Source organism: Triticum aestivum, chromosome 7D (genome assembly GCF_018294505.1).
Source record: "Triticum aestivum cultivar Chinese Spring chromosome 7D, IWGSC CS RefSeq v2.1, whole genome shotgun sequence".
Taxonomy (NCBI): Eukaryota; Viridiplantae; Streptophyta; class Magnoliopsida; order Poales; family Poaceae; genus Triticum; species Triticum aestivum.
In genome coordinates this window covers 608,418,225-608,562,403 of record NC_057814.1, presented here as the reverse complement: position 1 = coordinate 608,562,403, position 144,179 = coordinate 608,418,225, and the positions used below count along the sequence as shown (strand labels likewise).

The window sequence follows — 144,179 nt, the reverse complement described above, 5'->3', positions numbered from 1 at the left end:
ATGGAAAAACCTCCAAGACCAAAGATCAAGTTTTGGATGGAACAAAATAAAATACTTGTCATAAAAGAAAAATTATTGAGAGGGAGAGTTCTTTGGAAGAAAAATTTAAATAACCTCCCTCAAAATAAAAGATTTTGATAAAACCAAAATAAAATTTTTGGGTGTCACAACACCTACCCCCTTAGGAAAAATCTCGTCCCCGAGATTTCAGCTGATCCTCAAATAGATGTGGGTACTCTGCCTGAAGGAAATCTTCTCTTTCCCATGTTGCTTCATCCTCGGTGTGATTGCTCCACTGGACCTTGAAAAATTTAGTTGTTTTCTGACGGGTCCTCCTTTCAGACTCTTCCAATATCTTTACTGACCACTCTCTGTAGGTGAGGTCTGGTTGCACATCAATTCTCTCATGAGATATATGCTTTTCCGGGTTGCTTACACATTTCCTCAACTGTGAGACGTGGAACACGTCGTGGACGTCTGACAGCTCTTTGGGTAGGTCTAGCTGGTAGGCTACTGTGCCTCTTCGTGCAATTACACAGAAGGGTCCAATAAATCTTGGGGCTAGTTTCCCCTTAATCTTGAACCATTGCAGGCCCCTCATAGGAGACACTCGGAGGTATACGTAATCACCGGGTTCAAAGCTGACCTCACGATGTTGTCGATCGTAGTAGCTCTTTTGTCGGCTTTGAGCTGTCTTGAGTCTGTCCCTGATCTGTTTAACTTTCTCCTCGGCTTCCTTGAGCATGTCTAGGCCGAAGATACGACTGTCACCTGTTTCTGACCAGTTTAATGGGGTACGACATCTCCGTCTGTACAATGCTTCAAAAGGTGCCATTTGTAAGCTGGCTTGGTAACTGTTGTTGTATGCGAACTCGGCATACGACAAACTTTCTTCCCAACTGGAGCCTTGGTGTTGATCATGTTTTGCTCGTGGAAGGGGCTTAGTCAACGGGTCTGCAACATTCAGATCCGTATGTATCTTGCAAATTTCTATGTCAACAATGCTATGCATGGAGCTACTCTAGCTAATTGCTCCCACTTTCAATATGTATCCAGATTGAGACTTAGAGTCATCTGGATCAGTGTCAAAACTTGTGATACGTCTCCGTCGTATCTACGTTTCCAAACACTTTTGCCCTTGTTTTGGACTCTAACTTGCATGATTTGAATGGAACTAACCCGGACTGGCGCTGTTTTCAGCAGACTTTCCATGGTGTTATTTATGTGCAGAAACAAAAGTTCTCAGAATGACCTGAAACTCCACGGAACATCTATTTGGAAAATAAGAAAAATGTCGGAAGAAAAATCCATGTCAGGGCGCCCACACCCTGCCCACGAGGGTGGGGGTGCGCCCCCTACCTCGTGGGCCCCCTGACGCTCCACCGACCTCAACTCCAACTCCATATATTCACTTTCGGGGAGAAAAAAAATCAGAGAGAAGGATTCATCGCGTTTTACGATACGGAGCCACCGCCAAGCCCTAAAACCTCTCGGTAGGGCTGATCTGGAGTCCGTTCGGGGCTCCGGAGAGGGGGATTCGTCGCCATAGTCATCATCAACCATCCTTCATCAACAATTTCATGATGCTCACCGCCGTGCGTGAGTAATTCGATCGTAGGCTTGCTGGACGGTGATGGGTTGGATGAGATCTATCATGTAATCGAGTTAGTTTTGTTAGGGTTTGATCCCTAGTATCCACTATGTTCTGAGATTGATGTTGCTATGACTTTGCTATGCTTAATGCTCGTCACTAGGGCCCGAGTGCCTTGATTTCAGATCTGGACCTATTATGTTTTCATGAATATATGTGAGTTCTTGATCCTATCTTGCAAGTCTATAGTCACCTACTATGTGTTATGATCCGGCAACCCCAAAGTGACAATAATCGGGACCACTCCCGGTGATGACCATAGTTTGAGGAGTTCATGTATTCACTATGTGCTAATGCGTTGTTCCAGTACCCTATTAAAAGGAGGCCTTAATATCCCATCGTTTCCGTTAGGACCCCGCTGCCACGGGAGGGTAGAACAAAAGATGTCATGCAAGTTCTTTTCCATAAGCACGTATGACTCGGAATACATGCCAACATTACATTGATGAATTGTAGCTAGTTCTGTGTCACCCTATGTTATGATTGTTACATGATGAACCGCATCCGGCATAATTCTCCATCACCGATCCAATGCCTACGAGCTTTTCCTATATTGTTCTCCGCTTATTTACTTTTCCGTTGCGGCTATTACAATCACTACAAAACACCAAAAATATTACTTTTGCTACCGTTGCTTTTGTTACCGTTACCACTACTATCATATTACTTTGCTACTAAATACTTTGCTGCAGATACTAAGTTATCCAGGTGTGGTTGAATTGACAACTCAACTGCTAATACTTAAGAATATTCTTTGGCTCCCCTTGTGTCGAATCAATAAATTTGGGTTGAATACTCTACCCTCGAAAACTGTTGCGATCCCTATACTTGTGGGTTATCAAGACTATTTTCTGGAGCCGTTGCCGGGGAGCATAGCTCTATTCTTTGAGTCACTTGGGATTTATATCTGCTGGTCAGTATGAAGAACTTGAAAGACGCTAAGACAAGGATTTATCCCTCAACTACGAGGGGAGGTAAGGAACTGCCATCTAGCTCTGCACTTGATTCACCTTCTGTTTTGAGTAAGCTTGCGACACCTAAACCTGCTTCTGCTATTCGTTCTGGTATGTCGCATGTTATCGATGATGCCACTTCTGATATGCATGATACTTATGATGAAACTACTTCTATGCTTGATACTAATGTGCCACTTAGTGAATTTCTTGATGAACAAATTGCTAGGGTTAGAGAGAAAGAAATTATTGAAACTGATTATATTGATGAAAGTGATGATGAAGACTCGCCTGTTATTCCTGAGGGTTATGTTTTTGAAAAAGAAGCTGCTTTAGCTGTTTTAGCTTGCAAAGATAGGTATGAGGTCAAGAGGTTATTAGCTAAATGGAGGCAGCAATCTCTTAATGCTAGAATGAAACCTGACCTTGCTTTTGCTACTTCCCCTTTCTGTGTTACTGATAAGGATTATGAATTCTCTGTTGATCCTGATATAACTACTTTGGTTGAATCTGATCCTTTTCATGGCTATGAATCTAAAACTGTTGTGGCACATCTTACTAAATTAAATGATATAGCCACCCTGTTCACTAATGATGAGAGATCTCGCTATCTTTATATCCTTAAAACATTTCCGTTCTCTTTAAAGGGTGATGCTAAGATATGGTTTAATTCTCTTGATCCTGGCTATGTGCGTAGTCCCCAGGATATGATTTATTACTTCTCTGCTAAATATTTCCTTGCTCATAAGAAACAAGCTGCTTTAAGGCATATATATATATATATATATATATATATATATAATTTTGTGCAAATTGAAGAAGAGAGTCTGCCACAAGCTTGGGGGAGGCTTCTCAAGTTACTTAATGCTTTGCCTGATCATCCTCTTAAGAAAAATGAAATACTTGATATCTTTTATAATGGACTAACCGATGCTTCCAGAGATTACCTGGATAGTTGTGCTGGTTCTGTTTTCAGGGAAAGAACACTGGATGAAGCTGAAATTCTATTGAATAATATGTTGAAAAATGAAAATAATTGGACACTTCCCGAGCTAGCTCCTGAGCCAGTTCCAGACCCTATTCCTAAACCAACTCCGAAGATGAGGGGTGTTCTATTTCTCAGTCCTGAAGATATGCAAGAGGTAAAGAAATCTATGAAAGAAAAGGGTATTAAAGCTGAAGATGTTAAGAATTTACCTCCTATTGAAGAAATACATGGTCTTAATCTACCGCCTGTTGAAGAAACTCATGGTCTTGATAACCCGACACAGGTAGTAAAGAAAAATTATCGCTATAGATTTGATGAAGGTGATATTCCTCACTATAAGTCTGCTAGACAATGCTTAGAGGAGTTTGATAATTTTATTGTCAAACAAGAAAACTTCAATGCTTATTTTGGTAGACAATTGAAATATAATTCCGATACGCTTGAGCACTTGGGTGATTATATGTCTAGAGTTAAAGGTGAACTTAAACTCATTACTAAACATGCTTCTATGGATACCACTCAAGTAGAACAAGTACTTCAGGCTCAAAATGATTTGCTCACTGAAATGAATAGTAAGAAAACTGATTATGCTGTTAGAGTGGCTCCTAGAACTGGTAAGATGACTCAGGAACCTTTGTATCCTGAAGGCCACCCTAAGAGAATTGAGTAAGATTCTCAGAGAAATAATATTGATGCACCCAATCCTTCTAAAAAGAAGAAAAAGAAAAATGATAGGACTTTGCATGCTTCTAGTGAACCTATTGCTGAACCACCTGAGAATCCAAATGATATTTCTATTTCTGATGCTGAAACACAATCTGGTAATGAACATGAACCTAATGAAAATGCTAATGATGATGTTCATGATGATGCCCAACCTAGTAATGATAATGATGTAGAAATTGAACTTGCTGTTGATCTCGATAACCCACAATCAAAGAATCAACGTTATGATAAGAGAGACTTTGTTGCTAGGAAACACGGTAAAGAAAGAGAACAATGGGTTCAGAAACCCATGCCTTTTCCTCCCAAACCATCCAAGAAAAAGGATGATGAGGATTTTGAGCGCTTTGCTGAAATGATTAGACCTATCTTTTTGCGTATGCGATTAACTGATATGCTCAAAATGAATCCTTATGCTAAGTACATGAAAGATATTGTTACAAATAAGAGAAAGATACCGGAAGCTGAAATTTCCACCATGCTTGCTAATTATACTTTTAAGGGTGGAATACCAACGAAACTTGGAGATCCAGGAGTACCCACTATACCATGCTCCATTAGAAGAAACTATGTTAAAACTGCTTTATGTGATCTTGGAGCCGGTGTTAGTGTTATGCCTCTCTCTTTATATCGTAGACTTGATTTGAATAAGTTGACATCTACTGAAATATCTTTGCAAATGGCTGATAAATCAACTGCTATACCTGTCGGTATTTGTGAGGATGTGCCTGTTGTGGTTGAAACGTTACTATTTTAACGAACTTTGTTATTCTTGATATTCCCGAGGACGATAGTATGTCTATTATTCTTGGAAGACCCTTTTTGAATACTGCAGGGGCTGTTATTGATTGCAACAAAGGCAATGTCACTTTTCATGTTAATGGTAATGAGCATACGGTACACTTTCCGAGGAAACAACGTCAAGTTCATAGTATCAATTCTATTGGAAAAATTCCATCGATTACTTTTGGAGGTCTTGAATTTCCTCTTCCTACTGCCAAGAAGAAATATGATATTCTTATTATTGGGGATGTGCATATCCCCGTTGTGGTAACATAGTGTTATTTGAAATTTCTACGGTTCCATGTTATTCGGAATGAGTTTGTTAACAAGACCTGATCAACCTTGTTAGTGGATTCCTTTTGATGAGCATGAGATGGATGAAACTAGAAGGCACAACCTTCTGTACCCTCTTTCTACTCTCTGTTATTTAGTTGAAATAAAATAAAAGTAGTATTTTTCTGTCTGTTTTCTGATTTATCCGTGCAATATAAAATTACCCCGAAAATAGAAGTTCTCCAAATGCCCTGAAAATGGAATATGATTTTTTCTGGAATATTTGAGAATATCTGGCACTGAGAACACAGCAGGAGGGGCAAGCACCTGGCCAAAAGGGTGGAGGGCGCGCCCCCTACCACGTGGGCCCATGGTGGCCCCCCTCCACTTATTCCTGCACCCACACACTCCTTCTTCCTCCACAAAAATCAATATCCAGCTCAAGCACGAGTTCTAGCTCATTTTGCTGCGATTTTCGATCTCCTTGCTCAAAGCACCTCTCACAAAACTGCTTGGGGGGATTGTTCCTTGGTATGTGACTCCTCCATTGGTTCAATTAGTTTTTGTTCTAGTGCTCTATTCATTGCAAGTTTGTGCTGCCTAGGTGACCATGTTCTTGAGCTTGCATGTCAAATTTATATGGTTCCAAGTAGTTCTAATGCATGACATAGGGTCTAGGCACTTGTAGGAGTAGTTGCTATCAATTTTGTTGAGCTTGGTTCACTTTTGTTTGAAGTTACTACAAATTTCAGAAATTTTTCAGAGGAAGAAATATGCTTAGGAAAATGTTCCAAGGTGGTTCTTCAAGGAAGCAAGGACCCATGCTTGCAATGCGTGATGCTGACAATGAGCCACCATGGGACGCTCGGCCTTGTGAATGGCCTTCAGAAAACTTTATGGATCGAGCGGGAATCAAGGAAGAATTTAACACGTATCTGCGAAACGCTGATCTTGTGAGCTTCGAGGCAGACAAATGCCGCCAGTACCACTATCTCACTAGTTCCTTTGTGAGGAGGTTTGAATTTTCATCTTCACGTAATTCTCCAACTGTCCTGTTTGATCTTTATGAAAAATCTTGTACCATGGACTTAGAGGATTTTACTACTGCTTGCAAACTTCCACAATGGGGTAGTGCTAGTGAGCCCCGCAAATCTGAATTTAGAAATTTTCTTGCTAGTATAACTGTGGGGGAATCTAGAGATATAGCACAAGCTACCATAGGGAGCATTCATTTTCCTGCTATACATTATTTTGCTCTCTTCATAGGTAGGTGCATAAATGGTAAAGATGAAGCATGTCATATGTGTGTCCCTGACCTTAGTATTCTTAGGAGTGCTGTGTTAGGAGACAAATCTTATAATTTGGGAGCCATTGTTGCACGTAGGTTGCATCATAATAGATTTAATGGAGATTTCTTTGGAGGAATTTATGCAACCCGCTTAGCTGATTTTCTAGGTATAACCATACGTAATGATGATGTTGAAATACCTCCTGCTTATCTAGACTATAATGGTATGGTTCACCACCAGTTTGTTGAGAGGAATGAATCACCTCTCTAGTATCGCTTAATCTTTGACAGACGTCGTGCTGTCCGTATTACTCTCCCTGCTCCTGCCTTCTTTGATTATCAGGCAAAAGGAAGATATGTTATTACGAGAGAGGAGGCAGATGAGTACGAGAGGAGGGCGGAGGCAGCTCGCCGCCATGCTGCAGCTCAGGAGGCGATAGCCGCTGCATCTCAGTATGACCCCGGCTACAACTACGGATATCCGCCAGGCCATCCGTGGCAATGAACCAACTTAGGCCAAAATCCTAAGCTTGGGGGAGTACGTATTTCCCACCGACATTACATTTATGTTCACACACACCAATTGCTAGATGTCGGTGCTCATACTCTTTCACTGTAATATCCATGCTAGTTTATTTTTCTTTTTCCTGCTTTCTTCTTGTGTGTTTGATAAACTTTAGGAAAAACAAAAAAAATTAGTGTAGCTTTTAGTTAGTTTACATTTCTTGCTGCAGTAGTAATAATTAAAAAGAAAACCCAAAAATATTTCCCGTTCTTCTTTTGCTTGTTGGGAGCTTTCCCGTGTAAATAGGTTTATTTCTTTTCTTTTCTTTGGGGGTCGATAGGAGAAGACCATAATTAAATTGTTGAAGTCGCTCTTATATGCATCATTGTTGATTTAACCAAGAGCCCATATTGCCTTGTCTTCTCCTGTTTATTGAATGCTCGCAGATTCCAGCTTAGTCCAATGCACGTGCACTCTTATTATTATTCACATTGTTCGGTCGTGCAACTAAAAGGCAATTATGACGATATATGATGGACTGACTGAGATGAGAAAAGCTGGTATGAACTCGACCTCTCTTGTTTTTGTAAATATGATGAGTTCATCGTTCCTGATTCAGCGTATTATGAATAAACATGTTTGCAATGACAATTAGAGATCATAGTTGCTCGTGCCATGCTTGATTAGCTATGAGTTATAATGGTTTACCTTGCGTGCCAACATGCTATTAAAATGGTTGTGATGTGGTATAGTAGGGCAGTATCCTCCTTTGAATGATTTAAGTGACTTGACTTGCCACATGTTCACACATGTAGTTGAAAACAAATCAACATAACCTTCACGATATTTATGTTCATGGTGGTTTATATCCTACTCATGCTTGTACTCAACGTTCATTAATTTTAATGCATGTTTATGACTGTTGTCGCTCTCTAGCTGGTCGGTTCCCAGTCTTTTGCTAGCCTTCACTTGTACTAAGCAGGAATACTGCTTGTTCATCCAATCCCTTAAACCCCAAAGTTATTCCATATGAGTCCACCATACCTTCCTATATGCGGTATCTACCTGCCGTTCCAATTAAATTTGTATGTGCCAAACTCTAAACCTTCAAATAAACATTCTGTTTTGTATGCTCGAATAGCTCATGTATCAACTAGGGCTATCCGTATCTTCCATGCTAGGCGGGTTATTCTCAAGAGGAGTGGACTCCGCTCCTCACTCACGAGAAAATGGCTGGTCACCGGGATGCCCAGTCCCCTGCTTTATGCAAACTAAATCAAAATAATTGCAAACAAAACTCCCCCTGTGACTGTTGCTTGTTGGAGGCACTCGTAGTTTTGAACAAGCCATGGATTGATGCTTGTTGGTGGAGGGGGAGTATAAACTTTACCATTCTGTTTGGGAACCGCCTATAATGTGTGTAGCATGGAAGATATCGCCATCGCTTGGTTGTTATGTTATTTATCTCCATTTCAAAATCGAGCTCTGGCACCTCTACAAATCCCTGCTTCCCTCTACGAAGGGCCTATCTATTTACTTTTATGTTGAGTCCTCACCCTCTGATTAAAAAGCACTAGCTGGAGAGCGCAGCTGTCATTTGCATCCATTACTATTAATTCATATTGGGTATGACTATGATTGGATCTCTTTTACCATGAATTACAATGTCTAGTCAGTCCTTGATCTTAAAAGGTGCTTTGCATTTATGTTTTGCGGTGTCAGAAAGGGCTAGCGAGATACCATCTTGTTATATCATATCATGATTGTTTTGAGAAAGTGTTGTCATTCGAGATTTATTATTATGGCTCGCTAGTTGATTATGCTATTGATATGAGTAAACATGAGACCAAAGAGTTATTGTGAATGTGGTTAGTCATAATCTTTGCTGAAAACTTGAATGCTGGCTTTACATATTTACAACAACAAGAGCAAACAGAGTTTGTAAAAGTTTTTTCTTTATCACTTTCAGTTTATCAATTGAATTGCTTGAGGACAAGCAAAGGTTTAAGCTTGGGGGAGTTGATACGTCTCCGTCGTATCTACTTTTCCAAGCACTTTTGCCCTTGTTTTGGACTCTAACTTGCATGATTTGAGTGGAACTAACCCGGACTGACGCTGTTTTCAGCAGACTTTCCATGGTGTTATTTATGTGCAGAAACAAAAGTTCTCGGAATGACCTGAAACTCCACGGAACATCTATTTGGAAAATAAGAAAAATACCGGAAGAAAAATCCACGTCAGGGGGCCCACACCCTACCCACGAGGGTGGGGGGCGCGCACCCTACCTCGTGGGCCCCCTGACGCTCCACCGACCTCAACTCCAACTCCATATATTCACTTTCAGGGAGAAAAAAATCAAAGAGAAGGATTCATCGCCTTTTATGATACGGAGCCGCCGCCAAGCCCTAAAACCTCTCGGGAGGGTTGATCTGGAGTCCGTTCGGGGCTCCGGAGAGGGGGATTCGTTGCCATCGTCATCATCAACGATCCTCCATCACCAATTTCATGATGCTGCCGTGCGTGAGTAATTCCATCGTAGGCTTGCTGGACGGTGATGGGATGGATGAGATCTATCATGTAATCAAGTTAGTTTGTTAGGGTTTGATCCCTAGTATCCACTATGTTCTGAGATTGATGTTGCTATGACTTTGCTATGCTTAATGCTTGTCACTAGGGCCCGAGTGCCATGATTTCAGATCTGAACCTATTATGTTTTCATGAATATATGTGAGTTCTTGATCCTATCTTGCAAGTCTATAGTCACCTACTACGTGTTATGATCCGGCAACCACGAAGTGACAATAATCCGGACCACTCCCGGTGATTACCATAGTTTGAGGAGTTCACGTATTCACTATGTGCTAATGCTTTGTTCCGGTACTCTGTTAAAAGGAGGCCTTAATATCCCTTCTTTTCCGTTAGGACCCCGCTGCCACTGGAGGGTAGGACAAAAGATGTCATGCAAGTTCTTTTCCATAAGCACGTATGACTATATTCGGAATACATGCCTACATTACATTGATGAATTGGAGCTAGTTCTGTGTGACCCTATGTTATGATTGTTACATGATGAACCGCATCCAGCATAATTCTCCATCACCGATCCAATGCCTACGAGCTTTTCCTATATTGTTCTCCGCTTATTTACTTTTCCATTGCTGCTGTTACAATCACTACAAAACACCAAAAATATTACTTTTGCTACCGTTACTTTTGTTACCGTTACCACTACTATCATATTACTTTGCTACTAAATACTTTGCTGCAGATACTAAGTTATCCAGGTGTGGTTGAATTGACAACTCAACTGCTAATACTTGAGAATATTCTTTGGCTCCCCTTGTGTCAAATCAATAAATTTGGGTTGAACACTCTACCCTCGAAAACTGTTGCGATCCCCTATACTTGTGGGTTATCAAGACTATTTTCTGGCGCCGTTGCCGGGGAGCATAGCTCTATTATTTGAGTCACTTGGGATTTATATCTGCTAGTCACGATGAAGAACTTGAAAGATGCTAAGACAACAATTTATCCCTCAACTACGAGGGGAGGTAAGGAACTGCCATCTAGCTCTGCACTTGATTCACCTTCTGTTTTGAGTAAGCTTGCGACACCTAAACCTGCTTCTGCTATTCGTTCTGGTATGTCGCATGTTATCGATGATGCCACTTCTAATATGCATGATACTTATGATGAAACTACTTCTATGCTTGATACTAATGTGCCACTTAGTGAATTTCTTGATGAACAAATTGCTAGGGTTAGAGAGAAAGAAATTATTGAAACTGATTATATTGATGAAAGTGATGATGAAGACTCGCCTGTTATTCCTGAGGGTTATGTTTTTGAAAAAGAAACTGCTTTAGGTATTTTATCTTGCAAAAATAGATATGAGCTCAAGAGGTTATTAGCGAAATGGAGGCAGCAATCTCTTAATGCTAGAATGAAACCTGACCTTGCTTTTGCTAGTTCACCTATCTGTGTTACTGATAAGGATTATGAATTCTCTGTTGACCCTGATATAATTACTTTGGTTGAATCTTATCCTTTTCATGGCTATGAATCTGAAACTGTTGTGGCACATCTTACTAAATTAAATGATATAGCCACCCTGTTCACTAATGATGAGAGATCTCGCTATCTTTATATCCTTAAAATATTTCCGTTCTCATTAAAGGGTGATGCTAAGATATGGTTTAATTCTCTTGATCCTGGTTGTGTGCGTAGTCCCCGGGATATGATTTATTACTTCTTTGCTAAATATTTCCCTGCTCATAAGAAACAAGCTGCTTTGAGGGATATATATAATTTTGTGCAAATTGAAGAAGAGAGTCTCCCACAAGCTTGGGGGAGGCTTCTCAAGTTACTTAATGCTTTGCCTGATCATCCTCTTAAGAAAAATGAAATACTTGATATCTTTTATAATGGACTAACCGATGCTTCCAGAGATTATCTGGATAGTTGTGCTGGTTCTGTTTTCAGGGAAAGAACACCGGATGAAACTGAAATTCTATTGAAAAATATTTTGACAAACGAAAATAATTGGACACTTCCTAAGCCAGCTCCTGAGCCAGTTCCTGAGCCTATTCCTAAACCAACTCCGAAGAAGAGGGGTGTTCTATTTCTCAGTCCTGAAGATATGCAAGAGGCAAAGAAATCTATGAAAGAAAAGGGTATTAAAGCTGAAGATGTTAAGAATTTACCTCCTATTGAAGAAATACATGGTCTTAATCTACCGCCTGCTAAAGAAACTCATGGTCTTGATAACCCGACACGGGTAGTAAAGGTAAATTATCTCTATAGATTTGATGAAGGTGATATTCCTCACTATAAGTCTGCTAGACAATGCTTAGAGGAGTTTGATAATTTTATTGTCAAACAAGAAAACTTCGATGCTTATTTTGGTAGACAATTGAAATATAATTCCGATACGCTTGAGCACTTGGGTGATTATATGTCTAGAGTCAAAGGTGAACTTAAACTCATTACTAAACATGCTGCTATGGTTACCACTCAAGTAGAACAAGTACTTAAGGCTCAAAATGATTTGCTCAATGAAATGAATAGCAAGAAAACTGATTATGCTGTTAGAGTGGCTACTAGAACTGGTAAGATGACTCAGGAACCTTTGTATCCTGAAGGCCACCCTAAGAGAATTAAGCAAGATTCCCAGAGAAACAATATTGATGCACCCAATCCTTCTAAAAAGAAGGAAAATAAAAATGATAGGACTTTGCATGCTTCTAGTGAACCTATTGCTGAACCACCTGAGAATCCAAATGATATTTCTATTTCTGATGCTGAAACACAATCTGCTAATGAACATGAACCTAATGAAAATGCTAATGATGATGTTCATGATGATGCCCAACCTAGTAATGATAATGATGTAGAAATTGAACCTGTTGTTGATCTTGATAACCCACAATCAAAGAATCAACGTTATGATAAGAGAGACTTTATTGCTAGGAAACACGGTAAAGAAAGAGAACCATGGGTTCAGAAACCCATGCCTTTTCCTCCCAAACCATCCAAGAAAAAGGATGATGAGGATTTTGAGCGCTTTGCTGAAATGATTAGACCTATCTTTTTGCGTATGCGATTAACTGATATGCTCAAAATGAATCCTTATGCTAAGTACATGAAAGATATTGTTACAAATAAGAGAAAGATACCGGAAGCTGAAATTTCCACCATGCTTGCTAATTATACTTTTAAGGGTGGAATACCAACGAAACTTGGAGATCCAGGAGTACCCACTATACCATGCTCCATTAAAAGAAACTATGTTAAAACTGCTTTATGTGATCTTGGAGCCGGTGTTAGTGTTATGCCTCTCTCTTTATATCGTAGACTTGATTTGAATAAGTTGACACCTACTGAAATATCATTGCAAATGGCTGATAAATCAACTGCTATACCTGTCGGTATTTGTGAGGATGTGCCTGTTGTGGTTGCAAACGTTACTATTTTAACGGACTTTGTTATTCTTGATATTCCCGAGGACGATAGTATGTCTATTATTCTTGGAAGACCCTTTTTGAATACTGCAGGGGCTGTTATTGATTGCAACAAAGGCAATGTCACTTTTCATGGTAATGGTAATGAGCATACGGTACACTTTCCGAGGAAACAACGTCAAGTTCATAGTATCAATTCTATTGGAAAAATTCCATCGATTATTTTTGGAGGTTTTGAATTTCCTCTTCCTACTGTCAAGAAGAAATATGATTTCTAATTATTGGGGATGTGCATATCCCCGTTGAGGTAACATAGTGTATTCGAAATTTCTCCGGTTCCATGTTATTCGGAATGATTTTGTTAACAAGACCTGATCAACCTTGTTAGTGGATTCCTTTTGATGAGCATGAGATGGATGAAACTAGAAGGCACAACCTTCTGTACCCTCTTTCTACTCTCTCTTATTTATTTGAAATAAAGCAAAAAAGGTACTTTTCTGTCTGTTTTCTGATTTATCCGTGCAATATAAAATTACCCCGAAAATAAAAGTTCTCCAAATGCCCTGAAAATGGAATATGATTTTTTCTGGAATATTTGAGAATATCTGGCACTGAGAACACAGCAGGAGGGGCAAGCACCTGGCCAAAAGGGTGGAGGGCGCGCCCCCTACCACGTGGGCCCATGGTGGCCCCCCTCCACTTATTCCTGCACCCACACACTCCTTTTTCCTCCCACAAACACCAATATCCAGCTCAAGCACGAGTTCTAGCTCATTTTGCTGCGATTTTCGATCTCCTTGCTCAAAGCACCTCTCACAAAACTGCTTGGGGGATTGTTCCTTGGTATGTGACTCCTCCATTGGTCCAATTAGTTTTTGTTCTAGTACTCTATTCATTGCAAGTTTGTGCTGCCTAGGTGACCATGTTCTTGAGCTTGCATGTCAAATTTATATGGTTCCAAGTAGTTCTAATGCATGATATAGGCTCTAGGCACTTGTAGGAGTAGTTGCTATCAATTTTGTTGAGCTTGGTTCACTTTTGTTTGAAGTTACTAAAAATTTCAGAAATTTTTCAGAGGAAGAAATATGCTTAGGAAAATGTTCCAAGGTGGTTCTTCAAGGAAGCAAGGACCCAGGCTTGCAATGCGTGATGCTGACGATGAGCCACCAAGGGACGCTCGGCCTTGTGAATGGCCTTCAGAAAACTTTATGGATCGAGCGGGAATCAAGGAAGAATTTAACACATATCTGCGTAGCGCTGATCTTGTGAGCTTCGAGGCAGACAAATGCCGCCAGTACCACTATCTCACTAGTTCCTTTGTGAGGAGATTTGAATTTTCATCTTCACATAATTCTCCAACTGTCCTGTTTGATCTTTATGAAAAATCTTGTACCATGGACTTAGAGGATTTTACTACTGCTTGCAAACTTCCACAATGGGGTAGTGCTAGTGAACCCCGCAAATCTGAATTTAGAAATTTTCTTGCTAGTATAACTGTGGGGGAATCTAGAGATATAGCACAAGCTACCATAGGGAGCATTCATTTTCCTGCTATACATTATTTTGCTCTCTTCATAGGTAGTTGCATAAATGGTAAAGATGAAGCATGTCATATGTGTGTCCCTGACCTTAGTATTCTTAGGAGTGCTGTGTTAGGAGACAAATCTTATAACTTGGGAGCCATTGTTGCACGTAGGTTGCATCATAATAGATTTAATGGAGATTTCTTGGGAGGAATTTATGCAACCCGCTTAGCTGATTTTCTAGGTATAACCATACGTAATGATGATGTTGAATTACCTCCTGCTTATCTAGACTATAATGCTGTGGTTCACCACCAGTTTGTTGAGAGGAATGAATCACCTCCCCAATATTGCTTAATCTTTGACAGACGTCGTGCTGTCCGTAATACTCTCCCTGCTCCTGCCTTCTTTGATTATCAGGCAAAAGGAAGATACGTTATTACCAGAGAGGAGGCAGATGAGTACGAGAGGAGGGCGGAGGCAGCTCGCCGCCACGCTGCAGCTCAGGAGGCGATAGCCGCTGCATCTCAGTACGACCCCGACTACAACTACGGATATCCGCCAGGCCATCCGTGGCAATGAACCAACTTAGGCCAAAAGCCTAAGCTTGGGGGAGTACGTATTTCCCACCGACATTACATTTATGTTCACACACACTCATTGCTAGATGTCGGTGCTCATACTCTTTCACTTTAATATCCATGCTAGTTTATTTTTCTTTTTCGTGCTTTCTTCTTGTGTGTTCGATTAACTTTAGGAAAAACAAAAAAATTAGTGTAGCTATTAGTTAGATTACTTTTCTTGCTGTAGTAGTAATAATTAAAAAGAAAACCCAAAAATATTTCCCGTTCTTCTTTTGCTTGTTGGGAGCTTTCCCATGTAAATATTTTTATTTCTTTTCTTTTCTTTGGGGGTCGATAGGAGAAGACCATAATTAAATTGTTGAAGTGGCTCTTATATGCATTATTGTTGATTTAACCAAGAGCACATAATGCCTTGTCTTCTCCTGTTTATTGAATGCTCGCAGATTCCAGCTTAGTCCAATGCACGTGCACTCTTATTATTATTCACATCGTTCGGTCGTGCAAGTGAAAAGCAATTATGACGATATATGATGGACTGACTAAGATGAGAAAAGCTGGTATGAACTCGACCTCTCTTGTTTTTGTAAATATGATGAGTTCATCGTTCCTGATTCAGCCTATTATGAATAAACATGTTTGCAATGACAATTAGAGATCATAGTTGCTCATGCCATGCTTGATTAGCTATGGGTTATAATGGCTTACCTTGCGTGCCAACATGCTATTAAAATGGTTGTGATGTGGTATAGTAGGGCGGTATCCTCCTTTGAATGATTTAAGTGACTTGACTTGGCACATGTTCACACATGTAGTTGAAAACAAATCAACATAGCCTTCACGATATTTACGTTCATGGTGGATTATATCCTACTCATGCTTGTACTCAACGTTCATTAATTTTAATGCATGTTCATGACTGTTGTCGCTCTCTAGTTGGTCGCTTCCCAGTCTTTTGCTAGCCGTCACTTGTACTAAGCAGGAATACTGCTTGTTCATCCAATCCCTTAAACCCCAAAGTTATTCCATATGAGTCCACTATACCTTCCTATATGCGGTATCTACCTGCCGTTCCATGTAAATTTGTATGTGCCAAACTCTAAACCTTCTAATAAACATTCTGTTTTGTATGCTCGAATAGCTCATGTATCAACTAGGGCTGTCCGTATCTTCCATGCTAGGCGGGTTATTCTCAAGAGGAGTGGACTCAGCTCCTCACTCACGAGAAAATGGCTGGTCACCGGGATGCCCAGTCCCATGCTTTATGCAAACTAAATCAAAATAATTGCAAACAAAACTCCCACTGTGACTGTTGCTTGTTGGAGGCACTCGTTGTTTTGAACAAGCCATGTATTGATGCTTGTTGGTGGAGGGGGAGTATAAACTTTACCATTCTGTTTGGGAACCGCCTATAATGTGTGTAGCATGGAAGATATCGCCATCTCTTGGTTGTAATGTTATTTATCTCTATTTCAAAATCGATCTGTGGCACCTCTACAAATCCCTGCTTCCCTCTACGAAGGGCCTATCTATTTACTTTTATGTTGAGTCATCACCCTCTTATTAAAAAGCACTAGCTGGAGAGCGCAGCTGTCATTTGCATCCATTGCTGTTAATTCATATTGGGTATGACTATGATTGGATCTCTTTTACCATGAATTACAATGTCTAGTCAGTCCTTGATCTTTAAAGGTGCTCTGCATTTATGTTTTGCGGTCTCAGAAAGGGCTAGCGAGATACCATCTTGTTATATCATATCATGATTGTTTTGAGAAAGTGTTGTCATCCGAGATTTATTATTATGGCTCGCTAGTTGATTATGCTATTGATATGAGTAAACATGAGACCAAAGAGTTATTGTGAATGTGGCTAGTCATAATCTTTGCTGAAAACTTGAATGCTGGCTTTGCATATTTACAACAACAAGAGCAAACAGAGTTTGTAAAAGTTTTTTCTTTATCACTTTCAGTTTATCAACTGAATTGCTTGAGGACAAGCAAAGGTTTATGCTTGGGGGAGTTGATACATCTCCGTCGTATCTACTTTTCCAAACAGTTTTGCCCTTGTTTTGGACTCTAACTTTCATGATTTGAGTGGAACTAACCCGGACTGACGCTGTTTTCAGCAGACTTTCCATGGTGTTATTTATGTGCAGAAACAAAAGTTCTCGGAATGACCTGAAACTCCACGGAACATCCATTTGGAAAATAAGAAAAATACCAGAAGAAAAATCCACGTCAGGGGGCCCACACCATACCCACGAGGGTGGGGGCGCGCCCCCTACCTCGTGGGCCCCCTGACGCTCCACCGACCTCAACTCCAACTCCATATATTCACTTTAGGGGAGAAAAAATCAAAGAGAAGGATTCATCGCGTTTTATGATACGGAGCCGCTGCCAAGCCCTAAAACCTCTCGGGAGGGTTGATCTGGAGTCCGTTTGGGGCTCTGGAGAGGGGGATTCGTCGCCATCGTCATCATCAACCATCCTCCATCACCAATTTCATGATGCTCACCGTCTTGCGTGAGTAATTCCATCATAGGCTTGCCGGACGGTGATGGGTTGGATGAGATCTATCATGTAATCGAGTTAGTTTGTTAGGGTTTGATCCCTAGTACCCACTATGTTCTGAGATTGATGTTGCTATGACTTTGCTATGCTTAATGCTTGTCACTAGGGCCCGAGTGCCATGATTTCAGATCTGAACCTATTATGTTTTCATGAATATATGTGAGTTCTTGATCCTATCTTGCAAGTCTATAGTCACCTACTACGTGTTATGATCCGGCAACCCCGAAGTGACAATAATCGGGACCACTCCCGGTGATTACCATAGTTTGAGGAGTTCATTTATTCACTATGTGCTAATGCTTTGTTCCGGTACTCTGTTAAAAGGAGGCCTTAATATCCCTTCGTTTCCGTTAGGACCCCGCTGCCACGGGAGGGTAGGACAAAAGATGTCATGCAAGTTCTTTTCCATAAGCACGTATGACTATATTCGGAATACATGCCTACATTACATTGATGAATTGGAGCTAGTTCTGTGTCACCCTATGTTATGATTGTTACATGATGAACCGCATCCAGCATAATTTTCCATCACCGATCCAATGCCTACGAGCTTTTCCTATATTGTTCTCCGCTTATTTACTTTTCCGTTGCTGCTGTTACAATCACTACAAAACACCAAAAATATTACTTTTGCTACTGTTACTTTTGTTACCGTTACAACTACTATCATATTACTTTGCTACTAAATACTTTGCTGCAGATACTAAGTTATCCAGGTGTGGTTGAATTGACAACTCAACTACTAATACTTGAGAATATTCTTTTGCTCCCCTTGTGTCGAATCAATAAATTTGGGTTGAACACTCTACCCTCGAAAACTGTTGCGATCCCCTATACTTGTAGGTTATCAAGACTATTTTCTGGCGCCGTTGCCGGGGAGCATAGCTCTATTCTTTGAGTCACTTGGGATTTATATCTACTGGTCACTATGAAGAACTTGTAAGATGCTAAGACAAGGATTTATCCCTCAACTACGAGGAGAGGTAAGGAACTGCCATCTAGCTCTGCACTTGATTCACCTTCTGTTTTGAGTAAGCTTGCGACACCTAAACCTGCTTCTGCTATTCGTTCTGATATGTCACATGTTATTGATGATGCCACTTCTGCTATGCATGATACTTATGATGAAACTACTTCTATGCTTGATACTACTGTGCCACTTAGTGAATTTCTTGATGAACAAATTGCTAGGGTTAGAGAGAAAGAAATTATTGAAACTGATTATATTGATGAAAGTGATGATGAAGACTCGCCTGTTATTCCTGAGGGTTATGTTTTTGAAAAAGAAGCTGCTTTAGCTGTTTTAGCTTGCAAAGATAGGTATGAGGTCAAGAGGTTATTAGCTAAATGGAGGCAGCAATCTCTTAATGCTAGAATGAAACCTGACCTTGCTTTTGCTACTTCCCCTTTCTGTGTTACTGATAAGGATTATGAATTCTCTGTTGATCCTGATATAATTACTTTGGTTGAATCTGATCCTTTTCATGGCTATGAATCTGAAACTGTTGTGGCACATCTTACTAAATTAAATGATATAGCCACCCTGTTCAGTAATGATGAGAGATCTCGCTATCTTTATATCCTTAAATTATTTCCATTCTCGTTAAAGGGTGATGCTAAGATATGGTTTAATTCTCTTGATTCTGGTTGTGTGCGTAGTCCCCGGGATATGATTTATTAGTTCTCTGCTAAATATTTCCCTGCTCATAAGAAACAAGCTCCTGTAAGGGATATATATAATTTTGTGCAAATTGAAGAAGAGAGTCTCCCACAAGCTTGGGGGAGGCTTCTCAAGTTACTTAATGCTTTGCCTGATCATCATCTTAAGAAAAATGAAATACTTGATATCTTTTATAATGGACTAACCGATGCTTCCAGAGATTACCTGGATAGTTGTGCTGGTTCCGTTTTCAGGGAAATAACACCGGATGAAACTGAAATTCTATTGAATAATATTTTGACAAATGAAAATAATTAGACACTTCCTAAGCCAGCTCCTGAGCCAGTTCCTGAGCCTATTCCTAAACCAACTCCGAAGAAGAGGGGTGTTCTATTTCTCAGTCCTGAAGATATGCAAGAGGCAAAGAAATCTATGAAAGAAAAGGGTATTAAAGCTGAAGATGTTAAGAATTTACCTCCTATTGAAGAAATACATGGTCTTAATCTACCGCCTGTTGAAGAAACTCATGGTCTTGATAACCCGACACGGGTAGTAAAGGTAAATTATCTCTATAGATTTGATGAAGGTGATATTCCTCACTATAAGTCTGCTAGACAATGCTTAGAGGAGTTAGATAAATTTATTGTCAAACAAGAAAACTTCGATGCTTATTTTGGTAGACAATTGAAATATAATTCCGATACGCTTGAGCACTTGGGTGATTATATGTCTAGAGTCAAAGGTGAACTTAAACTCATTACTAAACATGTTGCTATGGTTACCACTCAAGTAGAACAAGTACTTAAGGCTCAAAATGATTTGCTCAATGAAATGAATAGCAAGAAAACTGATTATGCTGTTAGAGTGGCTACTACAACTGGTAAGATGACTCAGGAACCTTTGTATCCTGAAGGCCACCCTAAGAGAATTGAGCAAGATTCTCAGAGAAAAAATATTGATGCACCCAATCCTTCTAAAAAGAAGAAAAAGAAAAATGATAGGACTTTGCATGCTTCTAGTGAACCTATTGCTGAACCACCTGAGAATCCAAATGATATTTCTATTTCTGATGCTGAAACATAATCTGGTAATGAACATGAACCTAATGAAAATGCTAATGATGATGTTCATGATGATGCCCAACCTAGTAATGATAATGATGTAGAAATTGAACCTGCTGTTGATCTTGATAACCCACAATCAAAGAATCAACGTTATGATAAGAGAGACTTTGTTGCTAGGAAACACGGTAAAGAAAGAGAACCATGGGTTCAGAAACCCATGCCTTTTCCTCCCAAACCATCCAAGAAAAAGGATGATGAGGATTTTGAGCGCTTTGCTGAAATGATTAGACCTATCTTTTTGCGTATGTGATTAACTGATATGCTCAAAATGAATCCTTATGCTAAGTACATGAAAGATATTGTTACAAATAAGAGAAAGATACCGGAAGCTGAAATTTCCACCATGCTTGCTAATTATACTTTTAAGGGTGGAATACCAACGAAACTTGGAGATCCAGGAGTACCCACTATACCATGCTCCATTAAAAGAAACTATGTTAAAACTGCTTTATGTGATCTTGGAGCCGGTGTTAGTATTATGCCTCTCTCTTTATATCGTAGACTTGATTTGAATAAGTTGACACCTACTGAAATATCTTTGCAAACGGCTGATAAATCAACTGCTATACCTGTCGGTATTTGTGAGGATGTGCCTGTTGTGGTTGCAAACGTTACTATTTTAACAGACTTTGTTATTCTTGATATTCCCGAGGACGATAGTATGTCTATTATTCTTGGAAGACCCTTTTTGAATACTGCAGGGGCTGTTATTGATTGCAACAAAGGCAATGTCACTTTTCATATTATTGTTAATGAGCATACGGTACACTTTCCGAGAAAACAACCTCAAGTTCATAGTATCAATTCTATTGGAAAAATTCCATCGATTATTTTTGGAGGTTTTGAATTTCCTCTTCCTACTGTCAAGAAGAAATATGATATTCTTATTATTGGGGATGTGCATATCCCCGTTGAGGTAACATAGTGTTATTCGAAATTTCTCCGGTTCCATGTTATTCGGAATGTGTTTGTTAACAAGACCTGATCAACCTTGTTAGTGGATTCCTTTTGATGAGCATGAGATGGATGAAACTAGAAGGCACAACCTTCTGTACCCTCTTTCTACTCTCTGTTATTTAGTTGAAATAAAGTAAAAATAGTATTTTTCTGTCTGTTTTCTAATTTATCCGTGCAATATAAAATTAACCTGAAAATAAAAGTTCTCCAAATGCCCTGAAAATGGAATATGATTTTTTCTGGAATATTTGAGAATATGTGGCACTGAGAACACAGCAGGAGGGGCAAGCACCTGGCCAAAAGGGTGGAGGGCGCGCCCCCTACCACGTGGGCCCATGCTGGCCCCCCTCCAGTTATTCCTGCACCCACACACTCCTTCTTCCTCCCACAAACTCCAATATCCAGCTCAAGCACGAGTTCTAGCTCAATTTGCTGCGATTTCGATCTCCTTGCTCAAAGCACCTCTCACAAAACTGCTTGGGGGGATTGTTCCTTGGTATGTGACTCCTCCATTGGTCCAATTGGTTTTTGTTCTAGTGCTCTATTCATTGCAAGTTTGTGCTGCCTAGGTGACCATGTTCTTGAGCTTGCATGTCAAATTTATATGGTTCCAAGTAGTTCTAATGCATGAGATTGGCTCTAGGCACTTCTAGGAGTAGTTGCTATTAATTTTGTTGAGCTTGGTTCACTTTTGTTTGAAGTTACTAAAAATTTCAAAAAAATTCCAGAGGAAGAAATATGCTTAGGAAAATGTTCCAAGGTGGTTCTTCAAGGAAGCAAGGACCCAGGCTTGCAATGCGTGATGCTGAGGATGAGCCACCAAGGGACGCTCTGCCTTGTGAATGGCCTTCAGAAAACTTTATGGATCGAGCGGGAATCAAGGACGAATTTAACACATATCTGCGTAACGCTTATCTTGTGAGCTTCGAGGCTGACAAATGCCGCCAGTACCACTATCTCACTAGTTCCTTTGTGAGGAGGTTCGAATTTTCATCTTCACGTAATTCTCCAACTGTCCTGTTTGATCTTTATGAAAAATCTTATACCATGGACTTAGAGGATTTTACTACTGCTTGCAAACTTCCACAATGGGGTAGTGCTAGTGAACCCCGCAAATCTGAATTTAGAAATTTTCTTGCTAGTATAACTGTGGGGGAATCTAGAGATATAGCACAAGCTACCATAGGGAGCATTCATTTTCCTGCTATACATTATTTTGCTCTCTTCATAGGTAGGTGCATAAATGGTAAAGATGAAGCATGTCATATGTGTGTCCCTGACCTTAGTATTCTTAGGAGTGCTGTGTTAGGAGACAAATCTTATAATTTGGGAGCCATTGTTGCACGTAGGTTGCATCATAATAGATTTAATGGAGATTTCTTTGGAGGAATTTACGAAACCCGCTTAGCTGATTTTCTAGGTATAACCATACGTAATGATGATGTTGAAATACCTCCTGCTTATCTAGACTATAATGGTATGGTTCACCACCAGTTTGTTGAGAGGAATGAATCACCTCTCTAGTATCGCTTAATCTTTGACAGACGTCGTGCTGTCCGTATTACTCTCCCTGCTCCTGCCTTCTTTGATTATCAGGCAGAAGGAAGATATGTTATTACGAGAGAGGAGGCAGATGAGTACGAGAGGAGGGCGGAGGCAGCTCGCCGCCATGCTGCAGCTCAGGAGGCGATAGCCGCTGCATCTCAGTATGACCCCGGCTACAACTACGGATATCCGCCAGGCCATCCGTGGTAATGAACCAACTTAGGCCAAAATCCTAAGCTTGGGGGAGTACGTATTTCCCACCGACATTACATTTATGTTCACACACACCAATTGCTAGATGTCGGTGCTCATACTCTTTCACTGTAATATCCATGCTAGTTTATTTTTCTTTTTCCTGCTTTCTTCTTGTGTGTTTGATAAACTTTAGGAAAAACAAAAAAATTAGTGTAGCTTTTAGTTAGTTTACTTTTCTTGCTGTAGTAGTAATAATTAAAAAGAAAACCCAAAAATATTTCCCGTTCTTCTTTTGCTTGTTGGGAGCTTTCCCGTGTAAATAGGTTTATTTCTTTTCTTTTCTTTGGGGGTCGATAGGAGAAGACCATAATTAAATTGTTGAAGTGGCTCTTATATGCATTATTGTTGATTTAACCAAGAGCCCATATTGCCTTGTCTTCTCCTGTTTATTGAATGCTCGCAGATTCCAGCTTAGTCCAATGCACGTGCACTCTTAATATTATTCACATCGTTCACACGTGCAAGTGAAAGGCAATTATGACTATATATGATGGACTGACTGAGATGAGAAAAGCTGGTATGAACTTGACCTCTCTTGTTTTTGTAAATATGATGAGTTCATCGTTCCTGATTCAGCCTATTATGAATAAACATGTTGGCAATGACAATTAGAGATCATAGTTGCTCGTTCCATGCTTGATTAGCTATGAGTTATAATGGTTTACCTTGCGCGCCAACATGCTATTAAAATGGTTGTGATGTGGTATAGTAGGGCGGTATCCTCCTTTGAATGATTTAGGTGACTTGACTTGGCACATGTTCACACATGTAGTTGAAAACAAATCAACATAGCCTTCACGATATTTATGTTCATGGTGGATTATATCCTACTCATGCTTGTACTCAATGTTCATTAATTTTAATGCATGTTCATGACTGTTGTCGCTCTCTAGTTGGTCGCTTCCCAGTCTTTTGCTAGCCTTCACTTGTACTAAGCAGGAATACTGCTTGTGCATCCAATCCCTTAAACCCCAAAGTTATTCCATATGAGTCCACTATACCTTCCTATATGCAGTATCTACCTGCCGTTCCAAGTAAATTTGTACGTGCCAAACTCTAAACCTTCAAATAAACATTCTGTTTTGTATGCTCGAATAGCTCATGTATCAACTAGGGTTGTCCGTATCTTCCATGCTAGGCGGGTTATTCTCAAGAGGAGTGGACTCCGCTCCTCACTCACGAGAAAATGGCTGGTCACCGGGATGCCCAGTCCCATGCTTTATGCAAACTAAATCAAAATAATTCCAAACAAAACTCCCCCTGGGACTGTTCCTTGTTGGAGGTACTCGTTGTTTCGAGCAAGCCATGGATTGATGCTTGTTGGTGGAGGGGGAGTATAAACTTTACCATTCTGTTTGGGAACCGCCCATAATGTGTGTAGCATGGAAGATATCGCCATCTCTTGGTTGTTATGTTGACAATGTGTCACGACCGGTTTTTCAATAAAATATTTATTGAGAGACCAATCCCTTTTTCGGACCAGTAAAGAAGAATTCCTTCTCACTGGTAGACAATATCTTGGTCACAGAAGAAAAATACCAGGAGTACTGAATATAGTACAAGGTTGAGCGGAGACTGCTCAACAATTTATTACATGTACGCCGATAAAACATAACGGCGGATAGGGTGGCATAACTACTAACTCACGATAACAATGGTGGTGGAAATATCACAGCGGAGCGGGTGATATGACTCCTGAAAACTACAGCTCTTCGAGCGTCGGGGTGAAGCTCGAGGAGATTTATTGCGGGTGGCGGAAGCGTATATTATACAAGTGACCAATATCCAGGATCGCACGGGGCTGACTGGGACTCCTCTAGGCGTCGGACTCACTATCAAACTCTTCATCCATGAGATCGCCTTCGTCAACATCGGGCCAAATCAACAAGCCAGGTGAGTACTATGAAAGTACTCGCAAGAAAGTTCGGACATAAGATATAACAAATGTAAACATGATGCATATGAACAGGTTAACAAGTGCACTCAGACATAGAGATAATACTGCACGGGAAATAAAAGAGAAGTCGGGCGGTAGTCCTCCCGAGATCCCAAAATAATATACTGGGTGCCAAACGAGGGTCTGAATGACTCCTCGAGAGGAAAATGCAAGAATAACAATGCCGCAGTCGGGCGTCAAGGCGACACCACATAAAGGGCTTATAATAGAAAATAAAAGGCAGTGCGTGCCACAGTCGGACGTCTGAGCGACATCACATAAAGGGCTTATGTTGAAAGTAAAAGACAAACATGCCACAGTCGGACGTCTGAGCGACATCACATAAAGGGCTTATATTGAAAGTAAAAGACAAACATGCCACAGTCGGACGTCTGAGCGACATCACATAAAGGGCTTATATTGAAAGTAAAAGACAAACATGCCACAGTCGGACGTCTGAGCGACATCACATAAAGGGCTTATATTCATAACTTAGTAGCTCATGAATTTTAAATCATATCAAGAGAATAATCAGGCATGAGATAAACAACAGGGTTAGTCCATCCACAGGAATAACGTTCAGCCAAGTTTACTACTCACGCTCGCTTACCGGAAAGAAAAATATACCACGAGGTTATGACATAGACATGGATACGCTGATCACGTTACTTGACCATGGATACGATGACTCGGAAGGATTTGACTCTGCAGAGTTTGTACTTTAACCACAGCCAACGGATTTCAGTAGTCACGGGGACTAGTTCCGCTTACGGTGTTTTGGAAGAAACACGTCTAACCAGTACACACCCATTCAACATTCCGAAGCCAGGAATCACCCTCGGCAACGTTCAAGAAAAACCTTGAGACGGGGAGGCTACAACCTCGCGTAGCATGGGATCCAATTTCTATACGCGCGCTCTAAGGGGTGCCCCCCTCTCGGTCCCAACCGGAAACACCCATGCCCCCTGACCGGATGACTGGCTTTAATCCAGGGCCATGGAACCCTCATCCCGGCCCCTCTATTGGTGTGTACACGGAAAGAGGTTACCAACTTACTAAACTGCATTCTGGCAGAAAACATGTGGTAGCACGGAAGGGGGAAGAACGATAACGTGACTCCGTCCACATTAACGTCGGAATTAATCGGATGACGTAAGGCTGGCATGCTACAACAGTACCACCTTACTGCCCTTCATGTCACCACATGACTAGGCCATCTCTCATCGGAGATCATAGTAACTTTGGAACACACGGGTAGTTGCCTCACATGCAACGAGATACTCACCGATACTCATATGCCATGCACAACCTTTCACGCAAACATGCAAAACATTCCCTTTTTCGATATGATATTTATGGCTGGTCACCGGGATGCCCAGTCCCATGCTTTATGCAAAATAAATCAAAATAATTGCAAACAAAACTCCCCCTGGGACTGTTCCTTGTTGGAGGTACTCGTTGTTTCGAGCAAGCTATGGATTGATGCTTGTTGGTGGAGGGGGAGTATAAACTTTACCATTCTGTTTGGGAACCGCCCATAATGTGTGTAGCATGGAAGATATCGCCATCTCTTGGTTGTTATGTTGACAATGTGTCACGACCGGTTTTTCAATAAAATATTTATTGAGAGACCAATCCCTTTTTCGGACCAGTAAAGAAGAATTCCTTCTCACTGGTAGACAATATCTTGGTCACAGAAGAAAAATACCAGGAGTACTGAATATAGTACAAGGTTGAGCGGAGACTGCTCAACAATTTATTACATGTACGCCGATAAAACATAACGGCGGATAGGGTGGCATAACTACTAACTCACGATAACAATGGTGGTGGAAATATCACAGCGGAGCGAGTGATATGACTCCTGAAAACTACAGCTCTTCGAGCGTCGGGGTGAAGCTCGAGGAGATTTATTGCGGGTGGCGGAAGCGTATATTATACAAGTGACCAATATCCAGGATCGCACGGGGCTGACTGGGACTCCTCTAGGCGTCAGACTCACTATCAAACTCTTTATCCATGAGATCGCCTTCGTCAACATCGGGCCAAATCAACAAGCCAGGTGAGTACTATGAAAGTACTCGTAAGACAGTTCGGACATAAGATATAACAAATGTAAACATGATGCATATGAACAGGTTAACAAGTGCACTCAGACATAGAGATAATACTGCACGTGAAATAAAAGAGAAGTCGGGCGGTAGTCCTCCCGAGATCCCAAAATAATATACTGGGTGCCAAACGAAGGTCTGAATCACTCCTCGAGAGGAAAATTCAAGAATAACAATGCCGCAGTCGGGCGTCAAGGCGACACCACATAAAGGGCTTATAATAGAAAATAAAAGGCAGTGCGTGCAACAGTCGGACGTCTGAGCGACATCACATAAAGGGCTTATGTTGAAAGTAAAAGACAAACATGCCACAGTCGGACGTCTGAGCGACATCACATAAAGGGCTTATATTGAAAGTAAAAGACAAACATGCCACAGTCGGACGTCTGAGCGACATCACATAAAGGGCTTATATTGAAAGTAAAAGACAAACATGCCACAGTCGGACGTCTGAGCGACATCACATAAAGGGCTTATATTCATAACTTAGTAGCTCATGAATTTTAAATCATATCAAGAGAATAATCAGGCATGAGATAAACAACAGGGTTAGTCCATCCACAGGAATAACGTTCAGCCAAGTTTACTACTCACGCTCGCTTACCGGAAAGAAAAATATACCACGAGGTTATGACATAGACATGGATACGCTGATCACGTTACTTGACCATGGATACGATGACTCGGAAGGATTTGACTCTGCAAAGTTTGTACTTTAACCACAGCCAACGGATTTCAGTAGTCACGGGGACTAGTTCCGCTTACGGTGTTTTGGAAGAAACACGTCTAACCAGTAGACACCCATTCAACATTCCGAAGCCAGGAATCACCCTCGGCAACGTTCAAGAAAAACCTTGAGACGGGGAGGCTACAACCTCGCGTAGCATGGGATCCAATTTCTATACGCGCGCTCTAAGGGGTGCCCCCCTCTCGGTCCCAACCGGAAACACCCATGCCCCCTGACCGGATGACTGGCTTTAATCCATGGCCATGGAACCCTCATCCCGGCCCCTCTGTTTGGTGTGTACACGGAAAGAGGTTACCAACTTACTAAACTGCATTCTGGCAGAAAACATGTGGTAGCACGGAAGGGGGAAGAACGATAACGTGACTCCGTCCACATTAACGTCGGAATTAATCGGATGACGTAAGGCTGGCATGCTACAACAGTACCACCTTACTGCCCTTCATGTCACCACATGACTAGGCCATCTCTCACCGGAGATCACAGTAACTTTGGAACACACGGGTAGTTGCCTCACATGCAACGAGATACTCACCGATACTTATATGCCATGCACAACCTTTCACGCAAACATGCAAAACACCTATCATATCAAAGGTTCAAACATGCTTGCCTGGTTCGGAGAAGTCGGAGTCTAGCTCGGCGAAGTTCGCGGCTCCGTCACCTCTCCCGGAACCTACGGTATAGCAAAAAATGCATACTAACGGCCACACCTTCTTGGTTTAATATGTGGCCTAGGAAACCAACTTGCCTTAGCCAAAACTCACACTTGCGAAATTTGGCGTACAACTGATGTTTCCTTAATTCTCCCAAAACAATTCTGAGATGCTCAGCGTGCTCTTCCGGTGTCCTTGAGTAAACCAGAATATCGTCAATGAACACCACAACAATTTTGTCCATGAATTTCATAAACACTTTGTTCATGAGGTGGACGAAATATGCGGGGGCGTTCGTTAGACCAAAAGGCATCACTGTGAACTCATATAATCCGTATCTGGAGGTGAATGTTGTTTTAGGGATATCTTCTGTCCGTACTTTCAATTGATGATATCCTGATCTCAAATCAATTTTTGAGAACATCTTGGCTTGCGCGAGTTGATCAAACAAATCATTTATCCGCGGCATCGGATATTTGTTTTTGATGGTGACCATATTGAGAGCTCGATAGTCTATACACAATCTTAGTGTCCCATCCTTTTTCTTGGCGAATAATACTGGCGAACCCCAAGGTGAGGAGCTGGCTCGAATAAAACCTTTGTCCAGTAATTCCTTTATCTGCTCCTTCAATTCTACCAATTCTGAGGGTGCCATTCTATAAGGCTTCTTATAGATGGGAGCGGTGCCAGGTGCTAGTTCAATGCTGAACTCTATCTCTCGGTCTGGTGGCATGCCTGGTAGTTCTTCAGGAAATACGTCAGGAAACTCGCATACCACTGGAACTTTTCTTAGTTCTGAAATGTCCACTTTGTTCAATTTTGGTTGCCGTGACCGGGGTCTCTCTTGAGCTATAACCTTAATTGTCTTGCCTTGATGATGGGTGAGGATCACAGTCCGATTGAAACAATCAATAAATCCTTTGTTGGTGGTCAACCAGTCCATCCCTAAGATGACATCCAGTCCTTTATTTTCCAATACGATGAGATTAGCTTGGAACTGTAGTCCTTCGAACTCAATGATCACTCCTTGGCAGTAACTCTGAGCGATCTGCTTATTACTGGGGGACTTGATGACCATAGACTTTTCCAAGGGAAGTATCGGAAAACCATGTTGCAAAACAAAATTCTTCGAAACAAACGAATGGGAAGCTCCAGAATCAAACAAAACCGTGACAGTTACTGTGTTTACAGGGAACGTACCGAGCACGATGTCTGGGGCATTCTGCGCTTCTTCCTTGGTCACATGGTTCAGGTGACCCTTCCTGTGGTTGTTGTTGGGATTGAAATTGTTGCGCTTGGGGGCTGGATTATTCCCGCCATTGTTTGGCTTGGGGGCCGAGTTCCTTGGCTTTGGGCACTGTTTAGCATAGTGCCCTTCTTCACCACAAGCATAGCATGTGACCCCTGGATGGTATGTGAAGTCCTTGTCCCTTGAATGAAACTGCCTGGTTGGCCTTAGATCGGTAGTCGGGGTTTTCCTTGCTTCAGTCCTCGAGACTTCAGTCCGGCTTCGGTTGTTGCGAGCAAGAGTCGTCTTGTCCCTCTTTCGCTTACGGATATCCTCTAGACTACGGCGCTCATTCTCCAAAGTAATGGCCTTATCAACCAGAGTTTTAAAATCTGGGAAAGTGTTTACGACCAGTTGGCATCTTAGTGTCGGTGCCAGGCCGTCCAAGAATTTCTCCATCCTCTTGTTCTCAGTCATATGCTCGTCGTAGGCATACCGAGATAGCTGGGTAAACTGACCGTTGTATTCTGTCACTGACATGCCTCTTTGCTTGAGGTCGTCAAATTCTCTCTTCTTGATTTTTATGATGCTCCTCGGGATGTGTGCCCCACGAAATCCTCTCTTGAACTCTTCCCAGGTGATGTTGTGTTCACTGGGATGCATGTGTAGGAAGTTTTCCCACCATGCCGCAGCTGCTCCAGTAAGGTAGTGTGGTGCATAAAGCACCTTCTCATTATCTGAACACTGAGCAATAATCAGCTTCCTTTCGATGTCACGAAGCCAATCATCAGCTTCTAGCGGCCTATCGGTGTGAGCAAACGTTGAAGGGCGAGTCTTCTGTAACTCAGATAACTTGGAGTGTGGCTGGTACGGCTCACGGTGGTTTCCCATATTGATGACGTGGTTCATCATCTCTTGGTGTTGTTGCTGGCTTTGTTCGGAGAGATGTCATACTTGAGACAAGGCTGCTTCACTGTCCTGTTGACTGGACTGTCCCTGAGTGAAGTTGTTGCTATTCTGTGTCCCATAAACTCCTTCTGGCTGATTGGGCATGGAGCGAGTCCACGGGCGAAACATTTTTCCAGTCTGGGGGTATTATTTTGCAAAACTCATGAGAAGAACTGTGTGGCACAAGGAAAATCTTGCAAAGGCAAAAATTTAAAAGACCTCAAGATTTTTCAAAAAAAAAACATAAACAATTCCGCATGGAGAAGAAACGCTTAACACAAATCTTACACGCGAAAAGCAAACACACGATACAACACTCAGGATGTGCGTACACAATCCTGACATGTTATTAGCACACTCTCTGGGATGCAGCGAACACAACTACTACAAACTAGCATACAGATAAAACACATCATACAAGCAGACATAACGCGCGGCTACTCGGCGCTCTCAGCCGGAGATGGGGACGATGTCCTTTCCCTTGCCGAGGGCAAGACTCAGCGGTGCAGGAGATTCAACCTCCACCTCCTCTCTAGCAGGCTCCTGGCGCGTAGCACTGCGCTGCGGTGATGGCGCGGGTGCGACAGGCGGTAGTGCGGGTGTGGCAGGCGGTGCAGCTCTGACTGGAGTAGGAGCGATGACTTGGTCGAACTCCTCAGTGGTAGGCAGACGGCGAGCAGTGGCTAAAATGGCCGGTGCATAAGATGCTGAACACGAGACGAATGTCAGTGGCGGTGCCGTGTGAAGAAGCTCCTTCCTGCAGGCAGGACCGCCCCGAACTAAGTCCATCCGGGCAGCCACAAGATCGTCCACGAGGTTGTCGAAAGACTCCTCAAGAGCCTTGAGATACTCCACAACCATCTCGATGGCTTCATCTCGCTCTCCCCGATGGCAGGCAAATGCATAGTGACAAGTGTATGGCACATGGCATGGGAGGTAGCGGTAGCGACGAGTCTTCATCATAGGAAGAATGTCCCGAAGGCGAGCTATCGCCTCACGGGCAGCCATCTGCATGGCATGCCTCTCCGTAGGCATGGCCCTTCCCACAAAACGGAAGTGGCGTGATGCAGAACGTCCTCCCTTGAATTGCACTACGGCCTGGTGCATAGACACGTCGTCGCTGAGCTTGTGCTGATAAAGTGTGAACTCCGGACGAGTCGCTGGCCCGATCGCGAGCTTGGTGATGGAAACGAGGAGCTTGACAAACCCCTCGGGCACGTTCGTGAACACCCGAGTCTCGCAGTTGCTGCCAGCCATCTACAAAAGTAGGCAAAAATTCTAAGTAGTCAAGTCATAAATTTATGATGACCAACAGAAAATAGCTACAATTGCAAAATGCTGAGAAAGCACAAAAGACGCTAATAACCGATTAGAGATCGCACCTAGTGGCTTCCTACCAAACTTGTCACGACCGGTTTTTCAATAAAATATTTATTGAGAGACCAATCCCTTTTTCGGACCAGTAAAGAAGAATTCCTTCTCACTGGTAGACAATATCTTGGTCACAGAAGAAAAATACCAGGAGTACTGAATATAGTACAAGGTTGAGCGGAGACTGCTCAACAATTTATTACATGTATGCCGATAAAACATAACGGCGGATAGGGTGGCATAACTACTAACTCACGATAACAATGGTGGTGGAAATATCACAGCGGAGCGGGTGATATGACTCCTGAAAACTACAGCTCTTCGAGCGTCGGGGTGAAGCTCGAGGAGATTTATTGCGGGTGGCGGAAGCGTATATTATACAAGTGACCAATAGCCAGGATCGCACGGGGCTGACTGGGACTCCTCTAGGCGTCGAACTCACTATCAAACTCTTCATCCATGCGATCGCCTTCGTCAACATCAGGCCAAATCAACAAGCCAGGTGAGTACTATGAAAGTACTCGCAAGACAGTTCGGACATAAGATATAACAAATGTAAACATGATGCATATGAACAGGTTAACAAGTGCACTCAGACATAGAGATAATACTGCACGGGAAATAAAAGAGAAGTCGGGCGGTAGTCCTCCCGAAATCCCAAAATAATATACTGGGTGCCAAACGAGGGTCTGAATGACTCCTCGAGAGGAAAATGCAAGAATAACAATGCCGCAGTCGGGCGTCAAGGCGACACCACATAAAGGGCTTATAATAGAAAATAAAAGGCAGTGCGTGCCACAGTCGGACGTCTGAGCGACATCACATAAAGGGCTTATATTGAAAGTAAAAGACAAACATGCCACAGTCGGACGTCTGAGCGACATCACATAAAGGGCTTATATTGAAAGTAAAAGACAAACATGCCACAGTCGGACGTCTGAGCGACATCACATAAAGGGCTTATATTGAAAGTAAAAGACAAACATGCCACAGTCGGACGTCTGAGCGACATCACATAAAGGGCTTATATTCATAACTTAGTAGCTCATGAATTTTAAATCATATCAAGAGAATAATCAGGCATGAGATAAACAACAGGGTTAGTCCATCCACAGGAATAACGTTCAGCCAAGTTTACTACTCACGCTCGCTTACCGGAAAGAAAAAATATATCACGAGGTTATGACATAGACATGGATACGCTGATCACGTTACTTGACCATGGATACGATGACTCGGAAGGATTTGACTCTGCAGAGTTTGTACTTTAACCACAGCCAACGGATTTCAGTAGTCACGGGGACTAGTTCCGTTTACGGTGTTTTGGAAGAAACACGTCTAACCAGTACACACCCATTCAACATTCCGAAGCCAGGAATCACCCTCGGCAACGTTCAAGAAAAACCTTGAGACGGGGAGGCTACAACCTCGCGTAGCATGGGATCAAATTTCTATACGCGCGCTCTAAGGGGTGCCCCCCTCTCGGTCCCAACCGGAAACACCCATGCCCCCTGACCGGATGACTGGCTTTAATCCAGGGCCATGGAACCCTCATCCCGGCCCCTCTGTTTGGTGTGTACACGGAAAGAGGTTACCAACTTACTAAACCGCATTCTGGCAGAAAACATGTGGTAGCACGGAAGGGGGAAGAACGATAACGTGACTCCGTCCACGTTAACGTCGGAATTAATCGGATGACGTAAGGCTGGCATGCTACAACAGTACCACCTTACTGCCCTTCATGTCACCACATGACTAGGCCATCTCTCATCAGAGATCACAGTAACTTTGGAACACACGGGTAGTTGCCTCACATGCAACGAGATACTCACCGATACTCATATGCCATGCACAACCTTTCACGCAAACATGCAAAACACCTATCATATCAAAGGTTCAAACATGCTTGCCTGGTTCGGAGAAGTCGGAGTCTAGCTCGGCGAAGTTCGCGGCTCCGTCACCTCTCCCGGAACCTACGGTATAGCGAAAAATGCATACTAACGTGAAAACCAACGCGTGCAGAAAAGCTGTTCCAAATTTTTTTAAATAAATCCCATAGAAAACTAGACAAAATTATAAGACTGTCAGAAAAAGAATCACTCAAAAATCACTTTTTATTAAAAAGTTATAAGGGTTTCTGTCCAGGGACTCATCTGTAATGAAACAGAAAAGTTCCAGGGGCTTAACTGAGAAAACAGAAAACGGTTCGAATAGAAACGCGCCAGCCCACAGAGAAAACGTACTCTGCCCAAAGGCGCCAACAGAAAATGCTTCGGGGGTGAAAGAAGAGAGGCTGACGTGGGGGGTCCACATGTCAGGTTTGAAAAACCTCGCCGGCGCCCGAAGGCTGCGGTGGTCGCCGGCGTCGAACCACGGCGAGTCAGGGAGATCGGAGTGTACCAAGAGTATCAGCGTGTCCTTCCGCGTCGGTGGGTGGTGGACTTGGGCGTCGGAGAGCACCACGTCGACGGCGACACTTTCTCCGGCGGACGGCGGCTCGGGCGATGGTGGGGAACTCCGGTGGTGTGCTGCAACCTTCGAATTGAAGCGCGGGTCAGAAGGAGGGATGCACTAGAGAGCTACTGGCAAGAGATGGGAGGCAGAGGTGCACGCACGGGAGCGAATCGAGCTGGATCCCGTGGCGGGTCGCGGCGGCCGGAGTTGAGGAAGGAGACTCCCTCGGGGCTCTTCCAGTGGCTAGGCGGGGTCTTGGTGGAGTGCAGAGGTGGTGTGGGTACTAGCTGGAGCTCGGGGCCTCTATTTATAGGCGGCTCGAGGGGGTGGCCGTGAACGGAGAATCTCCGGCGAGCGATTACGGCGAGGCAGTGGCTTGGCAGAGGGTTTAGGTGGCCAGGCAGCACCAGTGAGAGTTACTGGTCCCGTTCCACTGCTAAACTCGGTCGGGCATGGCGTAATGGCGTCGGTCTTCGTCGGGGTCGCCGTACTGGCACGGCGGCGGCAGAGAGCGCGCTCCGCGCCTAGCGGTTCACGACGAGGGTGGCAGCGCGCACGGGGGAGTGGAAGACCACGCGGCGGCCTCCGGTGGCTTGGGCGGCGCTGGTCAGCGCCGTCTACGCTGTGCTTCTTCCTGGCGGCCGCAAAGCCGCCGCTGGCGTCGGTCACGGGGCGGCGCACCTCCTCCTGCTCGTCGCCGACGCCCGCAAGCATCCAGGCGCTCGTGCGATGCAGAGGACAAGGGGGAGGGGACAGGGAACACGGCGACGCCGAGGCACTGGCGAGATCGACTACGGACACTGAAGAAACGACAGTAGTTCAGACACTGTTAACTGAACTTGACTGAACCTTAGAGAAACAGTGTCCAGCAGGTGTTCGATGAAATGATTTGGTATGAAGAAAATTTTTCCTGGAGCTGGGACTTGGTGAGGTGACCTCTCAATGCACCCAGAGGCTGCCTGATTTTTCTCAGAATTTTTGGAGAAGGATTTGAATGAATTTCATCAAATTTGGCAAATCTGGTCCAAACTTGCAGCAAGTATAGTTTGAAAAATTTGAACTGGAGACCAGTGGATCTTCATGGATCTTGGTTGAGGGTTCAAAGGACTAGGAAGGGAAAATGGTTTGGGGGCAAAAATCAAAGCAGAAAGAGTAGTTCCTTTGTAAACCTCCAAGGATCAAGATATAAGGCAGAAATTGTTTTTGATAAGAAATAAATGGAAATAATTATATGGAGAGGTTCAACTTGCTGGATTTGAAGCATATCATGATCCAAAGATGAGGAAAGGCTTATGGGAGGGAATTTACCCTTGGGTCATGGCAAGAGGAATTTTTGAAAGTGCAAAAGGATCATTCCAAAAGCTATAGGGCCTTTTAAAGAAATTTTCAAAGGACATTTTTCCAAGAGAAAAACATTTTGGTTTGAGTCCAAATAAAAGAGGAAAACCTCCAAGACCAAAATCAAGTTTTGAGTGAATCCAAAAATGAAGCACTAGTCATAAAAGAAAATATTTTGAGAGGGAGAGTTCTTTTAGAAGAAAAGTTTAAATCACCTCCCTCAAAACAAGGAAAAGTTTTGAAAAAGCCAAATAAAATTTTTGGGTGTCACAACACCTACCCCCTTAGAAAAAATCTCGTCCTCGAGATTTCAGCTGATCCTCAAATAGGTATGGATACTCTGCCTGGAGAAAATCTTCCCTTTCCCATGTAGCTTCATCCTCAGTGTGGTTGCTCCACTGAACTTTGAAAATTTTTGTTGTTTTCTGACGGGTCCTCCTTTCAAACTCTTCCAAAATCTTTACTGGCATCTCTCTGTAGGTGAGGTCTGGTTGTATATCAATGCTTTCATGAGATACATGCTTCTCCGGGTTACCTACACATTTTTCTCAATTGTGAGACATGGAACACGTCATGGACGTCTGACAGCTCCTTGGGTAAGTCTAGTTTGTAGGCCACTGTGCCTCTTCGTGCCTCTATACAGAATGGTCCGATAAATCTCGGGGCTACACTACAGGAAACAGCTATTTTGCCGTCCGCCACGGCGGACGGCAAAGGCACCAACGGCGGACGGCAAAGGCCTTTGCCGTCAGCCGCGGACGGCAAAAGGCTCCGGCAAAGTAGGCTACGGTAAACAGCTACTTTGCCGTCTGCTTCCTGGCGGCTGACGGCAAAGCCCCTTTGCCGTCTGCAGCGGACGGCAAAGAGAGCGGACGGCAAAAATTGTGCTCTCAGTCCGTTAAGTGGCTAACGGCAGGCCTTTGCCGTCCGCCAGCGGACGGCAAATTTTCTAGTGCCTTTGCCGTCCGCTAGCGGACGGTGTCGGGTCGGGGTGCCGGGTCGGGGTCGGGGTGCCGTGTCGGTGTCGGGGTCGGGGTGTCGGGTCAGGCTCGGGGTCAGGGTGTCGGGGTCGGGGTCGGGGTCTCGGGGTCGGGGTGTCGGGGGTGTCGTGTCGGGGGTCGGGGGTCGGGGTGTCGTGTCGGTGTCGGGGTGCCGTGTCGGGATCGGGGTGCTGTTTCGGGGTCGGGGGGTCGGGGTGTCGTGTCGGGGTCAGGGGGTTAGGGGGTCGGGGTCGGGTGTCGGGGTGTGGTGTCGGGGTTGGGGGTCAGGGGGTCAGGGGGTCTTCTCATTCTTTTACTACTTCTACTTCTTGTCATTCTTCTACTTCTTCTCATCCCCCGTCTTCTACTTCTTTTCTTCTTCTTCTTCTTCTTCTTCTTCTTCTTCTTCTTCTTCTTCTTCTTCTTCTTCTTTCTCCTCCTCCTCCTCCTCCTCCTCTTCTTCTTCTTCTTCTTCTTCTTCCCCCTTCTACTTATTCTACTTTTCGTCTTCTTTTTTCATCTTTTTTCACTTCCTTTAATTATGACTATTTAACTAAAACCTAACACTAGTCTAATATAATCCAATCTAATTAATCTAATCTAGCTAACTATATAACCTAAACCTAAACTAAAAACCTAAACTAATTAAAACTAAACTATTTAAACTAATTAAACCTAAACTAATTAAACTACATAACCTAAACTAATTAATTCTAAACTAAAAAAACTTAAACTAAAAAACCTTATCTAAACAGAAAAGAAAAACAAAAAACAGAAAAAAAATAGGACACAGGGGGGCGCCAGGGGCTCACCGTGGGGGGCGGCGACGGGTCGGGGAGGGGGCGGCGACGGGGCGGCAGCAAGGCGGCGCAGCGATGGGGAGGGGAGGGGCAGCGATGGGCGGCGCTCCTCGGGCAGCGGTCGACCCGCGGCTGCAGCGGCAGCGGCGGTTGGTCGGGCGTCGGGGGCGGGGACGGGCACGGCGGTACGGGGCTTGGACGGCCGCGGCGCGGCTGGCCGACGTGGAAGGAGCGGCGGGGCCGCGATGGAGGTTGGGGAGGGGTGCGGGGCGGCGGGGAGGCCGGCTACGCCGGACGGGGTCGGCGGCGGCGGCACGGGCTGGTGTGGGCGGGGCGATGTGGAAGAGGCGGCGAGGGTGCGGTGGAGGTCGAGGCGGCGAGGGTGCGGTGGAGGTCGGGCCGGGGCGGCGGGGGGCCGGGCGGGGCAGGCGGCAGCGGCGGTGGCGGGGTGGGAGGAGAGAACGGCAAGGAGAGAAGAAGTGAGTAACGGGCGGGGGGGTACGGGCCGTTAGGTAGTGCCCTCTTTGCCGTCCGCCTATCTTTGCCGTCCGCCCTTTTTGCCTCTTTGCCGTCTGCTGGCGGACGGCAAAGAGGTGGGCCGTTAAGTTTTTTCCAAACGGGCGGGGGGTGGGGGCCACCTCACTCTTTGCCGTCTGCCAGCGGACGGCAAAGATTCTTTGCCGTCTGCCAGCGGACGGCAAAGATTCTTTGCCGTCCGCTGGCTGACGGCAAAGAGCTCGCAGATGGCAAAGAGCTTCTTTGCCGTCTGCCGTTTATTTGCCGTCTGCTTTTGGGTAGCTGATGGCAAAGAGCTTCTTTGCCGTCAGCTAGTAGACGGCAAAGAGCCGGCAGATGGCAAATTAGCTGATTCCAGTAGTGCTAGCTTCCCCTTAATTTTGAACCGTTGCAGGCCCCTCATAGGAGACACTCGTAGGTATACGGAATCACCGGGTTCAAAGCTGACCTCACGATGTTTTTGATCGTAGTAGCTCTTTTGTCGTCTTTGCGCTGTCTTGAGTCTGTCCCTGATCTGCTTACCTTTCTCCTCGGCCTCTTTAAGCATGTCTGGGCCGAAGATACGGCTGTCACCTGTTTCTGACCAATTCAGTGGGGTACGACACCTCCGTCCGTACAATGCTTCAAAAGGTGCCATCTGTAAGCTGGCTTGGTAACTGTTGTTGTAAGCAAACTCGGCATACGGCAAACTCTCTTCCCAACTGGATCCATAGGTGAGCACACAGGCTCTCAGCATATCCTCTAGGATTTGGTTCACACGTTCCGTTTGTCCATCAGTTTGAGGGTGGTACGCTGTACTGAAAGCTAGTTGCGTGCCCAGAGCTTGTTGTAGGTGATCCCAAAATTTGGAGACAAATTGGGTGCCTCGGTCGGATATTATAGTCTTTGGGACTCCGTGCAAACAAACTATACGGGAGAGATAAAGCTTGGCCAGCCTTTGTGTGGAGTAGGTAGTCTTCGGGAATGAAGTGAGCAACCTTGGTTAGTCGGTCTGTAATGACCCATATGGCGTCATTTCCGCGTTGTGATCGAGGTAGTCCGACGATGAGGTCCATTCCTATTTCATCCCATTTCCACTCCGGTATCCTGTTTGGCTGGAGTAGCCCTGCTGGCTTTTGATGTTCGGCCTTGATGCGCTGACATGAATCGCAACACGCAATAAATGCGGCTATATCTCTTTTCATACCGTGCCACCAAAATCTTTCCTGAATGTCTTTGTACATTTTGGTTCCTCCAGGGTGGATCGAGTATGGAGCGGTGTGGCTTTCGGTTAGGATTTGTTGCTTGAGTTCCTCAATGTTAGGTACGCAAAGTCTGTCTCCGTATCATAATATTCCTTCATTGTCTGTGACGAACTCTGCAGCCTTGCCAAGGTTCATTTTCCTCTTTATGCCCTCGATGCTGGGATGTCCCTGTTGAGCCTTCTTAATTTCTCCCACTAGGGTGGGCTGTATCTCCAGATTTGATATGGTGCCCTCAGAGACTAACACCATGCTGAGTCTAGTGAACTCTTGCTGAAACTCAGGCCTCAAGTTTCGTGGAGTGTCGTCATCCGGGCTAGGGTTCCGACTAAGGGCATCAGCCACTACATTTGCTTTCCCTGGATGGTAGTGAATACCGACATCATAGTCCTTGACCAATTCCAACTAGCGTCGTTGGCGTAAGTTTAGCTCTGGTTGCGTGAAAATATATTTAAGGCTCTTATAGTCCGTATATATTTCACAGCGATTTCCCAACAGAAAGTGCCTCCACTCCTTGAGTGCATGTATGACTGCTGCTAGCTCCAAGTCATGTGTTGGGTAATTTTCCTCATGTTTCCGCAGTTTTGAGTGAATCCAAAAATGAAGCTGGCTAGTCATAATCTTTGCTGAAAACTTGAATGCTGGCTTTACATATTTACAACAACAAGAGCAAACAGAGTTTGTAAAAGTTTTTTCTTTATCACTTTCAGTTTATCAACTGAATTGCTTGAGGACAAGCAAAGGTTTAAGCTTGGGGGATTTGATACGTCTCCGTCGTATCTACTTTTCCAAACACTTTTGCCCTTGTTTTGGACTCTAACTTGAATGATGTGAATGGAACTAACCCGGACTGACGCTGTTTTCAGCAGACTTTCCATGGTGTTATTTGTGTGTAGAAACAAAAGTTATCGGAATGACCTGAAACTCCATGGAACATCTATTTGGAAAATAAGAAAAATACCGGAAGAAAAATCCACGTCAGGGGGCCCACACCCTGCCCACGAGGGTGGGGGCGCGTCTGTCCCCCTACGGCACGCCCCCTACCTCGTGGGCCCCCTGACGCTCCACCGACCTCAACTCCAACTCCATATATTCACTTTCGGGGAGAAAAAAATCAGAGAGAAGGATTCATCGCGTTTTACGATACGGAGCCGCCGCCAAGCCCTAAAACCTCTCGGGAGGGCTGATCTGGAGTCCGTTCGGGGCTCCGAGAGGGGGATTCGTCGCCATCGTCATCATCAACCATCCTCCATCACCAATTTCATGATGCTCACCGCCGTGCGTGAGTAATTCCATCGTAGGCTTGCTGGACGGTGATGGGTTGGATGAGATCTATCATGTAATCGAGTTAGTTTTGTTAGGGTTTGATCCCTAGTATCCACTATGTTCTGAGATTGATGTTGCTATGACTTTGCTATGCTTAATGCTTGTCACTAGGGCCTGAGTGCCATGATTTCAGATCTAAACCTATTATGTTTTCATGAATATATGTGAGTTCTTGATCCTATCTTGCAAGTCTATAGTCACCTACTATGTGTTATGATCCGGCAACCCCGAAGTGACAATAATCGGGACCACTCCCGGTGATGACCATAGTTTGAGGAGTTCATGTATTCACTATGTGCTAATGCTTTGTTCCGGTACTCTATTAAAAGGAGGCCTTAATATCCCTCCGTTTCCGTTAGGGCCCCGCTGCCACGGGAGGGTAGGACAAAAGTTCTTTTCCATAAGCATGTATGACTATATTCGGAATACATGCCTACATTACATTGATGAATTGGAGCTAGTTCTGTGTCACCCTATGTTATGATTGTTACATGATGAACCGCATCCGGCATAATTCTCCATCACCGATCCAATGCCTACGAGCTTTTCCTATATTGTTCTCCGCTTATTTACTTTTCCGTTGCTGCTGTTACAATCACTACAAAACACCAAAAATATTACTTTTGCTACCGTTACTTTTTTTATTGTTACCACTACTATCATATTACTTTGCTACTAAATACTTTGCTACAGATACTAAGTTATCCAGGTGTGGTTGAATTGACAACTCAACTGCTAATACTTGAGAATATTCTTTGGCTCCTCTTGTGTCGAATCAATAAATTTGGGTTGAATACTCTACCCTCGAAAACTGTTGCGATCCCCTATACTTGTGGGTTATCAACTTGCATCGACGTAACCCTTTACGACGAACCTTTTTGTCACCTCCATAATCGAGAAACATATCCTTATTCCACTAAGGATAATTTTGACCGCTGTCTAGTGATCTACTCCTAGATCACTATTGTACTCCCTTGCCAAAATCAGTGTAGGGTATACAATAGATCTGGTACACAGCATGGCATACTTTATAGAACCTATGGATGAGGCATAGGGAATGACTTTCATTCTCTTTCTATCTTCTGTCGTGGTCGGGCTTTGAGTCTTACTCAATTTCACACCTTGTAACACAGCCAAGAATTCTTTCTTTGACTGTTCCATTTTGAACTACTTCAAAATTTTGTCAAGGTATGTACTCATTGAAAAAACTTATCAAGCGTCTTGATCTATCTCTATAGATCTTGATGCTCAATATGTAAGCAGCTTCACCGAGGTCTGTCTTTGAAAAACTCCTTTCAAACACTCCTTTATGCTTTACAGAAAATTCTACATCATTTCCGATCGACAATATGTCATTCACATATATTTATCAGAAAGGCTGTAGTGCTCCCACTCACTTTCTTGTAAATATAGGCTTCACCGCAAGTCTGTATAAAACTATATGCTTTGATCAACTCATCAAAGCGTATATTCCAACTCAGAGATGCTTGCACCAGTCCATAGATGGATCGCTGGAGCTTGCACATTTTGTTAGCACTTTTAGGATCGACAAAACCTTCTGGTTCCATCATGTACAACTCTTCTTTAAGAAATCCATTATGGAATGTAGTTTTGACATCCATTTGCCAGATTTCATAAAATGTGGCAATTAGCTAACATGATTCGGACAGACTTAAGCATCGCTACGAGTGAGAAAATCTCATCGTAGTCAACACCTTGAACTTTGTCAAAAACCTTTTTTCGACAAGTCTAGCTTTGTAGATAGTAAAACTACTATCAGCGTCTGTCTTCTTCTTGAAGATCCATTTATTTTCTATGGCTTGCCGATCATCGGCAAAATCAACCAAAGTCCACACTTTGTTCTCATACATGGATCCCATCTCAGATTTCATTGCCTCAAGCCATTTTGCGGAATCTGGGATCATCATCGCTTCTTCATAGTTCGTAGGTTCATCATGGTCAAGTAACATGATCTCTAGAACAGGATTACCGTACCACTCTGGTGCGGATCTTACTCTAGTTGACCTACGAGGATTGGTAGTAACTTGATCTGAAGTTTTATGATCATCATCATTAGCTTCCTCACTAATTGGTGTAGGTGTCACAGGAACCGGTTTCTGTGATGAACTACTTTCCAATAAGGGAGCAGGTACAGTTACCTCATCAAGTTCTACTTTCCTCCCACTCACTTCTTTCGAGAGAAACTCCTTCTCTAGAAAGGATCCATTCTTGGCAACGAATGTCTTGCCTTCGGATCTGTGATAGAAGGTGTACCCAACATTTTCTTTTGGGTATCCTATGAAGACGCACTTCTCCGATTTGGGTTTGAGCTTATCAGGTTGAAACTTTTCACATAAGCATTGCAACCTCAAACTTTAAGAAACGACAGCTTAGGTTTCTTGCCAAACCATAGTTCATACGGTGTCGTCTCAACGGATTTAGATGGTGCCCTTTTTAACGTGAATGTAGCTGTTTCTAATGCATAACCCCAAAACGATAGTGATAAATCGGTAAGAGACATCATAGATTGCACCATTTCTAATAAAGTACGGTTACGATGTTCGGACACACCATTACGATGTGGTGTTCTAGGTGGCATGAGTTTGTGAAACTATTCCACATTGTTTTAATTGAAAACCAAACTCGTAACTCAAATATTCGCCTCTGCGATCAGATCATAGAAACTTTATTTTCTTGTTACGATGATTTTCCACTTCACTCTAAAATTCTTTGAACTTTTCAAATGTTTCAGAATTATGTTTCTTCAAGTAGATATACCCATATCTGCTCAAATCATCTGTGAAGGTCAGAAAATAACGATACCCGCCGCGAGCCTCAACACTCATCGGACCTCATACATCAGTATGTATTATATCCAATAAGTCAGTTGCTTGCTCCATTGTTCCTGGAGAACAGAGTCTCAGTCATCTTTGCCCATGAGGCATGGTTCGCAAGCATCAACTGATCCATAATCAAGTGATTCCAAAAGCCCATCAGCATGGATTTTCATCATGCGCTTTACACCAATATGACCTAAACGGCAGTGCCGCAAATAAGTTGCACTATCATTATTAACTTTGCATCTTTTTTCTTCAATATTATGAATATGTGTATCACTACGATTGAGATCCAACAAACCATTTTCATTGGGTGTATAACCATAGAAGGTTTTATTCATGAAAATAGAATAACAATTATTCTCTAACTTAAATGAATAACCGTATTGCAATAAACATGATCAAATCATATTCATGCTCAATGCAAACACCAAATAACACTTATTTAGGTTCAACACTAATCTCGAAAGTATAGGGAGTGTGCGATGATGATCATATCAATCTTGGAACTACTTCCAACACACATCGTCACTTCACGCTTAACTAGTTTTTGTTCATTCTGCAACTCCCGTTTCGAGTTACTACTCTTAGCAACTGAACTAGCATCAAATACTGAGGGGTTGCTATAAACACTAGTAAAGTAAACATCAATAACATGTATATCAAATATACCTATGTTCACTTTGCCATCCTTCTTATCCGCCAATTACTTGGGGTAGTTCTGCTTCTAGTGACCAGTCCCTTTGCAGTAGAAGCACTTAGTCTCAGGCTTAGGTCCAGACTTGGGCTTCTTCACTCGAGCAGCAACTTGCTTGCCGTTCTTCCTGAAGTTCCCCTTCTTCCCTTTGCCCCTTTTCTTGAAACTAGTGGTCTTGTCAACCATCAACACTTGATGTTTTTCTTGGTTTCTACCTTCGTCGATTTCAGCATCACGAAGAGCTTGGGAATCGTTTCCGTTATCCCTTGCATATTATAGTTCATCACGAAGTTCTAGTAACTTGGTGATAGTGACTAGAGAACTCTGTCAATCGCTATCTTATCTGGAAGATTGACTCCCACTTGATTCAAGTGATTGTAGTACTCAGACATTTTGAGCACATGCTCACTAGCTGAGCAATTCTCCTCCATCTTGTAGGCAAAGTACTTGTCAAAGGACTCATACCTTTTGACATGGGCATGAGTCTGAAATACTAATTTCAACTCTTGGAACATCTCATATGCTCCATGGCGTTCAAAACGTCTTTAAAGCCCCGATTCTTAGCCGTAAAGCATGGTGCACTAAACTATCAAGTAGTCATCATACCGAGCTTTGCCAAACGTTCACAACGTCTGCATATGCTCCTGCAATAGGTCCGTCACCTAGCGGTGCATCAAGGACATAATTCTTCTGTGCTGCAATGAGGATAATCCTCAGATCACGGACCAAGTCCGCATCATTGCTACTAACATCTTTCAACATAGTTTTTCTCTAGGAACATATCAAAATAAACAGGGGAGCTAAACGCGAGCTATTGATCTACAACATAGATATGCTAATACTACCAGGATTAAGTTCATGATAAATTAAAGTTCAATTAATCATATTACATAAGAACTCCCACTTAGATAGACATCCCTCTAATCTTCTAAGTGATCACGTGATCCATATCAACTAAACCATAACCGATCATCATGTGAGATGGAGTAGTTTTCAATGGTGAACATCACTATGTTGATCATATCTACTATACGATTCACGCTCGACCTTTCGGTCTCAATGTTCCGAGGCCATATCTGCATAAGCTACGCTCGTCAAGTTTAACCTGAGTATTCTGCGTGTGCAAAATTGGCTTGCACCCGTTGTAGATGAACGTAGAGCTTATCACACCCGATCATCACGTGGTGTCTGGGCACGACGAACTTTGGCAACGGTCCATACTCAGGGAGAACACTTATACCTTGAAATTTAGCGAGAGATCATCTTATAATGCTACCATCAATCAAAGCAAGATAAGATGCATAAAAGATAAACATCACATGCAATCAATATAAGTGATATGATATGGCCATCATCATCTTGTGCTTGTGATCTCGATCTCCGAAGCACCGTCATGATCACCATCGTCACCGGCGCGACACCTTGATCTCCATCGTAGCATCGTTGTCGTCTCGCCAACTTATGTTTCAACGACTATCGCTACCGCTTAGTGATAAAGTAAAGCATTACCGGGCGATTGCATTGCATACAATAAAGCGACAACCATATGGCTCCTGCCAGTTGCCAATAACTCGGTTACAAAACATGATCATCTCATACAATAAAATATAGGATCACGTCTTGACCATATCACATCACAACATGCCCTACAAAAACAAGTTAGACGTCCTCTACTTTGTTGTTGCAAGTTTTACGTGGCTGCTACGGGCGGAGCAAGAACCATTCTTACCTACGCATCAAAAACCACAACGATAGTTCGTCAAGTTAGTGCTGTTTTAACCCCGCTCTGATACCACTGTTGGGGACCGTAGTAATTTCAAAAAATTTCCTATGCACACGCAAGATCATGGTGATGCATAGCAACGAGAGGGGAGAGTGTGCCCACGTACCCTCGTAGACCGAAAGCGGAAGCATTAGCACAACGCGGTTGATGTAGTCGTACGTCTTCACGATCCGACGGATCAAGTACCGAACGCACGACACCTCCGAGTTCTGCACACGTTCAACTCGATGACGTCCCTCGAACTCCGATCCAGCCGAGCTTTGAGGGAGAGTTCCGTCAGCATGACGGCGTGGTGACGATGATGATGTTCTACCGACGCAGGGCTTCGCCTAAGCACCGCTACGATATTATCGTGGTGGATTATAGTGGAGGGGGGCACCGCACACGGCTAAGAGATCCAAGGGGTCAATTGTTGTGTCTATGGGGTGCCCCTCTCCTCCGTATATAAAGGGGGGAGGAGAGGGCCGGCCAAGGGGAGGTGGCGCGCCCAAGGGGGGAGTCCTACTCCCACCGGGAGTAGGACTCCTCCTTTTCCTATTTGGAGAGGGAGAGGGAAGGAAGAGGAAGGAGGGAGGAAGGAAAGGGGGGGCCGGCCCCCCTCCCAATTCGGATTGGGCTTGGGGGGGGCCCTCCCTTGCTCCTTTTCCCTCCTTTCCACTAAAGCCCATTAAGGCCCATATACCTCCCGGGGGGTTCCGATAACCTCCCGGTGCTCCGATATTATCCTGATCTCACCCGGAACCAATCCGGTATCCAAATATAGTCGTCCAATATATCATTCTTTACGTCTCGACCATTTCGGGACTCCGAACAACCTTAGGTACATCAAAACACATAAACTCATAATATAACTGTCATCGAACTTTAAGCGTGCGGACCCTACGGGTTCGAGAACTATGTAGACATGACCGAGACACGTCTCCGGTCAATAACCAATAGCGGAACCTGGATGCTCATATTGGCTCCCACATATTCTACGAAGATCTTTATCGGTCAAACCGCGTAACAACATACGTTGTTCCCTTTGTCATCGGTATGTTACTTGCCCGAGATTCGATCGTCGGTATCTCAATACCTAGTTCAATCTCGTTACCGGCAAGTCTCTTTACTCGTTCCGTAATACATCATCCCGCAACTAACTCATTAGTTGCAATGCTTGCAAGGCTTAAGTGATGTGCATTACCGAGTGGGCCCAGAGATACCTCTCCGACAATCGGAGTGACAAATCCTAATCTCGAAATACACCAACCCAACAAGCACCTTCGGAGACACCTGTAGAGCACCTTTATAATCACCCAGTTACATTGTGACATTTGATAGCACACAAAGTGTTCCTCCGGTAAACGGGAGTTGCATAATCTCATAGTCATAGGAACATGTATAAGTCATGAAGAAAGCAATACCAACATACTAAACGATCAAGTGCTAAGCTAACGGAATGGGTCAAGTCAATCACATCATTCTCCTAATGATGTGATCCCATTAATCAAATGACAACTCTTTGTCTATCGCTAGGAAACATAACCATCTTTGATCAACGAGCTAGTCAAGTAGAGGCATACTAGTGACACTCTGTTTGTCTATGTATTCACACATGTATCATGTTTCCGGTTAATACAATTCTAGCATAAATAATAAACATTTATCATGATATAAGGAAATAAATAATAACTTTATTATTGCCTCTAGGGCATATTTCCTTCATATTGGTGGTAGTGGATACCTTCTCCAAGTTTGCTCACTTCCTTCCAGTCAAGCACCCCTACACAGCACAGACAATTGCTCAGCTCTATATCGACCAGGTATACAGGTTACACGGCATGCGAGAAGCCATTATCTCTGACAGAGACGCTGTCTTCACCAGCAAAGTGTGGCAGGAGATCTTCAAACTACAAGGAGTGGAGCTGAAAATGAGTTCATCTCATCACCCTCAAATGGACGGGCAGATTGAAAGGGTCAACCAGTGTCTCGAAACCTACTTGCGTTGCTTCGTCCACAACACTCCCAACTACTGGAGCAGATGGTTGGCGTTGGCTGAGTTCTGGTACAACTCAACATATCACTCCACGCTCAACAAGACACCGTTCGAAGTGGTTTATGGTCAAGAGTCGCGGCACCTTGGACTGGTGCCTGAGCAAGCAACACCAATCCCCGAACTTAATGAGTGGTTGGAGGAACGACAACAAATGCAAGATGTCTTGAGGCAACACTTACTGCGAGCCAAGCAAGTCATGAAGCAGCAAGCAGATAAGAAAAGGACTCCCAGAGAGTTTCAGGTTGGCGACCAAGTATTTCTCAAGTTGCAGCCATACATTCAGACATCTGTGGCACGCCGGGCCAACCACAAGCTGAGTTTCAAGTTATTCAGGCCCTATACGGTGATCCGCCGGGTGAATGAGGTTACGTACGAGCTGCAACTGCCTGAGGGATCATCAATCTTCCCAGTCTTCCACGTCTCACAGCTGCGCAAGGCGCTAACCCAAGGTGCGAGTGCCTCATCTTCCCTTCCATCACTTACTGATGTGGTTAATGTTCCAGTGGAGATTTTGGACACAAGACGGCGTCGCGGCTCGAACAAAATGCGAGAGCAAGTACTCGTTCACTGGCAAGACTCCAAGGCTACCCTGGACACCTGGGAAGATGTCGAAGATCTTCGGAGGCGTTTCCCTTCTGCTCCGACTTGGGGACAAGTCGTGTCTGAAGAAAGGGGGGGTGTCAGCGTCCCTCCCACACCTGGGCAGAGGAAGGCCGTCGTGGCACCTGGACGGCACAAGAGAGAAAGGAGGCCGTGCCACAGGTTCACTGGGCCTCAGTGGGTATCTTACATGTTCGGCCCAGAGGAACCCACCAGTAGCTGATATAAGCGAGTGTACCGAGTGGAATAGGCATACTGGCTTGGAACAGAACGGATCGGCGGCGGCTGTAACGTGTACTTCTCCTCCTGTACATCTTCCCCCTTCCTCGAGTCTCCCTATAATCGCCACCATACTCGATTTCGCCATTGATCTATTGAGAGAGCAGTAGTGAGTACCTAACAGCCACTGACACAACATCGTCGGCGCGAGCAGGCAAGAACCATGCCGCTTCTTAATTTAACAAAGCCACAAAGGTGAGAGCCACAACAAGCTCACACCTGACTGACACAACAACACGCAGTAGCAGTAGGAGTAGATCGACGACCAATGACAACTGTTGAGATCAAGCAAACCAGGAAGCACACAACAAACCAAACACGTGTAGCAGGCAGGAGGATCTGCAGGAGCGAGCGTCCATTTGATCTCCCATGTACCGATCGAAGAACCGACCACATGAGTGAAGTGCAGCGCATGGATCACCTAGGCATCGTGATCAGCAGGGAGAAATAAATTAAGGCTGAGTAACAAATTAAAGCTGACTTAGAGTATGACCTCAAAAGTTTAGCACTAACATGCATGAATATCATGGTTTTAAATTTCAGTTGTGTTTGAAAGTGGACACAAAGTGGCGCCATATGTTTCAAAATTATGGAAAAACTGTACAAAGTGGTGCCATATTTGGCGCCATCATAACTGAAATTAAGGCTGAGTAACAAATTATGGCTGAGTAACAAATTAAGGGTGAGTAACATTGTGTGGTGCCATATAGGGAGAAACATAATAACTGTACAAACGACCAAATTAAGGCTGGGTAACAAATTATGGAATAACTGTACAAAGTGGCGCCATTTCTTTGAAAATTTCAGTTATGATGTTCATTCAGCCTGACAAGCGACTGGATGCCAAGATTAGCAGACAAGCTGCAGGGCAAAGAGAGGACAACCTGCAATGCTCTGCTACCGAAGCATACCATGCTAATACGGATGCACTGCAGTGTAGATTTCTCCACAGAGAACGAGTATACAGTCGCAAAATACTCCACTTTATCTCCAGCGAGGAAATCAATCCGTACATCTGAGCCATACACACAGCTCAACAAACGGACATCACAAATAACCTAAACGATGGTCAGAGGCTACGTCCAGTAATAATATTGGGGTTCTTCAGAAATTGTACAGTCGTTGTCGTACATTATATCAGATAACTTAACGACATATGTACATAGCATGTTTAATTGTTGTCAAAAGGTTCCATGATGATACAAATTACAAACACTGAGAATATTACAATTCATCAATGCACTTCAAAAAACTGAAAGCCACACCACACAAGCATAACAGTCACACTCACACAAGCAGGCAGGCATACTCTCAAACCACACCACACGGCCTTGTAGATGCATGCAAGAACACACAACTAAGAGGCACCCTCAATCCCAAGCCAAACTTCTGCACACATATAGGTGCAAGCAGGCAAGAACAATCTGGCCTGCTTCTTATTTAAAAGCCACAAATTAAAGGTGAGAGCCACCACACGTTTGCAGCGAGAGGCCATCGGTCGATGATCAAGCAACTAGCTCGCAACCCAGGCAAGCTAGCAAAGGAAGCACACAACAAACCAAACACATGCAGCAGATAGCAGGACCTGCAGGAGCTAGCTCGTCCATCTGATCTCCCATGTAACCATCGATGAACCGACCACATCAGTGAAGTGTAGCGTACGGATCATCTAGGCAATGTGGGAAACAAATTAAGGGTAAGTAACAAATTAAAACTGATTGACTCTGACTATGATCTCAAAAAAATTAACACAACAAAAAATTGATTTGTTACTTGGAGGGGTGAGTACCTGAGGACAGAGACCCTGGGCAGTTTCTTCTTGTAGTAGCGTGAGTGCAGCGGCGCCTCGAAGTGGCCAGGGGCCACCTCGTCGTCCCACTCCAGAGCATCCCAGACATCTTTCTCGATCTCTACGGTCGGCTTCTTCATGTCTCTGCTACGGCCCCCCACCACCGGCAGCCGGCGCAGGCCCCAACACCCTCTGATCTTGATGGTCTTGAGGTTCGGTGCCACCATCTTGACCTCGCAGATCTGCTGCAGCACTGGCAGGTCGTGCAGGTGGATGGTGGTCAACTTCGGGAATGCTACAACTTGGATGGATATTCCTTCTGGGTACCATTTGTCGTTTAGCACGAATACATGCCTCAGGTCTCCGCAGTGGATGATGTGGAGGGTCTCCAAACTTGGGAAGGAGTCGACCCACACAGGGAGCACGAACTGGAGCCTGGGGCAAGAGCGCAACCGTAGATGCTGCAGCTTTCTGAATGAACCATCATTGATCATGCGGTAACCTTTACTGCATATCCAGCAGGCCATTAGGAGATCAGACGCCCAGAAGGTCTCCAGCTCCTTAAATTCATCTGATCCCCTCGAGAAGACTTCACCCAACTTGGGGCACCTCTCCATGCGGCACTGCCTGAGAACCTGCCAGCTGTATCCCCTAGGCAAACTACCACTAGTTGAGACATCATGGACATGCAGGGATTCGGCAAACTCTCTCATTACAACTCCCAGTCCACTGTCCAAGACGTGCCTCCCTTCTGTAATCTCGATATGCCTATCCAGGTTGTTAGCCGGAGGCTTAGGAAAGGCTGCAGCAGGGGCATCACCAACCATGCTTTGGACATCACTGTACCGGTCTGCTTGAACAAGCTCCAGCAGGCTGACTTGATCTCCATACATGTCAATATTCTTCTCCTTTTCAGTCACTTTGGATTGATTCAGCTCACTATACACAGCGGAGGTGACATGGATATTAAGATAAAGATTCTCAGCTGCATAATGATTATGTAATAGTCGCCCCAACGACCGAGCAAGCCTCGCATCCACCAGAATGACATGCGCCTCCAACTGATAGGATTTGTTTTGGTCAATGCATGGCTGAGGATGGCTAGTTCCAGCTCGTGTGTCTATGCATAATAAATTCAAACGGAAGTTATTAGTATTGTTGCCCCAAATTATTGCACAAAGGTGCTCACATCCAAGCAGAAATAGCCGCTTCAGCATTGGGACTTCTAACACCATAGTTCTAAAATCAAGAGTCTTGATTGCAGTTCCAGATAGGTCAAGCTCGACGAGGTTGGGCAACCCACGCAGGAACAGATTTCCCAACTGTGAGCAACCTTTGAGGGAAATATTAGAGATACTGGCACCCTCCTCGGTTGCTGGGGTTAACGGGCGCTCTTGTTTCAGAGGTAGCTTGAAAGTTGATGTCCGATGAGAACCTGGCCCGTATCCATCAAAGCTGAAGGACTTCAGCAGTTCAGGTAGCTCATCAGGCACAACAATATTCTGAAGCGCATTGCAACCATCCAGAATAAGCACTTGAAGACTACTTGCCGTTGATAGGCTGTTTGGCAGAATTTTCATCTCAGTGTTGCCAGATAAGTCAAGTATTTCCAACTTTGTCTTGTCCATGAAGGAGTTTCTTGGATCTATTGAAATATCTGGTCCACGTTTTGGCTTGATTACCCTGAGCCTTTGAAGATTTGGTAACTGGCCTTGTAAGCAAGCTGTGTATTTCCAAGACCAGACTCCCTCTATGCTTAACTCCATGAGGTTATCCATGAGATGCATCTTTGCCGGTGATAAGATTTCATTCCAGTCAGTGTAACGTAGATCCAACACCCACAAGCTATGCAGACAAACCCACCCAGTATGTTCCTTTCCTTCACCTGTTTTTCCATCTGTGCAGTTGTCCAGCCCAAGGAATCTTAGGCTATGGCATTTCAAGAAAGGAGGTGATGCAAAATTGAAGGCACAACAGCAGAGGAATAGCACACCAAGGTTGTTGGAATGTTCAAACAAACCATCTGGTAATGCTACTGGCCGATCGGACATTACAAATTCCAAGAAGAATGAAGATGTCTCTTCAGGTAAACATTTCATACCATGTATTTCCCTATCCCTTGACCTGGTTGAAATCCAACGGTATTGTCCTTCTTCATATACACCATCTTCTTTAACAACCAGGAAAGGAAGCTTGGAATCTTTCTTGAACTTTGTGAGCACATTATCATCACACTCCCAGCTTATATCTCGGTGCAACGTGTCACATATCTCTAATGTTATGTCTTTCTGCAGTATCCCATCACATATCCAACAATTGGAAGCAACACCAACCCAATCGGAACTGGTCTTGTTGTGAAAACTACGTTGCAGGAATAGTGTGTAAACATAACAGTCAGCAACCATCATTGGATTGAGTCCCCGCATGCATGGATAGTCATCAACTATGAGGGCAGTCTCTTTACAGAGTAGTGCATACAACTCTCCACTTGTTAAATACTTTTCTCTATCATAAGCCAAAAGATGGGTGTACCTCAGTTTTTGTATTACTTTATGTTCTTCATGTTCTGTTATGGTCAATATCCTCCTTCTGTAGGTCCATATCATTATGTTCTCTGTGAACTTACCAAATGAAGGAACACCAAGAGGGAAAAAATCAATCTCATCATCACCCCGGGAATGGAAAATCAGCATAAACCTATTGTCCTTCAGATTGTGATAGATCTCTCTTGACACTGTTATTATCTCATCCCTTGAAATTTCATTAACTCCATTAAAATCATCATCTATGTCCTGTTTATCCAGTATAGCCATTATCGAGCTGTCAAGCTGTAGCTCCTCTGCAATTGCCCTCTGCAACGTCCTCCTACCTTTCCACTCCGAGCAATCTATATGAATTATTTTATCAAAGCATAGTTCCGGAGTGGTTCTCTTAGAAGGGATAACTTCTGCTATGGATCTAAGAACGGTAGATGCCCCAAGCCCACTCCAGCCATGAAAATAGATGACCCTTGCTTCTCCCTTGTTTTGAAGAATTCTGAATATCGCCTCTCTGGCTTCATCGACATCTTTGGCGCCAGTATACTAGATTAATAAAATAAAAATCATGATTAGACCAGGTTTGTTTGTAGCATAATCCAATTCATGTAAATGCATAATCTGAGTATACATGAACTCAGTGAACTAGTATAGAGTTAGTTTGTGAGCAGAGAACCCATTTGGAGTTTGGATCACAAATCCAGAACATATATGTCTCATGGGGCCAGCATATGGGCGTTGGTGCAAGGAGGGGGTCAAATCAGCTTACAACTACGGTAATGATAACTCCCGAACGCTCGGGAGTTAAGCATGGCAACCCGAACGGGTTAGATGGCAAGTTTAGTTTGCGTGAGATTAGGGGAAACATGACAATTTTCTGACAAAAAAATGAAAAAGGACAAAGTTGCCATCCCTATCAACTAAAGTTGCCATCCCCTATCAACTAAAGTTGCCATGTAAAAACGTTCGGGACGAAATGCTCAAAATCCGAATGTTCGGGAGTTATTGGATTCCTACAACTACGCCTCTCTTTAGTTTAATTGAATGTTAGTTTAGCTAGTTATTTTCGTAGATAAAGATTTTTTTTTGCAGGGTAGATAAAGATTATTTGTGTAAGTTGAAAAGTTAAGGTCAGGTATCAGCATCAGCCAACCCTATATATAATGCATGGTATGTGTCGGATAGTTCGTGATATCATAGAAACAATAAAGAAGACAAACGTATTGATGGACTACTAGTTACCATTTGGCAGGTTTGCGGCTCTATGCTACAGGAGGTACAAAATTTCGCACCGGCTCCTTCATGGACGGTCTTTGCGAAACACATGTGACGCTGTTTCAGACCTAAAAAAATGTAATTCCTAGCTCGACGCCATCAAGAACTCACAATAGACGAGTATAGTGGACATCCCACTCTCGTATGCGCGTGTGAAGGACTTCACGGAGCGGCACTAGGTGGAGTTGCTCGTGGCTGACCTTGGCAAGCCACTCCAAACGGATGTCCGTATGCTGAAATATCCGGCCACCCTACAGTGGACGATGCCATGGACCATGCCCTGGACGTGCTGACGAGGAATGGAAAGCCTAGAGGAGAACGATGCCACCCCTCCATCTCCATAGAACAAGAACAAGGGCTTCTCATGTTGGCCCTTGCCCGGCACCTCCTCGACCTTGCTTGTAGACACATTCTTTATTGGTTTTGATTTGATTGGATACCATCTTAGCTAGTTATCTCCATAGATATAGATTGTGTTAATATTCCTAAACAAATTGTGTAAGTAAAGAAGAAAGGATGGACTGTCCTCTCCAAATAAACACCCTTAACATCTCCTGCCCACGTTGCACAAGGATCTGCCCGGCTAAGCTTCAGATTCTAGGTTGTGACATACTACTTACGGTGGCAAGTTAATGTATTTAGCATTGTTCGTATTTTTTTTCATGCTAGTACGTGTCTCATTCATATAATAAAAGTCAAGTTACAACATGACAAAATTGAAAAGACAACAGAAGGCTAGTCTTTGCACAAAGGACCATCAACTAAGAAGTAAAAATACAATCAAGACCGAAGAATCCCTTGAGCTTGACACAACACCTGTCACCTGCCTTCGGCACAACTGTAAGAGCAACCAACAAATATGACAAGACCACCTTTCACCCGAGCTCGACGCGGCTTCGTCACCGATGCAGATTTTCGGACCTCCAAAGTGGCTCGAAGCCATTGCCGTTGAAAGAATCTGGCCGGACAGCACCCCGTAAACGCCATCGAACTCCAGATCTAGCAGCCCTGCTCGACCAAAACGTCGAAGGAAGAAACCTTACCTGCCAACCGCAAACCACGAACCCAACACACAACCGTCCACTGTCTTCCAGATACCGTCGACGCAGAACACAATCTGCGACCACCCTGGACTACCTCCCAAGATCCTTGCCGACGTTGGAGCAAACATCGCCGCAATGGCGTAGCCCGACAACACAGTCCACCACAAGGATGCCGTCGTTGCCACTCCATCCCTCCTTGAACAGACTAGTTCCCAAATCCATCATCGACAATAAGACGCCTCGCCTCATCGAAGAAAGATCTGGAGCTTCTTTATTTTGCGTCGCCGTCGCCGAAGCCAAGACGTCGGGCGAGCAAAAACCTAAACCTAATAGGGTCTTAAACCTGTAGCTATACATGAGTCCGCACGCGTGTGATCTGGCAACCCCTTGCACCACTAGCGACCAAGAGGTCGTCAGTGGAGGGGAGTCTCCAGAAAGAGTGTCGCCCTGGCCGCGGAGGCTAGATCGCATTTGTTTCTTTGAAAGAAAGAAAACAAGCCGCGTCTACTCTCCCCTCCGTGTCATTCATATTTTGGTTGTTGCTAGTTACGGACTACCTACACCATGATTATTGCACACTCTCGAAAACATGCTCTCACCCCGCTTTATAGATAAAGGACACATCACATCATCCGACCGAACGATACAAGGTAATGAGGTGTCCCTCTTCAAAGATCCCGGGATAACCGGTCAACATAAACACACGCGACTATGCTGCCGAAAGCTAATAGAGGAAGGGCTGAATAACTATGCCACGCCAAGCCCTAAGATACCTAAGCTCCACGACAACGCCGTCAGGATGGTGCACGACGCGAAGCGTCACCGCTGCCGAGTCCGAGACAGATAAGGGTTTCCACCTCGAACCCTACGATGGAGAGGAGAACCACAATGACGTCCCCAAAAGGATAGCGGCCCCCATGGGTGTCTCCGTCATCGGCACGAAAGCATGGAGCTTTCGCTCGTCAGCTCATCCATATCACCACGAGGCATCCAAGATAATCACGACGAGCACAAGCCTCCATCTCAGGTATCTAGGCGCCGGCACTGCCACCAACAGAAAGTGATCCCGAGCATGAGGAGGAAGGAGTACCAGTTAAATCTAACCCTTCGTTCAATAGGGTACTTTTGACTTTTTGTCTTGCCGTTATTATTTTCTTAATCTCTATTCTAGTGCCCTCCCGAAGTCCCGCTCAAGCACTCGTTGCCGCCTCCATGATCGAGCAACCAAGCACGACCATGGCTGCCTCCTTCCGCAGGCCACGCTGCATGCGACCGCCTCCAACACGCCTAGATGAAAATTTAATTGCAACCTTGGTCGCCGGCGAGGCCACTGGGACGTCCACTTGATTGATTACCCACTTGACTGATTACTCCACCAAATCATACTTATCTTCTCAGATCTAGTCGAGCAAGCAGTTGCATGTTTAAAAGCAATTATTTACTAAAGTTCACCGCATTGCTTTTCTTTCAGGTTGTACATATCTCATTCATAGTTGTAGAGGATGCCAATGATCGAGTACTGATGCATCCTGTGATTCTGGCCAAAATCCCTGGGTAGTCCGCCCAAATGGATATCTATCCCATCCCGTAATTAGTGGAGGATTACATATCATCCTCTCTCGTACCCATAATTAGCGGGGCAGTAAATAACAATACTTTGTCAGTCTCGATTACCAATTTGCCCCTCAAATCAAGGTACTCTCTAACTTTTGCTCATGGTACTCCCGGGTATCTATATTGGAGTACCAAACACTCCTATCCGTCCGATTTAAGTAAATGGATGGCTAATATTTATTTGCGGGTACTGTAAAAGAAGCCTACCCTCCGTTGTACCCCTTGCCACCCAGACAACTAAGAGGGATAGCCATCACCGCCGCCATGGTGCACACCATAGAGCCACCCATGCGTACCACCATCCGGGGCCACTGCCTCGACATCGATGGCCTAATCCACCACCAAGCCTCCGCATCACAACACGCCAGCGACAACAGCAGGAGCGGACGGCCATCCTCCATTCCTATCCCGGCATCAGCTACTGGGCATGAGTCGACGACTCCACCATAGGAGCGCCCATACCAGCGACCCAAGCAGTCCCGATGGACTGCGGAGCCACAACCCAATGACTACGGACGACCATTGCCAAGCAAACCATGTCCCAGTAAGCCATCTGGCCTAGGCCTCGACTATCTCGAACGCTGCCATGCCCATGGCCATCGGCGCCGATCTGTCGATGGCACAACAACGACAACAAACCCAACTCGGACCGTCACTATGAACTCACCACATGCAAAAGAAAGCACAATGCGAAGGTGAGAACCAATGTGGACAAGTCAGCCCATTGTACCTGCACGATGCTGGACGTCGTCCACCCTTGCTGACCAGGTCCACGACGCCTGCCGCGGCTAGCCAACCTCACAACCTCAACATGAACCACAATGCCGCCCAATAACAACAGAAGTGCCACCCCATCGCCGCCTAAGGAGCCTCTAGCTGCGCCACCCTTCCGAATCCACGACATATCCAGTGCAAGAACACCGTCTCGGCAAGTGACCTGAGCGGCAACCACACCGGGTCACCGCTAACCCCCTGTGCTGGCCGCCAAGGTCAGGTCCACAGATTTGAGTACGCATCTTTATCGCCTTTGGTTTAGTGCATGAGTACATTGGACCACAAAGGCTTTAGATTCTTCGGAGCTATTTCGATTGTTTTTTTTTTTCAATTTTCTTCAGTTAGTATCAACATTAACTTCAACCAAAATGGCCTTCAGTTTGCTAACCTCCTTTTTCCACGGTAATAAAGAACACATCATTGGTAGGTTGCAATCGGTGAATTAGATAGAATAAACCCAGATAAACAACGCCCCACTGGTTCATTTGTTTTACGACGGTCACTCGACTGAACTTGAAACGACGACACCAATGAACAAGCAGAAAATAATTAAATTTGGTCAAGACCCTTTTGTATATGTTACTTCAAGATATTTGAGTATCGAAGGTGATATGTAATTATACACGATTCATTCATTCGTATAACCGAGACTAACATAAAAATAAAAATAAAATGTCAATGAAATTTTGTAGGTGCACAGAAATATCTACATGTAGGCATCTCGATTAACAAGAGCCTCAAGAATGGAGTGGTAGACGTCAAGAGATATGGGGACCAGATTATCCTGGTCAAGCTGGTAGTTGGGGACTTAGTTCCTAATGTTATCAGCGTGTATGCGCTGCAAGTAAGCCACAATGAGAACACTAAGAGGGATTTCTGAGAAGGCCTGAAGGACATGGTTTGGAGTGTACCGATTGGCGAGAGGCTCTTCATAGGACAAGACCTCAATGAGGAGGAGGAGGAGGAGGAGGTTAGTCTTGATGAGTAGGTGCCAGGTGGTGCCTCAAAAGGTCACCTTTTAATACTTGGGATCAATGTTGCAGAAGGATAGGGATATCAATGAAAATGTGAACCATCGAATCAAATCAAAGCCGGATGGATGAAGTGGCACCAAGCTTCTAGCATTCTCTCTGAGAAGATAGTGCCACAAAAGCTAAAAGACAAGTTCTATAGGACGATGATTCGACTCGCAATGTTGTATGGCGCCGAGTGTTGGACAACTAAATGGCGACATGTTTAATAGTTAGGTGTGGCGGAGATGCGCATGTAGAGATGGATGTGTGGCCACACAAGGAAGGAGCGAGTCCGGAATGATGATATACGAGATAAAGTTGGGGTAGGACTAATTGAAGAGAAACTTGACCAACATCGTTTGAGATGCTTTGGGCATATTCAGCACAGGCCTACAGAAACTTCAGTGTATAGTGGACGGCTAAAGCGTGTTGATAATGTCAAAAAAAGTTTGGTTAACCGAACTTGATATGGGAAGAGTCCATAAAGAAATATGAAGGACTGGAGTATCCTCAAAAAACTAGCCATGGACAGGGTGCGTGGAAGCTTGTTATCCATGTGGGAAAATCATGAGTTGGTCGCGAGATTTTATAGGTTTCACCTCTAGCCTACCCCAACTTATCTGGAACTAAAGGCTTTGTTGTTGTAGAAAATATCTACATGTGCATATGAGATTTGTTTCACAAATTTACGGGACTGATACGAGCTTTGTTGGACTTGTTCCGTGTGTACTCCTAAATATTCTATGGAGCTAGGAGCCAAAACACCAAACTCCGTTCTTTCCCTCGTATATACCGACTCCTAGTCTTATGACGAGCCTTCTAGCTAGCCACATGCACAGTTGTCTTTTCACATTTATAGCTATATCCCTCCTCCGGCCAATTAAATCCGAAAATTTATACCCCCGCAAAAAAAATCATACAATTTATACATCACATGCACGATTATAGGTAAAAGTTTGATGATTAATTAGTTAGTTCTTGAACATAAATTGCACAAGAGTATTACCCATGTGGGAGGAGTCATGATGTTCTTTACCAAGACCAAGAAGAAAAGCAGCAGCAGATGAACCAATCTAACCCATCGGGTGAAGTTCTGTAACCACTGCCTGCATGCATAGCAACGACAACATGTTACAATTGATCTTCACCATTGTTAGTTAACGAGTAATACCCCGTGATATTTTAGCTAGAACAGGGTACAAGGTCAAGGTTGAAGTCTGAAAGAGAGCTAACAAAATGTTACTACTTTTCAGTAGTATGTGGCTATGTGCATACCTTGACAGCAGACAGGAGGAGCAGCTTGAGAAACAGAGACTCGATTTGAACAATTTGACGTGCCGTGACTTCAGATGAGAGAGATATGCAGGAGGATAGATATGTTTTGCTCTGTCAGCATTCTTTCTTTAACCAAAGAATGCATAATTACTTGCGTGTTCTCAATCTAACCCATCGGATGAAGTTTTGTCACCACCATATGCCTGCCTGCATGCACAGCAAAGATACAATGTTACGTTTCTGCGCCACCATTATTAATTGTAGCAAAAACAAGAGGCTGATGAACAATCTCAGCAGTATGCGCGTACCTTGGCGGTAGATTAAGAGAAGCTTCAGAAACAGAAACTTGATTCCAACTGTCTGAGACGTACTCAATCAGCTTCTGCTACTGCTAGTATATTTGTGTGAATTCAGATCAGAGCAGAGGTTAGCGAGATATGCACTAAAGGTAGCCTTGTTGTGTGAATTAATGAGGGGTCGATGTGGTTTGCCCTCTTAGTGAAGCTGAAGGTAGCCTTGTTTGTTTGGCAATGAGAATCAGTCCTTCCTTCTCTGCATTAAAGAAGGCACAATTCCTTGCGTGTTATCCCCGTACTCGATGGCTCTCTTTCTTTTCACCAAAGCATGTAGTGATGATGATGTCTGGCAGTGTATGCTAGAATTCTCTACAGATGTACTAAGCAGTAAAGAAGCAGCAGCAGCAAAGTAAAAACACACGCACAACCACACGGCTTTGCTCAAAGCAGATTCAGCAGCAGGTCCCGTTGATATATAACAGGCCCATTTTTGTCTTTGCTAAAGCAAATATGTTGGAAAAAGCAGAAATCGTTGATTTCTACATGCTCTGACCCAGATCATTGCATGTTTTCTTGAACTAACCAACATGTATATTGAAGCTCTGACAGTAATTACTATCCATGAATACATGTTTGGATGCAGAATGACAAGGCAGTGGATCATTGGCAATGCACCTCAGGGGCATTGAGCTTTAAAGTTTCCAGCATCTACAGACATCTATCAGTGTAAACTTATGTCTTGCCAGTGCTCAAATGGATATGGAACACATGCTGCCAATTGAAGCATAAAATCTTTTTCTCGCTCTTGGTTCATAACAGGATTAAAGTTAAACACTAGAGCCATGCTTCGGAGGAAGAATTTTTCATTGAGAATTATTGCTGTGTTATGTGTGGCATGCAGACTCTACAAATGCAGGCGAAGATTTAAGGAAGAGATTCTTTCGCTCAAGCACAGGGCCACACGGAAAGATTATGCCAGCTTTGAAGATTGGGCTAACAACTTCAGATAGTGTGCTCCGACAACCTCCTGTACATGTTGTATTTGTTGTTGTTATTTCTTCCCTTTCTTGTTTTCTTTTTTTCTTCTTTGTATTTGATACTCTGTACCATTTATTTAAAAATCAATAAAATAGGCAGCAGAGTCCTGGTGTTTCCCTCCAAAAAAAAGGCAGCGGATGCGAAGGTGCGAAGGTTAGTAGAAACCTGCAATGCCTCTTCTGTCAGAGTATAGTAGTATACCATTGCTAATAGGGATGCACTGCAGTGTACATTTCTCCACAGAGAACGAGTAAATGAGATCAAAGATCCACAAACTGAGATCACAAATAACCAAAATGATGACCAGCTGCACTGCAATGCAGCATTATCTTGCCTTTTACGTTTCAAGAAAATAAATGATGACCAGAAGCTACGAACCACAATAATAATCAGTAAAAGGAATACAAACTACACAAATCAATCGCTTTAAAATTTCAGTGAGATTATTCAGGAATTCAACTGTTGCCACACATTAGTATATCACAAAACTGATGACACACATTGCACGTTTAAATGTCATAAGGTTCCATCATAATAGAAACTACAAAACAAGGGAAGACAAAACACAAAATGAGACAGACATGGTCAACTCTTGAACACAGAGAACCCAGTCTTAGCATCAACGGTCAACGCACAAAGGGATCAGTTAGATCCAAGTCACGAACATGGCAGATATCTCCTATATCCCGGAGACATCTATCAGTCGTAAAGTGAAACTGAGCACCTGTTGAGGCCTTGTTTTCCAGCTGCAGCAACGTCTGCTGTTTTGCAATAAATTACCCGCAAATGGTTTCAACCTGAATTGTCATTGAATCTAGTTCTCTCGCGTTCAGCACAAAGAACGTAGCGAAGTTAACTTCAGACACAATGCCCCGATAAGTTTCCAATACTATAGTCTTTAAATGGATATCAAGACATCCAATAAGATTTCGATGTTTACGGCGCCAAAAAGAAGTTGGAAAAATAAACCAACCTCAGCTCAGGACAAAAAGTATATGAAAAGTGTGAATTATCAATGAAGAATGGATACCTCATTCTGAATGTACAACTTCTCCAATAAGGGAAAACATCTCATCAAGTCAATAACCGCATCCAGACCTAAAACAGGCACATGAATAGCTAAAGTCTTGACAAGGTGCGCCACCGTTGTCAGGCTATCAACACGCAAACCCTTCTATCAATCATGAAATACAACATTAGGCTTTTCCAAATACAGTCGATACATCATTTCTGCGTACATACAATGTAGGAATCCAAGGATCTTAAGGATCAGCGGTTGAGATTATCGATATTTGCAGGCCATCCAATAGATCAAGACAGAGCAGCCTTTCAAGACAAGGGGCATTCTCGATTATGAGTTTATCTGACCGGTGCTCACCCATCCAAAAGCCACCGAAACGCACGCCGATACGTCTAAGTGTGAAGGAATTCATCCGGACGCAGCAGAATCTGATGTAGTGAAGCAGCAAGCACTCCAAGGCAGGGCTCCTGGCAATCAGACCGTGCAGCGCGTAATCCGAGATGATTTTTTTTTGAGCAAAAGAGGGTTTCCCCTCTGATTTCCATTATAGAAACCAGGCCGAAGCCACGAGCAGTCTAGAAGTCTTACAATAAGAAGCGGAACATAGAGTAAAAGCGAAACCCGCGCAGGGAGTGGCCAGGGACACATCCCCCCACCCCCGGGATAGCCAGATCATTACAAGTTTCCATCACAAAAGGCTAAACGAAGGAGAAGACAAATATAAAGCAAAAGCAGCAGCAAGCTCTTGAAATGTCGCAGCTTCCCTAATCCTTCAGCCGCGGAACCCCGAAGCGCCATCCTTGCAAAGCTTTGAAGATCTCACTTGCCACCTGCTCGATGAGTCTTGCCCCCAACATCAGCATTCTTCCCCCTGGGCCCTTTTTCTGCAAAATAGCCCAATCAGTAATCCAGCAGCATATTCTTTTAACGATCCCAATCGGGTCGTTTACTTTTTTCGTATCAAACACAATGTCATTGCGGCAATTCCAAATCGCCCAAAGCAGAGCAGAAGTGCCAATCAACACCAGTTTTTTACTCTCTTTGTTAAAATTGTTTAGCCACCCCCCAAAACAGTCATCAATGTTTATGGGAGTTTTCTTAAAGTCAAATGAACATCTCACCAGATTCCAAATGATTCTGGCAACCGAACAGGAGAAGAAAAGATGATCATTGTTTTCCTCCTGTCCACAAAACACACAATGTTTGTCCCCTTTCCATCCTCTTTTTAATAGGGTGTCTCTAGTAAGGATACTTTTTGTGCTTAGCAACCACAGAAAGAACTTGATTTTTGCAGGTACCTTGACTTTCCACAGGAATTTGTGTGGAAAACCCATGTCAGTACGGACTAGGTGTAGATATAAGGATTTTACAGTGAATATTCTGTTAGCATTGAGCATCCACATGGGCTTGTCTCTACCCCCGTGCATCAATATGTCCTCACATCTTCTTTTAAGGCTATCCCACAGTCCCCCATAGCCTCCATCTATATTTCTTCTGAAAGACATAGCATTCCACCCTTTTCCAATCACCCCTCTGACAGTAATTTCTCTGTCATTGCTAATCGCATACAATGAGGGGTATGCTTCTTTTAGTGGTTTGTCATCCACCCACCAATCTTCCCAGAATCTGGTATTTCTCCCATCCCCTAGTTTTTTTAATGTGAGGGAAAACTAAATTCTTGATACTTATCAGGCTAGTCCAGAATTGCGAGTCCCCCTATCTTTTTTTAATGCCCGACAAGCATTTGTTCTGGATATATTTAGATCTAATGATGTCTTGCCAAAGTCCCTCCTCAGCTTCTAGTTTCCAAATCCATTTAGCTAGCAAGGCAATGTTAAATTTCTCTAGATTGATTAGCCCGAGACCTCCTTGTTGTTTAGGAAGGCAACATGTTTTCCAGTTAACTAAATGGTACTTATTTTATCCTCTTCCGCTTGCCATACCAGTCTCGCCCTGAAGAAATCAACTTTTTTCCTGACTCCAACAGGGAGCAGATAGAAAGACATCATGTATATATAGGAATGTTTGTTAGGCACGACTATACTAACGTGACTCTGCCAGCAATATTGAGCAATCTATCTTGCCAGCACGCGCATCTTTTCTCTATTTTCTCTGCCAGCAATATTGAGCAATCAAACAATAGGGGGGATAATGAGTCCCCCTGGCGAAGCCCTTTAATAGTTTTAAAAAACTTTCCAATATTGTCATTTACCTTCACACCCACTTGTCCCCCCCCCCCCTCATGGTGTGCATCACCCAGTCACACCACTTGCCAGGAAAGTTTTTGAGTTTTAGCATTTTATGGACAAAAGGCCATTTGATTTTGTCATATGCCTTTTCAAAATCTACCTTAAATAGGATAGCATTTTTTTTCATTTTGATTGAATTTATAGCTTCATGTAGGACCACCACTCCCTCCATAATGTATCTGCCTTTCACAAAAGCAGTTTGAATGGGGGAGATGATGGGGTTAACAACCTTACTAAGCCTGTTCATCAGGACTTTAGTGATGATTTTGAAGCTGACATTCAACAGGAAAATGGGTCTGAATTTCTGGATCTGTTTGGCATCTTTGACCTTTGGGACCAAGGTAATGATCCCATAATTCAACCTAGCTAAATCAACCACACCTTTGTGGAAATCATCCAGAATGTTTTTTATATCATTCTTGATTAAATCCCAGAAGTTCTGATAGAATTCAATAGCAAATCCATCAGGGCCTGGGCTTTTGTTTTTTTCCATGGAGAACACCACTTCCCTAATCTCTTCCATGGAGAAGTCCTTAACCAGTTCATCTTGTGTTTGAGGAGAGATCTCTGCAGACCCTTGTATATTGAGATTGATAGTAGAGTTTTCAGCTTGACCAAAAAGATTTTTATAGAATGTAGTGATATACTCAATCAGTTTTTTCTCTCCCTCAATCACACCCTCATCCTGTTCTAACCTGACAATCCTATTCTTCCTTCTCCTCCCATTCACTTTGGCATGGTAATATCTAGTATTGGAATCTCCTTCTTTGATTTCCTTATCTTTGTATCTCTGTAACCACTTGATTTCTTCTAATTTGAAGATTTCTTTTAATTCCCTTCTTATTTTTCTATTACTAGAGAATATTTTCCTCAAGGTGTCATAGTAATCAAGATCCATTTCTGTATCAGACTGATCATCACCCGAGCATAGTTCTTCTAGTTTAGCATCTCCAATATCAATTAGATTTGGAGAGCTTTCATTTTTCTCTTTTTCCTCTTGATTTCTTATGTTTTGTAGATATATATATCTCTTCTAGCCTGTTCCATATTGGAAATCAGGTCTAGGTTTTGGCTGACCAGGTCAATAGTAAATCCCAGCTCCACCCCTACTTTCTCTGCCATTTCAAACAAAGAGATTTGATCCTTAGTAAGAACGGTTGGGGACTTACCATAGTTATCTTTGTCAGCAGCTCTCTCCTTAGCCAGATCTTCAATCTTGGAGTCCTTTTTGTCTAGATTTCTGTCACTTCTTCTCGTTGGTCCTTCTTTGTCTTTTCCCTTCTCCTCTTTATCAGAGATCCCCAGTTTTGATCCCAGAGATTCCACAGAATCCTGGCTAGCATTATAATCCACTGGTTCAGTGTAATTGTCTTCTATCAGAGGATCTTGAATATTGTCTTTATCAGAGTCATGTTTCTCTCCCATATCATCTCCTGAGATTTCTTTTTCATCCCACTGGTCTACTTTTTCCATACATTTGTCTATCATCACGTGTTGCTTCTTGATCATATCTATCATAGCTCTCTTCTCCTCTTCCCATGAAGTGTATTTCTGTTCTTCCACAGCCCTCCAGGTTTCTTGTTTGTTTTTGTCTTCCTGCATCTCTTGAATTCTATATACCAGTCTATCTAAATCAGCTTCAACTTTTTTCCTCAAGCCAACCTCAGCCAGATATTCTTTTTGAATGTTCATGATCTCTTCATTTTTTTCCTCATTTCCTCAAATTGCTTGAGTCCCACACTTCCCAGGGAGATGTTTTCTTTGTTTCCTTCAGTATCTACTCCACCAATCTTGATCTTTTTTCTCATGTCTGCAGATTCACATTCTCTGTCTGTTTCAACATCCACATGTTTCCTCTTATCTTCATACCACCCCTGTTCCACCACTTTTTCAAGTTCCAAGGTGACTCTGTATATCATGAGGTCTTTGTCTGTTACTTCAGTATGTGTAGGAATTTTTTCAAAGTCCCTCACTCCCACCCTGGCTCTGATTTTTTCAAGCAAAATTGTTGTCATATCTATCTCCAGGACTGGGCCAATAGTAGCAGCTACTTCACAAGCCCCAAAAAAATGTCTGAAACACTCAGGCATTTTGCCAATTTTCACCCACACAGTGTGCAACTTTCCTATGGCTTGTGTATCATAGGTCCAACTATCCACATTTATGACAGCCTTTGTCCCCAACAGGTTAAAGTTTCCAAACTTGTGTAATTCAGTCAGTCTGCTCTTGTTGGGGAACCTCATGAGATAAGCCCTGTCCCCATGCTTTTTGCATCTCCATTGCCAGTCCCATTTGAACATGTAGTTAAACCCCTCCAAGAATTGTGTCTCATTGATCTCCCCAGATGCAATAGTGACAATCCCCATCGGGTTAATCTGCTCACTACTCACCACCTCCTTGGAATTTTGAACCAAGAGCACTCCCAACCTCTGGCTACATATCCAACATATTTAGGCAGGGGCTTAATCTGTTTCATCCAGTTGCAATCTTCAGTGATGTGAGAATTTTTTCCACATATGATATAGTTAGGAAGCTTGCAATCTCTAGTTTGATGTCTGGAATCTTTGCACTTGTTATAGGGAATTCTGAAGTTGTTCCCCCTTTTTCCTAGATCAGGGCCTTCTCTCTGTGGAAATCTGCTATTTCCCCCCAAGCGTTTTGGTTTTGCCTGGATCCAGTCTGCTTTGCATCCCTTTCTCTCTCTCACCCTCGATCATCTTCCCCTCTTCTTTTTGCTTGCCAGTTCCAGTTACCATGCCAACACCCTGCTGTGCCATCTGGGCAAGGAGAGCCCCAAACCACTGTTGCTGTTGAAGAAATTCAGGAGGAGGAATGACACCAGGGACAGGATCTTTACCTTTGTCCTCAGATCCGGCTCTGTTAGCCTCTGGCTTGCCCCCCTCTCTATCCTTGTCTTCTGTAGTTCTACCAGCATCTGGGAGCTGCGTCCCGCCTCCATTTCCCTGGTAGCTAGAAGTCCCAATGGTGGATCTTGAGCTAAACCCTTCGGGAGTCCTGCCAATCTGAGAGAAAGTGCCTTTGTATCTGTCCACATCTTCTTCTTTCTTTCTGTAATGAAAACCATCTCTGCCACCACGGTTGAATCTTCCCCCTCCACGATTGTTCCCAAAACCTCTGTTCATCTCTTCTACTTTCTCTCTTTCTAGTGGCGACGGAAGAGGTGGAAACCCTAAATCCTCGAGGGGATCACACTCTTCCCCCCCATAGGGAGAGAGGCGCTTTATTTATACTGCCAAAACTTTCAGAAAGCGTATTTACCAAAGGCGTTTCTTCCCGTTGCCCATTTTGCCCCCATATCTCACTTTCCCCAAATTCTCCTTCTCTGACAGAGTAAAACCCCACACAACAACCCAAGCCATTGTTGATTTCCATTTCCTCAATATAGTTTGCCTTATTAGACCAGAAATCTGGAATTTGGGCATATTGAATTCTACTCATTTTATTAACAACCTCCCTTCCCAGTAAAACCTGATCAGGGGCGAGCATCTCTCTCTGTTTTTTCCCATGAGCAGGGCTGTTAACACACTTCTCATCACTACTTTCTATGATTTTTGCAGCTATCAGCCGCTTTTTTCTCTTATTATTACTTTTATTATCACCTATCGATGTAGGTTCACTGCCATATTTGGAAATAGGGGGGATCGTACCTTGCAGATCCAACGGGAGCCCAGTCTCCTCGTCGGAAACCTCACCGGCGAGCAGCCAGAAGCGGCCGCCCACCGGCGAGGCCCCTACTCCCGTCCCTGGGAGCGAGCGAGACCGAGTAGGCAGAGGCATTTTCCATCGATGGTGCTTAAGCTGGGGCAGGTCAAGCGCTTGGATGGTGCCATCGATGAGGTGGCATTTTCCAAGACTGACAAGGCAAAGGGTGGCAGCGAATCGGAACGTGGATGGCGGCGGCGGTGGCGGTAGGGGCGGCGGGGGAAACAGCGGCGCAGGCAAGGACGAGAGTACCCTTATTGATCGGCAGTACTTCATCCGGACATAGCCCAAGTCGAGCTCCTGGAGGTTGTCGAGGGAGGGGACTGGAGCAAGGCTTGCACGGTGTCGTCCACGGAACCGTGGCCCGCCGGTAGGCAGAGGCGGCGTACGGGACACGGGTGGGCGGCGAGGATGTGCGAGACGGCATGATCGAGGCCGGCACTGTTGGCTGGGATGCCTCTGATCCACAGTCGAGGTTCAGAGGGGCGGAGTGCCAGATGTGGCGCCACCGTGAGGCGAGGATCTGGGTGCGGGGCGCCCTCCTTGGTGGGGAGGAGGGAGACGACCTCGCCGAGGACGTCATCGGGGATCTGGTTGATGCGGTGTCCGGTCTTCTGTGGCACGTTCGTCTTCTCCCGCTCCGGGACGCGTCCCTTGGTCTTCCTCGGCCAGCTTGAGTGGCGCCCGCTTCCTCTTCTTCGAGCAAGAAACAGGTCCGCCCGCCTCCGTCTCCATGGCCGTTCACCTCGTCGGCGGCGATGGCTAGGGCTTCGCTGCTTGGATTGGGAACTGTAACGGCGGCGATCCGCGACCGGTGGGTTGAACCGATGAAGAAGAAGAAATGGCCAGCCGCGGCGGCGCTCCTATGGGTCGTACGGGATGCTTCTGTTCTGTTGCAGTGTAACGAGTTTCATCTTGGACGCGGGCTTGGTCAGGGCTGCCTGTGTAGTGGCCGGGCCGTTGGCCATTTCTATGGCCCATAAGACGATGAGGAATTCCACCATTGCTAGATACAAACACACACCAGAATTTAAATGTATGTAAAAATACTGGCACGGGAAAAGAAATATACGGAAGATACAAAATGAAGCTATGACAAAAATCGGACAACATGAAAGCGTATACCCATAAATATACTCTTGGACACAAAGTGACGGCATATGTTCCAAATTCCCAGTTACAATGTTCAGCCCGGCAAAAGCAATGGATGCCCAGATTAGCAGACAAATTTCAGGAAAAAAAATTGTCAACCAGCAATGCTCTGTTATCAAATTAGCATGGACTGCAGTGTATATTTCTGCACACAATACTACACCACTTTTCTCCGACCTGATAATGGATCTGTATATCTGAATCTGGTATGATCCTTCAATCCAAAATAATTGTCATGGTTTTAGTCTAAATTTCAAAGAAAATCACGACATTTATTTTCGATCGGACGGAGTAGTCAACAAACTGAGAGTGCAAATAGCCAAATGATAGCCATAAGCTATGAGCCACAATTAACAACCAGTCAGGAGACATAAAAACTATGAAAAATGGCAAGTTAAGAAATTCAGTGAGATTTCTTCAGAACTTGTACAGTCATCACATAGTATATCGCAAATCTGACGTGACATACATAGCGTGTTTAAATATCCTAAGCTTACACGTTAATACAAACAACCAATACGACAATATTACAAATTCATCGATACCAATGCAGTTCACAAACTGAAATCCATTCCCTTGGTACTATAAGATGTTCATTCCACAAGCCCCACAAAGAAAAAAGATGTTTATTCCACAATCATAACAGATACACGAGCAACAGCAGGTCCGATACAAGCCGATGCATTGAACCAGCTGCTTGCGTGTTCAGAACTTCCGATAAACACACCCACAAACCACAGCAGTCAGCCAAAAAATGAATTGTAGATGCACGCAGGCACACACAGGGCTGCTGCTTAGTCAACCTCTCCGAGTTCATACTCGAGGCTGCAAGCACTCACACACATGGCAAGCCGCTTCTTATATTCTAATAAAGCCACAAAGGTGAGAGCCACCACAAGCTCACATCTGACACAACAACACGCAGTACAGCATGAGTCGATCGACGACCGACGCCAACTGTTGAGGTCAAGCAACCCGGGAAGCACACAACAAACCGAACACTTGCAGCAGGTAGCAGGACCTGCAGGAGCGAGCATCCATCTGATCTCCCATGTACCGATGGAAGAACCGACCACATCAGTGAAGTGCAGCGCATGGATCACCTAGGCAACGTGAGTGGCAGCAGGAAGAAACAAATTAAGCAGGGTGAGTAACAAATTAAAGCTGACTTCGAGTATGACCTCAAAAGTTTAGCACTAACATGAATATACTAGTGGACACGAAGTGGTGCCACATGTTTGAAAATTTCAGTTATGATGTTCATTCAGCCTGACAAGGCACTGGATGCGAAGATTAGCCAGACAAATTGCAGGGCAGAGAGACGACAACCTGCAATGCTCTGCTATCGAATTATAGCATGCTAATACGGATGGACTGCAGTGTACATTTTTCCACAGAAGAATGAGTATGTATAGTCACACAATACTCCACTTTATCTCCAGTGAGGAAATCAATCTATACATCTGAGCCATACACGCAGCTCAACAAACTGACAGCACAAATAACCAAAGCGATGGTCAGAAGCTAGGTGCAGTAATAACATTCAGATTCTTCAGAAATTGTACAGTCGCTGTCGTATATTATACTCCGTATCAGATAACTTAACGAGATACAGAGCACGTTTAATTGTTGTCGTAAGGTTCCACGATAATATAAAGTACAAACACTGAGAATATTACAATTGATCACTGCACAGCAAAAAACTGAAAGCCATATTTTTGGTATTATTACAAGCTGTTTTTTTTTTGAAAGCATGTAACAAACACTCACACAACCAGTAGCAAGCCCACACAGCTCTCAAACCACACAAGGGAGCATGTAGATGCACGCAGGCATAAACAGATGCTGCTTAGTCAAGAACTCTAGGTACACAAACACACAACTAAGAGGCACCCACAATCGCAAGCCAAACTTCTGCACACATACCGGCGCGAGCAGGCAAGAACAATCCTGCTTCTTATTTGAAAGCCACAAATAAAAGGTGAGAGCCACCACAAGCTCGCACCTGACACAACAAACACACAATAGTAGCAGTGAGAGACCATTGATGGACGACCAACACCGCCTGAATTTTTCCTTCCATGATTAAGCAGCTAGCCAGCAACCCAGGCAAGCTAGCCATGGAAGCACACAACAAACCAAACACATGCAACAGAACCTGCAGGAGCGAGCCGCGAGCGTCCATCTGATCTCGGATGTACAGATCATTGAACAGACCATATCAGTTAAGTGCAGCGCGAGGATCACCTAGGCAATGTGAGTGGCAGCAGAGAGAAACAATGTGAGTATGACCTCAAAAGTTTAGCACAAGCAACAATGGATTTGTTACATGTAGGAAAGAGTACCTGAGCACGGACACCCTGGGTAGTTTCTTCTTGTAGTAGCGCGAGTGCACGGGCGCCTCGAAGTGGCCAGGGGCCGCACCCCCGTCCCACTCCAGAGCGTCCCAGACGTCTTTCTCGATCTCGACGGTCGGCTTCTTCATGTCTCTGCTACGGGGCCCCACCACCGGCAGCCGGCGCAGGCCCCAACATCCTCTGATCTTGATGGTCTTGAGGTTCGGTGCCACCATCTTGACCTCGCAGATCTGCTGCAGCACTGGCAGGTCGTGCAGGTGGATGGTGGTCAACTTCGGGAATGCTACAACTTGGATGGATATTTCTTCTGGGTACCATTTGTCGTTTAGCACGAATACATGCCTCAGGTCTCCGCAGTGGATGATGTGGAGGGTCTCCAAACTTGGGAAGGAGTCGACCCACACAGGGAGCACGAACTGGAGCCTGGGGCAAGAGCGCAACCGTAGATGCTGCAGCTTTCTGAATGAACCATCATTGATCATGCGGTAACCTTTACTGCGTATCCAGCAGGCCATTAGGAGATCTGACGCCCAGAAGGTCTCCAGCTCCTTCAATTCATATATTCCCAAGGGGAAGACTTCACCTAACTTGGGGCACCTCTCCATCCGGCACTGCTTGAGAACCAGCCAGCTGTATCCATTAGGCAAACAAGCACTAGTTAAGACATCGTGGACATGCAGGGATTCGGCAAACCATGTCATAAGATATCCCAGTCCACTGTCCAAGGCGTGCCTCCCTTCAGCAATCTCAATATGCCGATCTACGTTGTTAGTGGGAGGCTTAGGGAAGTCCTGCATCGGGGCATCACCAACCATGCTTTGGACATCACTGTACCGGTCTGCTTGAACAAGCTGCGGCAGGCTAACTTGATCTCCATACATGCCAATCTTCTTCTCCTTGTCTGTCACTTTGGATTGATTCAGCTCACTATACACAGCTGAGGTGACATGGATATTAAGATAAACATTCTCATCAGCTGCATAACGATTATATAATAGTTGCCGCAACGACCGAGCAAGCCTCGCATCCACAACAATGGCATGCACCTCCAGCCAAATGGCTTCGTTCTGGTTAATGCACGGCCGATGAAAGCTAGTTCCAGCTCGCGTATCTATGCATAACAATTTCAAACGGAAGCTATCAGTATTCCTGCCCCAAATTATTGCACGAAGGTGCTCACATCCTAGCAGAAATAATCGCTTCAGCATTGGAACTTCTAACACCATAGTACTGAAATCAAGTGTCCTAATTGTAGTTCCAGAGAGGTCAAGCTCAACAAGGTTGGGCAACCCACGAACGAACATATGTGCCAACTGTGAGCAACCTTTGAGGGAAATATTAGAGACACTAGCCCCCTCCTTAGTTGCTGGGGTTGACGGGCGTTCTTGTTTGGGAGGTAGCTCAACAATTGGTGCCCGGCGGAAAGCTGGCCCACAGCCATCAAAGCTAAAGGACTTCAGCGACTGGGGTAGCCCATCAGGCACAAGGACATTTTTAAGATCATTGCATCCATCCAAAATAAGCACTTGAAGGCTACTTGCCTTAGACAGGCTGTTTGGTAGAATTTCCATCTCATTGTTGCCTGACAGGTCAAGTATTTCCAGCTTTGCCTTGTCCATTAACGAGTTGCTTGCATCTGTTGAAATATCTGGTCCACGTGTAGGCTTGATTACCCTGAGCCTTTGAAGATTCAGTAGTCGGCCTTGTAAGCAAGTTGTGTACTGCCAACACCAGACCCCCTCTATGCTTAGCTCCATGAGGTTATCCATGAGATCCATCTTTGCCGGTGATAAGATTTCATTCCAATGGGTGTAACGTAGGTCCAATACCCACAAACTATGCAGACAAACCCACTCAGTATGATCCTCTCCTTCCCCTATTTTGTCATCTGTACAGTGGTCTAGTCCAAGGAATCTTAGATTATGGCATTTTAGGAAAGGAGGTGATGCAAAACTGAAGGCACAACAACGGAGAGTCAGTGCACCAAGGTTGCTGGAATGTTCAAACAAACCATTTGGTAACATTGTTGGCTGATCGGACATTACAAATTCCAAGAAGAATGATGATGTCTCTGCAGGTAAAGTTTTCATACCAAGCATTTCCCTATCCCTCGATGTGACTGAAATCCAACGGTATGGTCCTTCTTCATACACATCATCTTCTTTCACTATGAGGAAAGGAAGCTCGAAATGTTCCTTGAACTTTGTGAGCACATTATCATCCCACTTCCAGGTTATTTCTCGGTGCAATGCATCACTTGTCTCCAATGTTATGTCTTTTGGTAGTATTCCATCACATATCCAATAATTGGAAGCAACATCAACCCAATTAGAATTATTCTTGGAAACACTACATTGCAGGAATAGTTTGTACAAACAACAATGGACAACCATTAATTGATTAACTCCCTGGATGCATGGATTGCGAGCAACTATGATGTCAGCCTCTTTACACAGTAGTTCATACAACTGTCCAGGTGCTAGAAACCCCATCCTATCATAAACGAAAAGATGAGTGTACCTCAGTTCATGTAGCAGTTCATCTTCTTCGTATTTTTTTATTGTCAACATCCTCCTTCTGTAGGTCCATATCATCACATTGTCACCAAAACTTGTAATCGGAGGAACACCAAAGTTGACTAGGTTAGCAATCTCGTTGTCACTACCATTATGAAAAATCAACACAAATCTGCTGTATTTCAGAATATTGTGGATCTCTCTTGACACACTTGTTATCTCATTCCTAGAGCTTTCATCAACTCCCTGAAAATCATCAAATTCATCCTGTTTATCCAGAACAGCCATTATTGAGCTTTCCAGCTCCAGTTCCTCTGCGATTGCCCTCTGCAATCCTCTTCTATTTTTCCAATCAGAACAATCTATATGGATTATCTTATCAAAGCATAGTTCTGGAGTGGTTCTCCTATATGGGAGCACTTCTGCTATGGATCTAAGGACAGCAGACGCCCCCAGTCCACCCCAACCATGTAAATAGATGACCTTATAATCTGTCCACCCCTGAAGAATTCGGAATATCTCCTCTCTGCTACCGTCAACACTTCCGCCTGCGATAGCCTGGATTAAAACCCCGTAATTAAGTTAGACCATATTTGCTAGAAGCATCACTAATTCACATGAACGCAAACTTTGGATAGACATGCATAAAAAACAGTCAGTAAATTATACACGACTCAGTACTTCGTCATATGGTTCATTATTGTCATATCACTGAAAGACTAGCATATTTCGTTCCCTTGTGTATATACCCAACGTCCTGACCCCCAGCCTTATCAAGAAACACTCTAGCTAGCCATGTACCTAGTTATATTCTTGCATTTATTATTATATCCGTTCTCCATGCAGTGAGATCACACGATTTATACATCACATGCCCAACTAAGATAAAAGGTTGATGTCTAAAACACACACACATGGAACCATGAAAATCTCAGCAGAATTAGATTAAGGAGAACGATTAAATATTTCATGAACATAAATTGAACAAGAGTATTACCCATGTAAGAGTAGAAGTCATGATGAAATTCACTATCAAGATCAAGAAAGAGATGCAGCGGCTGATGAATCAGTCAAACCCATCGGATTAAGTAGCGTCAACACTGCCTGCATGCACAGCAACGACAGCATGTTAGAAATTTCAGTGAATTTCATCACGACTTGACAGCAGACAGCAACCGACAAAGAAAGCTTGGAGATCCCGCCATGTGCGTACCTTGACAGCAGACAGGAGCAGCTTGATAGTTAGAAATTTGATTTCAGCTATTTGACTGTTGTGATATAAGCTTCAAGTACTGCAGATCAGAGCAGAGGTTGCGCCATACTATGCAGGAAGATAGATATTGTCTGCAGGTAGCCTTGTCGGTTTGGTATGAGAATCAACCCTTCCTTTTCAAACCGGAGAAGGCACAATTCCTTGCGTGTTTTCTGCATACTGGATGGGTCCCTTTTCTTTTCACCAAAGCTTGCAGTAATGATGATGTTTGGAAATCCGGATGTGCCCCAGTGATTCTCTACATATGTACCCAGTAGGTAAAGCACCAACAAAGCAAACAGTAATTGATCTCCGAACATGTACCTCTATTCCAGTGAGGTAGCCAGAATATCTGTACGCCCGGAGCCATCTTCGTTGCTACAGTCTCCGAAGCTTTTCCCTTCCACGCCCCAGGCCACAGAGCCCTCTCTTCCACCCCAAAACTGAATACGTAGTTGTCGTGTTGGAGACTGTTGCCAAAGCCTGCGAGTATGGATGGTCTCGTAATTTTCTCCCCACAGAAAGAGTGAAGTCATACCATACTCCAAATTTTCTCCAATCAGATATCAGTCTAGTTCTTCACATAAAAAGAAGAAAAGTTAATCAGTACATCTGGATCTGACATGAACTTACTGGCCAAAAGCTACGAAACCACAATAACAATCAATCAAAGGCATACAAATCACAAAATTTGGAGAATCAAAGAGTTGAAATTATCAGTGAAATTCTTCAGAAATTGCACATATTCCACATATTATGTCAGAAAACTGACGACACACATAACATGTTTAAATGTTCAGAGGTTCCACGAGACCATCGTCGCCAGGCTATTAACACACGCATCCTTTATCAAGAATGAAACACAACATTACGCCATCCAGAAATGCAGTCGATATGGCATTTCTTTGTAGAAAGCAATGCAGGTTAGAACTGGAACTCTGGAAGTACCTGAATAATCCTGTCGAAACTGAAACTATCATCATCAAGGAAGCACAAGGTCTCCCGCTTAGGCGCCAAGATCACCGATACTCGCAGGCCATCGGATAGATCGACACGGAACAGCCTTTCGAGAAAAGGGGCATTCTCGATGACGAGTTCCTCCTTGGTGAGAGGAGGCGGGCGACGATCTCGCCCAGGACGCCGTCGGGGAGCTGGCTGACGCGGTCACCGACGCCCCCTTCGTCTTCATCCGCTCCGGGGTGTCTCCCGCCGCCAGCTTCCTCTTCCTCGAGCCGGAAGCCCCCCTCCGTCTACCTGGCCGGCGCCCCCTCGTCGCCGGCCGCCGCGGCTAGGGCCTGGCCGCCGATGTAGCGGTGGCCATTCGCGACGGTTACGATTCGGCGGCCCAGGCCCATGATGGACGCGGGCTTGGTTGACCGGGCCAGTCCAGGTGTGGCCCGCTTCGACGGCCCATGTGACGTGAACTTGTGTGAATTTCCCCGTACGCTATCCGCTCAGCTCGGCTCTCTATCTAATCCCCATCGGCTCACTCTCGGAAGCAGAGGAAGAAGACGCACCCAACAAGAACCGCGCGAGAGAGGAAGCCAAGCCATGGCCATGTCGCTCTCCCTCGCGCGCCTGGCCCTGCCGCCGGTCCTCCAGGCCCTCCCGGGCAGGAGGCCGGCCCACTCCGCCCTCGCCTTCCCGGCCAACTCATTCTTCGGCGCGCCGCTGGCCGTGGCCGCCGCCGGCGCCGCCGCGCTGTCCCCGGCGGCCCCGCTCCCGCGCCCCCTCGCCGTCGTCGCCGCCGGGAAGGGGTACAAGATGAAGACGCACAAGGTTTCCTCCTCGCCTTCTTCTCTGGGTTCCTTATCGTGGAATGCGTTTGCCGCCCTGGGCGTTTCTTGATTTCCTCTGCTCCGGTCTGTGTGTGTGCGCGCGTGCAGGCGTCGGCGAAGCGGTTCAGGGTGACGGGCACCGGGAAGATCGTGCGGCGCTGCGCCGGGAAGCAGCATCTGCTCAGCAAGAAGAACGCCAAGCGCAGGAAGAGGCTCTCCAAGATGGTAACTACATGCTTCCCATTTTGTTCAGCTAATGGTAGTTCAGTTGTGAGAAATTGATGTGAATTCAGTACTGCCCAAACTAACACGGCCAGACAGTTTGGTTGGTGTGATGTTCCGATTGCTCTGCAATTCAACCGTGATTGACAGGGCTTCATTTTAGCTGTGCCTTCCTTGCGCCACGCAGGTTCGGCCAAAGTATAACCGGTTGAATCTGTCTCTTTCCTAGTTTTAACAATGTGCATAGTGTAGGATGTTTGGCATTCAGAAGCTCCCGCTTGTTTTCATTGTGACTGGTTCTCCATATGTAATTTCAACTCACTCCACACTTCATGAACCATAACTGATGCTAATATCAGGTCGTTGCCGAGAAGAATGTGCCATTCCTTTCATCTGTATTTGTGCTAATTTACTGCAAACTGCTAAATGTTGAATAGTGACTTATATGCACTGCTGAAAGTATTATTTGGTCCCTTGAGAACAGAGACATATTCCAACAGATTAGCAACCATGAGCTTTGGTGTAATAACAAAAACACAGGTGTCTGGAAACTTAAGCCACTGGGATAGTAACAGTAATTTGCTCTGAGATGTTCCATTTTTGGTGTAGCTTCTTTAGAGCTGCATAGTAGTACTATGACTCGATGACAGCTTCACTAGATCTGTGAAACTTGCCACTTTGTGCCGCGGCGCCAATTTTGCATGCCTCTGAGACTGCTATCTTCCGCTGCAGGTCCAAGTTAACAAGAGCGACTACAGCAACGTGATGGGTGCGCTGCCCTACCTCAAAGTGAACAAGAAAGCAGGCTGAGATCTACCAGGTCTCCGTAAAATGACTGCCACTGAGTTTCTGTTCACCCACTTGTAATTTTGTGCATCTTTATCTGTATGCCTTTTTTTTCTCTTAAAGACATACCAATGCCAGACTTCACATTCCAAGCAACCATAAACTACTATTCAAATGGGTAGTCCAGTGATGTTCCACAACGCAGATGCACTCACTTGGTTGAGATGTGTGCATGGAAGACTCGATTCACTGACCGATTGGTTGTGCCAAGACTCGATTCACATACAGATAGGTTGTGCCAAGATTATGACACCAGAAACAAGACACCCTTTCTTGAGGAACTTCAGGTTCTTTGAGTAGTCATTGCACACAAATTATCTCTGTTGTAACATTGCCAGGGCTTCATACCGAACCTCCGAGTTGGACCTAGACATTGTTGCTTGCTTGTCATCTGAACAACCTGCCCAATTGGCATAAAAAAAGCAGTTAACCAAGGAAGATGGAGACTTTCTGAATGTGAGACCAAGGTCAACCGACCCTTTTATGTATCTCAGGATCCAGTGAGCTACAATAGGTGCATGTAAATAGTGGCAAATTTTGTTAACCAAAGACGCAAGATCCGGCCTTGTAAAAATTAAGTACTTTATAATCCTCCAACAACACTTCTATACTTGCTTAAGTCTTCGGCATTCGAAGGTTCTCCTTCACGGGTAGAAAGTGGAGTTGGAATAGATTCCAATTATTCATATTGACTCTTACGAGTAATTCAAGTGCATTATTTAGGTCAGAAGTTGCTCATCATCTCGCCTCCTTACCTCAACGCCAAAAGAGTTGCAAATATACCCCAAAACTTTAAGGACAAAGTTAAAACTGAGATCGTCTAGAAGTGTTGTGACAGCATGAACCCGTTACAATTATGTCGTCAAATATACCATCACAAAAAAAAATACAAAACAATTCAAAAAATCCATTTTTTTGCATGGTAGATAATTTGGTGCGTGGGGTGCGCTTCAAATTTCAGATCATTTGGACATATGAATAGCTCTCAGCAAAAAAACACAAATTCGGTCAGAACAATACATGAACAGTAAACATTTTTACAGACCCCAAATTTGCATTTTTTGCCGAGAGCTACTCATATGTCCAAATGATCTGAAATTTGGAGCGCGCCTCATGCTCCAAATTATCTACCATGCAAAAAAGAATTAGAATTTTTTGAATTTTCTAGTATTTTTTTGAATTTTTTTATTCAACATGGGTGCAGATGAGCTTGGGCACCGAATCGCCGCTCTCGTGCACATGCCCTTATTATTAAAGACAAATAGGGGTGTGTTAATTTTTGAAGCAATAAAGCAAACATAGTGTGATGTTTAGGTGTTTTCATCTTTTTTTCTCCGGTGAAGAGTGGATTTTATTGTCTCAAAATGAAGTATCAAGAGTATACAAACACAACGAGCACACATCCGACCACTGCATGACTAGCATGCACACAACCAATATCAACATACACACACATAGTCACGCCGGCAAAAAGCATAGTCATACAAGAGCGAAGCTATTCCTAGACAGAGGGAAAAACTCCAAAGCCATCAAAACACCCAGTACAACAATGACCATCTTTTCACATCATAAGGACACCATGAAAGCTTCTCTAGCAGCAACACCTTCAAGAAGGCAACGACAGTCAACCACCATCAGTCGTTGAATCCAACCGTCGAAGGTCTAACATTGGGTTTTCACCCTGAAGATCAAGTCCAGACAAATTCGAACAATGACTTTGAAAGGTAAAAACAGAAAACTCCGCCACCGTTAGGTATTCCCAATTAAGGTCACACCTAGGGTATTCACCTCAGAGCTCGAGACAGGTACTCGAGAAGCACCACCAAATTGAAGCCATCATGTGTTGTGGCCACTACTTTCCGCGATTTGAGTAGCGTCATGTGTAGTATGGTCTTGACGTGAGATGCCACACATGTGAGAAATCATACCCGCACAAGAAGGCAGTAAAGAGTTGATCACCAACAAAGGCTCTAAATGATGAATGTCGCCATCGCACATGCGAAGAAGATTGACGAGGGAGGAAGGCCACATGCACCTCCAAAATCCCAATTTGGGACGTTCAAGCAGTCCCAACTATCCTCACAATCCTCTGTTGTTACCTGTGGTGGCATAATTGATCAGCAAAACATACTCGTCGTTATCGCAAGATCTCAAGGACCTTCCTGCTCACTGTAACAACCTCCTAACAACGCATGACCATAGTGCTATCTGCGTGCTCGAGCAGAAGACCGCCTCATTGGGACGCAAAAGACCGTTGCTATCGTTCGTGTACCGGAATTTATTGATGCCAAAGACTCCCCGTGCCTCAGAACTCATCTGACTCGAGGGAATAGATGTGTGCTCACACTGGAGTTAGCTGGTGTCCGCCTGGAGATGGACACAGGTATGGAGCTTGGCGTGGTGAAGATTGGCTATACCTCGTTGGACTATGTGTCATGGGTGGAACAATATGCCTTGGACTAAGAGCGGATTGGACGACTGCAGCCCAAAATTTCTGCGCCATGTACATGGTTGTTTCCCCATTTTGAGCATTTCATTCTTTAATTTCTCCTCTGATTTGATCTTATACCTACCATGTGTCCTACTTACTAGACATGCTGTCTCCATTAGAAGAGCTAGCATTGTTGTCAGTCATTTGGTTAGTACGAACATGATCATGCCCATTATCAACATAGTTGAGGAGTGTGGGATGTCTTGGTGACGGGTAGCTCATGTATATGAGTGGAGGGTCTCAATGGGAAAATATATGCAACCAGATGAGATATTTGGAACTTACACCTTTTTGTTGAGAGTTGCAGCCAAGAAAAAGAGCATCGATTAGAGTGGTAATAAAGCTTCCGTGAGTACATGTGGCCAACAAACACAACCAAGACTCTAAGTGATGTATAATATGGATGACTAGAGAAGAAACACTCAATGAGTGTTGGACCCCAAACATCACTGAATACTTGTTCCAATGGTGAAGTAGATACATCAGCAGGCTAGGAATAGGGAAATTGATAAATCTTCGCTTGTTTGCAAGCATCACATGTCGAATTAAAATGAGAATCATGAGAACATGGATGCTCATTATTATTATGAATTTTTTGAACAACTGAAAAGATAGATTTCCTATATGATGGTGCCATCTTAGTTTTATGGCCTTAAGAAAAGGTAGATTATTGGGTTAAGGAAATACTTCCTTGCCTATCGGGTCCTTCCAAAAGCTTTCTAGACTCTTATAGATGATGCAAGTTAGCACCCTAGGATCGCTTTATTGGCGATGGTGGATAGGACTTGAAGAGGTAGACCCCACCTTCACATTTACCATAAAGAAATGCATGATTGCCCATAGGAAGTATATGAGCATAAGCTAGACTTTTCTTGCCTTAGGTGCATGTAAAATATTTAGAAGTATGTTTCCAACCTACGACTTTAGTTGTTCTGGCTCTTGAGGAAGACGACTATGGAGCTGAGGACGTGTGTGTGGGGGGGGGGGGGGGGGCAGAATCAATTCCAAAGATCAGTGCCAAATTCATGAATGGCGAACCATGTTGTTAGGAGTATTAATTATGATACTACTAATATTACTACTTTCCATACCTCCTCCATTTGTTGTGTGTGCCTTGTCATAGTCGATATACTTGTCCCAAACATTTAACTTGTCAAGCCTACCGGTTATGTGATCGGTTGCGTTAGGTTCTATGTACCAATCCATGTTGTACGCAATTGTATCCAAACGAACACGTTGCCCTCCAATAACCTAGTTATCACAAAAGTGATGCCAAAACTCACGCAATATGCCCAACTTTGAGGCAAACTTGGCACATCGTAAGTTGTCCTCCTTGATCGCCGTAGCAACCCGCACCTCTTTTTCTTATGGTGTTGGTGTTGCTATCGCTTCAGCGCTTTTCATCATGATGACCACAACTTTATATTGTGACCGCCCTAACCAGCAGAACCTGTTGATGATTGGAACCCACTACATTGTCGGATCCTAGAAGAATCTCTTGTGGGTGTCAAAGCTATGGAGCTGGGCATAAAAATTATAGAGGGTGAACAGACTGGTGAGCAAAATTACGAACATCGAGGAAATTGATACGCAAAATTCATGAACCTTGTATCTGGGGCATATATATAGTAGACAACATGTAGGAAGCGGTTATACAAGGATCTTGCTGATGAAGCTCGCAACGACGAAGACACATGATATACCCGAGTTTAGGGCCCCAAGTGGAAGGCCTTACTTCCTGTGTAGATCTGTTATTATTATACATGAATGGGTTACAAGAGTATTTGGTGGCTAAATTATCTATATGCATTGGGCTATAAAACTTGAATCAAGGGTTCGGACATGCCAAGCGCCTCCGCACGAAGCATCGGAAGTCATCCCTTTGCCAAATAGAAAGCGGCCAATGAACAAGCCAGCCATGCCCCATGACACCGGCAAGGATGGCAATGGGTAGGCTATGGGGCTGGTAGAGCAATACCATACCCATACCTGTGTAGTCAATGGGTATAAAATTCTACCCATACCCGTACCCATGGATATGAAAATTTACCCGTACCTATACCTGACAGGTACCCATACCCATTGGGTATAATAGTACACAAGTAATTCATAATTTACATTCATCGATAGCACATTTGACAAAAAAAACATTTGACGGAGATGAGGGGATTTCGTGTGATGATGTGAGGCTTAATTATGGGAGTAGTTCGCTTGCCTAGCTCCTTTGACGCTACCGACCATTGCGCATATGTTGGAGCTCCATGAGTAAGGTCCACATGTCAGTATAAATGGGTACGGTATGGGTATATGCACGGGTACAAGGCTATACCCTTACCCTACCCATGACTTAGCGGGTAGGGTATGGGTACTACCCATGGATATAAAATTGTGCCCATACCCTGCCCATGTGGGTATGGTATCCGCGGGTATCTGTAGCCATGGATAAAATTGCCATCCTTAGACGTCGGGAAGCCGGATAGGGCGCTAGATGGCCAGAGCCCATGACGACAAGGGTCCAGGTAGGCCTAGCGCCTCCGCATCAGGGTATGCCAAGTCCTTCCGCATCCGGGCTTGACAATCCCCTCCGTATCGGGGTGGCCAAAGCCGCTCCGCATCCAGGAAGGTGAAGACCCTTTGTGTCCGGGCAGGCAAACCCCCACGCGTACGGGCAGGACCAACGGTTGAAACGAGTGACAAATGTGGATGAACAAATGTAGTCCATGTCGGTGTCACATGGACAATAATGGGCATGGAGCATGTATTATATAGCATTGATGATCACAAGTTTAACCTCACATTTAAATTTGCCAAGTGATGATGTCCACTCCTGCTTACTCTTAGAACACCCATATTTAGGATCTTTTTGAAGCGCCTCGTCAAAATAGTATTCCAACATTGTGTACAATAGTTCTCCATGATGTAGGCAACACATTATAGATGATTTGCACGCTTACTCATGTGTTATAAATCTCATTTGGTTGTATTTAGTAACCGTTTGGGTTTTGTTTGCAAAAATTGAATCCAACATAGATGTTGATAAAAGATGTGAAATTTGTCAAATGGTCTTATCATGGGCGTATTACCGAGGTGAAAAAGTGTCGCAATCGATATACACAGAACATGCTAATATTATGATAGCCATAGTTGATAAACATCACCGTTAGTTTGATGGTCGTTTGTTGCGTGATGTACGACCTCTTGGCATCTGCCTCCTCACCTTCCTTCAAAGACCAAACACCGCTAGATGGAGGATGGACGGCTCTTGCTATGTGTGCCTCGTGACATAAGTTTCGATGCCCTCAAGAAGGAACATAGATTAGTTTCCCCCCCTCTTCTCACTTCCGCCACTCCTATCAGAACCGACACTTCATTTCTACTTTCATTTTCACATCCTCTTTCCAGTTATGCTACTAGACGGTGCTTCAAGCGACTCTCTGTGAATCCCAATCCGCTTCATGGATCACAACAAGACCATCGATGGCATTGACAAGGCAAAGGAATTATGCTTCTATTGTTTGCTAGTATTTCATTACCCCGAGAATCAAACACCCAACCACCTAAAACATATTCTTGTAGAAGAAGGCACACGATGACTACTGTTACTTGCAAGAGTGAACATTTACTAGCTTCATGTCATTATTCATGAAATAGTTGAGGGAAATGTTGTCCTCAGCTCACATTATTCATGCAAGTGAATGTTTTTTTATGAAATACAAACATATGATATTTCAAATTCTATTAATATAATTTATGGGATGTGGTAGTACTTCCTATCATTGTGGAGAAGTACTCATGAAAACCTGACCAATGGAGATGAAATAAGTTAATGTGTCAGCCAACAATTGGAGATGAAAGAAGTCGAGGTTCCATACAATGAGGGGTTCAAAGGAAAGCGCCACTCCACAAATAGAGATGAAACGAGCCAGCATACTGCATGATAAATGTAGATAAAATTATTCAAAGTAACACATGACAAATGAATATGAAAGGATTTAATGCACTATGCGACAAATATATGTCGTTAGAATCAAAAGGTTTGGATTTGGAGGGTCAGATCGCCACCAATTGAATTATAAATAGAAAGACCTCAAGACACAACGTAAGCTCATTGCTTCAAATGAAGTCCAATAGGATGCGGTGATCTTCCATAATCCATCTTTGGCATCTCTTTTTAGGGAAAAAACAGAGAAGATGAGGATTCACCCAATGGAAATGGAAAATCCGTACTTTTAACATTACATATCTTTTTGTGTGGTGCATCGACTCCTTTTTGTAACAAAATATTACCCGTAGGTGGTATGCATTGGCATATTACTTTATTCTTATCAGAAAGATTTAAGAGATCATCTCTCAATCTGTAGTATCTCATATTCAAGATTTTGACAATGCACAACCTCGAGGCAATCCAAAAAAGCGAGTACCTTCACCGCTTCATGCAATATAGGATATCAACCCCTTGATGTCTTTTCTAAAATAAAAAAAATCATATGTTAGCTCAGGAAACTCAGGTCTATTGCCCCCTTTGGAAAGTACATGGAGGGGAGTATCTAGTATGAAATTCACCAAGCAGTGCATTTAACAGTAATTCTTGTAGATCAGAGACTTTCTTTCTGGCAGTGAACTTAATTGGTGCCACTAGGTATCCCTGCATATAAATCGTTCGGTGCCAATCTGACCTTTCGAATATGAACTTTTTGGTTCTTAAGGCATATATTTGTCACCTATCGCGATGACACATTTCATCTCCATTTGTCATGTGTCATTTTGAATCCTTTCATCTCCATTTTTCACTTTCACTTGGTATGTTGACTCCTATCATCTCTCTTTGTACCATGGTGCATTGACTCCTTTCATTTCCTTTGTCGTGTGGCACATTAACTCTTTCATCTGTTGGAACTTGCCCATGGATAGATCACATCAAATCACAACGAACACATGCACACAAAAACTTTTAGCCAAGTCCCTTGTCATGCCCTTCGTTTCTCTCTTTATTTTTTCTCCTTTTCTCCCCATTACAAAAGCTCACACATGCCTCATGTATACATGGAGCAACTGACCTAAGATTGACAGACCTACATGGACTCCTAACTAGACTAGTACTAGAACCCTATACGATTACCACATGGACCAACTCTGCCTTGGACTCCTACTAAACTCAAACTATGACACGACAATACTACCTCCAGCCGTACTATTGCTAACTAGAATTCCTAGAACTAACACATGGCATGCAAGCTAGCTCCAACACGTCCTAGTAGACTGCTCCCTCTATCCCATAATATAAGAGTGTTTTTGACACTGCACTAGTGTAAAAAACGCTCTTATACTATGGGATGGAGGGAGTACCTAGTAAACCACGTACAAACTATAACTTCCCAAACAGACAAGATTATCTAACATCATCTCCAATTGCTATGTGGTACATTGATTCCTTCCATTATCATTTTTTAGGTTTTGTTAGCATTTTCCACAACAACATTAAGCATCACCACACCTCTTAAATAAAGTTATAGGGTTTGAGATATCATATGATTGTATCTGATAACATAACCATGCAATTGCATGATGTTTGAACATGTTGTGATGATGGCCTAGGCGTTCATAAACCCTATTCTTGGCTGCACATAAGTTTAAGTTAGGCATCACTGACTTGCACAATTGAGGTAAATAATTATTTTCTACAACCAAAACTAAATAATTTCCTTTATGTTATAGGGTGATAGGCACAAAATATTAGGATAAGACATTAGTGTAAGCAACTTCTATCACTCGACATTAGAATTGGAAAAGTTAAGCATTCATACTTGGATCATGAAGACCAAGGTTCTCTTCACTCGGTTTCTACTTCTCACACTTTTGCAATGAGCATTAAATGCAGGGAAAAATATGTATATGCCTTTATAGAAAATTTAATGTATCCATTCACCCTAAGGCGTGTCTGATCATTTGGTCCTAAAGACCATGTCATAGACAGGGGCACACATTTTTACCTTGAAATGTTGTTTCGGGAAAAGATGCAAACACCACATTGATAATATATAGAACAAAAAATGGTTACATCAGAAATAACACAACCGAACATTTTTTGATCTCAAAAGATAGTAGATACTTAAAAAAAGCCAGAGTAGAATAGAAGCCCCAACACGACTGTACTTCCAACTACAATAATTCAGATAGTTTCATGGTACAGTGTGCAAGAACAAATGAATGACCAATTAAAAAGTGCCCAACACACAAGAGAAAACGATCTCGCGTGTAGGCTGGGTTAACCAACATAAGTGTCACTACCCATCCATGACAGCATCCTCTCTAATGAAATCCTACAGTGAGAAAGAAAGCTTGATTTAAATACACCTGTTCAGTTCAAAATTTCATATGCATAGACAAGATACATGTCAATGAGAAAAGTTATTACTTCATTGAGAAGACTGGAAATACCACCCGATGACAAGGCATTGATGCCATTCAGTTGACCACTAAGCGCTTGTTGATCCATTGTTCCTTCTTGCACATGGAGAATGCCAGATGCATCACCGACATCATGCATCTGGGTCAATGCGACGAAACCATCTGTCTGATGGTTGGAAAGTGCAGAACTAGTTCTTTCGTAGTTAACCATATCAGTCTCTGCCACTGAAGTTCTTCCTATACCCGGTGCAGACTTGCCATTTAACATCATTCCAACCGAGCCAGTGTCGCTTGCTATGTTGAACGACGCCATCTGCTCACTTAAGCCTGCCACTAATGTAGTGATGGGGTCGCTGTAAACGAACTGAGGTAGTGCCATTGGAACACTGTTGTTTGCATTCAACATCCCTATAGAGCTTGGATTGCTAGGCATGTTGAATGGAACTATATGCTCATTGAAGCCAGAAAATCTTCTCATATTGGGTATCTATGGAACCAAATAAGTCATGCACATACTGCTTTGGGTGTTTGTATGCTGGCCTAAGTGACTTGCTGCCCCGTAATTGTTGGGACTCCAGGAGGCGATGCCACCTGAGGATACAACCCACCTTTCATGTTCATGGTTATGCATAAAACTCTCTGGAGTGTTCATGAAAGAGTTCCATCTTACACATGCATCACCAAGTGGATTTGGGTTGACTCTTTTCAAGTACAATTTATACTTCTGCAATAACAATATAGAAAAAATAAACATGTACATGAGATGCATGCTCATGGGAAATAGTAATGGTGGACATATGGGAACAAAAATAAATGAAAGTGTTGCATGGGAAAAAAAAGTATGAGGCATGCATTATATAAGATAAGCCTCATATGTTCAAGGACAAAAATGATTACAATTACACACATTGTCATGCTAGGTGCATTACTAAACCTTTGAATGATATGTTCCCCCAAAAAATAAGAGCTCGCACTTATATATGACAAAATATTAGACTATGACTAAATGGAACACAAACATGTGAGAAATGAAGAACAAGGGTCGAAAATAAACCTGTAGATGACTCGATACATTTTGTCTAGTGAGGTAATCCACATTCATCAGCTCCAGAATCCTTTTTGGAGTAGCCCCTATAGTAATGTAATCAAAAATTTGTTAATGGAAAATCCCAAATAACGACAAGTGTCGTGTCATTTAATAAGGACATAATGTGTGTCTTACTATAAAGGCCGATCTGGTTGATAACATCCATAAACTTTGTGTGCAGCTCAATTGTCCATCCCACTCTTGGCTTCTTTTGGGTAGTGGATGCATGTGTGCTCTCTTTGTTCTCGTCAGTATTAGCTCCATCATTGCTCTGGGCAACAGTCCGAAGCTGTGCTCTCTGATCGTCATCATCATCCCCGCTGATGTGGCTTATTGCTTCTGTATTTCTCCTGCTTTCAACATGCTGCCATATGTTTTTTAGCTCGTTTGTATGCACTGGCTTCACCAAATAGTCACACGCCCCATGATTTATCCCCTTCATCACAGCCTTCTTGTCGCAATCTGCAGATAGCACTGCATGCCATATGACCTGACTTAGCTTTGGAGTTTGGAGTTTAGTACTTCACAAAAATCTATGAACTGGACATAAAGTTTCATACTAGTGCTTATAGACAGAAACAGAATTCAATATTTTCCAAATGCGTCGAGCAAGTGGGAAAGCAAACATGTTTTACACATGATTTTCAAATTATCATGACAATGATATAATTTGTGTTCCAATGCAAATTAAATGGAAAAACATTCACACATTGAATTAATAGTATAAAACATAAATAATGGATAAAAAATAACCATGACACAATGCCTAAACCATCATAACACCATGTTCTAACTAGGTAAATCATATCATCACGTTTAAGTGCTGGTGAACCTGAAGATCGGTTACTATTATTGGTGGTTTACCATGTTTCTCTAGCGCACTAGATAAAAGTGATTGGTGCCTGCATTGTTCTAAGCATGTTTAGCAGTCATGCACATAGCAACGCCATTATCTGTAGTATTTTTTGTTACAATTTAGGATAATAAGTATTATTGGTTGCACTCTCCGCCAAAAATAATGTGACTACAAATTAGTGTCCTAGTTCAAAGTCAACAAAGCTGCAGGATTGTAGATATTATACATGGTTAACCTACTCAACGTAGTATGTGCTTAAAAGTGGCACTCCTACTTTATATGGTTTTCTCAGGAGTAAGTAGTTTTAACTAACAATCCCAAGCAGATTATAGATGGGTAATATTTCAACAACGTAGATACAACATACGTAGTTTCCTAATTGTATTACTCATGCCACCCTAGCAAACAGGTGTGGTGCAATTCTATGCTCTGTGTGATTGCAAGCACTAGACATTTAATATTAGTTTAGAAAACAACTAAATATGATTTGGTCATATCACAAAATATAAATATATTATAGCTTTGGTTCTTATGACTATATTTTTACAATTGAGAGCGTACAAAATTAAATTGTGTCCATCAATGCACCCACATCGAACACATAAATAGTGGGTCTACATTGCATAGGAGTGACACATACTCACACTAAGCTATATTACCATATAATTGATAGTATTGAACTCTAAAATTCAGGCATTGTGTATCGAAGTTCTAAAACAAATTTATATTGAATCTAGACGACATGTTTTAATGCAATTGGGACATCAATTGATCGAAAATAGAACCGGTTCCTATAAAAAAAACATCTTGTTGCCTACTTATAATTATATATGGTACACATGACAATCAACACAATTATTTAAGTCAATAATTAATTGGATCTCATAACCCACATGCTACCCTGTCCACTTCCATTCCCCTGCCCCCACTAGCCATTCGATCGATGGATGAACGGTTAGGTAGGATCCCATTGGTTCGGGCAAGGAACCGATACCACTATGGATCATGCGATCCAGCACCCTCCTAATTAACTAATGTGTCGATTCACCTCTGCTCTACAACCCCACTGGCCATCCGATCGGACCGATGAACGGTTAGATGGGATCCCGTTGATTCGGGCTGAAAGGGGATCCCACTCTTTCCATTTTCTCATAGTTAAAAATAGGGTGAGTGTGGCGTGCATGTGTCTTGGTTTCCTAAAATCGTGCTGAATATATAGGATCTCACGTGTTGCCCAAAGGAATGAATATCCTCTCTCTGTATGTCCAAGATTCAGGAGTAGAAGTACGTTCTCAAAGAGAATTGTCAGCTCATACGCACAAAAATAAAACTAGGACTTAGAATTGAGCAGTGAGTGTACTGATGACGGGCAGATCCATCTCGAGGCGGATGAGCTCGAGGAGCTTGAAGCCGTCCATGTCCGGCATGCGCACGTCGGTGATGACCAGGTCGAACACCTCCTTCCCCGCCCTGAGCATCTTCAGCGCCGTCTTTGCATCCATCACCGTCGTTGCTGCATCGCAGAAAGCATTATTCACAAGGCACCGATTCTAATGGACTATGGCGAAGCGGAGGGATAAGATTCAAGTCTCAAGAGACTCACGGTGGTATTTGCACCCGCGCAAGAGGTCCTCCAGCACCTTGAGGCAGACGCTGTCGTCGTCCACGGCGAGGACGCGTAACCCCTCCGGGAACTTGTCCTCCGCCGCATCCTCCATCATCTGCCTTGGGTCCCCACCCATCGAGGCCATTGTTTTCCGAATTCCTTCTCACCTGGCAAATCAAACACCATCAAGAAAACAAGGGAACTAACCAACACAAACCCCACAGTCATCTAACAACACAACCTCCGATCTTACAATGGCTTCCTCGCCGCACGGCAGAACAGAACAAGGTGGATTTCAGAGGAGCTTTGTGCGAAGGGCTGGAGGATGCAGGGCGGGTATTTATAGGGGGAGAGCGGTCGAGGGAAGGAGTGGAAGCCGTCTGGTCCAGAGGTGAAAGGCGCTAATTTCTACTCCTTAATTTCTGAATCTCCAGTATTAATTTTGAGTGTGTCAATGTTCGTGTTTGCTTGTACCGTCCGCCCATGAGAGGAAAGCAAACCACGGGCAGTGTTGCTGTTTTTTGCTTTTGTTCTTTTCTCAACAAATGTTGGAGCACGAAGATATGATTTGAATTGCAAAAAGGAGAGGCTCCTGCTTTGTTCAGTTGCCTGGCCATGAAGAGTGCCTTTTTAATTCCTTTGACCGGAAACGGAGAGCGTGTTCATCGTCTCAACGCCCACATCCCTACCTACCTTTGCAGGGCACTTGACAATGTGTGAGGCCTAAATTCATATTCATTTTTTAACACAGTACAATCGAAGTCGCTCACACACACAAATATACACTCAGCCCTAGGAACGCACACATGTACCTCCTACCCCTATGAGCACCTCCGAGAGACTGAGACGACACATCATCTTGAGATTGATGAGAAAATATGAGCACCAATGCCAAGTCTGGGACTTGAACTCTGGTGGCCAGGGGATACCACTGTCCTCCTGACCATCCAATCACAAGTTGGTTCGCTCCAAAACTCATATTCTTGTGCATAGGTTACCTCTCCTTTTTCCACTTTTCTTTTGCGGGTAAAAACTTTTATTACTCAAATATCATGGTCATTACAATCTACATGAGCTAGCTCTAAAGAAGCTGAAGGTTCTGAACCAATCCAGGTTATAGTTCTTCCTTCAACCCTTGCAAATTAACTTAGCTAGACTATCACTAACCTTATTTGAGTGCGGTTAACAAGAGTAATACAAGTTCTACGACGGCTCATCAAGTGCCTAATCTTTCTTACAATGGAAGAGTATAAAGACCTGTCAATCCCATGCGACTGAATCAGCTTCACAGCAACCAAGGAGTCAATCTCCACAATAATTGGCAATTCACTTCTCTGAATTGAAAATGGGAGTCCTCCCATACACGCGCAGAGTTCCGCTTCCAATGCTTCTCCACATGAAAACAATGCCCTACAGGCCGAAAAAATGATAGCACACTAGTAGAAAAAAAGGCTTCCATACGCCCCCATTAGTCCCTAAAATAATCGAACCGCGACAAAAGGGGTCTTTAGTCGCGGTTCGGGAGGAGACCCGCGACCAACTATCTGGGCCCAGCGCGCTCGGTCGACAGCTGGCGGACGGGAGGGGCTTTAGTCCCGGTTGGCCTGGCCAACCGGGACTAAAGGTCCTCAGGCTGGCCCGAAGGCCTTTAGTCGCGGTTGGCCAGGCCAACCGGGACTAAAGGCCCATCCCTATATATAGGACTCAGCTCACTTCACTTAGCCACAATTCAGAAGGGGGGTGGTGGGTTTGCTTTTGGTTCCTCCTATGCACACAAGGTGTTCGATGAAATGCCCGAGAGCATGAAACAAACATGATATGAAGTGTCCGAGCCACACTTGAGCTTTCTCATTTATTTTTCCTCCGCGATCGCGGTTAGCAACTTGAACCTTTCATGTGTCATTGATAAAATATGCATGTGTGTAGTTCATTGTTTAATTTGTATTATTTCTAGCTAGTTAGTTTAACAAATGCATGATGGTTAATTATATACTTTATATAATAATAATGCAGATGAATCGGCAATGGATGTACGGTCCCCGACTCTCCGGCGAGTTCACTACGGGTTTGAAAGATTTCCTCGTAGTGGCAAATGCGAACAAGCAGCGAGGTTTTATTATCTGTCCATGTGCTGTCTGTAAGAATCAGAAGGGTTACTCCTCCTCAAGAGACGTTCACATGCACCTGCTTCGGCACGGTTTCATGCGAAGCTATAATTGTTGGACCAAGCATGGAGAAAGAGGGGTTAGAATGGAAGAAGATGAAGAAGGGGATGATATCGATGACAACTATCATGATCATTTCGGTGATACTTTCATGGAGGATGATGCTGAAGGTGGGGAAGGGTTAGGTGAAGGTGAAGAAGAGGCACATGATGAGCCCGCTGATGATCTTGGTCGGACCATTGCTGATGCACGGAGACGCTGCGAAACTGACAAGGAGAGGGAGAATTTGGATCGCATGTTAGAGGATCACAAAAAGTCGTTGTATCCAGGATGCGATAATAGTCTGAAAAAGCTGGGCTGCACACTGGATTTGCTAAAATGGAAGGCACAGGAAGGTGTAGCTGACTCATCATTTGAAAATTTGCTGAAAATGTTGAAGAATATGTTTCCGAAGAATAACGAGTTGCCCGCCAGTACGTACGAAGCAAAGAAGGTTGTCTGCCCTCTAGGTTTAGAGGTTCTGAAGATACATGCATGCATTAACGACTGCATCCTCTACCGCGGTGAATACGAGAATTTGAATGAATGCCCTGTATGCACTGCATTGCGTTATAAGATCAGAGGCGATGACCCTGGTGACGATGTTGAGGGCGAGAAACCCAGGAAGAGGGTTCCCGCCAAGGTGATGTGGTATGCTCCTATAATACCACGGTTGAAACGTCTGTTCAGGAACAAAAAGCATGCCAAGTCGTTGCGATGGCACAAAGAGGACCGTAAGTCCGACGGGGAGTTGAGACACACCGCTGATGGAACGCAATGGAGAAAGATCGACAGAGTGTTCAAAGATTTTGCAGCTGACGCAAGGAACATAAGATTTGGTCTAAGTACTGATGGCATGAATCCTTTTGGCGAGCAGAGCTCCAGCCATAGCACCTGGCCCGTGACTCTATGCATCTACAACCTTCCTCCTTGGTTGTGCATGAAGCGGAAGTTCATTATGATGCCAGTGCTCATCCAAGGTCCAAAGCAACCCGGGAACGACATCGATGTGTACCTAAGGCCATTAGTTGATGAACTTTTACAGTTGTGGGGCAGACCTGGTGTACGTGTCTGGGATGAGCACAAAGAAGAGGAATTTGACCTACGAGCGTTGCTTTTTGTAACCATCAACGATTGGCCTGCTCTCAGTAACCTTTCGGGACAGACAAATAAGGGATACAATGCATGCACGCACTGCTTACATGAGACTGAAAGTGTACGTTTGGGTAATTGTAAGAAGAACGTGTACCTGGGTCATCGTCGATTTCTTCCCCGAAATCATAACGTAAGAAAGAAAGGCAAGCATTTCAACGGCAAGGCAGATCACCGGCCGAAGCCTGCGGAACGTACTGGTGCTGAGATATTTGATATGGTCAAGGATTTGAAAGTCATCTTTGGAAAGGGTCCTGGCGGACAATCAGTTCCGCGGGGAGTTGACGGGCACGCACCCATGTGGAAGAAGAAATCTATATTTTGGGAGCTAGAATATTGGAAAGTCCTAGATGTCCGCTCTGCAATCGACGTGATGCATGTTACGAAGAATATTTGCGTGAACCTGCTAAGCTTCTTGGGCGTGTATGGGAAGACAAATGATACAAAGGAAGCACGGCAGGACCAGCAACTTTTGAAAGACCCAGATGACCGGCATCCGGAATGGTTTCAAGGTCGTGCCAGCTACGCTCTTACCAAAGAAGAGAAGGTCATTTTTTTGAATGCCTGAGCAGTATGAAGGTCCCGTCTGGCTTCTCGTCGAATATAAAGGGAATAATAAACATGGCGGACAAAAAGTTCCTAAACCTGAAGTCTCACGACTGCCACGTGATTATGACGCAATTGCTTCCGATTGCTTTGAGGGGGCTCCTACCGGAAAATGTTCGAGTAGCCATTGTGAAGCTATGTGCATTCCTCAATGCAATCTCTCAGAAGGTAATCAATCCAGAAGATCTACCACGGTTACAGAACGATGTGGTCCAATGCCTTGTCAGTTTCGAGTTGGTGTTCCCACCATCCTTCTTCGATATTATGACGCACCTCCTGCTCCACCTAGTCGAAGAGATTTCCATTCTCGGTCCTGTATTTCTACACAATATGTTCCCCTTTGAGAGGTTCATGGGAGTATTAAAGAAATATGTTCGTAACCGTGCTAGGCCAGAAGGAAGCATCGTCAAGGGCTATGGAAATGAGGAGGTAATTGAGTTCTGTATTGACTATGTTCCTGACCTTAAGCCGATTGGTATTCCTCAATCGCGGCACGAGGGGAGACTAAGTGGAAAAGGCACGATCGGAAGGAAATCAACGATATGTATGGACGGTCATTCTATGACTGAAGCACACCACACAGTTCTGCAAAATTCCAGCTTGGTGGCTCCGTACTTCGAGCAACACAAGAATATTTTACGCTCGGACAACCCGGGGAAGCCTGAATCCTGGATTAGAAAGGCCCACATGGAGACTTTCGGCAGTTGGTTGCGAAAACATTTAATGAATGACAATGATGTTGGAGATCAGCTGTACATGTTGGCCAAGACACCATCTTCGACTATAACGACTTTCCAAGGGTACGAGATAAATGGGAATACATTTTACACCATCGCCCAAGATAAAAAGAGCACCAACCAAAACAGTGGTGTCCGCTTTGATGCAGCAACCGAGAATGGGCAAAAGGTCACATATTATGGTTACATAGAGGAGATATGGGAACTTGACTATGGACCCTCCTTTAAGGTCCCTTTGTTCCGGTGCAAATGGTTCAAGCTAACAGGAGGTGGGGTAAAGGTGGACGAGCAATACGGAATGACAATGGTGGATTTCAACAATCTTGGTTACCTTGACGAACCATTCGTCCTTGCCAAAGATGTCGCTCAGGTTTTTTATTTGAAGGACATGAGTAGCAAACCGAGGAAACGGAAAGATAAGAAAACGATCAGTACATCATGCGATGATCCAAAGCGCCACATTGTTCTTTCAGGGAAAAGAAACATCGTGGGAGTGGAGGACAAGACAGACATGTCAGAAGATTATAATATGTTTGGTGAAATTCCGCCCTTCAAAGTGAACACTGACCCAAGCATTAAGTTAAATGATGAGGATGCTCCATGGATACGGCACAATCGTAAGCAAGCAGGGACACAAGGGAAGAATTGATGTGTAATAATTTATTGTACCAAACTTTGTTGAATGGATCATGTGAATTAAAACGTACGATGGCGAATCCGGATGATTTGTATTTGGTCGATGAACTGAATGATGTATCAAACCTTTTGTCAAACCTTCAAGGGATCGATGAACTGAATTTTTTGATATATTATTTGTATTTTTAAGATTTTAAAATGAATTAGTTTTATTTTTCTGAATTTTTTGATATATTATTTGTATTTTTAAGATTTTAAAATGAATTAGTTTTATTTTATTGAATTTTTTGATATATTATTTCTATTTTTAAGATTTTAAAATGAATTAGTTTTATTTTTCTGAATTTTTTGATATATTATTTGTATTTTTAAGATTTTAAAATGAATTAGTTTTATTTTTCTGAATTTTTTGATATATTATTTGTATTTTTTAAGATTTTAAAATGAATTAGTTTTATTTTTCTGAATTTTTTGATATATTATTTGTATTTTTAAGATTTTAAAATGAATTAGTTTTATTTTATTGAATTTTTTGATATATTATTTGTATTTTTAAGATTTTAAAATGAATTAGTTTTATTTTTCTGAATTATTTGATATATTATTTGTATTTTTAAGATTTTAAAATGAATTAGTTTTATTTTATATAAAAAGGACCTTTAGTCGCGGTTCGTGACACGAACCGCGACTAAAGGCTCTTTCCGCGCGGGAACGAAAGCGGCGCGAAAGAAGCTTTAGTCCCGGTTGGTGTCCCCAACCGGGACTAAAGGGTACCTTTAGTCGCGGTTGGTGTCCCCAACCGGGACTAATGCTCTGTCTATATATACAGCACTTAGTAAATTTTCCCCCACCTCCCATTCTCCTCTCGACGCCCTGCCCCGACGCCGATCGACGCCGACGCCGCTAGGCTACTGCCCCGACGCCGATCGACGCCGACGCCCTGCCCCGACGCCGACGCCCTGCCCCCAGTGAGCTCCGACGCCCTGCACTGCCACCGCCGCCCCTGCCCTGCCCTGCGCGCCGCCGCCACCGCTGCCCCTGCCCCTGCGCGCCGCCGCCGCTGCCGCCCTTGCCCTGCACTGCCGCCGCCGCCCCTGCCCTGCCCTGCGCGCCGCCGCCACCGCTGCCCCTGCCCCTGCGCGCTGCCGCCGCCGCCACCGCTGCCCCTGCCCCTGCCAGCGCCGCCGCCTGCCTGCCGTCCTCCGCCTCCCGCCGAGGAAAAGGAAAAAACAAAAGGAAGAAGAAAAGGAAAAACAAAATAAGAAAAGGAAAAAGAAAAGGAAGAAGAAAAGGAAAAGGAAGAAGAAAAGGAAAAGGAAGAAGAAAAGGAAAAAGAAAAGGAAGAAGAAAAGGAAGAAGAAAAGGAAAAACAAAATAAGAAAAGGAAAAAGAAAAGGAAGAAGAAAAGGAAAAAGAAAAGGAAGAAGAAAAGGAAAAACAAAATAAGAAAAGGAAAAAGAAAAGGAAGAAGAAAAGGAAAAAAGAAAAGGAAGAAGAAAAGGAAGAAGAAAAGGAAGAAGAAAAGGAAAAACAAAATAAGAAAAGGAAAAAGAAAAGGAAAAAGAAAAGGAAAAACAAAATACTTGGCAGTGCTCAAAAAAAAACTTCTATGCAAATTAGTGCTCAATAATCTTATTTTTTAATTCCTCCTCCTCTATGTCCCCTTAATCTTATTTTTTAATTCCTTTATACTTAATTAATTTTTACTACATGCAGGAGTGACATATGGCGGACGATAGAGCCGAGCCGCTTAGGAATCCGGAGGCTGAACGTTATTTAATGGGCATCATAAACAACGAGATTCCTTATGTGCCGGGCTCAGAATATGAGCAAGAAGAGGATGTAGTCTCTTCTTTTCTGAACCTTGACGGTGGAACAGACATTGTCGATGATCAAGAAGGTGAAGGAACGGACATTGTCGACGGAGGTCAACTGTCAACAAACGACGATCTCGAATTGCAAGTAGCAACCACCTCCGGCGAGGTATATATATACATTGAGCCTCTCGTGATACAAACTTACTGAAATGTGAATACATATGTATTAACGCGCGCGACTCTCTTTCTTTTTTTAGCCCTCGGCCGGATCGAGTACGACAAAGCGTGGCAAATCCAAGGCGATGAAAACAGGAGAAACATATGCCATTGATTTTGTCAGTGAAACCGGCAAGCCCCTACAGCACACCTCAAAGTTTATCAACCAATGCGGAGTCGTTGTTAGAGACAACGTCCCGATCACCGTCCAGGAATGGAAGGAGCCAAAGAAGGCACGTCTTGGTTTCAGTTTTGTCGACAAGAGAACGAAAAAGGATTGCTGGAGAAAGCTTATGGAACATTTCATTCTACCTCCGGAATACAACAAAGTCGATGAATTCGGTAACGAGGTTCCGGGTGGACGTGAGAGGAGGAGGCTAGTTAAAGAGTTCGCTCTTCAGAAGATGGGCGAAGCATTCCGGAACTTCAAGAAAAATTTAACCCGTGACTATGTCAACAAGGGCAAGACTCCGGATTTCAATGGACAACATGAGAAACTGAAAGATGATTGGCCAGAATTTGTGAGGCAAAAGAAATCGGAGCATTTCAAGGAAATATCGAAAAAAATAAGGATAATGCGAGTAAGAAAAAGTTCCATCATATTATGGGGCCAGGAGGATACCGCCTTTCGGAGCCTAAGTGGCAGAAGATGGAGGAGGACCTGAGGGTGCGAGGAATCCCTCTAGGTACAGAGGGATGGGACCCAAGGGCCAAAAGCTGGTGGTACGGGCATGGGGGATCGCTAGACCCGGAGACAGGGGTGTGTGTTCACCGGAAGAAAAAGTTTGCTCCCACCGAAGCCCTTATTGACGCAATGACCCAAGCTCAAGAGGGCTTGATCAAGTTCAACAGAGAGAAAGACGCACTGACAACAGCCCTCGGGAATGATGAACACGGAGGACGTGTACGAGGCAAAGGCAGAATTCCGTGGAAAGTAGGGTTTTCCCAGGACAATGACCCGTACTGTTACAGAAGCCGTAAGAGAAAGACGGACCGGGATGCAGATCTTTTGGCGAAGTTTGCATCGGAACTCCATGAGTTGAAGCAGACCGTGCATGAACTAGTAAAAGAAAAATCGGCTGCAGGGCCGCATGAAGATCATGAAGCGGATCGCGGAAGCCAGCAGCGGAGAAGCAGCGTGGCTTCCACGGATGCCCCGCCTGGTGCTAATGCACCGATGATCGAGATTCGTGCACCGGAGCCTCACTACCCCGTGGATGATGTAAAGGAGATGAAAGAATGTGATCTGCATTATCCCGTGGGGAACGTTTCCACGAAGGTAGCTACCGGCAGTGCTTTACCCTGTACACCTGGAGCACTCCACCACAACAACCCCATTGCATATGGCTATGCTCGTGTCACGGTGGAAGACATAGTCCAAGAGTTTGAGGACCTGGAGATTGACAAAGCTACACCCGAAGGGGAGAGAAGACTTGGAGATGTCAAGCGCCAGATCATTCTATGGAAAAAGAAGTACATAGTGTTTCCAGGCGAGGCGCCAAGGCTAACAAGTCCACCCCCCTCCGATGGTGGTGGTGGTGGTGGTGGCGGTGGTGGTGGTCGTGGTGGTTCACCTACACCTCCTTCACGCCATTCGACGCCGTCCCCCGATCCACAACCTCCGGCGGGTAAGCAGCCGCCGCCCCCAATCCTCCTCCGGCGGGTACGACGCCCCCAATCCTCCTCCGGCGGGTACGACGCCCCCCAATCCACCTCCGGCGAAGAAGCAGAAGCAGGCGGACAGCAAGGAAACCCGCTCCTGGACTATTAACCCGGACCCTTATGTACCTAAGACCACAAGGGTACCGGAGCCATCACTGAAGCCTCTCCTCCCAAGGCCTTGGGAACTTAGTGAAGCTGAAACCAAATTGGCCGCGTCTGCTCATTATGAGAAATGGAAGGCGGATACGAAGGCGATAAAAGAGCCTGAGCCCAAGCAAGTATTCACTGAGAAGCAAAAGAAGTGGGCTAAGGATTTTTTGACGACACCGTCCCAAGCCGAGCTGAATATGCCTGACGACTATGGACATGAACTTCGTAGGCAAGCAAAAATATTGAAGGAGGAGAAAGAAGAAAGTAAAAAAAGCGGGAAACAAGTTGACCAGCTCGGGATGCAGAATAAACAATCGATCCCCCCGCTCATAGTGAAAGCCGGTCCGGAAGAGGACCCCGAGATCATAGCAGCTGCGGCAGCACTTGGATTGACTGTAGCGAGTGCCATGAAACAAGCGTCCGAGATGGGTTTGACTCTTCGTGCCTTCTTAGGCCTTGAGGATGCGCCAGTATGTGAGATAGCATTACAATATGTGCGGAATGGGCCTCTCGTCGAGCCTGCGCGGGAAAAGAGTCTACCACCACAAATGCGAAATCTGCTACGTTGGTACAAGCAATTCATAACATGGGCCGACAAAGAATATGTTTATGCGGATGTTACAGAGGAGCATCACACCAAACGGTACTCTGTACAAGTTCATATGAGTGAATTGTTCCAGCTGTTCAATCTGCGCGAGCTCGACAAATCTATGCTGAGTTGCTACATTCTGTAAGTGATTTATTTCTACCACATCTCGTTCTTCATTGCCTTTACTATATATATATATATATATATATATATATATATATATATTGTCCTAACTATATTGTTGCGTACGCTATTATGCAGATTGAAGATTTGGGAATGCAAAATAAGAAACATCCATGATGTTGGGTTCATTGACCCACATATCGTTAATGGACATGTGTTACAAAATCACCCCGAAGACGTGGAGAAAGACTTGTACAAGTTTCTTAGAAAGCATCAACTCAAAAGTCATATTCTATTTCCTTACCATTTTGGGTGAGTGTTTCTCTCTTGTGCCCATTCTCTTTTGTTTACTCCATGCATGGTATGTCTAATCGATGAGTTATGCATGACTGTGCATGTAACGTGTCCGCAGGTTCCACTGGATTCTGCTAAATATTGAACTTCACACCTCCAGAGTTCTAATCATGGACTCTATGGATTCGGATCCAAAGCGTTGGGCCGACATGAGAAAAATGCTGCAAAAGTAATTATTTTCAATCATTTGAGCTCTATATCGATCGGTCTCTTTCGTTCATTTCCTAATATCAAGTAACTAATAACTCCCTTGTTCATTTAATTTTCTTTGCCCTGTAGGGTTTGGAGACGGTTCTCAGAAGAAATTGTCGGTGAATTCAAACATGAGCTAGATTTTAGAAGGTTAGTTAATGTGGATAAGCAGCCACCGGGGACCAATCTATGTGGATACTATGTTTGTGAGAACATCCGGAGACACACCTCTGAGCGGAAGGCATCGGATAGCGTGCGGAAGGCGACGGATAACTTGCGGAGGAGGCTTAGTCCAGAAGCTCGCTTCCGACCAATTCAAGATGAATTAGCAGGATTTTTCATGAGGGAAGTCATCAATCCTAAAGGAGAACACTATACCGAGGACGAAGAAATTTATATGCATACCCGAGATTGAAACTTGTTCGAAGTTGTATATGGTCATCCATCCTAATTGTGTATGGAAACTTGTTCGAAGTTGTATATGGTCACCCGAGATTGAATATATATTATATATTCCTCTTGAATTCTTCTTGTTTGAAATTTCATATGCATGTATATAGTAGCGTAGAATATGTGTACTGAAACTTCATCAAAATTAAAATAAAACACAAAATAAAATATAAAAGAAATAAAACACTACAAATTAAAAAGAAACCAGGTTTAGGGGGGCTAAAACCCTAAACCTAAGGAGGAGGCCTTTAGTCCCGGTTAGCCACGAGAACCGGGACTAAAGGTCCTCCGCCCCGACGGACTCCTGGCGCCCACGTGGACGGGCCTTTAGTCGCGGTTCGTAAGAGGTGCGACTAAAGGGGGGGGGGGCCTTTAGTCGCGCATATTTAGTCCCGGTTGCACAGCCGGGATTAATGGCCTTTGCGAACCGGGACTAAAGGCCTATTCTCTACCAGTGGCACCATTGTCATTCCGTAAGATCATTCCCGCTCCAGCGGCACCATCTTCGCCTATAGGAGCTGTCAGTGTTTAATTTCACCTACGTAACATGGGGCGAACTCCATCTGTCCACCCTGTCATTGTTGTTCTCACTGTTTGGTGATACGTGATGATAGATTTACCTTTGCAAGGATCCCCACACAATTCAGTTTTGAGCACCTCCAGGTAGGTTTGCAAGGATCCGCCGGGGGTGGCAGTTTGTGATGAACAACTTCATTGTGGATGTGCCAACAGCGCCATAAGGTCATCAGCAGCATGGCACGTTCGATGTCTGGGAGAGTGCATGCAATAACCACTCTTTACCCTGTGTTTTCAATCTCATTAATCTCCGGCAGGACCTAGAATTCTGCCATAGCATACCACAACTCACAAGCAAGAGGCCATCGAATAAACCGACGGAGGTTATCTTCGATTAAAGTTGCACAACTGGAACACTTCTCGAAAATAAGTTCAAGGGTATTTCAGACTAGGGCGAGAGCAACACACAAATTCGAACCAAATAATTGCATCCTCTGTCCAACACCACTAAGGTAATAGTTTATGCTTTTGAGTATGAAGTCATGCCAAGATGTTCAAGAAAGAAGAAATATTGTTTACGAAGAAAAGAGAAAAGAAATACAAGGATCCATCGAGCGGAGTTCTTGATGTCCATGCCATGGATGTGTTAGTTTTGAGAAAGGTGTGATAGTTTCTGCCTTTTTTGGATTATCCCCCTCAATAAAATTCCATTATTGTTTCCATTCTTGTCAAATGTCAATATGTTTCTGTTTGTGGTACGTATATGGCCCAAGAGTTAACATTTACTAGTTTCATGTTCTTTTTTCAAAAATAGTAAAAAGGAATGATGTCCTATGAATTACGCTGGAGAACGAATTATTCATGCACATGAAATACAAACGTATGTTATTAGAAATCCTATTAATATGATTTTTGGGATGCGGCAGTGCTTACTATCATTGTGGAGAAATGCTTACGAGAACCAGACCAATGGAGATGAAAGGAGTTAGTGTGCCACCACACAATTGGAGATGAAAGAAGTCAATGTGCCACACGATGGAGGGGGTGAAAGGAGTCAAAGGCCACTCGACAAACACAGGTGAAAGGAGTCAGCACGCCACATGATACATGGAGATGAAATGATTCAACACGATACATGAAAAATGAGATGAAAGGATTCATCCCATGATGCGATTATATATGTTCTGAGAATAAAAAACCTCATATTTCGAGGGTCGGATGGCGCCCAACGAGTTTTGTATAGACAGACCTAGAGGCACCAATTAAGTTCATTGCTTCGAATGGAGTCCAGCTACTGTATTCTCTTTTTATGATTTTTTTGGAGAAGACTCACCCAATGGAAATGGAAACTTTCTAGTTTTTACATTGCATCTCATTTCTGCACGGTGCATGGACTCCTTTTCCGTAATGAAATTTTACACGTAGAGAGTATGCATGGCTCTTATTCCTTTATTCCTATCAAAAAAGGTTTGAGAGACCATCTCCCATTCTATAGTATCTCATAATCTACATGAGAATTGAGGTAACGTCGCCAATCTCGATTTGTCCAAAGAAAGATGAGTACCATCACGAAAGTCATCGGATATCATCCCTTCCATGTTTTTCTTAAAATGAAAGGCCGAAGATGATCTCACCAAACTCTGCTCTATTGCCCCATTTAGAAGGTACATGGGGGAAAATTACGTAGTATGAAATTCAATAATCAATGCAATTAATAGTAATTCTTGTAGATCATTGTATCATACTGGAATTTCATTTTATCAATGATCTTAAGTGGTGCCCCTAGGTCACCCTAAATATAAATCACTAAGTTCCAATCTAACTCTCCAAATCTAAATGTTTAGATTCTCAAGAGATATATTTGTCGCATAGTGTGTTGATTATTTAATCTCCGTGTGTCATTTGTCGCGTGGTGTGTTGACTTGTTTCATATTTGTTTGTTCCATGGCGCAGTGACTACTTTCATTTCTTCTATCGTGTGGCAATTTAACTCCTTAATTTCATCTCGATTTGTCGTGGCACGTTGACTCCTTTCATATGATTTTTGTTGTTGTTTTTGTAGGCATTTTCCACAATGATAGTAAACATTGCCACATGCTTTAAATCAAATTAATAAGGTTTGATATCATATGATTGTATCTCATAACATAATTATTCACGTGCGTGATTTGCACCATGTCGGTTCACCATGTCTGGATCCGCAACTGGGGACAGGCGAGGATGTTGGCAGTGGCACGCGGCGTGTGGCAGGGTTGGCGGCAGGGGCTCTGGAAGGTTGCTAGGGGTGGCACAAGGCGGGATTGGGGCAGGTGGCATGTGCAGTGTCTTGGTGAAGGGATGCGCCGGTGGTCAAGTGGCTAGAGATGGCGCGCTGGTCGCCATCCAGACGGGGTGGCGGGTGGGGGATGGGTGGCGGTGGGTGGATATCGTGGGTTAGACTGCTGGGGGCGACGGTTCTCTATGCTAGATGGCGTCTGGTGCTCTTCAAATCGTTGTGGTGAAGATGGGAGTATAAAGGCGATTCCATCTGTTACTCATGAATTTATTCCATGGATAAGATGAATAGAAATTGGTGATGGAAATCAATGGGTAAAGAAGTTAATTGGGAAGATTATTAGGCGGTGGGGAGAGGCCGAAGAGGGGCTGCCGGCCTGGGGAGAGATCTAGTCAGAAAGAGCTACGTAGTTGTCATTTGTAACTGCAATGATGACATGGGAATGTTGAGGTGAATAATCTGCATGCTGAGAGAATGCCTTGTAATGGGGATAAACTTCTTAAGAATGTAAGATTGTTAGTCCATAAAAATAATATAAAAGTTCACCCAAGCATGTAGAACTCATGTGAATATGCATGAATGCTTCATAAATTATAGATACGTTGGAGACGTATCAACGTCCAAAATGTAACCGGGAAGAATTTGAATTTTCTAGCGAGTAGGAGCCCAATGCCGACGAGTTTTATGGTAAATAATAAAATCCACATTCGGCGAGTTCTTTGGCAGCGGAGGAATCATCAAATGAACTCTATCATAAAAAATTTAACTTGCTTTTCGCTCCCATAGGAGTGTGGGCTAGGATAATTTCATTCATGTTATCTAAGTGAGAGAAATCATCGACCATTGAGTAATCCTAGAATTCTGGTTAGACCAGTTGGAAGTGGCAAACAAAGTCAGGCCAAATCCGGTCCTTAAGACCATACATAAAATGACCATCTGGATTGGAAACCACGGAAAATTGGTAATTGCGTCCCCCAAATGATATATATTAAATCCAGATGGATCGGAGAACCACCAATGCAACATTTAGTGCAGTTCCGACCGAAACAGCTGTGATAGTGAAGGAAGCCGAGGATAAAGAAACAACCAAGAAGAATTATGTCATTGATCCACAGGGGGGAAGTGAACCATAGAACTGAATCTTTGACGTAGCTAAGCCGCAACCACGAGGCCGGGGGAGAAATCCTAGTGAAGGAGGCCCTCCATTGGCCTATATCAGAGGGCGGCATTGTTGGGGTGGGAGGTGGGAGGAGAGGTGAGAGAGGACACCATGTTTTTTCTCATACTTTTGCTATACACTGGTACGCGTCGGTCTTAAACAAACGGGGTTTAACCCCTTTCCGCGACAGCATTTGGAACCGTCGCCAAGTGAGTGTGGGCAATAGGGGAGTCCTTCCCACACGACCCAGAAACCGTCGGGGATAGGGAGCCTTGATGCATACAGTTGTCCCTATATAACCGTCTCCGATATCTCGAATATCCCAAACGCTTCATCCTTGCTACTCGTTTGTGCTCGCATTGCCATCGCCGTCGGAGTTTTGTGGTTCTGCGTAAAACCAGGCAGATTCCAGGCACGGGAGTTTTCTAGGCAGATTCTAGGCACGGGAGTTTTATGATGCCTGGCATATCACAAACAGTTCATGATTATAAACCGTGTACGTGGGTAGACAATCACACACATTTAGTTTTTCTGCACCGTATGTGATAGGGTCTGACATCACACACGCTTTGCAAACGGCAACTGTGTGCATGCTTGCACACGTTTCCTCTCTATGAACCATCTCAGATTATGGTGTATATCGCAAACGTTTGTGTTTTACCAACCACAACGTAATTTTGCCCTAATTTAATTGCTGCTATTTAAAATTGTACCTAATTTAAACTTGAAAGTAGGCTATAGCTTTAATCATATCCATCAGGTTCAAACAACCAATGCATTATTCGATTCACAGGTACATATGTTTAAGAATTACATAAGCACCAAATAAAGAATGATGTACCAGGGTTCTATACTTGTACTATTACAGATGGTAAAGAAAGAGGCGACAGACTTTCAAGTAGCTGAACAAGGTGAAGCGGAATGGCCCTATTGTGCTCTCCTGGATGCAGAAGGCATGCAGGACTCTAGTCCAACCCCTTGTGATGGCCGGCCGCCAATCATGTAGTTTGCGAGGTAATCTTGAGTAAACTGCTTCAGGATCCACTGCAAAAGAAAAAAGATTCAGATATTGTCATCTAACACAACTCATTACGGGCAGTAAAAAGAATTTTACATGGTTCTTACTTACCATCCTGCAGTTCAATGTTGTCTTGCATAAAGTGTAAACAAATAGTTCGATTGATATCTTTTGACCCATTTTAATAACAATCTTTATCAGTTTCCTCGCTTGATGCTGGTTCATGAATATCTCATTGCCCCATACGCAGAAAGGGTCGAAGTGTGGATCTTTGGCAATGATATATGTACCTAAAAGCACCAAGTTAATATTAGAAGATAAACAACAATTGAAAAATGATGTAGTACAACACTCCATCCATCCCATTATATAAGATTTTATTGCATGTATATCTAGACATCATCAGAACATTAAGGTAACACTCTTCCTTGTTGCTATGTAGCCTAGAATTGCATAATTATTCATTCAGTACAATGCATGTTGCTAAACAACAATTGAAAAACGAAAAGGCATGTTAACTGCAATATCCTTAACAGCAACCAAATATCGTAATTCATAGTGGTATTGTTGAAACTGTTATTGATGAAATTGAACTGCACGGCAAATATTTGCACATATAGAGCATCACATTGTGAAGAACTGAAATAAACTAGTCATAAGGACATCTCTAGGCGATCCTTGAAAAGTAAAGGACTAAAACCCTTAGTGGATATATATACTCCAGCAATTTGTGGCCTTTTCTAGTTGATCCCCTAAACTTAAGGTTGTAAACTTTAATTTGATCAAGTTCAAAGCAGGTTCAACCGAAAGTAGCATGCATTCAAACATAAAGATAGATAGTTTTGCATAACCGAACATAAAACATAAATTTAAATTAAGCTAAACTACTTTCGGTTGAAGTAGAGGTCGAGCCAATCCTTCCTCGTCATGTACGGTGTGCCGCGAGCTGGGTCCGGGCCAGTACCGTCGTCGGGGTCGTTGGGGAAGGCACTCCTCCACTCGTCGACGTCGATCTCCTTGTCCTCAGGGCCCACCTCAATGCCCTCCACGTCGCCGTCGCCACCACCGTCGACCTCTTCATCAGAGGAGAGCACGATAGCCTCGCGCCCTCCGCGTCGTCGTCCTCGCCGCCTTCGACCTCGTCATCGGAGGAGAGCGTGATAACCTCGCCGCCCTCCGCGCCGGCAAAGATCGCCCGCTCCGCCTCGATGAGCTCCGGGTACTACCGGCGGAGCTCTTGCATGTAGGCCTCGTCGGCAGCCTCGGCCTCGAGGCACTCCCAAGCCTTGCAGTCCTCCCGCGCCATAGCCGAGCTCACCACCCCTGGCTTCGGCGGAACGAGGTGGACCAGACGCGTGCCGAAGGGGAAATGGAGCCTAGCCGCCGTGCCGTGGTAGCGGACCTGCCAGCAGTCGTACTCCATGGCCGCGAGCTCGGCCGTGTGGAAGCTACCGAGCCACCGCCGGCTGTGGGTCTCTCGATCTGTAATCTCGGCGACCCACGTCCCCCATCGCCGCTGCCGGACCCCGAGGTAGGACTTCGTCGGCTGTCGGGTCCGAGGCAGGACGGGGAAGTCCTTGAACCGGCATAGGGGCACAGCGGCGGGCGGATCGGGGGACCGGCGAGGGTGGACCGGGCCCGCGAAGGACAACGGGGACACCTCGGCGGCCACCTCGCCGGCGTCGGCCGAAAAGGCTGCGATAAAACTCTTTTTGGCCATTGGCTCCTCGAGCTCCCCGGCACACGGGCAAAGGTTGAGGATGGAGGCGCCGGCGATGGCGGCGACCTACCAATGGTTTCGAGGGTTGTGTGTGTCTGTGTGAGCGGAGGTTTTGGGGTGTGTGTGGTGGGGGGGGGGGCAAGGTTGTGTTTGAGGAAATACTGCGACAACTGAAAATTTTACTAGGCGGGAATAACAAGGCGGGGCTACTGAAAATTTGCATCAAGGGCGAGCAGATATTTTTGAGATTGCGAGGGATGCAGAGGCGGGAGTAAAATGCTGGGGCTACTGAAAATTCGAATCAAGGGAGTGAAGCAGAGCCGGAGTAACAGACATCGCACATGGTCCGCACATACTAATCTTGTGCTATCAAACATTATAACCTTCCAGGCGGTAGATATTTTTCGAGATTGCGAGGGATGCAGAGGCGGGAGTTTTTGGGGAGTGAGCTAGTGTGCTTGATACGCCGGCTGTGGACTGTAGCCAACGCACCTTCTCGCGTAAGCCATAGGCGTACTATACACCGACGGTGCTCCAAGATATTTTGTGCTGCATCTCACACGGTTGGTGATAATAAACTGTGTGCGATCTACTTGATTTGAATTACAAAATGGGGTCCCAACGGCAATGAACGCTGTTTGAATTGCTAGACCTTTTATCTGTAGTGAACATGCAACTATATGTGTAGTAAAAGAATTGGAATTATTCAGGGTTCTTTTGGACATTTTATACATTAAACTGGTTTTCTAGCCATTTCACATGCACAATTCAAAATTAAACTACATGCGCATGCTCCGGTGCACACAAATTTGTTGAAAAATCAAATATGTGTCCTTCAGTGCATGCTTAGGTCCCATGCAAGAAATGACAATGAATTTTTCGGGGTTCGTTTGGCCTTTTTTATACATTAACTGGGTTTTTCTAGGCATTTTATGTGCATAATTCAAATTTAAACTACAAGCACATGCTCCAGTGCACCAAAGTTGGTTGAACAATCACATGTGTGTCCTCGGCTGAATTTCTAGGTCCCATGCAAGAGATGGGAATGAATTTCAAACACCAGGGCACTGTTGATTGCCGGCAAAACGTTGAGATACCTGGTTTTCAAATTCTAGTAAATCCAAAACTCGTCTGAAATTCAGGAAACTTGGCATGCTATCATGGAGCGGCATCAACATGCCGTGGTGAAAAATTTGTCCCATTTGGGGCAGGTTCGGGTATAAGCTTCTCACAAACCAGAGCTTCTCACAACAAGCATGATCGTTTTGACAGGGAACGTGCCACCTTTGGGGACGAAACGATATCTATTGCCTCTTATTGCTTTCAAATTTTTTCTCGTGTCAACATAGAACAACATGAGTGTTGTGTTTACTCTTGGAATTTTTGGGGTTCATTTGGCCTTTTTTATACATTAACTGGGTTTTCTAGGCATTTTATGTGCATAATTCAAATTTGAACTACAAGCACATGCTCCAATGCACTAAAGTTGGTTGAAAAATCACATGTGTGTCCTTGGGTCAATTTCTAGGTCCCATGCAAGAGATGGGAATGAAATTCAAACAACAGGGCACCGTTGATTGCCGGCAAAACGTTGAGATGCCTGGTTTTTAAATTCTAGTAAATCCAAAACTCGTTTGAAATTCATAAAACTTGGCATGCTATCATGGAGCGGCATCAACATGCCGTGGTAAAAAATTTGTCCCATTTGGGGCAGGTTCGGGTATAAGCTTCTCACAAACCAGAGATTCTCACAACAAGCATGATGGTTTCGGTAGGGAAGTCCGCCTTTGGGGACGAAACGATATCCATTGCCTCTTATTGCTTTCAAATTTTTTCTCGTGTCAACATAGAACAACAGGAGTCACTACAAAAATAAGACACATCCGTGACATTTTGGGCCGAACGAAAATCTTTTCTGTCATAGTTATGACACTTCTATGACGATAATTGTGACAAAACCCGGTATCATCATAGATGTGGTGGGGTGCTACTTCTATGACAAAAAATCATGATAGAAAATGGGCTTTTCGTCTTGGGCGGGCCGGAGACGCAGCTGCATGACATTCTTTGGGCCGTCCATGACAGAAAAAACTGTGGTAGAAGCGAGGGCGAGGAAAATATCGTGGTGTTCCCGGTTAGGGTGGGTGGTCGGGGCCGAGCGATGCGCGTTTCTCTCGTACACGCACATGCGTGGGTGCGAGGCGTTGGGCTCTAACTGAACCCGAGCGAGGCATTGGGCTCTAACTGAACCCGAGCGATTGCACTGCAGGCTACGCGTTACTGAACCCGAGCGATCGATCGATGGCTGTTAACTGAATTCGATCGAGCGATTCCTTTGCTACTTCTGCTAACTAAAGCCGATCGATGCCGCCTCTGGATGAACAGTGAGCGTTGTTGGGGGGGTTTGGATGAGCAGTTCCCGGTGGGGGTGGATGAACAGGACCCCGTGGTGTTGCCTCTGTATGAACAGGACCCCGATCGATCGAGCCGGTTGGGGCTGGATGAACAGGACCCCGTGGAGGGCAGGATGAACAGGACCACCCCGTGGAGGGCAGGATGAACAGTAGATGGTGGAGGGCTGGATGAACAATAGCCCGTGGAGGGGTGGTTGAACAAGAGCCCGTGGAGAGGGCTAGTTGAACAGTAGCCGGTGGAGTAGCGCGCGATGGAGGCTGGATTAACAGGAGCCCGTGGATGAACAGTCGCAGGTGGAGGCTGGAGGAGGTCGACGGTGGATGAACAGTAGCCCGTGGAGGCTGGAGGGGGTTGACGGTGGAGATGAACAGTATCCCGTGTAGTCCCGTTTTGCGGTACGCCACACCCCTCCCGATGAAAAGGGCCCCCGTTTCGACCGTAGCGCTCCAACACAAGTCCGTTTCCTCCATTTTGCGGTACGCCACACCACTCCCGATCAACAGGAGCCCCGTTTCGACCGTAGGAGGTCCGTTTCCTCCGTTTTGCGGTACGCCAGACCCCTCCCGATGAACAAGATCCCGTTTCGAACGTGGCCGGTCGAACACAAGGCCGTTTTCTCCGTTCGCGGTACGCCACGCCTCGTTTCCATCGGCTGTTCTGTCCAAGCCCTCCCGATGAACACGACAACGCATTCCGTTCCGACCCAGCCGGTTGGCTCCCCATGAACACGACGACGACGCTGTTTCTCCCTTCCGACCCAGCCATGTACATGAGCCCTGGCCGTACGTACGCGCGAGTAGTCGTTCGAGACCCCGCCCGTATGTACGTACGTGGCCGTATTTACTTTCTTGCACCCTGGCCGCTGTACGTACGTGTACATGCTACGTGCACGCCTCTACTACGACATGTGCGCGCCTCTACATCGACCAGTATGTACGTACACGTTCGCGACCAGAATGACAACGCTATGTACGCTTCGACCAGGTGGGTCCTGACTGTCACGCACTTCCTTGCGTGCGAAGATGTAGCTGGTGGGTCCCAGCAGTCAGGGGGGCGAATCATATTTTTTTGCCTGGACGCCCTTCCTTGCGTGCGAAGATGTAGCTGGTGGGTCCCAGCAGTCAGGGGGAAATGTTTTTTTTCGCGAAATACGGCGGCCCGTCCGGTGGGTCCCCGCTGTCAGGTGGAGGAATAATTACTTTGCGCGTAATTATGAGGCACTTCCTTGCTGCGGCCGTGGACCCAGCTGTCAGCCTCTCCACGTACAGTCCACGTCCGATGGAAGCCGTTCCTTGACCACGTTGACCACGCCACGCCGAGAGCACCAGGGCGGTGGACGACGGCGAGGCCTAGGAAGGGGACGACACGGAGCCGTGGAAGACGTGACAGTGGATGCCCACGCGTAGAGGAGTACGAGGGTTCACTGGTTCGCTGCAATGTGAGGCTGCCGTCGCCGCAGAATAATAGGGGGTGTGGGTGAGTAGAGGGATGGCCTGGCCAGCGGTGGGAATAGTAGGGGGCGGTGAGGCCTCCGCGGCAGCACAGCCGGCCACGGGAGGCAGGAGCATGCGGCATGACCGGCGCTGCTTTGGGCGGCTGGAGCAACAAGACCAGAGGTTGGATGGACATCGTACGGTCACTGGAGCTAGAATTGTTCTTATTGACTAAGTTGACAAAGCACTCCGTCCCCGTCAACTAAGTAGGACCACAAGTCAGCCTCCCACCAAGGTGGGTCCCAACTAGCAGGGGGAGTATTCATTTTTTTGTGGGTAATAAGGAGGCACTTCCTTGCGTGCGAAGATATAGTTGGTGGGTCCGACCTGTCAGCGGTGGGAACGTTTTTTTCGCGAAATACAGAGGCCCTTCCGGTGGGTCCCAGCTGTCAGGTGGAGGAATCATTATTTTGCGCGTAATAAGGAGGCATTTCCTTGCGTGCGGCCGTGGACCCAGCTGTCAGCCTCTCCACGCACAGTCTACTTCCGATGGTGTCGTTCATTGACCACGTTGACCACTCCGCGCCGAGCGCATCCAAGGTGGTGGACGACGGCGAGGCCCCGGACAACAACGAGCCGGAGATGGGAAGATGCGGGAGTAGAGTCGCAGACGGAGAGGTGTACGAGGGTTAACTGGTTCTGGTGCGGTGTGGTTCGGTAGTCGGTGTAGAAGAACAGGAGGTGTGGAGGGGTGGAGGGATGGCCTGGCCAACGGTGGAGTAGCGCTTCACAGCGAAGCGTGCTAAGCAGAGCTGCTAGCAGCAGGATGCGGGAGCAGGTGGTCCCGGCGGCGCTGGAGGAAGAAGACGAGAGATTGAAGATGGATGCCGGTCGTTGGATGTAAATCCAATGGCTAACGATGCCAGGATCATTTGTTGACTAAGTTGACAACGACTTGCATTGGCTTCGGCCTATTGGCCCACATTTCAGCCTCCAAAAATGTGGCACGTATTCAACCCATTTTTTAAGAATTTACAGTCTTTTCTTTGCGGGGTAGAATTTACTGTCCATTTGATCTTTTTTTTTTGAATTACAGTCCATTAGCTGGGCTGGGTGAACAAATAATGTAGCATCCATGCGGTCCATTTATGTTTTTCCTAAAAAATTACAGGCCATTTGCACTTTCTCGAAATACACGATTTTGCTGGGCTGATTCTAATTATAATGTTGGGGTGGGCGCAGCAATGTTATCAAAAAATAAAAAGGGGCTGAGCATTTTGTTATATATATATATTGAAGGAAATATGCCCTAGAGGCAATAATAAAGTTATTATTTATTTCCTTTTATCATGATAAATGTTTATTATTCATGCTAGAATTGTATTAACCGGAAACATGATACATGTGTGAATACATAGACAAACAGAGTGTCACTAGTATGCCTCTACTTGACTAGCTCGTTGATCAAAGATGGTTATGTTTCCTAGCCATAGACATGAGTTGTCATTTGATTAACGGGATCACATCATTAGGAGAATGATGTGATTGACTTGACCCATTCCATTAGCTTACCACTTGATCGTTTAGTATGTTGCTATTGCTTTCTTCATGACTTATACATGTTCCTATGACTATGAGATTATGCAACTCCCGTTTACCAGGAGGAACACTTTGTGTGCTACCAAACGTCACAACGTAACTGGGTGATTATAAAGGTGCTCTACAGGTGTCTCCAAAGGTACTTGTTGGGTTGGCGTATTTCGAGATTAGGATTTGTCACTCCGATTGTCGGAGAGGTATCTCTGGGCCCACTCGGTAATGCACATCACTATAAGCCTTGCAAGCTTGCAACTAATGAGCTAGTTGCGGGATGATGTATACGGAACGAGTAAAGAGACTTGCCGGTAACGAGATTGAACTAGGTATTAAGATACCGACGATCGAATCTCGGGCAAGTAACATACCGATGACAAAGGGAACAACGTATGTTGTTATGCGGTTTGACCGATAAAGATCTTCGTAGAATATGTGGGAGCCAATATGGGCATCCAGGTCCCGCTATTGGTTATTGACCGGAGACGTGTCTCGGTCATGTCTACATAGTTCTCGAACCCGTAGGGTCCGCACGCTTAACGTTACGATGACAGTTTTATTATGAGTTTATGAGTTTTGATGTACCGAAGGAGTTCGGAGTCCCGGATGAGATCGGGGACATGACCAGGAGTCTCGAAATGGTCGAGACGTAAAGATCAATATAGTGGACGACTATATTCGGACATCGGAAAGGTTCCGAGTGATTCGGGTATTTTTCGGAGTACCGGAGAGTTACGGGAATTCGTATTGGGCCTTAATGGGCCATACGGGAAAGGAGAGAAAGGCCCCAAAGGGTGGCCGCACCCCTCCCCATGCACTAGTCCGAATTGGACTAGGGAGGGGGGGCGCCCCCTTCCTTCCTTCTCCTTCTCTCTTACCTTCTCCTACTCCAACAAGGAAAGGAGGAGTCCTACTCCCGGTGGGAGTAGGACTCCCCCCTCGGCGCGCCCTCCTCCTAGGCCGGCCGCCTCCCCCCTTACTCCTTTATATACAGGGGCAAGGGGGCACCCCATAGACACAACAATTGATCCTTGAGATCTCTTAGCCGTGTGCGGTGCCCCCCTCCACCATATTCCACCTCGATAATATCGTAGCGGTGCTTAGGCGAAGCCCTGTGTCGGTAGAACATCAACATCGTCACCACGCCGTCGTGCTGACGAAACTCTCCCTCAACACCCGGCTGGATCGGAGTTCGAGGGACGTCATCGGGCTCAACGTGTGCTGAACTCGAAGGTGCCGTACGTTCGGTACTTGATCAGTCGGATCGTGAAGACGTACGACTACATCAACCGCGTTGTGCTAACGCTTCCGCTTTCGGTCTACGAGGGTACGTGGACAACACTCTCCCCTCTCGTTGCTATGCATCACCATGATCTTGCGTGTGCGTAGGAATTTTTTTGAAATTACTACGTTCCCCAACATATATATATATTTAAATAATAAGTGATTTATTATTACATTGGTCCTTAAATCTTACCAAGCTTTTGTACACAATCACCAGGATTTTCGTTGCAAAAAAAAAATCCAGGATTTTATTGTTAAGAAATTATTTTTATAAGTTAACAAGATGTGGGATACTGTTAAATATATGATGACAATAACAATAATATATAATAACATATAAAATAATTTAAATATATATATATAATATAGTTAGAAGGGAAACATAAGTTGGACCAGGCGTTCCTATTCTTATATAGAAAAATAGAACAGACCTCTGCGTTTTCTTCAAAAAAAAACATAAATTGGGCTGCTGATGTTTCAGGAAAAATAAAACCTCGGATGGGAGGTTCATAGGCCGGTCGATACATGACGGCCCTCACGAAAATACAAACAACCTTATGGACCTCCCATCCGAGGTCGTGGGCTGCGCATGTTAAAAAAGAAAGCCTAGACGGGGCAGCCCAAAACCCAGCTGATACTTGCTGCCCCAGTGATAATAAATGATACCTGCCAGCTCCCCGGCTTCGTTGTGAATTTATCTCCTATAGTAACTACGTTGAAGCACCTAAAAAATGTAACTATGTGGACAAACCCGTGGGCCCCAACGTCAGTATAGCATTAGGAGGAAGTATTTTTTCGATGAGGCACATGCTTGCGTACGACCATAGACCTGGTGGGTCCCGACTGTCCGCCTCTCCACGCACAGTCCTCTCCAGATTCCTCTCGTTTGTTCAGCATGTTCATAACGGCAGACAGCGGCGTCGCGGAGAGCTCACAAAGGCGCAGGAGGAGATCCGACAACCTGAGGAAGTGCCTTATTAGTAACGAAACAACAGAACTAGCCCAGTGGCCGAGTGACACTACCCGACAGCTGTTCCGCCCGGGTTCGATTCCACCTGTGCAGAGAAAATATCTCCAAATTTTTTGCCTATGCCTTTATTGACATCTGGGTCCCAATTTTCATCTACGCACACCACGTCGTACACTTACCAAAACTTCGTCCCTCATTTTCTCTGTTTTTCGCACACTCGACATCGTGTGGGCATTTTGAAAATAGCATATCTTTTTGACTGTGCATCGTATGAAGATGTGCTATGCATGAATGTTGATCAACATGATGTTAACTAGCTGGTAGTTCCAGTTTCGACCATGAATAAAACTTCCAGCATGATGTTAACACTGTTTGAAAAGGCCGTGTTAATATAAATGCTCTGCCTCTGAAAGTTGTAGTTTCTTATCTGAAACTGAACTTGGTGTTTCTTATCTGAAACTGAAACTTGTAGTTTCTTCTCTGAGAATCACATTGTCTGCACTTTTATACTCCTATGAAACTACATTTTTTTAAGTGCTAAAAATAGATCTCTAGAATTCATAAAATACTTCATATGCTCAATACTGCCAATCTGAAATTCAAAAGACATTCATATCTGAGAGTACTCTCAAAATACACAACACAAAACACAATTCACAACTTGCAAATACTAACAACCCTAAGCTCCTCCTGACAATTCACAACCTGCCCGACTATTGGTCTGGGGTGGGGTGGGGGGCAAATCCCTCCTATTCCTCGGCGGCAGACAGCCACCCCGTGAGACGATGTGAATGGCGAGGGAGAGGATGGCGGGGAAGCGTCGTCGGGCCAACTGTTTTTCTCCTCTTGCAGTTTGGTTCGGTCGACGAAGACTCCACCGGCTCGCTCTGGCACGTCACCATCACAAATGGCACCCTGTAGATGCTCGATCCTTAAATCTGTGGTGGTTGCTCCATCTGGGATCGATACTCCCGCCACCGCTCCCTCACGATCGGATTCGATGAATCTGTTTGCTCCATGGCCCAGAGGAGCAGCTCTATGTACTCCCGCGCGATTCCCTCCGGGAGTATCGCCGCCTTTTCGCTCTGTTGCAGATATTTGGCCATGGATGTCGCCGTCGCCGCTAGTTGGTCCTTGTTGTCAAACCAAGACTGTATCTCCAACATCCTAGCTAGCTTCACAGGGTCGCCGTCTGCGATCCTCACGTATCGGTTGTACTCCTCCATCGATCTACTTCTCCACAGCACCTTCACTCGCCGGCGGTGGTTTTTGAATGGAAGAGGAGAGGAGCAGCGCTGGTTTTGGTTTAGAATGGGTGAGGGGCGACGCTGGTTTTGGATTGGAACAGGAGAGGAGGGCGGTGGTTTTGAAATGGAAGAGGAGAGGAGCGGCACTGGATTTAGATTGGAACATGAGAGGAGCGGCGGTGGTTAAGAGGAGAAGAGCGGAAGAGCGGCGCTGGTCTTGGAAGTATTTTTTTTGTTTTGCGTATTTTGGGTCAAAGTTTGACCACATACTGTATTTGACAAGCAAAATGTGAGTGCATGTCACCAAAAATTGTATCGTTTGATTCGTATCTGAATGTACTTTCAAATTATATTATTTTTGCAACGTATAACATATATTTTATTTGCGAAAATCATGGTCAATTATGACCCAGAATAAAAGGGAGACTAGTTAATGTGGGGTCGCTTTCTTAATTGAAGGGTAAATTGATTTTGATTTTGGTCCAGTCACAGCGCGCCGGCCCTCTCGTCCAATCCTAAATCGCTGCCGCACGCTCCTCTCCCTCTTCTCCATTGCAAAACCACCTCCTCTCCTCTCCATCATCTCCATTCCAAAACCACCGTCTCGCCTCTCCCTCTTCTCCATTGCAAAACCACCTCCTCTCTCCTCGGACGAGGATCCCCTGACGTAGCCCATCCTGCCATTGAGACACTGACACATGGGTCCCACCAGCGCGGGGCCCACCTGTCAGCGACCGAAAGGTAGGGAACCTCTCCTCTCCATCATCTCCATTCCAAAACCACCGTCTCGCCTCTCCCTCTTCTCCATTTCAAAGCCACCCCCTCTCCTCTCCATCATCTCCATTCCAAAACCACCATCTCGCCTCTCCCTCTTCTCTATTGCAAGACCACTGTCTCTCCTCCCATCTTCCAAAGCTAGCACCGGACCACTCAGAAGGACATCTATGGAGGGGATGCAGCAGCGAATCTGGCAGATCGCCGGCGGCGACTAGGCAAAGTTAGCCAGGTGGAAGGAGATCCTTACTTGGTTTGACAAAGAGTGGGATATTTCGAGGACGGTGAGGGCCATGTGGCAATGTATGCGAAAGAGCGAGACGACGACGATGAGGGCGGCGATGTACTCCTCGGCGGCAGTCACGCCGCAGTCCTTCGAATTCATCGAGTATCTCCTCTGGGCGATGGAGCAGACAGATTTGCCCGAGGAGAAAGTCAGGCGGAGGTGGTGGGCGTACAGGTCCAAGGTCGAGCACCCAGAGGATAACGGATCGATCGAGTACGGTGTGCCGTTCGTAAGGGTGCAGAGCCAGCCGGAGCCACATGAGTATTCGTTCTCCCACCACAAGAGGAGTCCGGATGCGCGACGTCGCTTCCCCGCCGTTCTCCACGGTTCCCTCGACGCTCGCCTCATTTCAACGGCGTCGGTAGGGTTTAAGGTAAGCTTCACACTAACCTAATCTTCCATCCGCTGATGCTTACAATCAGTGTGACAACCAATAAAAATCATGCTTACAATCAGTCTCCGAGTACTACGCCAATCACCCTAAAATAGCTCTCGACCTTTGGGTCAAAGTTGTGACACTGTGTACAAATAAAGAAAAATAGATTGGTGCTTCTTTCAAAAAAGAGTACACCCCTAGAAACCTGCCAATATAAGCTACTAGTATTTTTTTTAAGTCTAAGCTACTAGTATTTGGTTAGAGGATTTGCTGCCGAGAAAGATCCGTCCACAGTGAGCGCCACACATCCCACCGATGGTGGTGGATGCCAATGCTTAGATGGAGCAGGGTTGGTGTCGGTAATTTTTACTTGGCACCTCGCACTCTGCATATATGCCGATTCCATCCGTACATTTGTGCAGTTCCACCAAAATGCAGCTGAATAACCCTGTTTGCACAAATAATGAAAAGGCGTGATTAGATTATAGTGGCACTAGTTGATGAAACATACACTAATAAACAGAAGAAAATATTACATCATACTGGAAATCGACCCAAGTCTCCCCGATACACCTTCTGCCAGTGATGAACATCAGTGTACAGCGGTAGTACAAGGAGGGGCCTTGAGACATTCAAATCTCTATTTTTGTGCAGATCAACTAAAATTAAGCACCCCAATTTGCAGAAACGCTTAAACATTAACAATGGGACTAGTTGATGAAACATACATTAACAAAGAGAAGCACTTTCTTTATCTACATTGGAAATGAAATGATAGAGAGGACACTCGCTCTATTTTAACTGTATTATTACTTCATTTTATCAGTGACACTAGGGTCGAGCAGGTGGCAAACGAGGTGTACCGTGCGTCGCAAGGATGAAGGCCGGGGGTGCTTAGACTGGGATGCCGAAGCTGGCTCTTTCAGTCCCTATCTCCCCCCTGATGTTTCTGTGGTAGCATTTGGGTTGTAATCCAAACTTGGTCGAGCTGGTGCTGCGTCCCCCTACCTGCCTAGCTTATGTGGCGAACTTGTCTCCTGTTAGTACTCAGTCCGTTCTAGTAGTAGTTGCATAACTGCCCATTTACACTGAGATGTTGTCAGATAATGGTTCTCTATGGTTGGGTTTCTTTAATGAAATCGGAGAGAACCCCCTCTTTCAATATATAAAAAACAGTGGCACTAGCGGTGCCAAAACATTGCCTCAAATTAATAGTGCCACTAGATTAAGGTTCAAAATAATAACATTACTGCTTTTATCATGCCAGTGCCAAAACAGTAGCACAAGAGCAGGATCAACATGCAGGATCTTTGGCAAACGGTCAGACCAAAAAGGAACATACCTTGTGATGGGAATCATATCTGCAGTCAATGCCATCGTAGAAGGGATGACACCAGTCACCAACATGGATGATTCAATTCATGGGACCTTTTGGTGCAGTTCACCTAAAATGAAGCAATGTCCCATGAGCTAGCAACTTCTTCTTTTTTTTTAAGAAAAGGGCTCCAGCCCCGGTTCCATTTCCATCAGAAAACAAAACCCATAGAGCTTCTTCATTAGTTGCAATAAAATTGAGGAACATCAAGGTTGGTCGTGAAGCTCCTGGAGAGTAGGCAGACCAGGACAGTTGCATCTCTAACGAAAAGAAGCAACTTATCTTAATGGGAAATTTAGCAGGACATGAAAAAAAGTGCCATTGATTCATATTACCGGAGGCATTACATTGAAAACAACATTGGTTTAACGTGTCCTTACTTTTAACAGTGCGACTGCTACATTTTACCAGTGGCATTACATAAGAGCGGCTCGGGGCAACAAACATCAGAAGAGGATATCTGGGTTGGTCCCATTTTTGTTCGGTATATAGCCGCCTTATACTGTGTGAGGCTAGCAAATCTAGTGCTGGACTTACTCTATTGACTTGTCCCCCAGTCCCCACTTTCTTTCCTTTTTCAACCAGTAGATCGGGTTTATATTGAGTTTGTACTGCGTTTCCTTTATTTCCCTATTAGACCTAGAGACCAGTTGGATAGCCAGTCTCGGCTACTTTTCGCCCCCATTATCTCCTCTTTTGACCAAGTCCTAGATTCAGGTAACAAATCTTCCCTCACCCCGCACCCCCTTTCTTCCTTGTTTGAACCAAGTACTACTAGATTCGAGTGCATGAACTAGTTTTACCTCTTAACAGTAAAAAATTAGGTGGTTTTCGAACAGCCGATCGATCCTATCTACACGAGGGGGCCTGAGAAATAGTAAAAGATACAAATGCAGCGACGTTAGGAGCTCGGGAAGTAAAGCAAGGCCGGTTTCGAAGGAAGTTATACCCGAGGGTCGCCGGGATGTCGCCAGGTGGGCGGCGGGAGGCCGGATCTGCCCACACTACGGCAGCGAGGAAGAAGGGGTGGGAGGCCCTCCCTCGCCAGCGATGCTTGGGAGAGAACGGCAAGGCACGCTGATCGGGAAGCACCGGCAATGGGTAAGAGCCATCGCCGAGGACGACCGCGTGAATGTTGCACCTTCTCACCTTCCCCGGCGGAGAGGATCCGGCTGGATCTGTGACCAGCGGTGAGTAGAGAGATAGAGTGTGGCCACCGCTGTCGTGTTTAGATCTGGAGAGGACGAGACAGTGTGAAGAGAGCAACACTAGCAAGCAAGCGCGGAGGCTCCTGCCTATATAGTGGAGTACTAGTTTTCTTTTGTCTACCGGCCGGAGCTGGCTTGACCTCGGCAATGACTGTCGAGAAGTCTTCATGCACGTGCCCCGGAGGCGCAGTTGTCGTCATTTTGATCTGAAGCACGGGATTATAACATATAACACGAAAAAAATGCCACATGACCAGAAATCATAACCTCACCGCCCAAAGGAGACAAGATGAATCCCGACGGACAAACTAGACGAGGATCAAAGCTCAAATTAAAGATAAACTCGTAGAAAAGGGGTCCGTCGATAGATGTCCTAATTAACATAGCCGGCTTGACCTAGATGGCAGCCGAGTAGTCTTCGTGCATGTGCCCCCAATGACTAGCCCAACTCAGTTATCGCTGTTTAAGCCTCGCAGTGATCCGAAGCACATGACACCTAATTTTGCGAGATGACAAGAAACATTTTTTTAGATTTCTCACCAGAACTACAGCCCTTTACAACACAGCCTGCACGATATGTAGACGATAGCCAATCCAGGCGTGTCTGCTGGAGTCTGGTCACATGCATGGACGAACTGATCTTCCGTGTCTTGCAGGGATCGTCCAGGTACCAAGGTGGAGTATGTGCTTCTATTAACTCAGCCGACTTGCGGGGCCGGGGAGTGTGCCTATGGTCGGTTCTCAATTGCGGTCGCACATGTGTGTGCAAACGCAATATGACGCGCGTTCCATTCGGAGAGCGGCGTGCCAGACCGACCGACCGGCTGGGGTGCGACGCGAACGCGACGGGCGTGCTGTATACTTCGTACATGTGTACCGCCGTTTTCTTGAGGCTTTGCTCCATGGCGCAATCCATGGATACAAAATTAGTATACTGTACTATTTAAAAGTCGAGGGCGGGGCTTTTTCCGCGCGGTAGGCGGGGCAGTTCCGCCTAGTCGATTTGACAGAGACGCGAGAAGATGAGGGAGTAGGCTGCTGCAAACGTAGGGCTGTGTGATTTGACAGTGAGTTACAGCTGGACAGGTGGGGCCCGGTGATTTGACTTGCCATTATCATTTTAACTGCGGCGCTACGACCGGCTTGAGTCTCCTGATTCCTGACCACCTCCATACAGGTGCCTCTCCCGATGCTCCACCATGTAGAGGCTGGCTCTTCACTACTAGGGAAAAGCCTAGCAACAGCGCGGGTTTTAGGCCAATCAGTAGCGCGGGTAGGAGCACTACTGGTATGGCGCTACAGCTAAAGGTTAGCAGTAGCATTGGTTAACCCACGCTACTGCTACACCAATTTAGTAGTAGCGCTTTCTCCGAACAACGCTACTGGTAATTACTAGTAGCGCTACTCCCATCCCGCGCTACTACTATTATTCCGTATTTTATTTCTTTTTTATTTCATGTTGTATTCATACACCTCTATACAAGTTTTCATACAACAGCAATTTAGAGATTGTTTCTACATCATAATGAGTTATTACATCACTGGGTGTCGGGGATATACCCCGCGGTGTAAACCGGCCGGAAGTATAACCCGGCCGGACTTGGCGGTCTACTTGAGACCCGACTGACACTTGGCGATTCACTGGCGACCCGCCCTGACCTGGCGGTTTACAAGCAACCCGCCTGGTCATTATGACTCACTGGTGGCCCGGCGGGCGGGTCAGACGGATGACAAGGCCCAAGGCCCAGAAGGCCGGTTTATGTTAATGGTGGGCTGGTTTAAGAGGAAAGGCGTGAAGAATATTTCCCTCACAAGGAGTCAAGACCAGGACTTGTATCCGGTTTGTATTAGAAGGTAGACTAGTCTTAATCCTAATAGGACTTCACATGTAACCCGCCCCTTAAACTTATATAAAGAGGGGCATGGCTCCCCAAAGAAGGACAAGCAAGAAGCAACAATCTCTAGGGCTAGACACAAAGAGCCGGTTTACCGGCGACTCTCTCGTGATCATAATGAGACCTAGTCTCAAACAACATGTAGGGTTGTTACCGGATGATGTTTCCCGGGGCCCGAAGCTGTCTAAATCCTTGTCTTGTGTTGCGTCTCTCGATTCCGCTCAACCCCTCTCAAGTTACCACATAGATGCGTTGGCCTCGCGACTAAGTCCTGACACTAAGGACATCTGCCGTGACAAAACCACGACAGTTGGCGCCCATCGTGGGGCTGCGTACGGTGGTGTTGAGTTCTTGGAGGGATCTTTTCTAGGGTTCGAGAAGATCGTAATTGGTCCGATGACAAAGAACAGACGCGGAAGAATTCACATCAATTATGAGGTCCTCGGTCAAGATTGGAGAAGTATTCAACGGCGACGTATATGAGATTGAGTTCAAAGGAATTTAGGGTTTGAGTTTTTTCTGTATATCGTCGATGCAACACGATCCGTCGAATCTGGATGAAAGGTCAATTTTTCGCTGCCACAGTTGCATGTCGCCAAGATCGACAGGAATTGCGCTGCAACCGCCGTACGTCGTGTTAGATCAGTCCACGTAAAAACTCAGATTTTGGGAAGGAGTAATCTATACAGCAAGGTTCAGATTCGTTTTTTGATGATTCCTTTGATCAAGCCAGCCACGAGTACTAGTACGTGAGTCTACTAATAGTATTTGTTCAGTTTTTCAAAAGGAAGAAGACCACGACCCGGATTCTGCTCCATTGCCGAGTCGCTCGCGGCGTGCAAGTCACCGTTGACCCCCGTTTAGAGCCGCCTGGGCTTCAGACTGACATCTCTGCTGGTCTCCACCTTGAGCCGTCCTATGTGAATCCGCTGCTAAGTTGCTGCCGTACAGTCGCCGGCCGTTGCGCCTGTCTCCCAAGCTACCCTTTTTTACTCCACCAATCAACAGACCTGCTTCAAGCGGCCTAGCCTCGCCCGCCCGCGCGCCCGGGTTGGAGTGTTATTTAACAAAATACTACTAGTACGTGATTTGGATACTACTACTGGAGTATAGTATCGCATGAGCAACCCGTGAGATGGTTTTGTCAAGTCTCCATGATTTAGCGGACTTGAATGTGGATTAAGTCAAAATCACCACAACCCGGACTCCTCCATCGAAGCCGGCTGTTTCGCCTCCGCCTGCTCGCGGCCTCTTCGTCTTTAAACTGGCCACCTGCGTTGAGCCACTGGCCAAGGATTGCCGTGAGTCGCCCTTACTCCGCCTCACCTGCGAGTCGCCGCTCCCGCCTTGGTGAATCGCTGGCATGACAACCCGCCTCGATGACTCGCCCGTCCACACCGGTTTAAACCGCCACAGCGCTTCTCCTCTGCTGAATCTCATTTATCTCGCGTTGAACCGGCCACGGCCGCCGGGTTTCCACCACGGTTGAGCTGCCAGTGCTATTTCACCATGCCTCTTCAAACCGGCGTCGTCGCGGAGACACCCCTTTGACCCGCCGAGGCGCCCTTACTCCACCGTGGCTTCAGCTGAGTTATTAAGCCGGCCCTCCACTCCTCCGTTGCCGTTCCGCGCTGAGTCGCCGGACCGGCCCCCCGCTTCTCGGATGTCGTTCCGCTTTGAGATGCCGGTTCCAGGCTCCATTACAGACGTATTTTAAGGTTCAAACCGCTGCTATGATTTCTCACCGGCGTTTTCCTTCGCTGTCGAGGCCTCCGTTGTAGCATGGCTCCTGCGGGTGGTGCACCTGAAGGCATACTGCAAAGAATTGGTGTTACAAAATGTATTGCTGCTAGTACTACTCATTCGAGGAGACCAAAAGCTACTGCTATTTCTTCATCACATGAAGACAAAGAAAAAGAAAGGATAAGAGGAGGGTCACCCCACGTGAAGCATCAGACTATACAACAGCACAGTTGATGTGTGCAGACAAACAAGCATGGCGCTGCTTGCCAGTTGCACAGCCAATAAAAAACCAGGTGATATCCATCCAATTTTATTTTATTAAATACAATTGTTTTTCATCAAAGAACAATTACTCCGGTATGTGGTATTTTTTCGCAGGACCATTATTCATTACAAAGGGGGGCATGCGTCAGCATAATTTTTTTTCACTAGCGCTCGTCCATGCCCTGATGCTCGAGGGGTACATGTGCAAATCGCCGCCCCGCTACATTAACATGACGCGGTTGACTCGCCCGTTCGCGCGGCTTACCGCACCTACGATTGATTCGTCCGTCTGCGCCGGCTTACAACGCCGCGGCCGGTTCATTCGTCTGACCCGAGCCGCCTCTGATGCTGCGGCCGAATTATCTGTCCGAGCCGCCTCTAATGCTGCGGTCGTCTTTGTCGTCCATCTCTCGCGGCCTGGTCTACATCAACACACTGGGCCGCACCTGTCTGGATGAGCTGTTTATTGAGTATGAGCAAGTCACAGCTTGGGTAGCCTGGTTTTCTCTCAACAAAATGGAGGCAAATTATCATATACTATCAACCGCCGTCTGCACTGGGTGGTTCAATGGGTAGGTGCACAAGTCGCCGCCACTACAGTTTGGTTAGCTTTAAATCACCAGTTGGAAGGTACCATTGGCCGAGTTGTTGACACGGCTCATACGGATCGTTTATAACCCGCCGCAGTCACCTCAACCTTCTGTGGATTCACATCGTGCTATCAACACCAATGATATACAAGTTATGCCGGTTTACATCACGGTCAAATATGGAGAGTTTCAAGCCAACTCCTCGAGTCACCTTTGAGACTCGGGGGCTACGATGACATGACGCAGCAAATCTTGCCAGTTTCAGCAAATTTAAGAACCCCAGGACGATGGAGGAAAAGATAACCCGGTCCCGGAGGCTACTGTTATATTGATGAAAATTTAAAGACCGTCAGAAAATTTCTGGTTTAGAAAGTATATGACAGTTACAAAATACCGGCTCAATGAAGAAGTTCCGGGTCATCAGAAATGACTCCGGTTTAAAATCTTGTTCAAGGGAAGTCAGTCTCACTGAAGCTCTCAATATCCGGGTTACAATCCGGTTCAAGGGAAATCTATTCTCCCACAAAGCTCTGAAGCGCTCAAATCCGGTTTAAAAATGTCCGGTTCAAAAAGGAATTAACTTCTAGCAAGTTCGAGTTGAAAGGCCGTCAGAAAATTTCCGGTTGAAAATGAAGATTCCGGTTTACAATCCGGTTCAAGGGAAAGATGTCTCCCATAAAGCTTTGAAGCTCTCAATATCCGGTTCAAAATCCCGGCTCAAGAAGAACTTATCTCTTGCAAAAAGTTAAAGGTTGCCGAAGAGGACCTGCTGCCATGATGCGCGGTTCAAACATGGGTATCCTGCCTTATTGGCTTATCATATTATTGATCACGTGGGGGCTTCAGTTTATAAAGCGGCGTCCGGTTTACCCCTTGATTCAGCTTATCAAAGCTTTATATAAAAATCACTTGGGGGCTTGGTTGCATTTGAACCATAGCTACACCTCTTGATCGGCGCAATGCCACAATATCACTTGGGGGCTTGGTCGTATCCGAACCATAGCTACACCTCTTGATCGGCGCAATGCCACAACATCACTTGGGGGCTCTGTCGTATCAGAACCATAGCTACACCTCTTGATCAGCGCAATGCCACAACATCACTTGGGGGCTTGGTCGTATCCGAACCATAGCTACACCTCTTGATCGGCGCAATGCCACATCATCACTTGGGGGCTTGGTCGTATCCAAACCATAGCTACACCTCTTGATCGGAGCAATGCCAAAACATCACTTGGGGGCTTGGTCGTATCTGAACCATAGCTACACCTCTTCATCGGCGCAATGCCACAACATCACTTGGGGGCTTGGTCGTATCCGAACCATAGTCACACCTCTTGATCGGCTCAAAGCCACATCAATCCGGGGCGAAAGAGAGTGTTGTAAAACAACAGCTCAAACATAGGCACCCACTGAGCACAGCTCAAAATGTTACTTGGGGATTCTTTGCTGTCGAAATGAACAAAAAATCTACACTTGTAATAGGCTATCAAGCCATGGCTTGGAAGCCTGGTGTATACACCTAAAACCCCGGGTTAGCCTGCCTATTTAAGTAAGTCACTCCGCCCAGGTAAACCTGGTATGACCCTTCGAACTTTGACAAGTTACTCCAAAAAAGGACCCTGAACATGTCAAGTTAAAATGATGATTGGTTAAGGATTGAGGACCATCTTAAAAGGCTTTGTGAAATGGTTTAACTCAGTGGCCTGGCAGCCCATGAAAAGCCTCAAATTTGGGGCCTGGCAGCCCGTGAAAAGCCTCGACTACAAGGGTTTTTTATTTTCTTTTTGCTAAGTTTTTTCTCTCTTTTGATAAGGCTTATGATGTTTTTGATAAACCGGCGTTCATTAACCCGGCTTGACCTTCAACTACAAGTTGTCAGTACATGACCAGTTATAATCCGGCGAGTATTAACCCGGTCTGGGTCGACTACAAGTCGCCAGTATTATATACGGATAATCCGGTGTCTATCACAACCCGGTACGGTTTTATCATAAACCGGCACAATATGGGAGGAGTTATCAGTACTCAAAATTTGGGTTATCACCCTTACTACAAAAAGTTGGTAAACCAACGATGTTATTCAATGTCACAGGTATGATATATTTCATATTTAATTATTCTTAAGTGCAGCCTTGGTTATAAACCCAGGTTATATGTTGGGCATTATGACCCGTTCGGCGGTAAACCGCCAGGACACTTTAAACTTGTTGTATGCAGAAACAGGTTGAATAAAGCATGATTATAAATCACCGGCGTTTATTAAACCGTCCTGGCTTTCGACTATATGTCGCCAGTATGATGATAAATTATCCGGTGTTTATTAAACCGGCCTGGCTTTAAGATGATAAGTCGCCAGTATATGATGAGAAATTATCCGGTGTTTATTAAACCGGCCTGGCTTTGGACTATAAGTCGCCAGTATATATTTGGATTGCGCCATTGGAATCATGCGCTTATAAATCATTGGGTTATATTATTCAAATAGCCAAACTTGGCTGAATTTTCATTATGATATTGAATGAATAAGGTTTTCATACCGGATTATATTATCTTGAATAGCCAACATGGCTGGATTTTATTATGGTTATTAATAACCAGTATTATTGAGGTTTTTAAAGTCGCTTTAGCGCAATGGCTATTATTTTATCAAAGGATATGATTTATTCTACAATGGAAAGAATAGTCCCGAGTCGCTGCAGGCTTACCACCCGGCACTTGGGGGCTACATTATTAAAATTGAGATTACATGCAAGTCTCATGTCGCTGCAAGCATGCACCATGACACTTGGGGGCTAATGAAAAGTCATTTTTATTGGCCTTATTGAAGACCCGACTCATCACATCATAATGAGCCGGCCCTTGGGGGCTACCAATTGCTCCTGTCAACAATTCAAGGTACACAAGTCTTAAAACCATTATATTGAAAGGTCCATTGCTCAGTTGGTAAAGCACAAAGCTCTTAACCTTGTGGACGTGGGTTCAAGCCCCATGGTGGGGGTTACATTATATGATGTTCTTTTCAAAGAAGTATATATAAAGTACCAGCTCAATATTATCTTACTGAGCCGGCCCTTGGGGGCTACACGTTATTGTTCAAATCTACATGATCATATTTATAAAGTCCCTGCTCATTATTGCATAATGACCCGGCACTTGGGGGCTACATATATGGAGTATTCAGTTTTTAATAGTGGCTGAGATGAACAACATGGATTTCTTCAAAGTGGCAGTAATTATATGGAAACAAGTCTTAAGCCATCACTTTGTTCTGCTCAAGACTTGTGGGCTACAGGTAATATGGATATAAGGGAAAAAATCTTCAAATTCTCAGTTCTGAGCAAACCAGATTGACCCGGTGTCTGCAACAATTATGACCCGGCGTCGGTAACAATTATGACTCGGTGCCATCCATATTTACAAACCGGTAATTTTGGTAATATTAAACCGGCAAGTTTTACATCTTCAAACCGGCTGAATATCAGATGAGTATTTCAAGACCAAATATTTCTTAAGCCGGCACTTTGGAAGCCCACTCAAGTGGATTATTCTTCACAATATTTCTCTGTGAGAAACCAATGTCAGCAAATTGAGTATGAAGATGGCTTATTGACCTGGATTTTATAGAAGAAGGAAATGACAAGGAATTAATGATGATCAGGTGCCGGTTTACAAGAATTCTTAACCCGGAGCATAATCTATCAAGTTTGTTCTTGTGTTTATTTTACAGGATCAGTTTAACATGGATAAATCCAAATTAAACTAGGGGCTAATGCCGGGGATATACCCCGCGGTGTAAACCGGCCGGAAGTATAACCCGGCCAGACTTGGCGGTTTACTTGAGACCCGACTGACACTTGGCGATTCACTGGCGACCCGCCCTGACCTGGCGGTTTACAAGCAACCCGCCTGGTCATTATGACTCACTGGTGGCCCGGCGGGCGGGTCAGATGGATGACAAGGCCGAAGGCCCAGAAGGCCGGTTTGTGTTAATGGTGGGCCGGTTTAAGAGGAAAGGTGTGAAGAATATTTCCCTTACAAGGAGTCAAGACCCGGACTTGTATCCGGTTTGTATTAGAAGGTAGACTAGTCTTAATCCTAATAGGACTCCACATGTAACCCGCCCCTTCAACTTATATAAGGAGGGGCAGGGCTCCCCAAAGAAGGACAAGCAATGTGCAACAATCTCTAGGGCTAAACACAAAGAGCCGGTTTACCAGCGACTCTCTCGTGATCATAATGAGACCTAGCCTCAAACAACATGTAGGGTTGTTACCGGATGATGTTTCCTGGGGCCCGAAGCTGTCTAAATCCTTGTCTTGTGTTGCGTCTCTCGATTCCGCTCAACCCCTCTCAAGTTACCACATAGACGCGTTGGCCTCGCGACTAAGTCCTGACACTAAGGACATCTGCCGTGACAAAACCACGACACTAGGTGAAAGAACCATGGACTAGTTTCAAGTGGATGGACATCTACTTGAAACTAATCCGCGGTTCTTTCACGCAATGATATAATAAATATCATCATCATCATCATCATATCATTAACAACTTATCATCATAATACATCATTGTCATATAACACCTCCTCATGATCATCGTTTTCATCGATGAGACATCACATAGCAAGTTGGTCATGTTGGAAATATGCCCTAGAGGCAATAATAAATGGTTATTATTATATTTCTTTGTTCATGATAATTGTCTATTGTTCGTGCTATAATTGTGTTATCCGGAAATCGTAATACATGTGTGAATACATAGACCACAACGTGTCCCTAGTAAGCCTCTAGTTGACTAGCTCGTTGATCAACAGATAGTCATGGTTTCCTGACTATGGACATTGGATGTCATTGATAACGGGATCACATCATTAGGAGAATGATGTGATGGACAAGACCCAATCCTAAGCATAGCATAAAAGATCGTGTAGTTCGTTTGCTAGAGCTTTTCCAATGTCAAGTATCTTTTCCTTAGACCATGAGATCGTGCAACTCCCGGATACCGTAGGAGTGCTTTGGGTGTGCCAAACGTCACAACATAACTGGGTGACTATAAAGGTACACTACGGGTATCTCCGAAAGTGCCTGTTGAGTTGGCACGGATCGAGACTGGCATTTGTCACTCCGTATGACGGAGAGGTATCTCTGGGCCCACTCGGTAATGCATCATCATAATGAGCTCAATGTGACTAAGGAGTTAGCCACGGGATCATGCATTACGGTACGAGTAAAGTGACTTGCCGGTAACGAGATTGAACAAGGTATTGGGATACCGACGATCGAATCTCGGGCAAGTAACATATCGATTGACAAAGGGAATTGTATACGGGATTGATTGAATCCTCGACATCGTGGTTCATCCGATGAGATCATCGTGGAACATGTGGGAGCAAACATGGGTATCCAGATCCCGCTGTTGGTTATTGACAGGAGAGGCGTCTCGGTCATGTCTGCATGTCTCCCGAACCCGTAGGGTCTACACACTTAAGGTTCGGTGACGCTAGGGTTGTAGAGATATTAGTATGCGGAAACCCGAAAGTTGTTCGGAGTCCCGGATGAGATCCCGGACGTCACTAGGAGTTCCGGAATGGTCCGGAGGTGAAGAATTATATATAGGAAGTCCAGTTTCGGCCACCGGGAAAGTTTCGGGGGTTATCGGTATTGTACCGGGACCACCGGAAGGGTCCCGGGGGTCCACCGGGTGGGGCCACCTATCCCGGAGGGCCCCATGGGCTGAAGTGGGAAGGGAACCAGCCCTTAGTGGGCTGGGGCGGCCCCCCTTGGGCCTCCCCCTGCGCCTAGGGTTGGAAACCCTGGGGGTGGGGGGCGCCCCACTTGGCTTGGGGGGGAAGCCACCCCCTTCCCCCTTGGCCGCCGCCCCCCTTGGAGATCTGATCTCCCAGGGCCGGCGCCCCCCAGGGGGCCTATATATAGTGGTGGGGGGGGGGAGGGAGGGCAGCAGCACCACAGCCCCTGGCGCCTCCCTCTCCCCCTGCAACACCTCTCCCTCTCGTAGAAGCTTGGCGAAGCCCTGCCGAGATCCCCGCTACTTCCACCACCACGCCGTCGTGCTGCTGGATCTCCATCAACCTCTCCTTCCCCCTTGCTGGATCAAGAAGGAGGAGGCGTTGCTGCTCCGTACGTGTGTTGAATGCGGAGGTGCCGTCCGTTCGGCACTCGGTCATCGGTGATTTGGATCACGGCGAGTACGACTCCATCAACCCCGTTCATTGGAACGCTTCCGCTCGCGATCTACAAGGGTATGTAGATGCACTCCTTTCCCCTCGTTGCTAGTATACTCCATAGATGGATCTTGGTGATGCGTAGAAAATTTTAAAATTCTGCTTCGATCCCCAACAGTGGCATCATGAGCCAGGCCTATGCGTAGTTACTATGCACGAGTAGAACACAAAGCAGTTGTGGGCGTAGATGTTGCCAATTCTTCTTGCCGCTACTAGTCTTATCTTGTTTCGGCGGTATTGTGGGATGAAGCGGCCCGGACCGACCTTACACGTACGCTTACGTGAGACAGGTTCCACCGACTGACATGCACTAGTTGCATAAGGTGGCTAGCGGGTGTCTGTCTCTCCCACTTTAGTCAGAGCAGATTCGATGAAAAGGGTCCTTATGACGGGTAAATAGAAATTGGCATATCACGTTGTGGTTTTACGTAGGTAAGAAACGTTCTTGCTAGAAACCTATAGAAGCCACGTAAAAACTTGCAACAACAATTAGAGGACATCTAACTTGTTTTTGCAGCATGTGCCTTGTGATGTGATATGGCCAGAAGATGTTGTGAATGATATATGTGATGTATGAGATTGATCATATTCTTGTAATAGGAATCACGACTTGCATGTCGATGAGTATGACAACCGGCAGGAGCCATAGGAGTTGTCTTTATTTTTTTGTATGACCTGCGTGTCATTGAATAACGCCATGTAAATTACTTTACTTTATTGCTAAACGCGTTAGCCATAGAAGTAGAAGTAATCGTTGGCATGACAACTTCATGAAGACACAATGATGGAGATCATGGTGTCATGCCGGTGACGAAGATGATCATGGTGCCCCAAAGATGGAGATCAGAGGAGCAAAATGATATTGGCCATATCATGTCACTATTTGATTGCATGTGATGTTTATCATGTTTTGCATCTTATTTGCTTAGAATGACGGTAGTAAGTAAGATGATCCCTTATAATAATTTCAAGAAAGTGTTCCCCCTAACTGTGCACCGTTGCGAAGGTTCGTTGTTTCGAAGCACCACGTGATGATCGGGTGTGATAGATTCTAACGTTCGCATACAACGGGTGTTGATGAGCCTAGCATGTACAGACATGGCATAGGAACACACGCAATACACTTAGGTTGACTTGACGAGCCTAGCATGTACAGACATGGCCTCGGAACACGGAGGACCGAAAGGTCGAGCATCAGTCGTATAGAAGATACGATCAACATGGAGATGTTCACCGATCTTGACTAGTCCGTCTCACGTGATGATCGGACACGGCCTAGTTAACTCGGATCATGTTTCACTTAGATGACTAGAGGGATGTCTATCTGAGTGGGAGTTCATTGAGTAATTTGATTAGATGAACTTAATTATCATGAACTTAGTCTAAAATCTTTACAATATGTCTTGTAGATCAAATGGCCCACGTTGTCCTCAACTTCAACGCGTTCCTAGAGAAAACCAAGCTGAAAGATGATGGCAGCAACTATACGGACTGGGTCCGGAACCTGAGGATCATCCTCATAGCTGCCAAGAAAGATTATGTCCTAGAAGCACCGCTAGGTGAAGCACCAATCCCAGAGAACCAAGACGTTATGAACGCTTGGCAATCACGTGCTGATGATTACTCCCTCGTTCAGTGCGGCATGCTTTACAGCTTAGAACCGGGGCTCCAAAAGCGTTTTGAGAAACATGGAGCATACGAGATGTTCGAAGAGCTGAAAATGGTTTTCCAAGCTCATGCCCGGGTCGAGAGATATGAAGTCTCCGACAAGTTCTTCAGCTGTAAAATGGAGGAAAATAGTTCTGTTAGTGAGCACATACTCAGAATGTCTGGGTTACACAACCGCTTGTCTCAGCTGGGAGTTAATCTCCCGGATGACGCGGTCATTGACAGAATCCTTCAGTCGCTTCCACCGAGCTACAAGAGCTTTGTGATGAACTTCAATATGCAGGGGATGGAAAAGACCATTCCTGAGGTATATTCAATGCTGAAATCAGCGGAGGTGGAGATCAGAAAGGAACATCAAGTGTTGATGGTGATTAAAACCACTAAGTTCAAGAAAGGCAAGGGTAAGAAGAACTTCAAGAAGGGCGGCAAGGGAGTTGCCATGCCCGGTAAGCCAGTTGCCGGGAAGAAGTCGAAGAATGGACCCAAGCCTAAGACTGAGTGCTTTTATTGCAAGGGAAGTGGTCACTGGAAGCGGAACTGCCCCAAATACTTAGCGGACAAGAAGGCCGGCAACACCAAAGGTATATGTGATATACATGTAATTGATGTGTACCTTACCAGTACTCGTAGTAGCTCCTGGGTATTTGATACCGGTGCGGTTGCTCATATTTGTAACTCAAAACAGGAACTGCGGAATAAGCAGAGACTGGCAAAGGACGAGGTGACGATGCGCGTCGGGAATGGTTCCAAGGTCGATGTGATCGCCGTCGGCACGCTACCTCTGCATTTACCTACGGGATTAGTTTTAAACCTCAATAATTGTTATTTAGTGCCAGCTTTGAGGATGAACATTGTATCTGGATCTCATTTAATTCGAGATGGCTACTCATTTAAATCCAAGAATAATGGTTGTTCTATTTATATGAGAGATATGTTTTATGGTCATGCCCCACTGGTCAATGGTTTATTCTTGATGAATCTCGAACGTGATGTTACACATATTCATAGTGTGAATACCAAAAGATGTAAAGTTGATAATGATAGTCCCACATACTTGTGGCACTGCCGCCTTGGTCACATTGGTGTCAAACGCATGAAGAAGCTCCATGCAGATGGACTTTTGAAGTCTCTTGATTACGAATCATTTGACACGTGCGAACCATGCCTCATGGGTAAGATGACCAAGACTCCGTTCTCTGGAACAATGGAGCGAGCAACCAACTTATTAGAAATCATACATACCGATGTGTGCGGTCCAATGAGTGTTGAGGCTCGCGGAGGATATCCTTATGTTCTCACGCTCACTGATGACTTAAGTAGATATGGGTATGTCTACCTAATGAAACACAAGTCTGAAACCATTGAAAAGTTCAAGGAATTTCAGAGTGAGGTTGAGAATCAACGTGACAGAAAAATAAAGTTCTTACGATCAGATCGTGGTGGAGAATATTTAAGTCACGAATTTGGTACACACTTAAGGAAATGTGGAATCGTTTCACAACTCACGCCGCCTGGAACACCACAGCGAAACGGTGTGTCTGAACGTCGTAATCGCACTCTATTGGATATGGTGCGATCTATGATGTCTCTTACCGATCTACCGCTCTCATTTTGGGGCTATGCTTTAGACACTGCCGCATTCACTTTAAATAGGGCTCCGTCGAAATCCGTTGAGACGACACCGTATGAATTATGGTTTGGGAAGAAACCTAAGATGTCGTTTCTAAAAGTTTGGGGATGCGATGCTTATGTCAAGAAACTTCAACCTGAAAAGCTCGAACCCAAGTCGGAAAAATGCGTCTTCATAGGATACCCTAAGGAAACTATTGGGTATACCTTCTACCTCAGATCCGAGGGCAAGATCTTCGTTGCCAAGAACGGGTCCTTTCTAGAGAAGGAGTTTCTCTCGAAAGAATTGAGTGGGAGGAAAGTGGAACTTGATGAGGTGATAGTCACCCCTTCCGAACCGGATAGCGCAGCACGGGAAGATGTTCCTGTGGTGCCTACACCGACTGGGGAGGAAGTTAATGATGATGATCATGAAGCTTCGGATCAAGTTACTGCTGAACTTCGTAGGTCCACAAGGACACGTTCCGCACCAGAGTGGTACGGCAACCCTGTCCTGGAAATCATGTTGTTAGACAACGGTGAACCTTCGAACTATGAAGAAGCGATGGCGGGCCCGGATTCCGACAAATGGCTAGAAGCCATGAAATCCGAGATAGGATCCATGTATGAAAACGAAGTATGGACTTTGACTGACTTGCCCGATGATCGGCGAGCCATAGAAAATAAATGGATCTTTAAGAAGAAGACGGACGCGGATGGTAATGTGACCATCTATAAGGCTCGACTTGTCGCTAAGGGTTATCGACAAGTTCAAGGGGTTGACTACGATGAGACTTTCTCACCCGTAGCGAAGCTGAAGTCCGTCCGAATCATGTTAGCAATTGCCGCATTATATGATTATGAGATATGGCAAATGGACGTCAAAACGGCATTCTTTAACGGCTTTCTTAAGGAAGAATTGTATATGATGCAGCCGGAAGGTTTTGTCAATCCTAAGAATGCTAACAAGGTATGCAAGCTCCAGCGCTCCATTTATGGGCTGCTGCAAGCATCTCGGAGTTGGAACATTCGTTTTGATGAGATGATCAAAGCGTTTGGGTTTACACAGACTTATGGAGAAGCCTGTGTTTACAAGAAAGTGAGTGGGAGCTGTGTAGCATTTCTCTGATTATATGTGGATGACATACTATTGATGGGAAATGATATAGAATTCTTGCAAAGTATAAAGGCCTATTTGAATAAGTGTTTTTCAATGAAGGACCTTGGAGAAGCTGCTTATATATTAGGCATCAAGATCTATAGAGATAGATCAAGACGCCTCATTGGTCTTTCACAGAGTACGTACCTTGACAAGATATTGAAGAAGTTCAATATGGATCAGTCCAAGAAGGGGTTCTTGCCTATATTGCAAGGTGTGCAATGAGCACGGCTCAATGCCCGACCACGGCAGAAGATAGAGCAAAGATGAGTGTCATCCCCTATGCCTCGGCCATAGGGTCTATTATGTATGCCATGCTGTGTACCAGACCTGATGTAAACCTTGCCGTAAGTTTGGTAGGAAGGTACCAAAGTAATCCCGGCATGGAACACTGGACAGCGGTCAAGAATATCCTGAAGTACCTGAAGAGGACTAAGGATATGTTTCTCGTTTATGGAGGTGACGAAGAGCTCGTCGTAAAGGGTTATGTCGACGCTAGCTTCGACACAGATCTGGATGTCTCGAAGTCACAAACCGGATACGTGTATATTTTGAATGGGGGAGCAGTAAGCTGGTGCAGTTGCAAGCAAAGCGTGGTGGAGGGATCTACATGTGAAGCGGAGTACATGGCAGCCTCAGAGGCAGCGCAAGAAACAATCTGGATGAAGGAGTTCATTACCGACCTAGGGGTGATTCCCAATGCGTCGGGCCCGATGACTCTCTTCTGTGACAGCACTCGAGCTATTGCCCTAGCCAAGGAGCCCAGGTTTCACAGGAAGACCAGCCATATCAAGCGTCGCTTCAACTCCATTCGTGAAAGTGTTCAAAATGGAGACATAGATATTTGTAAAGTACATACGGACCTGAATGTAGCAGATCCGTTGACTAAACCTCTCCCTAGAGTAAAACATGATCAACACCAGAACGCTATGGGTGTTCGATTCATCACAATGTAACTAGATTATTGACTCTAGTGCAAGTGGGAGACTGTTGGAAATATGCCCTAGAGGCAATAATAAATGGTTATTATTATATTTCTTTGTTCATGATAATTGTCTATTGTTCATGCTATAATTGTGTTATCCGGAAATCGTAATACATGTGTGAATACATAGACCACAACGTGTCCCTAGTAAGCCTCTAGTTGACTAGCTCGTTGATCAACAGATAGTCATGGTTTCCTGACTATGGACGTTGGATGTCATTGATAACGGGATCACATCATTAGGAGAATGATGTGATGGACAAGACCCAATCCTAAGCATAGCATAAAAGATCGTGTAGTTCGTTTGCTAGAGCTTTTCCAATGTCAAGTATCTTTTCCTTAGACCATGAGATCGTGCAACTCCCGGATACCGTAGGAGTGCTTTGGGTGTGCCAAACGTCACAACGTAACTGGGTGACTATAAAGGTACACTACGGGTATCTCCGAAAGTGCCTGTTGAGTTGGCACGGATCGAGACTGGGATTTGTCACTCCGTATGACGGAGAGGTATCTCTGGGCCCACTCGGTAATGCATCATCATAATGAGCTCAATGTGACTAAGGAGTTAGCCACGGGATCATGCATTACGGTACGAGTAAAGTGACTTGCCGGTAACGAGAATGAACAAGGTATTGGGATACCGACGATCGAATCTCGGGCAAGTAACGTACCGATTGACAAAGGGAATTGTATATGGGATTGATTGAATCCTCGACATCGTGGTTCATCCGATGAGATCATCGTGGAACATGTGGGAGCAAACATGGGTATCCAGATCCCGCTGTTGGTTATTGACCGGAGAGGCGTCTCGGTCTTGTCTGCATGTCTCCCGAACCCGTAGGGTCTACACACTTAAGGTTCGGTGACGCTAGGGTTGTAGAGATATTAGTATGCGGAATCCCGAAAGTTGTTCGGAGTCCCGGATGAGATCTCGGACGTCACTAGGAGTTCCGGAATGGTCCGGAGGTGAAGAATTATATATAGGAAGCCCAGTTTCGGCCACCGGGAAAGTTTCGGGGGTTATCGGTATTGTACCGGGACCACCGGAAGGGTCCCGGGGGTCCACCGGGTGGGTCCACCTATCCCGGAGGGCCCCATGGGCTGAAGTGGGAAGGGAACCAGCCCTTAGTGGGCTGGGGCGGCCCCCCTTGGGCCTCCCCCTGCGCCTAGGGTTGGAAACCCTGGGGGTGGGGGGCGCCCCACTTGGCTTGGGGGGGAAGCCACCCCCGTCCCCCTTGGCCGCCGCCCCCCTTGGAGATCTGATCTCCCAGGGCCGGCGCCCCCCAGGGGGCCTATATATAGTGGGGGGGGGGAGGGAGGGCAGCAGCACCACAGCCCCTGGCGCCTCCCTATCCCCCTGCAACACCTCTCCCTCTCGTAGAAGCTTGGCGAAGCCCTGCCGTGATCCCCGCTACTTCCACCACCACGCCGTCGTGCTGCTGGATCTCCATCAACCTCTCCTTCCCCCTTGCTGGATCAAGAAGGAGGAGGCGTTGCTGCTCCGTACGTGTGTTGAACGCGGAGGTGCCGTCCGTTCGGCACTCGGTCATCGGTGATTTGGATCACGGCGAGTACGACTCCATCAACCCCGTTCATTGGAACGCTTCCGCTCGCGATCTGCAAGGGTATGTAGATGCACTCCTTTCCCCTCGTTGCTAGTATACTCCATAGATGGATCTTGGTGATGCGTAGAAAATTTTAAAATTCTGCTTCGATCCCCAACAGTGGCATCATGAGCCAGGCCTATGCGTAGTTACTATGCACGAGTAGAACACAAAGCAGTTGTGGGCGTAGATGTTGCCAATTCTTCTTGCCGCTACTAGTCTTATCTTGTTTCGGCGGTATTGTGGGATGAAGCGGCCCGGACCGACCTTACACGTACGCTTACGTGAGACAGGTTCCACCGACTGACATGCACTAGTTGCATAAGGTGGCTAGCGGGTGTCTGTCTCTCCCACTTTAGTCGGAACGGATTCGATGAAAAGGGTCCTTATGAAGGGTAAATAGAAATTGGCATATCACGTTGTGGTTTTACGTAGGTAAGAAACGTTCTTGCTAGAAACCTATAGAAGCCACGTAAAAACTTGCAACAACAATTAGAGGACGTCTAACTTGTTTTTGCAGCATGTGCCTTGTGATGTGATATGGCCAGAAGATGTGATGAATGATATATGTGATGTATGAGATTGATCATATTCTTGTAATAGGAATCACGACTTGCATGTCGATGAGTATGACAACCGGCAGGAGCCATAGGAGTTGTCTTTATTTTTTGTATGACCTGCGTGTCATTGAATAACGCCATGTAAATTACTTTACTTTATTGCTAAACGCGTTAGCCATAGAAGTAGAAGTAATCGTTGGCATGACAACTTCATGAAGACACAATGATGGAGATCATGGTGTCATGCCGGTGACGAAGATGATCATGGTGCCCCAAAGATGGAGATCAGAGGAGCAAAATGATATTGGCCATATCATGTCACTATTTGATTGCATGTGATGTTTATCATGTTTTGCATCTTATTTGCTTAGAATGACGGTAGTAAGTAAGATGATCCCTTATAATAATTTCAAGAAAGTGTTCCCCCTAACTGTGCACCGTTGCGAAGGTTCGTTGTTTCGAAGCACCACGTGATGATCGGGTGTGATAGATTCTAACGTTCGCATACAACGGGTGTTGATGAGCCTAGCATGTACAGACATGGCATAGGAACACACGCAATACACTTAGGTTGACTTGACGAGCCTAGCATGTACAGACATGGCCTCGGAACACGGAGGACCGAAAGGTCGAGCATGAGTCGTATAGAAGATACGATCAACATGGAGATGTTCACCGATCTTGACTAGTCCGTCTCACGTGATGATCGGACACGGCCTAGTTAACTCGGATCATGTTTCACTTAGATGACTAGAGGGATGTCTATCTGAGTGGGAGTTCATTGAGTAATTTGATTAGATGAACTTAATTATCATGAACTTAGTCTAAAATCTTTACAATATGTCTCGTAGATCAAATGGCCCACGTTGTCCTCAACTTCAACGCGTTCCTAGAGAAAACCAAGCTGAAAGATGATGGCAGGAACTATACGGACTGGGTCCGGAACCTGAGGATAGTCCTCATAGCTGCCAAGAAAGATTATGTCCTAGAAGCACCGCTAGGTGAAGCACCAATCCCAGAGAACCAAGACGTTATGAACGCTTGGCAATCACGTGCTGATGATTACTCCCTCGTTCAGTGCGGCATGCTTTACAGCTTAGAACCGGGGCTCCAAAAGCATTTTGAGAAACATGGAGCATACGAGATGTTCGAAGAGCTGAAAATGGTTTTCCAAGCTCATGCCCGGGTCGAGAGATATGAAGTCTCCGACAAGTTCTTCAGCTGTAAAATGGAGGAAAATAGTTCTGTTAGTGAGCACATACTCAGAATGTCTGGGTTACACAACCGCTTGTCTCAGCTGGGAGTTAATCTCCCGGATGACGCGGTCATTGACAGAATCCTTCAGTCGCTTCCACCGAGCTACAAGAGCTTTGTGATGAACTTCAATATGCAGGGGATGGAAAAGACCATTCCTGACGTATATTCAATGCTGAAATCAGCGGAGGTGGAGATCAGAAAGGAACATCAAGTGTTGATGGTGATTAAAACCACTAAGTTCAAGAAAGGCAAGGGTAAGAAGAACTTCAAGAAGGACGGCAAGGGAGTTGCCATGCCCGGTAAGCCAGTTGCCGGGAAGAAGTCGAAGAATGGACCCAAGCCTAACTGAGTGCTTTTATTGCAAGGGAAGTGGTCACTGGAAGCGGAACTGCCCCAAATACTTAGCGGACAAGAAGGCCGGCAACACCAAAGGTATATGTGATATACATGTAATTGATGTGTACCTTACCAGTACTCGTAGTAGCTCCTGGGTATTTGATACCGGTGCGGTTGCTCATATTTGTAACTCAAAACAGGAACTGCGGAATAAGCAGAGACTGGCAAAGGACGAGGTGACGATGCGCGTCGGGAATGGTTCCAAGGTCGATGTGATCGCCGTCGGCACGCTACCTCTGCATTTACCTACGGGATTAGTTTTAAACCTCAATAATTGTTATTTAGTGCCAGCTTTGAGGATGAACATTGTATCTGGATCTCATTTAATTCGAGATGGCTACTCATTTAAATCCAAGAATAATGGTTGTTCTATTTATATGAGAGATATGTTTTATGGTCATGCCCCGCTGGTCAATGGTTTATTCTTGATGAATCTCGAACGTGATGTTACACATATTCATAGTGTGAATACCAAAAGATGTAAAGTTGATAACGATAGTCCCACATACTTGTGGCACTGCCGCCTTGGTCACATTGGTGTCAAACGCATGAAGAAGCTCCATGCAGATGGACTTTTGAAGTCTCTTGATTACGAATCATTTGACACGTGTGAACCATGCCTCATGGGTAAGATGACCAAGACTCCGTTCTCTGGAACAATGGAGCGAGCAACCAACTTATTAGAAATCATACATACCGATGTGTGCGGTCCAATGAGTGTTGAGGCTCGCGGAGGATATCGTTATGTTCTCACGCTCACTGATGACTTAAGTAGATATGGGTATGTCTACCTAATGAAACACAAGTCTGAAACCATTGAAAAGTTCAAGGAATTTCAGAGAGAGGTTGAGAATCAACGTGACAGAAAAATAAAGTTCTTACGATCAAATCGTGGTGGAGAATATTTAAGTCACGAATTTGGTACGCACTTAAGGAAATGTGGAATCGTTTCACAACTCACGCCGCCTGGAACACCACAGCGAAACGGTGTGTCTGAACGTCGTAATCGCACTCTATTGGATATGGTGCGATCTATGATGTCTCTTACCGATCTACCGCTCTCATTTTGGGGCTATGCTTTAGACACTGCCGCATTCACTTTAAATAGGGCTCCGTCGAAATCCGTTGAGACGACTTCGTATGAATTATGGTTTGGGAAGAAACCTAAGCTGTCGTTTCTAAAAGTTTGGGGATGCGATGCTTATGTCAAGAAACTTCAACCTGAAAAGCTCGAACCCAAGTCGGAAAAATGCGTCTTCATAGGATACCCTAAGGAAACTATTGGGTATACCTTCTACCTCAGATCCGAGGGCAAGATCTTCGTTGCCAAGAACGGGTCCTTTCTAGAGAAGGAGTTTCTCTCAAAAGAATTGAGTGGGAGGAAAGTGGAACTTGATGAGGTGATAGTCACCCCTTCCGAACCGGATAGCGCAGCACGGGAAGATGTTCCTGTGGTGCCTACACCGACTGGGGAGGAAGTTAATGATGATGATCATGAAGCTTCGGATCAAGTTACTGCTGAACTTCGTAGGTCCACAAGGACACGTTCCGCACCAGAGTGGTACGGCAACCCTGTCCTGGAAATCATGTTGTTAGACAACGGTGAACCTTCGAACTATGAAGAAGCGATGGCGGGCCCGGATTCCGACAAATGGCTAGAAGCCATGAAATCTGAGATAGGATCCATGTATGAAAACAAAGTATGGACTTTGACTGACTTGCCCGATGATCGGCGAGCCATAGAAAATAAATGGATCTTTAAGAAGAAGACGGACGCGGATGGTAATGTGACCATCTATAAGGCTCGACTTGTCGCTAAGGGTTATCGACAAGTTCAAGGGGTTGACTACGATGAGACTTACTCACCCGTAGCGAAGCTGAAGTCCGTCCGAATCATGTTAGCAATTGCCGCATTATATGATTATGAGATATGGCAAATGGACGTCAGAACGGCATTCTTTAACGGCTTTCTTAAGGAAGAATTGTATATGATGCAGCCGGAAGGTTTTGTCAATCCTAAGAATGCTAACAAGGTATGCAAGCTCCAGCGCTCCATTTATGGGCTGGTGCAAGCATCTCGGAGTTGGAACATTCGTTTTGATGAGATGATCAAAGCGTTTGGGTTTACACAGACTTATGGAGAAGCCTGTGTTTACAAGAAAGTGAGTGGGAGCTGTGTAGCATTTCTCTGATTATATGTGGATGACATACTATTGATGGGAAATGATATA

General features: G+C 44.8%; 4 protein-coding genes across 6 annotated transcripts; 1 reads left to right on the top strand and 3 right to left on the bottom strand.

Moving 5' to 3' along the window:
• Positions 1-50,357: 50,357 nt before the first annotated feature.
• Positions 50,358-61,112, bottom strand: LOC123169974 (uncharacterized). 3 transcript variants are annotated; one of them, XM_044587825.1, is made up of 5 exons: positions 60,849-61,112; positions 60,541-60,747; positions 60,302-60,371; positions 51,010-54,092; positions 50,358-50,889 (listed from the first exon to the last, which is right to left on the bottom strand). In XM_044587825.1, exons 4-5 carry the CDS (start codon positions 53,820-53,822, stop codon positions 50,886-50,888), a joined length of 2,817 nt encoding a protein of 938 aa, XP_044443760.1. In that variant the 5' UTR covers positions 53,823-54,092; positions 60,302-60,371; positions 60,541-60,747; positions 60,849-61,112; the 3' UTR covers positions 50,358-50,885. The 3 variants fall into 3 exon arrangements, with proteins under 3 accessions (XP_044443760.1, XP_044443759.1, XP_044443758.1); XM_044587824.1 differs by having other exon boundaries at positions 60,272-60,371; positions 60,541-60,743; XM_044587823.1 differs by having other exon boundaries at positions 60,272-60,371; positions 60,849-61,110.
• Positions 61,113-71,672: 10,560 nt separating this feature from the next.
• Positions 71,673-77,442, bottom strand: LOC123170092 (uncharacterized). The gene is made up of 5 exons (XM_044587933.1): positions 77,093-77,442; positions 76,106-76,721; positions 75,890-75,996; positions 72,365-75,450; positions 71,673-72,266 (listed from the first exon to the last, which is right to left on the bottom strand). Exons 3-5 carry the CDS (start codon positions 75,908-75,910, stop codon positions 72,263-72,265), a joined length of 3,111 nt encoding a protein of 1,036 aa, XP_044443868.1. The 5' UTR covers positions 75,911-75,996; positions 76,106-76,721; positions 77,093-77,442; the 3' UTR covers positions 71,673-72,262.
• Positions 77,443-77,609: 167 nt separating this feature from the next.
• Positions 77,610-79,130, top strand: LOC123168800 (50S ribosomal protein L35, chloroplastic). Its single transcript, XM_044586666.1, has 3 exons — positions 77,610-77,923; positions 78,031-78,147; positions 78,877-79,130. The coding sequence occupies exons 1-3, from the start codon at positions 77,696-77,698 to the stop codon at positions 78,952-78,954; spliced, it is 423 nt and encodes a 140-aa protein (XP_044442601.1). The 5' UTR covers positions 77,610-77,695; the 3' UTR covers positions 78,955-79,130.
• An 8,635-nt stretch (positions 79,131-87,765) lies between these two features.
• LOC123171407 (two-component response regulator ORR24-like) lies at positions 87,766-91,574 on the bottom strand. The gene is made up of 7 exons (XM_044588924.1): positions 91,436-91,574; positions 91,193-91,345; positions 89,112-89,450; positions 88,944-89,020; positions 88,406-88,613; positions 87,897-88,297; positions 87,766-87,801 (listed from the first exon to the last, which is right to left on the bottom strand). The coding sequence occupies exons 1-7, from the start codon at positions 91,572-91,574 to the stop codon at positions 87,766-87,768; spliced, it is 1,353 nt and encodes a 450-aa protein (XP_044444859.1).
• Positions 91,575-144,179: the final 52,605 nt, after the last annotated feature.

Excerpts from the sequence above, each read along its gene's own strand:
- LOC123170092 (XM_044587933.1), bottom strand. The coding sequence starts at position 75,910 with ATGACTTCTACTCTTACATGG. Across the intron at positions 75,451-75,889 it reads TGACTTCTACTCTTACATGG|GCTATCGCAGGCGGAAGTGT; the intron begins GTAATACTCTTG and ends GTTTTAATCCAG.
- LOC123168800 (XM_044586666.1), top strand. The coding sequence starts at position 77,696 with ATGGCCATGTCGCTCTCCCTCGCGCGCCTGGCCCTGCCGCCGGTCCTC. Across the intron at positions 77,924-78,030 it reads ACAAGATGAAGACGCACAAG|GCGTCGGCGAAGCGGTTCAG; the intron begins GTTTCCTCCTCG and ends GCGCGCGTGCAG. Across the intron at positions 78,148-78,876 it reads GGAAGAGGCTCTCCAAGATG|GTCCAAGTTAACAAGAGCGA; the intron begins GTAACTACATGC and ends CTTCCGCTGCAG.
- LOC123171407 (XM_044588924.1), bottom strand. The coding sequence starts at position 91,574 with ATGGGTGGGGACCCAAGGCAGATGATGGAGGATGCGGCGGAGGACAAG. Across the intron at positions 89,021-89,111 it reads CAACCAGATCGGCCTTTATA|GGGCTACTCCAAAAAGGATT; the intron begins GTAAGACACACA and ends ACATTACTATAG. Across the intron at positions 87,802-87,896 it reads TTTCCAGTCTTCTCAATGAA|GATTTCATTAGAGAGGATGC; the intron begins GTAATAACTTTT and ends TTCTCACTGTAG.